Here is a 144179-nt window from a genome sequence, read left to right as displayed (position 1 = left end):
TTGGTGTACAATCAAATAGTTTTAGTGTTCCTTAAAAGTCAGCGCATACGAGTGAAATTGATGAAAATATTGAGTAGGAAAACTTGGTTTGCACCTGGCCAACCTTTAACTGGAAAGCCAGTGATCAGGTCGCTGTAATACCAAATTGCCAAAGTGTCCTTGAGCAAGTTACTGATTGATTACCCTCTCTGGAGATGCTGTTTTGTAACAGGTCTGCAGAGAAGACAAAACATCATCAGATCAAATGAAGAAATGTTTGGCAGAGATCTAAAGGCTCCTGTTTGTAGGCAGTTATCTTGGTGATAAGCTGACGGTAAGTGCAAGAAGTTGTGCATTCATCAGTTTTTATGTGCTGAGCGACAAAAATATTGTCTTCACTGTAGCATAAAATATGTATAATAATGTTGAAAATTCAGGACAAGGTGTTGAGCACTAACAACGGCATCCAAAATACAGGAGAAATGGGAACTATCGATGCCAGTAGGTAAAAGAAAGCTTTGCCCCAGAGGTGAATACAAAGATGGCATGTGTCACGTCATATTTTGCAGAATTAAAGACTGTGAAAGTCTCATTTTACGACATTTACACATTATATCTGTATTTATCTTTGATTTTTTTTTTTTTTTTTTTCCCTAGATGACACTTTTATATTTCAAATGACCTTTTGGTAACACTTTATTATAACCATCGTCAATAAAAAAGTATACTTATATTTAATTAAACTTTAGTAAATAGTTATTTCACTGTTAACAAACAGTGAAATGCAAACATACTACAACAACAACAACAGTGTCAATTACAACAATTACAAGCTGGTAGCAGATGATTATTTAATAAGTTATACAAGAGAGACTGCAGTAAAAGCAGTCCCGGAAGAAGAAGCCAATCACTGGAGCGAGTTAGAAATCGACCGGGGCTCCAATGTAACATGGATGTAATATATGATGGTAACTTTCAAATCAGAGCTTTAAATATAAACAGAGAAGTGATTATTACGTCTCTCCGACAGAGAAGGCCGACCAACCTCATCTTAGAGGTCGCAGTGATGAGTACTGTAGCTGACATCAGTAATAAATCTCAGGGCTGAGTGGTAGACTGAGTCTTAGGGCTTAAGTGTGAAGGACAGCAGCATGTCTGTAAATTATGTCACCATAGAAATGTTGAACAATCTGTTTCCTACAGAAGAAAGGTAAGCTGGCTTTATTTCTAAAGAAAAAGACATTTTTTGAGGCAGTTTACAAACTAGATTACTGATCTAGCATTTAAATGTCAATTTGTCATCAAGCCAGATGTCAAGATACAATTATAAACATCAGTTGCAACTTTACAGTAAACAGCTGACAATGGCTTGAATTTTTTTTTTAAAAATGTTTGTTAACAGTGAATTAACTATTAACTGAAGTTCAATTAACTATACATTTACCATGTATTTATCATGGTTATTGTGTCCCCAACCTTTTTTGTCAACACAGATGAGAAATTATTTTCGATGTTGCTTTTTCATTTATGGGCAAAACATTGGCATTAGACGTATAGGCAGAGAGCAGAGCCATCTAGTGGGAAAGCCATTTCCAATTTAATATTTTCTCCAGCCATATTGGCTAAAGTAAAGATGGATGCAAATGAACCATGAGGAACAGGTGATATTAAAATTCAAACTCTCTCTTGTGTATCTGTTTCTGTTCCTCTTCTGCTCAACATTCCTCTTCCGTCACAAAACAGAGTTTACAAGACAAGTGACATACACACTGTGACAGGGACGGAGATCCCACCACCTATGGCACTGGGTGTGTGCACACACACACACACACGCACACACACACACACACACACACACAGACACACACACAGACACCCTGTGGCACTACAGCTAGACCTGCCACTCGGACGTTCAGCGAATCAGACGGACAAATCTCTAACAGACGGCTACTGACAAAGAGATTATCACCGTGACAGGAGAAGTGTGTGCAGCTGTGGGTGGTGGAGTTTACAGCGGGGAGGTGGGGGTGCCGGTGGGGGGGGCGAACTCTTTGTACATTCACACATTTGGCTCCTCTCTCTCACCATACCAGTGTTTGGAAGTCAAAGTCAAACTTACTTCAGTCTGTACAAGATACGGCTGTCGATGCGCTGACACTGTCCATCATGTGTACGTGTGAGAGTGGTGTATGAAAAAAAACATGACAGGGAGGTGATGTAGTTTAAAGGAAGATGACAGGTGGAAAACTTGAGGAACACATGTGTAACTAGAGGATGTTGTGAGTTCAGAATAAGACATCTGAGACATGAGGGAGGTTATTCTCGACATACGCATGCAGACAAGCCAAATTCATTTTTATGGATCAGACTGAACCTTCAAGGGACAGATTGTACATATCAAAGCCAGTTTAGTCCAAGAAAACAATTCATCACAGCTCTCCTTACCAACAGTTAGTAAGGACCATATCAAACATCTACATAAAGTATGCAGAGCCTAAAAGGTGCACTATGGATTTTTCTTGTAAGCAACCAAAAGCTATGTTTACATGTATTGTTTCTCACCAACAACACACCAAAACTGTATTCATGAGGTCACACAAACGTGTGGAAAGCATTTCCCTCCTCATATGACATGAACAAAAGCCGATTAAAAAAAAAACTTCATATGTACTCTTTACTGCCTTTGTTTGTTCGTTGCTACACTTTTTTACACGTTACCGCCAGCGAAAGCGTGATACTGGCAGTAAGACTTTGCTCATGCAAATCCCAGTGCATCATCATACGTGTGCAAATTTAAAAATTGCAGTGCAACGAGTATTTAAATCGTGTAAAGAGAGGTCCCCTTTCTGTCATTCGCTTTTTTCTTCACCTACACATCCCTGCAAAAAGGACATGTGAGCAATATACTGTATATCCAACACACGCGGCTATATGGACAATCTTTATAAGATATCAGTGCTCGCTAAGCTGCATTGCTTCCCTGCAAACTCCTCAAGACTTCATAAAGACAGGAACAATCAGGTTTTTTACTTTGTTTCCTGCAGCTGCTGCGAGACATCTTTGACTGTTTGTAAATACATACCAGCTAGTGGAAATGGTAATTTAATAATAGTGACTTCAGTATCACCCTGTCTTCCAAATTCACAGTGTAATTATTTGCCTACCAATATGTACCAGTAGGTACAAGGGAACAAGATGTGATCCTTAGTAATAAGAGTGCAACAGTTCAAAAAGAATCTTTAGAAGTTTTGATTTCAGGATACCCATTTTAAGATGAACATGGTCACCCTTGAGAGCCACAAACAGGTAATAAACAAGCGTCCACCTTTGACGTTTGCTGGTGAAGTGAGTGGCAGCTGAGATTGGAGCTGTTGTGAAAGGATGCTGTAGAGATGTTAGCAGAACTGATGCCAAAACCACAGACAAACATCTAAGTTTTAGATGCACGTTGAAATAGTTTCAATATAGTTTAGTTCTAGGAGAGATTCCCTGACATCACTTCCCTTGTACCTACATGTAAGCCTATCTATTGGTACTTACTAACTGAACTGGTACACTGATACAACAAAAATTTAACTGGTAATTGGGAGGAATTATGCTGTACATTGCAGGTCATAAAGTGTTACCATGACTTCTAATAGTCAAAACAAAAGCAAGTGAGGAAAACATCTTCATCATCTTGACCACACACTGCTCAGATTTAGAAAAAATGATGCAAATAAATTAAATACAAGCAAATTTAAAGACGTATACATGGCACAATTGTGTATGGAGTTTCTGCACCTACTTGTTTTTGTAGTGCCTTTTTTTATGAGCGATAAAGTGTGAGATGAAAGAAAACTGACATAATGAGCAAATATACAGACAATAACTGAAAACAGTTACAATGGGGTTTGATGAGAGCGGGTAGGGTGTGTGTGTGTGTGTGTGTTTGTTGTATGTTTGATCAAAAGGTAGTGACATGTAATAAATAAAGTGCTTTTCTGTGACGCAGGCAGTATGCGTTGTCTAACTGGTAAATGCGTATCCAGATTTTTGTGCGTTTTATTCAGTTACACATTTTTTAAAATATTGTCAAATTGGTGCAGGTGTTTTCTTCAAGTGTTTTATTTACAACTGCTCCTCAAAATTAGATGTTTTACAGCTATCATGGGACCGACAAAATCAAGAGATAAAACCAAGAAAGAGAAGATGACAGAAGTAACCAATCTGTTTCTATGTGACTCTTTATAAATAACCATTTAACTGTGCAAATTTGTAAATCTGCAAGAACAAATAAGTTCAGAATTATCTTTATTACATTAATAATTTATAATCACAAAATATTTTAGCAGCAGTGCCACCGACAAGATTCGCTCTAATTGCATAAAGGTACCAAGCAGCCTCTGTGGATGAAATGCTTGATGGGACACAGTTTGATATTTCCTGACACAGTTTTGAACCACAAATTGCTGCAATAATGGTGATATAATCATGTAATCCAAACACAAATACACTCACAAGTCAAAGGTGGCAGTGGAGGATAAGTGAAGCTCTGCAGAAAGTCAATTAATCTTTTCAGCGGTCCCCCTTCCCTCCACCCTGCTAAAAGCTTCATTTACCACCTATGGAGAAGAGATAGAAACACCATTAGTGAGATGATGGCAGGACTGGAAAGGGGAAAGGAGAATCTCACAGTTGGATGAGCTGAAACAGTATAGGCCCCCATCTCCTCAAAAAGTGTGTGTGCGCGAAAAAGGCGAGAGCATCTTCTGCATGGGTGAGCTCAATTAGTTTCTATCTTGATTATCAAAAGGTAGCGGTGGTGTACAACTTTTAAGGCGGAAGTGTGCCTCAGATCCTCGGGGTGGCGATGAGTGGGCTGACCTGCAGAGTCGAGCAAGAGTTGGACTGATAACAGGGGAGACGTCGCTGAGGGGTTTTCTGCTGCACAGAGGTGCTACCGAGGCGTACATTAGGGGATAAGACCCCAACCATCATTTCCATATCCAAGCTGATGTCTGTGTGCATCTGTGTGCGTGTGTGTGTGTGTGTGTCACATGGGACCCCAGCTGGATAAATGACATTCATGTGTGTTTACATGCACGCGTTTGGGTGTGTGAAATGCCACTGAGCATATAGGCTCTGCTTCACTGAGCTCGGCTGGCTACTGGAGCACAATTGGGGGTCTCTCTGTGTGAAAGAGGTCAGAACACACACACACACACACACACACACACACACACACACACACACACACACACAAATAAGGAAGTTTGGCTGAATACTCAAGACCCCGATAATCAAACAGTATGCAAATCAGCAAGAACAAACAATCCCCACACGAGTGTCTGAACTGGAATAAGTCACACAGTATGGATGCTATTCAGAGTCATGTCACATGTATTGTTGCATTATTCTGTATATTTCTTGACATTTCAATTCAAGCCTCCTGAGTTTTAAAGTTATGTCAGTCAAGGTGTAACGCGCTCCCTCGTCTCCCTGCTGATCTTCATCACTGTAAGTCTGATCTTGCTGCTAAAAGAAGGTCAAGTTGAACCGGAAACACCCCGGGCTGAAGACATGAAGGGGTAACTACAGGCGGGAAGCTCACTCTCCATCGCCTTAATTACGAGGAGCTTCAAGTGTCGACCCCGAGCCTATAACATGCATGCCGTTCAATATGTGCTCTATCACAAGATTCGTGCAGCTCTGACTCCTTCAGGCGACAACAGGCCTCAGGCTGACATCAGGACTGTCAACTTATCGCCAAAGGACTAGCTTCTCTTTGTGAAGATATAACTCTACATCTCCTGCCATGTGAATGCATCTGTGTGCCTGTTTGCACTAGCCTAGTGTGTAAACAAATGTTTTGTCCCAGTTAACTAGGTCCCAGTCGGACCAAACCTATTTGGCAATGGTCCGCTGATGCTGGTGTGCATGCATTTGTGTTGCAGCGATATATAGAAAATGCGGGCATATGTGTGTGTTGTGAAAGTGGCAGCCAGGGGGATAGCATGCTGCTGCTGCTGACACTGGCCCTGTCTGCCTGGTGTGCCCCTTTCTGCACCAGTAGAGCTGGCACTGCCTCCTGCCTCTGCCCAGCCGATCCACAGCGCGCCAGCTGGGCGCTACCAGGAGAGGCCCTGCAGAGAGAGGACGCAGGTCAGCCGTGACAGAGGGATTCAGAGAGAGAGAGAGAGAGAGAGAGAGAGAGGTGTGGAGTAAAGAGGAAAGGTTTAGATACAGAGCAGGGATGCGAACAGACTGGCAGAGGGAAGTTATGGAGGGATTTAATGCAATGGACAGAGAGATGGTGTGAAGGTACAGAAATCTATCAGAAAAGGAGGGCTGCAGTTACAAGGCAGCCTGGTGAGATAAGTCCTCATTTTTATACTCAGTGGAATCATTCTAAACAACTTTTTTTTCTTACATTGCACCTATATTTGAATTGGTAACCCACTGTAAATACACAGCAAATATGATTAGAGAGTAAATTAATTGTACAAGAGTAGCACTTTGTGATGAAAAGTGGAGGGGACATAAAGGTCCAGATGAAAAAAAAACAAAACATTTTTTAAAATGGTCCTCAACATATGCAATTTTAGGCAATGTAATGAGGGGATCGTATGTCAGAGTAGATAATTCTAGTAGGGAAAAAAAGCAAAATGGTGCATTAAAGTTCAATCTCTCTTGTAAGTTAACATTTCCTAATGTAAGCCATTTTTAAGCACTTTTTCTTACTGATTATGCCTTTAAAAAGTGATGGGGACAAAAGTGTAGATGGCACCTTTGCAATTATAGCAAAAGAAGCAAATGCTGAGGTATCCCAGCTGAGGAATTTTAAACATTTATGATCGAGTGCTCTACCTTCCTTGCTTCTGTTTCAACTGCAGAGAATCAGGGTACATCTAAAAAAAAAACCTCTTTTACTTTCGCGGGAAACTTATTTAGGGAATTACCTCACATATACTGACAATTTTTACCAGCACTTTTTTTGTACAATTTTAATGATGAATTTTCACAAAACATATCTAAATATCTCTAAGTACACTATAATCCACTGAGTGGTAAATTTTTGCATATGTGACTACTGTACACACACACACACACACACACAAGCACACACACATGTTCCTACATGGATCACTGGATGCATTAAATTGGGTAAGTAAAAAGAAGAAAGAGTAGACTTAAACATGACTTAAACATGACTATTACACGAAAGTGAGGAACATTTTGTTTTGTTGTTATGAAGTCATTTATTCATTTGTCTATTTAAATGAAGTAACATTTCTTATGTGAACCTGTAACAGACACACCAGCTTGCTCTATCTTGATGTACATGGATTGAGCATTAAGTGAGCTGGATTTGGTCCCTGAGAAAGATGTTTTACATTGTGGGAAAATATTGTGGGATTTTTAACTCAAAACAATAAGAAAAGTAAGACACATGAGCTCATCTGGTGGTTGGCAAACCCCTCAAGAGGAGTCTGGTTCTGTGTTCCTCTTCTTCATGTGTAAAAAACACTTTTTGCAATGTACAGTGATTAGGGGAATTAGAGACCTTTTTTAGGAAATCACAGCATGCGCCCTCCTCCAGGATGTACTGTTTTAGCAAAGTACAATGTCAGACATTGTTGCTGGCCTGTGTGACACACAGTGCTCCTCTGAGATCACAGATTAGGAGAGCGTAAAGTCATGTATTAAAATCGGCAACTTACTTTGATTACATATTGCATAGGTAAGAGGAAGCGAGTGAAGCTCTTTAGCTTTATCAAAAAAGTTTAACAAACACTGCCAGATGCAGTAGAATCACATAAGCATCAACCACTTCCAGGATGGTGTGCCATTCAATCTCTTCTGTTCCTTTTACAATCTATTCAGTCTCAGATGAGGGGTGTTCAGTTGGTTGCAATCTATGGTAAAACTACATTTTACAGGTATGGAAGTTAGCCAGAAACTAGTTGGATATTACGCTGCAACAACTTCAATAACCCTTTAATTAAGTGGCCTGCTTAGGGGCAGTCAGACAGAAACTAGTTGGAAATTAAAATGGCATGACAAGCAAAAGTTAAGCAGAAAATTGAAATGTATTAAAGAAACCAGCTCTTACTATGTTTAACTGCTAATTAAAAATAGCAGGTTATTATTATTAAAGTAAATACCACCTACTTCCCATGAAATTTGCAGACCTGTAAAATGAAGTGTTACCCAATCTGCAACTTCACTGCTAGATGCCACAAAAATCCTACACAGTGGACCTTTAACAACATCTCTTAAAAGTCAGTACAGTGTACCTGACTGCAAGAGGCACACACTTCCAACGCAGCCACTCACAATTATATTAAAATTATTCTCCACTATCACAAGACAATAGCTCACACTGATCAAATCAAATCAATTTTCACAAATATTACAGTTTGACTTTGATTAAGTTTTGCTTAATTGACTGAGGTAAAGAAAAGGGTTCTTATTGAACCAAGTTGGCCTGATTTATAGGAAATGTATTTTTGTCTTTTTCTCAGCCCTCTACTGAAATATTTCAAAGTTGCATAGCAATATTTAAATTATTCAACCAAAAAGGATGTTTTCAAGGGTCAAGTAATGAACCAAACTTAAAAAATGTGAGAATGACCTATCGAAGGAGGACAAAAAAGACACTAAGCGGGAGGGAGTGTAGCTTAACGATCCTGATGTGGATTTAGACACTTTGGTCCCTCTGGTCACTCTACAAACTAATGAGTTTAGCAAGGTGGCAAACAACAGCACAGGCATGTCAAAGGTCTCTGACCCTTTCACTGCAGCCTTAATCAAAGAGATTTGCAGAGGACTAGAAGACAATCCTGCTGAGGTTCAGTATAACCCAACATTACGTAAGATGAATCTGTTGAGATGTGCTTTTTGGCACAACATATACATGCCAAATGAAGTTAATGTATGTAACCCTGCTGGCTTAAAGGATAACAGCTGGTTGCTTACACCTCTCCCATCACATCCCCATGTCGTCCTGTAGCTCAAAGCCCAACTATGCTGGCTCTGACATGGTGGAGCCGCAGGGCCGTCCCTTAAGCACCCGAATCAACGGAGAAGTCATTACACCAGTAAGAGCAAAGGCCCCGAACACCCTCACCTCCTTTCTCCTTCTCCTCCTACCCTCATGCCCCACCACTACAGACTCTCTCCACCCCACCCTATAGCCCGCGCCTTCTCCAAAGCGGCCTCCTCTCTCCCGCCCCCTTCTCCGTGGGCCCTGGGTCTCTGGCTGGGGCAGGCTGGCACAGCTGCGCCGGGAGCCGTGCTGTCACAAGCGGTTAGGGTGACAGCCACTCACACTTCATAATGTCCCTCTCACAGGTCACCGAGCGACAAGCTGGGTCACCTCGCTCCAGCAGGCAGCCCCAGGGGAAGCAGAGTGCCCCCCCCCCACAACACCACCTCTCCATCAAACCGCCACCCCCCTCCCTCCCGAACCCTCCACCCCCCCTATCGCCCAGGAAAATAGAGAGACAGGAGGGGGCAGGTGGAGGGAAGAGGTGCTCCATTGTGCTGGGCTGGGCTACGAGAAGCTCTCCATGCCGGAGAGACTACGCCGGGGTCACGATTAGGGTGGGCACACCACTGCAAGTTCGTCTGATACAGATGATGCCGGCAGTGTGAGTTAGGGTCAGTGTGAGCTGCTTACTTGGTAATTGTAGACCTCAGAGGAATATGACGATGTACTGCTACTATGTGTACTGTAGGTCTTTAGGTAATGGTGTGGAACGCAATGAAAAAGTTGTCAAACAGATTCAAGATTAATTTAATTGTCATTATGTAACTCAAGACTGTTTTCTTTTGGTCTGTTCTTAGTTGTTATTCTTAGTCATTCTTTTTCATGGTCAGTCTAAATCATTGTTACAATTACTGTCTTGAGTGACTGCTTATCTATGTCTGCTTTATTGTTAGTTCTTATGTCTATTTTGTGTTGTGAGTGTGTTTATCATTAGTCAAAAGCCTAATGAGGGACAAGGACTGCAAATTAGCCATGGCTAGTAGTCCTATAGGCATTTCATCGGTTGGATCTCAATTAGATTTAACAATGCCTGCGTGTATTGTCCCTGTCAAAAAACTGAAATAAATAAATAGAATCAATTTAAGCGAAACACAATCAAAAAAAGTGTTACAAGCGGATACTTCTGTATCTTTTGCCAGACAACAGCGGGGTGAATAGGATGAACATACTGTGTATGTTGTCTTTTAGTGTCCTTTGGCCTTTGGCAGAAACCTCACCTCACTGATATCACTGACACTCAGATGATGGGTAGATGGCAAAAACTCTATGGGATATTTCCGGATTTAGGATTATTGCCGAAAATACGCAGTTTATGTTACTTATGATACTATGATAATTTTCACAGATGAAAACCACTTTTGTGTTTTTCAAAGCGTAAATTAAATTGTCCGAAGTAAAATGCTAATTCTAGACTATAAATGAACTACAATTAACTAAACTGATCAATCTACAAGTTGTAAAGTTAGAGTTAGAACAATTTTGCAACTGAAGTCTGCCTGTAAAGACGAACTAGTGAGTAGATGAGTCTCCGTGTTCGACGTGATGATGTTTAATATCCCTGACAACCTCTGTAGTCTCATTTAGCCACTTGTTAGCAACCGCTGTATTTTAGACACATAAGCTCTTTATAATTCAAACGTGGGGGATAAACTGTAATGATGCTTTTTATGTTGTAGAACAAAACATGAAACTCTCTTTAGTGTTAACCAAATACCTTACTTCAGGCATTTAACTGAAAACCCATTCAAAAAACCCATTTACTTTGCAACTAGGAAACCGGACGTGCGAAAATGCTAACTGATTTCAGAGCTTTTGGACTCGTTCCTGTGGCACTCTGATGTTCTGTTGGTTTTAATCGCCCGCTGCAGAGCCTTCCTGACCTGGGCTGTGCACAACAAATGCCAGCCAGAATGCTTTCCATTGCTCCTCTGTAAAATTTTATTGTGAATTGTGTCGTACAATACAGTTACATTAAAACTAAATAGGATCAAAAATAATCAAAAGATGTATTATTTATTCATCATTATAAGAGGAATTCTGTCTTAAATTGGATTTGATGTTCTTGTCATCTTCCACATGGGTGAAGGGACGGTATGAACTTGGTAATGGCCATAGGAGAGCACCATATGCTCCTGATGTCTGCCATCCAACTGTCATTAATGTGCATTACCTCTGTTCACAGCCACACTGTGAAGTCTAATCTGATGGCAATACAAGAGCGAACAGACAACATTAAGATTCACATTAATGGGCTCACAGTGACACTCCCTCTAATTGGTTTGCCATTTTCACCTAATGCACAGCTTTCAGGTCATCACTATTAAAACTGTCTATCTGAATATGTCACTTGAATTAAGTGGCTGGCCGTCAATTATTCCCAAAATAACTATAATAAAAAAATTACCTTTAAAAGAAATCTTAGCTTGAAAGATAGATTTAATAAGAGTTCAGAGAGGTGTATTGATAGCGTGAGAACCAGAGAAAAACAACTGTATACAATGTGTTGTTCGCCAAAGTGTTTTTCTTCTTCATGCACTAACAAACGATAAGTTAAGCATGTGAATTCGGGGCCACATAAGCTAATTGGATGCAATGCCTGCAGTTGGCTTCAGCTGTGAGTGAGAGGCCTCATACCTAATTCCCGTTATTCAAACAGTCACACCCTGAGAGCGGTTAATTCACGGAAGGTGCGTACACACCCACTGAACAATGTGTAGCAATTAATTTCGCTCTCCCTCCCACATCTGGCGCTTCGGTGTGACCCTGCCTCTGCTGTGCCGTGTCGCTCAGGCTAGGCAAGGCTTTGCAATTTCACACGTAAAGGACTCCAATGAAACGTGAAAAGAATACGTGGCATTGCTAAATTGCATTAAAGAGTTTAAAACAGTAGATCCGTGCCCCCCACCACCACCACCCCTCCCCCACTTCCAAGAAAACAAAGCAGTAAATGTGCTCAAATGCTCAGTGACGAGACGTGACATAATGCAATACGCACCGAGGATACAATTTCACAAAAGGGGAGAAAATCATCATGAGGCCCCATCAAATCATGATAAACAGGAGGGACGGATGAACTTGATTCCACAACAGGAGTCACGCCAAAAGGGGCTGTCAGGCCTCTCTGGGTCATCTATCACTATGTCCCAGTTTATCTTGAACTTACTGTATTCACATTATCCTCAGAGCGAAGAGCAGGGTGAATTTAAGGACACTGACGGTTCAACAGAAGCCAGAAGTGCAATCAGAGACAATTAGACAATTACCTGATTTATAGAGCAACAGGAAAACAACATCTTTTCTGATCAATTAATCTTGGAAGCCATTTATCAAGCAAAAATGATAAAGTTTCAGTTTTAGCTTCTCATATGAGAGGATTTGCTGTGTCACTCTGTTTTACATGCAATCCAGTCACCAAAATAGCGCTGATATGTTTACATTTATACGTGTTGCGTGTAACATACTGAAATTTCTACAAAACCTGTAGTATCTTGTTCACATTACAGGTTTATAACCTGACTTCCATATCGTGCAGTGGAAGGGATGGTGGTTGAGTTACAGCTGGAAGAGAAGGGTTCCAAGTCAGTGACTGGTGTTTGAGACTGTGTTTCAACATTTGAAAGCGTGACCACTGGATAATTTTAAGCAAACCGGTCACCAGGATATAATGTCAGCCATTAATGTTCTTGCAAACCATGGATACGTCCAAGGCTGACATTTTTACCAAACATGGCATATCAATCAGACCATCTCCATCGTGATCATGGCAACTAAAACAAGTATTGTAAGCCAAACCATGGTTTTTTTCCAAACCGTAACCAAGCGGCTTTTGTGCCGAAACCTAAAGCATAAGCACAGCATTGTCTCAACAAAAAATTTAAAATGAAATGTAAAGTTTCAGTATACCCATGGGTTGCAGAAACATACATTGCCAACATTAATTCTAGTCTGAAGACATTAGAAGTACCCTGTGGCGTTACGCTACACTAATGACGCTGCAGCGTTCCGGGTTGGAGTGGATCTGTGTGTGACGACGCACATACATTTGCATGAGCATGCTTGCAGCGTGACAGACGGTGCCGCTGTCGGTATCACAGTTTTCGCTGCCTGACAGTTGGTGGCAATGCACCAACAAAGGCAGTAAAGTGGACTGTAACTAGTAAACATGGAGGAAAGAATAATGATTTAAAGTAGCTTTTTTTTGCTTATGAAGAAGGACATGCAGTCAACACATTTGTCGGACCTTGAGGAAACACTTTTGGCTTGATTTTGGTCATAAATAAGAAATGCAAGCATAACTTTTGTTTCTTTTCATTTTGGCCCAGAATTGGATTATGATGAGCTTTTTTTCACTTGTTCTGACATTTTGAAAATGACTGAATGATTATGAAAAAAAAAGAAAATCAAGAGTGATTGATATTGAAGATCGTTTTGCAACCGACGGCTCATCTGTTGATTTTGAAGTCTGCATTTTCTTTCCATATTTACTTCCCTCCCTCTGCCCTGTACACACCATCTCCTCCTCTGCACCACCTCTTTCATTCTCTCTCTCCCTCGGTGCCACTGTGCCAGTCACCCTGCTCTAGGGCTCTGGAGATATTTCAAACATATCTGGGAAATCAATCTTACAGCAAACTGAAGGAAAACATCGAATGTCATTGAGCAATAAGTATGAAGCCTGTCAGAGGTAGAGCTGAGAGCTGGGCCTGCGGCGAGTTAGGCCTGACAGTGTCCCAGTAAGAGGCCTCGTCAGCTGGGCCCCCTCGCTCTCACACACGCACACACCACAACACACGCACACACGCACTTCTGACAGGGAAAATTAGAATGCAGTTTGTGCTGTTATGGCATTTTCTGTTCACACCAAGTCCACCGCTATTCACTCTGTTTAGGATATAAGTGCTGTTCATGTCCCTAAAGTGCAATTTTATCTTAAAAAAAAAAATGGAATGAAAAGAAACTTGCTGGGCATCAAACGTGAAAAAGGATGGCGTATGAATGGCAGGACATGGGGCTGTGCAATAACTCAGTTTGGCTGCAATTAACGATTATTTTGTTAATTGATTAACTGTTTTATCACAATCTATTCTAATTTCCTAGTCCAAGGGGACGTCTTCAAATTGCTTTTTTGTTTGACAGTCCAACACCTAAATAATATTCATATTACTGTCATAGACTACTGAACCGGTAAATACTCACATTTTGGGGCACTGGTTATGCTGCTATTGCCTATATGCTTTAATTGCTGCTTTAGTTACTTATTGTGCTGCGATCTACTTATAGGTTATTTCTTATTTGCACATTACTACCCTGAGTACTGTGTTACTCTTAAATTACTGCCTCATATTTACATAATTTTGTTTTCTTTTTTTTGTAAATCGCTCTTTTTGTATTGTTTCTTCCTTCTTATCAACAGGGGGTACCATGTTATTGTTATTGTGTTGTTTTGCGCAGTACAATAAAGTATCTCGAATACTTGAATTTTTTCTTATTGTAAACAATGACACGATTGAAAATAAGATTATCAAAAAAAAAATTGTTGATTAATTTTCTGCTTATTGAGTAATGGAATAATATTTAAGTTACATATTATCATATATCTTTAAATTGAATTAAATCGTGACTATGGGAGCATGAATGATTCGAGGAAAGTTTTTGTACGATAAGTTTTCTCTCATCGAAAGCATCTGAAACATCAGTTTGATTATTTTAGATGTGAGTTTGCACCGACATTTGCAATATATGAGACATACGCTGATTTGATTTTACAATGTAAAACACTATCACAAAATAGCACATGCTCTGAATCTAGATATCCTCTAGAGTACATGGTTCAGGGTTATCCTTTACATGCAGTAGAGGCACACACACACACACACACACACACACACACACACACACACACACACACACACACACACACACACAGGCAGTTACAGTGAAATGGAAAACATGAGAGAGGAAGATGGATTTCAGGAGGCAGGAGGGGAGAAGGGCAGGAGAAAGGGAGAGACCGGGCCCAAACAGACAAGTGAAGGGAAGCAGAAGTTGATGAAACAAGATGTCACCATTGATGGGTCATTACACCCAAGTAAGCATGGGACACTAGCTGGGCCTGTTCTGACCCCCTCCTCCTCCCCCCTTCTCTTTCTTTTTGTCTCCGACAAGGAACTACAAAACATGCTCTTGCCTCAGTTTCTCACTATTACTTTGTAGGCTCTGTGGCGATTATCCTCACGGTACAGCAAATCACTGCCGTCCAGTGTGGCAGCACCCCTAATTGGCCCTCTCATATCCACATACGCATGTGTTTACATCTCCAGGTCAATTGAGTTAGGTCTTATAATGAGCCTGGGTGCTGAATATGTAACGCAGCTCAGCACATTGGGGCATAAACCGGCACAAATCAGGTGAATCCAGTTAAGAGTGTTTACACTTTACAGCACATGCACCCAGTATTTGTACCACGGTCCCTTGTTGCACCCATCCTGTTGCTCATTATCAGGGCGATGGCGTCTATGATGCCACATCAACGGGTCGAGGATATGAGACCAAAAAGCGACACTAATCTACAAATCCCTAGTGTGAGAGTTTAATAGTAAAGCTCAAACATTATTTGTTTTAAAGCTCACTCATTATTTGGCGACTTTGCACACAATGTCCATATCACACAGCCACTGACCGCATCCCAGAGATGGGCCAATTAGGATGCAGAAAGTGAGATGTTAATATATGGGAGAACTTTACATGCTATTATTCAATAAAGTGTCCAGATTCAAGTGCGATAATGAAATGTTTGTTACTGCTGACGGATGGGGAAACCTGGATCAGCATTGTGATGTGAATATGGCAGAATGGGATTAGGATTTGATGGTCCTTAGGCTGTTCAGTGGCAGGGAACAGAGAGGTCATCGTTTAAGTAACAGTACTGGAACAGATAGAGCCACTCGACTGCGAAATGTGAGGTTTTATGTGTGTTCACCGTCTTGCATCAGCTGTTTATACATTATTCCTTTTGCACAGCAGAATATGAAGACAGTTTACTTACAAAAAAGCTCATTAACAAGCTTTGTTTACTTACTTTACTATGCAATTTATTCTTACATGTTAACAACAACTGAATCAATAAAAGTCTATCCAACCGTATGTCAAAAAGTCTTCTATATTGTGCTCTCTCTCTGTGTGTTTGTGTGTTTTCTACATTATACATGAGCCAACAAACATTATTTTGAAACAGTTCAACCCAAAATTTCACACCCAGACCTCGCCGTCTCTATCAATCAAACAAAAAATACCAAACTAATGTAGTCAGTGTCGGATCAGAGTGTCAGGTTTTTACACATGGCGAGGGGAGCGGCCCCAGAGGGACCTCACATCAGCAGTCATGTCTGCATTTAGACTAGTGAGTGGAACTAAAACCTGGCTCGCGAAACCAACGCGCCTCGGCTCCGTTGGGACACACATAAGCGACGGTAACAACCAAATTAACAATGCACACGCAGGCGTCAGTGCCGAGCTGATATTGGTGAGCCGTGGGCTCAGGCAGTGGCCCCGGGTCCACTCTGGTCCACTGAGTCGAGCGACTACAACGAGCCCATCATGCAGCCAGGATTCTGTACTGTGAAATTAGACTGGGGTGTGAAAGTGGAAAAACCATATAAGCATGAGGTTGAAGCACGGTATCACGCTCTCTCGCCTGTCTCATTCCCCGCGCCTCGATACTGTCAAACTCGATAAAGAAGAAAATTGTCCATGATCAGAAGTATCTTGGTTTCTCTGTTGTGACTAATGTGTCTTATCTGCCTCAAGCTTGTTAAAAAACTGTCTCCTTTATCTCTAACTTGAATTATTAAGATGTGCAGACTCTGGCTCGCAGCCTTTATAGAACTCAAAATAGAATAATTAAGTAGTTTGAAAAGAAGAGTGAAACTTATTTTCTCTCCCTTTTAATTGTTTAAGGCAACAAAGGTCAAGAGACGGCAACTTCCTGACTGCTACTTTTTAACTTCCTCATTTCTCTTTCTTACTTTGTGTCTTTGTTACATTTACTTTGACAAATCCCAGCTGACGATCCTTTGATCATATTCTCTCAGATTTTTTTTTCTGTCCATCTAAAATCCTCCTATGATCATCGACACGCTGCTGCATTCATGCTGGCAACTTTAATAGCATCCCATCCGCAGAGACCTGACAACACACACACACACACACACACACACACACACACACACACACACACACACACACACACACACACACACACACACACACACACACACACACACACACACAGATTACGTTGAAACACACAAAGTTATTTTTTCCTCACTAGAGGAACTTTTTCTTGCTTTAAAAAAAACTACCAAACACTGTGAAGAAAAAAACAACACACACGCTGACACCTCTCCCTGTTACCTTAACCTTTCGGGCCTTCGCTGTCTCTGTGGCTTCTGAAGGTGGAGTCTCCAATTTTGGTATCCTTGACCACACACACACACACATACACAGAGCAGCTGAAACAGTCAACATCTGCTGGCAGAGAGCTGGTCTACAGCACTCTCACCACACCAGGCCTAGTTATACTCTGCCTGTTTGAGGTACACTGATTACTGATATTACACACACACACACACAAACACACACATATACGCACACTACCTTCACTGCAGGGTATGTGTAAACTCACCATGCAGAAGCAGGTCGCTGCATTAAACACAAGCATATGCTAGCAAGGAGTCTTACTATGATCTTGCACACAGCACTCCACTAGACTGGGCTTCAGCACGCTACACTAGTCTGTATTCCACTGCATTACATTGGGCAGAGCAGGCTAACACTAGCTGGTGCACTGCCACAGTGTAACAAGTGCAGGGTCCCTTGCTAGCAGGATGCTAGGCTAGGCTAAAGCAAATCAAGGCCTCCTGCAGTCATTGGTGTGAGAGCCCATTTTCACAGTTCACACCCGACCTGCTAATGGCTGATCATTCATTCACGCTCTCTGTTGATTGTGCAGGCAGGGGGTTGGCCAATCGTACAGTTTGCTAATGTAGCGTACATAGTGAGGATAATCGGTGAGAGCAATAAGCATGCTAATGTTCCGTTGGCCATGAAAACTGAGGTCTGGTAATACGTTGGAGCAGGATCATGACTAAGTTGTGCGTTTGGGCGGGAGCTGTAGGTCGGGACTGTGATGGACATCTGATCAAGACACAAACTTTTCAGCAGTGAAATCAAGAGCTGCAGGCTGTCTTATCAGTTCCATGTCCATTTCTGATGATAATGTTAATGTTAAACGTTTGACCTCAATAGGCCTTCCACCATTTTTGTTTCCAGCATATTATACTCTGTATACTACTGTTGCTGGGTGCAGACACAGAACTCTAAAAGAAACTTCTGCCTGTCCTCATCTATCAGTAGCATTGTCTCTAAGTTTCTGCAGTCCCTGAAGGAGCTGAACACCTTTAAACTTTCAACAAATAGTGAATTCATAAATATATTTTGGCAGACACTTTTCAAACTTTCCTTTACCAAGCTGATCATTGTTTGATCTGTAAAAACACACTGAAGAAGCTGTTTCTCTCTGAGAACTGTAGAGTGACCTTTGCACGACTTTATTTGCTTCATTGGCAGCTTTGGCTGTTGGCACAGACAGTATACATCAAGCATAGTTTTAGAATTGGTCCTGATTGGATAATATATTTGTACACCCTTTGTGAAATCCACTGTGATTAGACATACACGTATGAAGCCAAAACGATTACACACGGACATTTTAACGCTAACTGCAAATTGGATAAATAAATGAGTGGCACTTTTCCAATTGCCCAATATTGATCATGTATTGCCAGATCAAGTGCCATGCTGAAGCCAATTTCTAAATCTCATTAAGTTTCAGACCTTGTAACGCTGAAAAACCGTCTCCTTTTTTTGGTTTGGCAAAAAAAAAAAATTCAATGGTGGCACAGACCGCTTTCCAGTAAAGAGCAGATTGAGATCAGATGGTTTGATGGAAAGAACTAAGTGAATTTGAAATTAATCAACTGACTCAGAAAATACCATGTTGCAGGTGACATGTTCACTATTCACTATGAATCGCTATTTGATTATAATATACATACACATTTATTCAAAGCTTGGGCACTCGGGGCAATAAGCATAAAACAATGATATCAATCATATCACAACCATGCAGGGTTAGTAGTATCTACAGCTGTTAAAAGAAAAAAAAGTTTTTCTTCTTTAAAACACGCACTGGTATTGGATCGGCACTCGGTATCGGCCGATACCCAAGGCCCAGGTATCGGAACCGGTATCCAGAGGAAAAAAATGGGATCGGAACATCTCTATTCAGGATGAAGGCAGAAGGTGTGTCAGTGTGAGGTGATGCACCAGGAAGGGAAATGTGTTTTTAACAGAGCAAGAGAGAGGTGGCGTGATGGATGCATGCTTTGATCTGGAAAATAAATCAACACAACACATGAATCTTGCCGAAATTGAACTTCTTCATTGCCTGAGTACAGTCCAACTGAACTGGCGCACCGGTGGCCTTTTGTTGTGAGTTTATTTATTTATTTATTTTAAATTCTTTTCTTTCTCTGACAAATAGCCACTTCAATTGTTAAACTTTGCTTGCATCATATCTGACACTTTGCCATGGTTGCAGGTATGCTGCACTGTGCCGGTTCAGATCATGAATGATTCCTTAGCTTTGCAGTATTTTGCTTTCCTCTGTGCTCTATTACAAGGATGAACAACCATGGAGAGCACTGAGGCTTTCATTTTAACCACTCCACAATCTGATGTGCTGATTAGCACAACTTTACTCAGAGAGCAGGAAGTGATGAGTGAAATGAGCATACATAGTGGAGTCATAACTTCCGAACTCCTGGCCCTCATTTGAGTTGTATCATCTCGATTATCTAGGCCCCAAATAAACATTTCACATGCTTAAGAAAGACTACACAACATATTTGTGATTTTTCACTTCAAAATGTCTTTTGACCCATATTCACTAATTAATAATAAATTAAACCTGCTTTGTGTCTTCAGACTGCTATTATGCTTTGAAGTGATGTCCTTGATTAAAATGTAATTTGCCTTCTGACAAAGACGTATTTTACAAACACCTAAATGTCTTTATTCTAATGCAGCTGAGTTACTTGTTGAGAACATTTTTGCATAGTTGAAAGAATGAAGCTTTCTCTAATGTGACAGACACTCAAGCTAATCTATGACATTTACTTAACCTGATTATTTACTAATTAGCGAACAGAGGGGCCGGGGAAGTAAGACTGCAGAGAGAAGCAATCCTCGCAAATAAAAGCCTTCATATATTAAGGCAGCATGCCTCAGGCAGTATGGGGCTGTTAACAGTAAAAGCAGTTCACTCCCTATAATTAACGTCAGTATATACTGAGAAATACTGCACACGTTCTCCACAGTTCCTCGCTTTCACTGTATTTAGAAATTCTAATTGACATGAAGCCTGTATCAGTTTAGCATTTTCTGTGTCAGTAAAGAGCTGTGAGGCGTGTTGATGTGAAACATGTTGCATCTGCCTCCCTCACAGGTTTTTCACAGTGCATTAAGAGAACCTTGTAGAATCAGTCTTTGAGATCACACCGCATTTTCTGTGCGACTTCACATCTTTACCCTGTGGACGAGCTCCACTCCGCTACCCTGTCCATCTGGATATCCCGACTCATCCCGGAAAGTCCAGTTCTGCCAAACATGACAAACTTCCTCAACAAGATCAGATTAGAGCACGAGAGGGAGCGTGCAGCCGCGGCCTCAGACTTAAATGCTCTCCAGGCAAAAAAGTGAGTGATAGAGTTAGTGCCAAGGAAGCATAATTAATGTTCTTAATTGGGCCTTTCCTTACAGTGGCGACTGATAGTCCACTCATAGCCAGCCATGGCTCCGGGGCCACTGCCATGCGCAGTTAATGACGTGTGTCCTGTGCATGTCTGATCTCATACAGTTGCTGGCCTTTTCTAGCAACGATCTGTCTCAGACGACACTCGGCTGTACACTGTGGTTTAGAGGACGGGATGCACTTCCAGACATCAGAACATGTTTTTCATGCTACTCAAGCGCCTCGTGTTTTAAGATGATCTACTCCTGCTGCTGAATGATGAATTGAGACATAACAAGTCCCCTCTGTGTCCCCTCTGATTGAGCCTTTGTCCACTACAAGATGGATTTAACCTCCTGAACCTGCTCTCCCCCTGAGGTCTTACTTACAAGCACTCTCATCCTCCCTCTGACCCATGGCTTAGTGACATCGAATGGGCAATGAGGTGTAAATCCGTTGCTCTTACAGAACCCCTGCCACAGTTAAGTCAGGTGTGACACAAAAGCCTGTTTGGCTGGGAAAATATACAGTATATCCACGTCCGCGGTAAGAGCATGTGTAAAATACTGCAAAGATTTGTTTTGAGGTTTCTCGTGCTGTCAAGGCCGAAATATTAAATACATTTATAGAGGTTCGTAGCAATTTACATTTACTAATCACTGTTTAATTGGCCATATATGAGCAGATTGTAACGTGATGTGAAAAATTAGACCTTCCCCATCTCTCTCGGTTGTTTATACAAGCCTGTGGATGATTTGTTCACGTTGTTCACTATAAAGAAATTCAAACCCAGAATTTTACTAGAATCATAGAAAAAGTCTGGGTTAAAAAGCGGGAGTTGGGTGGGAGTTAAAAAGTCTAACAACAACAGTAAAATCATGACTATGCGTCCAAATTTTACTATTTACAATATTAATAAGGAAATGATATAAACTCAAAAATATTTATTTTTTCCATATGTGAATAAACAAGCTGTTCTCAGAGGAAAATAAGGTCCCCAGAACACTGTTTGAAGCTAGAAAGGTGGCGGGGTCCGCCAAATATAAACAAAGCAAAACAGTATGAAACTGTGTTGTCCTTTAGAACAGTTCAATCAATCAGTCAATTTCTTCCCAAAAACTACATAGTGCACCTTTAATGCTGCTGGCCTGTGGATTTCTTTGTGACGGACTCAGGTCAGATTTTCTGCGACAGTCCGAACGATGTGACTTTATGCACGTTCTCGAGTGCCTCGCCTCAGTGCCTCTCTCTGCTCCGCTTACAGGCAACGTTAGCTACCATTAGTTTAGAAATATAGTCTACTAACATATACAAACAATTGTCCTCCAGCACAAGTCCCAAAGAGCCTCTTTAAGTTGGGGTGTCCTGGTTGCCTCGTGGAGAAGCATAGCTGTAATATCCCCGGATTGATTTCAGTTCTGTGTCATCTGTAAGATGTGTCATCTCCATGTTTCTGCCAATTTATTGTACTGACAAACAACCGCAATAATCCAGCAATGTGTTCTTTAAATAATATCATGATAAAATAGATGATAATCAGTGGTAAGTCCTGCAAAATACCAGGCTTTCAATCAGCAATATACTGGAATAGCATGGATTTATGTTTACAGAGAAAGACTATATCATGTAATGTACATCACATGAATACTAAAATTTTTATTTAGGTTGGAGTATTTAAAAATTAAAAGCATATACTTTCAAGGCAAGGGAAAAGATTTTTGTTGACTTTTTACATCTCTGGACCGTTTTTCTGTACAACAGCACACCAGCAGGGGTCAGTGGTGCACTGCTCTCAGAGCTCCTTCTCACCAGCTGAACGGGCTCCCCTCTCACAAACCAGCTGCACCAAGCTTTACATAAGTAACACTGATTTATTTATTTATTTATTTTTTAAATATAGAAAACATTTCTTCAACATTATATAGTTGTCGGTATTCTACATAGAGATGTGTCATAGAGAGTGACCAATACTAAATATCACGCGGAATTTAACAAAACAAATAAAGCACATATTATTAAAGCTAATTATTTTCTTGCTTACCGCTCATATGAAGAACGTGGATGAGGGTCAGTAATTCATGGACAACAGTGCGGTGGAGAGTCTCATTTTTTAATCATAATGAACATGGTTTAGAATAAGAGGCTGATGTACAAAAGGTAGAGACAGACGTTACCTTGTAATTGTTAAATTTAATCAGCATTTACAACATTCACCTCAGTGAATCCAGATATCTCCTGACGTTCTGGCCTAAATTTAATTTCACTTTATCCCTACGTCCAATTAGATACCATTAGAGTGCGTGTCTAACTATCTATTTTCGCTGTCTCTGCATACCATTGTTTATTGTGCAGAATTTGCAGTGAGTGACCATTAAAGGATAACAATGAGTTAAAGAACGCTGACTTTAAAACAATCACCTCATACTGAAATAAATAAAGGCCATTTGGCTGCATCTGCACGTGAATCATTGTGCAGATATGCCATGTTTCTTGGCTTCCACGGTCAGAGAGGATGTGGTCGCAGCTTAGTGTCCAACACGGGGAGAGACTGACACACTTTCTCTCTGTGTTTTCACCCTCAGGCGGAGAGCTAATTAAGAAGGGACTCTGGTTTTATTTACTGTCAGCTCCTGGCCCCTGGGTGTGTGTGTGTGTGTGTGTGTGTGTGTGTGTGTGTGTGTGTGTGTGTGTGCGTGTGCTGGTATATGTGTGTGAGAGCAGGACTGATTTTGCCCTATCTGAGGCCGTTCTCAGTCACACCAGTTTAGTCGGGCCTTGCCATTTCTGCCCACATTCAGCCGGCGGCACTGTGATAGTGGTAATGCTGACCGTTATCCATTAGCTAAAGCTTCTCTTAGAAGGGGATCTCCACAGCGATGCAGGGAGGTGCTGGACTCTGCAGCCAGCGCTGCGGGGTAATTACTATGCCCTCAATATGATACAGATATCACAGATATATCAAAGATGTGATGTGGCCGTTCACTGTGCATCAGAGTCAGGCATCACAGGAGAATGGTTGATCTGACGGAGCTCATTACGTCGTTTTTTTAATCAGAATTCAATAAATATACAGTGCAGGATAATTAGGGACATTTTCTTATTAACATTTTTGTAAATAATCCATTGATTTTAGTTATTTAAAATCATAAGATCTGCTCCTCTTTGTCTGCATCACTTAATTTATCAAATCATAGTTTTAAGACAATTAGAGAAATCAGTGAATTAAAAGGTTCTTATCAAACTCATCAGCAGACTTCTTGAAGTGTGTCTAAGTCAGTAAATGTCTAAAGTACTTTATCATCATATTTCTAGAATACATTATATCTTATATTCAGGTATAATTAAGATCTTGAGGTATCCCTAATTTGCTTTAAAGATATTGCACATAAAATATCTTTAGATTACAATCAGAATCAAAGTACAAAAATCATTTATATTGTTTATGATTAAGTAGTTTACCACAATTAGGGAAATCAATGTTAACAATGTCCCTCTGAACCCCATCAATGGACATATGTTGTGAAGTCTGTGAATCTCTAAAGCACTTGATATCATCTTGAGTGCACATATTCTTAGGTGATAAATATTAAGTTCAGATTAAGATTTTTTTTCAAACTCATATAGAGTACAAACGATATGTGCAATGAAATAATGACAGACAACTGTACCCTGTAGGAATGAAGTGCCGCAAAAAAAAAATACTAAGAGAAGAAGGTACCTAAATTACATATAAACTTTGGCTTATCCAACTGTAAAAACAAAGAAAATTTGAGGTCTCTTTCCACTCAAAAAAAAAATGTTTTGCTTCATTTAGGTGTTTGACCGTTACTGTGCAGACTGATGTGCAGAGTTTTACGCTAAAAGGATGATCACATTCATCTGCTGAAGGGGGAAAGTTTCTCTGTTTTCACCTTTTATCTCAGATTAAACATGTACGTTTGAGCAGGGTTTTGTGCAATCACAACTAGTTTGGAAGCCAGTCATGGTCCAGCATGCAACTTACACTAGTGTGATGTGAAAGCTGAAAGACCCCAGCACACGTACACCAAGAATGGAGACATCTGACATGCAGCAGCTAAACTTTTGAAACAAAAAATATTTGCAAATACACAGAATTCACATTTTTGAATGTGCAAGAAGGAGTAATAATTATGTTATAGTTATCTGTTTTTTTGTGTGGACGTAACTCATTGGATACAAAATTATATTCAAAGGAGAGTATTTTTAAAACATCTGAAAAAGGGCTGTCATCATATCCGATTTTCACAACATGATTATTGTGGCCAAACAAATTCACGATAACGATATTATATACATATATCTATAGAATAAAAAAGTTAGCAATCAAACCTATCTTTAACTTTGTTTACTCTGTGTTTTATCTCCTTTTTGGCAAATAAATTACCCTCAAAATACATGTGTTGGGAGGTGGAGAAAGATCTATGAAAAACTGAAGAAAAGTTTACAAAGATACAAGTACGATCAACTCAGTTACTAGTTAAAAGGCAACCAGATGAACTCATGAACAAAAGATGCACAAGGCCGAACATCTTCCCATATTACAATATGTGTATTGTTAGCACAATATCAATATTTCATCGTTAAATATTAGTTTTATTGTTAATATCGCAATATTGCAACACCCCTAATCTGAAAGCATGTCTGGAGGGAATCTTTAAACATATTGTAGGTGGATGGTTTAACAGTACTTTGGCAAGTACACTTGCTTGTAATAAGTAGAAAGTCTTCTCATGGAACAAGGGAAAATTGTCTCAAAAAAAGAGTCCGCTGAAATGTTACTCTCTCTCACTCATTTTACCTTGTACTAAGTGTCATGAGATATCTGACTAAAAAAGAAAAATATACTTGGTAACGTTCTGAGTTTTTACTGTGAAATCTTCCGTTATGCATTCTTAGATTCAAACTAGACTTGAGCGAGGTTCACTAGACCAGTCAGCACAGAGATTCTGGCCCTCTGATTCCTCTCCGAGCCTTTATATCTACAAGAGACCTTCTGGATTCTGATCTTTTGAAATTCTAATCTCTTTCTACGGCACCAGTTTACCTCAATTTGAACTTGTATTCTCAGAATGGTACATGCTATTCTCCTCAACCTTGCAGCCACTTATAATAAATACCCACTGTCTGTGTTGACTGTGAATGGTCATTTGTAGTTAAGCTGACAGTGGCCATCCTCCCAACATCCGCTGATGTTGATCAAACAGAACCTGCAGTCCCCCACCGGCCCCAAGCTGATTCAAACAGTACCTCAGCAGGACTCTCTTTACAGGGTTCCACTACAGCTCCATTTGTTGGTGACAGCGCTGCTGCAGAGGTGACACACCGCGGTGACAGGGGCAGCCCCCCCTCCACCCTCTCCACCAACATCCACTCACCCAGCGGTGGTGCCCCAGTGAGCCCTGTACCTCAGCCACGTCAGTCAATAAACCGCAGGCACCTACACGCACACGCACACGCACACACACACACACACACACACACACACACACACACACACACACACACACACACACACAGATAACCTGAAAATGTTGAGGGGAACGACAGGACGGAGAGGCAAAGTAAGTGAAAGAAAGGAAGTGATGGATGGGTGGAGGACAGTGTTTCAGCGGTATCTGAGCAGCGAGCGCGGCGAGGAGGACTCTCATTATGTGCTGCTGTGTCTGACAGCGACGGTGCTGTAGCTGTTATGGGGAGTTGATGACCCAAGTGACCCGGAAAGCAAGGCGTGGCCCACACAGCTGTGGTCACCGTGGTGATCTCACACAGTGTAATTAATGCACACAATCAGAGGTGTCTGCATACGTTTGTGTGCGTGAACACCCGTGCAGGGGTTCGCCTGCTTATTACAACCAAACAGTGAGTTACAATCTGACAACAGAGAGCTCTGGGTAATTTCCCATCATGCCTCATCAGGAACAGCAGGGGGGCCAAGAGCCTCGCCACATCAGCTCACACTCGGACCTGGGTAGAAAATTACCATCATTAAACAGCGACGTGCGAGAGAGAAAAAGAGGGAGCCAAAAAAAGCAAGCCATGATAGACAATGGGATAGACGGAGACAGGCAGGATTGAGGACAGACACTTCATATGAAAGGAATCAGATGAAAGGAGAGAGGGAGATTGGCACAGTCGGGCTACAGTAAATGCCAAAATCAGGATGCAGTATTGATCGATATTGAAGGAAAAATGGAGCTCTCAGTATCTCAAAAGACAAATCTATGATACAATTCCACTTTGACGAAAAAACACTGAACAGATCTTTACCAGTATACTTGTCTCTGTCTTTTCTGTCTGTCTTTTTCGCCCTCTCATTAGCGAGTGGCTGTGATTGTATCGGATTGAACAGTGACTCTGTATCGATCCGGTCAGCTCTCTGAGGACTAATGTAATCAGCGCCCTCTGCCTCTGCGGGCTGAGAGTCAGGTGGTGGAGGGTGAGATCAGCAGCGAGACAGGTGGGAGAAAGTCAAGCAGTGAGGATCTTTTGTACACACATATACAGTATTTACTGTACACTGTATACATTGTGTTGTGCAAGGCGAAGAGGTGCGCAAGGAAACACAAGAACACTTTCTACCCTTGTGAAGAAGTACTTAGAGCTTTTACTTAAGGGAAAGTAGGAAGACCAAAGGAAATCAAATTATACCAAAAGTAAAAGAGATTGTTATGTTATTTTTTGGATTATAATTATTGATTCATCTGTGTTGTTGATGATGGTAAGAGTGGAGCTCATTTTAAAAGATATAATATGTAACATTTCCACATTAAACGTCTACAAAATGACTAGACACTTATATATTTTGTTGAGTTGTCTTCTTACATTATCTCAAATGTTTCAAACAACGCAGAGGAACCCATAATTTTATTCAAGGTAATGGTGGTTTAATTTGGTCGCCTGACACCAAAACTTCCAGGAAAACATCAGATTATATATCAGAGGTACAATATGTAAGAATTTTAGTTTAAAACATTCAGAAAATTAACAAAAATTGTCACCAGAATTAAGGAAATAGTTCTACTCCAGGGTAGAGTCAGCTGTAAGAACCACTACCTGCATGGCTAACTGAACTAACAAGCTAATGGCAGCCACAGTTAGCAGTAGATAGCGAATCCAACAGGTGATCGGTTCTTTCTAATTGCACCTTTTAGTACTTTATATACTGTCGGGTAGCATGATCTATCGATCATCAGAATCTAAAGAGTAACTAGTTATATAGCTTTATTGGAGTGTAAAGTACAATATCGGTCTGGAGTAGTCAAATAGCATAAAATGGGATTTCTTTGGAGGTTACACAAAGTGAAAGCTCTCCTTGAAGCAAACAGGAAGTCTCTTGCTTGTCAAATTTCAATCTTTGTCACATTCACATGAAATACACGCAAAATGATGGATAAAACTTCTGCGGCGAAGCTGCAAGCTGAATCCCAGCCTCTGACGTCTCATCTCAAGCCAGCTTAATGTAGCGGTGACATGCAAATATATCTGAGAAGGATCTATGAGGAGATATTAAAATAGTGCTCTAGCATTTAAAGACATCTGTACAATCACGACCACGCTGTGCTCTGAGACGAGATCTGGTTGTTTCTTGGAGGGACACGATGTTTCCTGACAGTCTGCAGTCCCACAGCTCCCCGGCCGTCTTGACAGCTCTACTAGGCCCATGGCTCTTCTTAACTCCTTCTGTCTTCCTATCTTTCTCTCAGCCCAGCACTGAAAGTGTTTACCCTCCCATCCTCTGCCATTACCTTCAGTGTCCCTGCACATATGTCTGCAGCTCGCTGTTCCTCACCTTGGCTCCCTCTTGCTTTTTCTACTCCCACAGTGCTCCTTTATTTTCTCCTCTGTCTCTTCCCTCCTCCTATAGTTCTCTTGTGAAAATGGCAAAAAATAGCATCACTCGATCACTTGACTGAGTGTTCACCTGGCTGCTCTGCTGGCTAGAGATGAGAGGAAGGAAGAGATAAAAAAACAAAAAAAGACAAATGAGATGGAAAATAAACAGAGAGGAGAGCGAGAGACGGAAAGACCCAGGAGGAGAGATGGACATATGCAGAACAGAATTCATGGTTTGTTGAGGAGCGTTCGTACTTTGCCCAGCACCCCCAGCCTTTCTATAACACATACTGTATCTTTACACACACACATGCACACACACATTCCCCATGTAAAGGCCTACACAGATGCGCTCTTGGTGAGGAGGAGAGAGAGTCTTTGCATGGATGACCCAGTTGGGCTTGTGCCAGTTCTGGAAGAGCCTGGAGCCAAAGTGTAGACCTGGAGACACACACACACACACACACACACACACACGCACACACACACACACACACACACACACACACACACCATCTGGTCCCGTGCCTTTTAATAACTGAAACAAGGCACAAGATGTAGGCAGCATGGTGCATGGTTTCCCATCAGCCTGGCAGCGAGAGAGCAGTAAGTAACAATAGCAACAATAGCCCTGAGAACAGTAAATACGCAAATCATTACAGGTGTAGATGGAGGCAGCGGATAAGGCCTTTGTTTGCAGAAAATTGGGGAATTCGTTGAAGGAGACTGTAATGCCTTTATGGGTTTCAACACACAGGATGTTCAAAAAGATGCGGCCACGCTTTCTCGCCATCGCCGGCATAAATTCTTTCTTTTCCTTTGCTCTCTCGCTCTCTTTTCTTCCTCTCTTCTCTGTCTTTCTCCCCTGCTGCGTACAGGAGTCAGTCTGACTTTTGATCCTGACATCTGCGTCTTGCAGGAATGTCTGTGTGCTCTCTCTGCCCTCTGATGTAGCTCCAGGAACTAATGGAATGTGAAAGAGACAGACGGGCTTCTCGTCTGAAAAACACTGCCCTCTCTCCGCACACGTGTGTATATATGTGCGTGTATGCCTGTGTGTGTGCGTGTGTGTGTGTGTGTGTGTGTGTGTGTGTGTGTGTGTGTGTGTGTGTGTGTGTGTGAGTTGAGAGGGCACTCTTGCTCCCACACATATCTACTGTCTGCTTCAATCCAGCCATTTCCATATAGCATCCCCCAAAATAAAATAAAATGAAAACGGATGAGACAGGAGGAGAGAAGCAAATGATAAACGAGTTGAACACCTCAATTTATGATTTCGCGCACGGCAATATGGAGCGTGATTATACATGGGCTAACCTTTGAGCTGTAGTGTACGGGTTAATCCCACAACTCTTTCACTTTCTCTCCCTCTCTCGCTCTCCCTCATTCTGCGGAGAGAGTCTGAAGGTCTAAAAGGGTGTTTACAATTCACTAATCTGACTTCAAAACCAGCTTAACTCTGGGAGACATCAAAGGTGCGCGCGTGATGGCCCCACTGATCCCAGTAAGGGGGGGATGTATGATAGACTGGAAACATAGTGAGAAGGGGTGGGGGGAGGAAAAAAAAGGAACGAGAGGAAACGAGATATTTCAGAGATCTTGTGATGACTGTCTCACTTGATCCAAAAAAACAACAGTTCCAGACTTATGATAAGGCTTAAAAATTAAAAGCACCTCATGAGGATGCCTAGAACACAGTTGGTTCTGGATCAATTATTCCAATGAAATAATCAATAGAACCACATTTGTTCAATAAAGGGGAACTATGTAGTTTTGGAGAAGAAATTCAAACTCAAAAGTTTTTATATTTACAATATTAATGAGGTTATAATACAAACAGAAATATTTATTTTTTCCATAACTGAAAAAACAAGCTGTTCTCAGAGGAAGATAAGGTCTCCAGAACATTGTTTGAAGATAGAAAGGTAGCGGGGTCCGCCACATATTTACAAAGTAAAACGGTATGAAATTTTAAGGTCCTTTAAGGTCAGTTTGTTTATTCAGTTTGTTAAGGCATAAAAAAAAAAAAATCGGTAAATGATCTTTCTCTTCTGATTAAAATTTCATCATACTACATAATGTACCTTTAACAAGGCTTGTGACACACATCTCAAAGTCTAGATATAAATTGTTTGCAATAATAAATGCATCCATCTGGCTTTATCATCTCAAAATCATAAAAATCACTCATGCCCCTGCTTTTCATAAACATATTCATTAAGAAGTGATAGCTGGATCCAGGAAGTGGACGGGGGAGTCTTTGTCCCAGTGAGGCTAACTAATGATGAAGAGCTCATTTAGACGAGACTTGCATGAATATCTACACAGGAGAAAATGCAGGCAAGGTAAAATTAGCCAGTAATAAATGAAGACTGTGGAAATACATCTGGCATTAATTGTCATCCAAAAGGTCACGGTTCATTAAATTACCATTAAAGAGTTTGACAAAATATATTTGGTGCTCACTGAGGTATGCCGGCTTTGTGAGGTAAAATATATAAATAACAGTAATAACTATAGCTGTGTTTCTAAGACCTATTAATATCAGATGGGAGAGGAGAAGCCTATTCTGCAGGGACGTTATCAAGGGATTTTTGCGCTATTAACAGATGTATTTTTCCTCCTCCTTGAACACATAGAAATAATGCAAATTATAATAAATTGTCATGTAATGAATAGTCAGGCCAAAAAATGAGGGCAGTATGATTTGATGGAGATGAACCGATCGCAGACGTTATTAGTTATTCTGTATGTGTGCTGAAGTTCTTTTGTGATTTTTCAGTTTGTCCCACATTTCCATTGAGCTATCAGGGACGGACATGTGAGACTGCCCCGAGCAAACATCTGCTCACACATGTACGCATATGTATAAACATACACAGGCTGACATACATGCCCACGCCGGACCCGCTGGAGCCCGAACACTTCTTAGACAAAAAAAAAAAAGAATGCAAAAAAAAAGAGTGTACAGTAGGCGCCAATTGATTAAGACAAGGAGGAAAAGGAGCAGAGAGGAAAGAGAAATAGAGGGAAATTTGTGTGTGTGCGTTCGCGTGTGTGTGTGTTAGAGAGAGCAACATGAGACAGAGAGAGACTCGGGTGGACAGACACTGATTCCCCCAGGTGCATGTTGGGTAAGTCTTCAATAATATGGAGTGACAAGGAACAGAAGGAGCCGATTTCTCCTCATGTCATATCCTCTTTCTCTTCTCGCTTCCTGCTTCTTGTCAACAGGACTTTAAACTGGTGTTTGTTAAATTGGATGTCAGGGTCAACAGAGGACTTTGTTACATCGAATGCTTGTCTGTTTGTGTGCATGTGTTAGCCTGCGTGTGCATACGTGTGTGTGTGCGCGCACACGTTTGATGCCTTCGTTTAAACGTGGTAACATGTTGTCTCTTGGTATTAGCGAGTCTGCTTCAGAGAATAAAAAGGTACTGAAATACCTCAACTTGAGAATAACCAAACCCTAACCATAATCGGAAACAATACAATATCACAACACATGCAATTTAAACACAACAGCCTCCATGACACTGATTCACCAAGCAGAATCCCCACTGTATTGGATGGCAAAGCCCCCGGAGCCTGCACTGTTCAGCCATGCCACTGTAGCAGGTCTACCCTGCCTTTCCAGGAAGCCTCAGATGAGTAGGAAGCCCCTGGACATCTCTGCTAATCACTCATCCCTAAACAAGCACTTTCTAAATGACCTTAGAGAGAACGAACCAAGAGACAGACAAAACCATGCAGCCAAACAAGGCCCCCAGGCCTCTAACCAATTTAAATCCCAATTAGATTTTTCCGATTCTCTCCAGAGGTAAGTGTGTGCCCATATTGTATGTTTGTGCATGCTTGCGCATGTGTTTGCGTGCAGGAGTGTGGATCATCAGACAACCAGCTCCAACATATAAACAACAAAGGTCACTCCCTGTCTGAGTCGGTGTATGTTATTGTTCCGATTAGTGTGTGTGATTTTGTTTTGACTGTTATTGTTACGATTGTAGAAGGAGCTGACCTTTGACTGTAAAAAATAGAGGATCACATTATTGTCATTGTCAGAGGATTTTTAAAAAATGTCTTATCATGCTATAGGAAGTCAATGGTGATACTACAAAAAGTATACTGGTGTTAAAAACTAGAAAAGAAATAGGTCAGAGGTTACACACACACATACACACACACTGTACTGAATGAATGGATACATCATATTTGCAGTGTCAAGGTAGCATAAAATAAGATGTTGTAAGAGGCAAACTCATCAGATTTCCCTTCCGTTCGTGCACCCTTACTTACATTCTGACAGCAAAAAGACTTCCCATCACACAGCACAAATAAAGTGGCTTAAAAATAAGAGGATGACTTGACAGAGGTTTTCACAGTTCAGTCTTTTAGCTTAAAATCACACGCTGTATATCTTGTAAAAGGAGTTTTACATAAGATCTATCCCGGTTTAAAGGACTTACATAAAAAATTATATAAATATTCTAAAAGATTTCTCATGTGTATTAAAGGTACACTATGTAGCTTTGAGGAAGAGATTTTATGAGATGAGAAATCACTTTTTGATTTTCAGGACTGAATAAACAAACAAACAAACTCAAAGGACAACACAATTCCATACTGTTTATTTATTTAAGCAGGACCTTCTAATTAGCTACCTTGCTAGCATCAAACAGTGCTCTGAGGACCGTAGTCCTTGACTAGTTTGCATGGAAATATTTCAAATAATCAATGTAAATATTAATAAACTTTTTCTGAGTTAGATTTCTTCACCCCGAAACTACGCAGAGCACCTTTAAACTTGGCGTCATGTCCTTTGATTATGAAATCGATGTTGAATTTCCACATTGTACACAACAAAGTTTCAGATTGTTTGTCATATTTTCATGTCATTTACGGTAACAGCTGCTTGAAAAACCCATGGCCTATTAATATCCTTCAGATGGCTACATAAACAAAAGCAGATAGACTGACAAATACACACCAGATGGCCACTCCCCCACCCACCCCCTTTCACCTCTTACATTAGGGTCCCCGTGGCAACAGGTCAAGACAGGTCCCACCTGAACGAGGCATTTCTGGTTCACAGGTGAGGCCTCTCTATTCCTCCGCTTCTCCTCTTCTTTATAGTCGTGTCCCGCGCCTCTGTCTCTCTGATAGCAAATGAGAGCAGGTCAGCGTGTGCTGGGTTACTTCTGCGGGCCAGATGGGATTCAACAGAGATGACATTCGGCGGATGACCCACCTGATGTAACCATAATGTAGCCAGAGATGCCTTTTCCCATCCTTTTGATAACCACAACAGAAATGTGCATCGACATGCAGGTGCACATATTCACAAATAAGCCTCAAATTCACACTAAAGATATATTGTGGATACTGTAAAAAGGTGGATGTACATGTATTTAGTTGAGCTGTGGCCTTTGTCATCAACTATAGCAGTCTGAATGAGGTTTGAGTCAGTCTTCCTCATTCCTCCCCACGCCTCTAGGTGGCAGTATTGTCATATCAACCTCTTGAACCAGTCTCTCTCTGTGCTTCAGCTTGCACAACTCCACAAAAAAATCTCACCAGTCTTCACCCACAGCAGAATACTATGACTGCTGTTAAAAGCTGATCATGTACCTTGCACTCTCACAAAATATTCAGCTCTACATAAAATATTCCATGTCCCAGACGTTGCCACAGGGCCATTCTACGTGCATTTGATCCTGCATAAAAGCCTTAGCTATGTTCAGAAAACACTATATTTACACAAAACCTGCAACTTAACATCCATTGGACTGTACATTAACAGGAAAGCAATTTTTTTTTACAACTGTTAAAGAGATACCCAGCTGACCTTGTGGAGTAATAAAATATCACTTTTCATTAAATCTTTGTCCGATGTAAAAAATAAATAGTTGTATGCATAAGTTACTGTACATGACATGAACGTGAAGTCATCACAGTGCTGAGGGCAATAAACGCAGCAGCATCACAACAATGAAGTCATCTCCATTTAAGTATTTCTGTCAGGCTCCTGTGTGTGTGCATCTCGCCTATGCTGTACGCAGCAAGGTGTTTTGGCTCGAGGTTTGCGGGAGCTTTGCGTGCAGAGCAGCACTTGTTTCCGATGCTGAGAAGGAGCGAGGAAAGAGAGGCAATAAGAGCGGCATGATGATGTGTACAAGTGCAAACACACAATTAGACTCATTATTGTATCCTAGAGATGAGAGAAGTGCAACGTGGGCATTCCCCCTGTTGTGACTTGGCACCCTTTGGAGACAGTGAATCATGTACACATGTACACATTTCCCCAAAACAATACAGCAGAGGCACTTCAAGCAGCCTGCTCCATTCATACACTCTTCAGCCAGCCAAGCACACAGTTTACATTTGTCAGTCATTGGAGAATGGTATTTAGGTTTCTGGCCAACTCACCACTTCACACAGGAACAGGTTTCTCAACCGCAGGCCTGTTTTCCATCCTAGGTGGGGGGGGGCACTGTGATATGAGCTGCATCAAGTCCTTAATACACTCTCTCCATAAAGATCTTTCTCTATATAACATGCACACATCTAACAGTGGAGTAGATACAAACCATACACCAGGCTCCAACTAATAGCCACATTTAATACTGTAGTTTGGGTATTTATACACACAGGCTGCAAGACACCTCCTTGTGCCCTTGCTTTTCCCTCCTTCCTTGGCTGCGGGAGCATGGGTGCACCTGGACTACCCCAGCAGAGTGCTGGTCTGACAGCTAACACTGCACTATGTCACGGTGCGCACTGATTGTCTTATCTGCCCATTTATCACAGTTGAATTGGAACCAGCCTTGCCTGAAACCTGCTTTCAGACTTCGTTCGGGTGACTTGGGATGCATGATGCTGCAATTTGTTGAGCTTTCAGAAATGGGGGTTCCATTGCAAATATATTCAGGGTTATTTTAACATACCGAGATACCTCATGTGTCTCATATTCCACCGGCCTGGGATAATAATCACAATCAGCCTGCCACCAAGGCACAGAAGGGGAACTGTTATGTATTAGCACTACATGCACAATGTCTTGTACCCATGCTGTTGCAGCACAAAATTACTTCCCGACAAGTGAAAGTTTCTCCTGCTTCAAACAGCCTTAAATGGGATCTTGCACGATTGTAAAAAATACATCAGTGCGGCTGGCTCCATGAGACCGTCCACACAAGCTGTTTGCACACAAGCCAGCACTGATGTCTTCTGTCAGCCCTCATTTTGGTAAACACTGACGTCTACGTGAAGAAACGGAGTGACAGGTGCATGATTGAGGTACTTAAAAGCAGACACTCTCAGCGACTCTCCTCCTCTCTCCCGATCTCCCAAGGTTGCTGTGATTCTCCTCATGCGTTTCGGTCTTGACATTATGTGCATCAGCGTCTCTTTCATCTCCTGCCACATTTTATTTTTCAGTCTCTTTTAATTGATGTAATGTGAGCTTTAGTGTTAATTGAAAGATAGTGTCAACTCATTATCATTAACGGAGGCTGCAGAATGTCCTGCTTCTTCATTAAAAAGAAAGGTATCACTTCTTGGAGATCCAGAGCGAGCTTGTTTGATTCTGTCAGGTGGGCGCCGGCTTCACGTGGACTTTGCCACCTTTTCAAAGACTTTCCTTTACGAACAGGTCCGCTTAAACGAGATCTGTAAAAGATAAACATTAAATATGCATCCAGATCTTCTGCTTGGGCAAGTGGACTGAATCTGTATGAATGGCTAATGTGTTGCTGTGACGGCAAGCAACTAGATTGATCACTCATTACGATATCTGCTCCATTGGCCATTAACACCCGCAAGGAGCCTAACCACGGGCCCCATCACACACCAGGGTTAAATTGAGAGTGAAGAAGTGTGCTTCTGTGTGCATGTGTGTGTGGTGGGGGGGTGCAGGAAGATCCAAATATGGTCAGCTAAAGGCTGTTGCAGGCTGAAAGCTGGGGTGCCAGTGTAGGTGAGTGGGTTCAGGTGTCCAGGTATACATAAAATGTGCAATACATCTCTATAGTTTCTCACCGGGGATACTGTCCTCTGTATTTATCACACTCACTAAGCACATTAGGACCACAATGCTGCAGATAAAAGCGCAACCATTTACCCAGATGGTTCTTGAATGGAGGGAAAACCATATGTGTGATAATATTAGACACAGACTTCAAACTGTAGCTGTCTGCGCTCACACGTGTCCTGCCTGAGACTCGCCCTCCCGGTGGCCTGTTCACCGCTGATCCCAGGGTAAGTAGGAACAACACATGTAAATTTAAGAGCGAGTCAAGAGGCTCTCCACACCCACCGCTGCAGGGATGTTGTCAAAAGAACAAAAATTTAATAAAACCGTCCGTGACACCTGCACACGCACTCTTTTCTCTCCACGTCTCTTGTGTTTTCTCTTTCTCTCTCTATCACACACACACACACCTGCCTAAGTGAAGGATTTACTTGTATTACACACAGTACATTGAACATGCCAATCAGCCGACAGTGCAGCTGTCTGTGTGTTGTCTGTGAGCTGTCTGCATTCCTTTAGAAATGAACCGTGCACCCTCAAATACTCTCAGACACGCAGCTTTAAACGCCAAAGTGGGGACAAATGTCGTGACAAGCTGTTCCATCAGTTACACGTCAGAATCACTCAAATAGTTTTTAATTACCATAACTGAATGACTAATGCGGACTTAAAAAAAAAGATATTAAATTTATACCGTAATGATTCATTCGGTACACAAACGAGAGCTGCTCTGCTACTGTGTGGCCTCACACCCCCTCACCACACTTTAATTCCAAGATTCATTTCAAGATGTCATACCTGTAAAGCTTAGTTAAACCTCATAGTGACAGACAGCTGTTGTAATTTCTGTTTCTGAACCGCAGCTGACAATATCAGTGTTGTAAATCCACCGGTGGATAAACAGTGTGGCAAAGGTACCCAAGAGTCATACTTGAGTAAAAGTTAAAATATTACTTTAGCAGAAGTGAGTCACCCATATGAATATTGTTTAAATAAAAGTCTCATAGTATTGATATTAAATGTACGAAAGTATCAAATAAAATAAATATGAATAAATACAAAGGTAAAAGTAAAATTATATATATACTGTATGTACTGTATACTATGGTTCAACCGATTATAGACCTGGCCGATTTTTTTATCCGATTGCAAATAAAATAAATTTACTTAAAAATGCACTTCTTTAGCTCGGATGCAGGTAGGCCTGGGTAATCGAACTCTAAACGTTTATGGCACCGACTGAATTGCCTGGATATTTTCCAATATCAAACAAACAATGTCCTGTCATTCGATACCAAATTTCAATACCTAAGGAGTTGATCTCATCAGCGTCAGTGAGCCAATGAGTAAGAAAAGCAATACTAATCAAGCCGGTGATTGGCTGTATCGAGGCATGCAGGCAAAACACTAGGTAACACACAGAGACGGCTCACCATGTGTATGTGTAATGTAATCTTTTGTTAAAACAGATTTAATAAAATTGGTATTGAAAAAAGTATTATTGTTCAGGAACTGGTATGGAAGTCAAGTTATTGATACTTGTATCAAATATTTTCAATATTTTTTAACCAGCTCTAGATACAGGATTCAAAATGTCATGGAGTGGAAGTCCAACAAAATCTCATTAAATATATTTGCTGTGTATTATTACTAATAGTCGATTTAGTTCGTTTTTTAGTTCGTTTTCACATTAAAATAACAAAATTACAAATATTTAAAAACTTGAGGACAATAAATTGAATTGGCCGGTCTTCCACAGCCACATCCCCGAATGGACCAGTTTGACACCCAACTATTGGAAGGCCAGTGGTGCTTTGAGGCGGTGTGTTTTCTGCAGAGATGTCGGAGATGCTGGTGTTGACATAAAGCCTGTTTACTCCACTGTGCTCCCTCTGTAAAGATTCTGTCCACACAGACCTCATACGGGGCGAGGGGACCCCTATTCATCTCCTCCCAAATGGGATAGCATCCTCCAGGGGAGAGGGGTGACACAGGCCCTGCCAAGGCGATGGGGAAGTCCTTCTGCTGATAATAGCAGTCGACGGGGGGAACAACCTCAGCAGGCACCAGGCCAGACAACTGTCAATCAAAGTACCTCTCCTCTTTTTCCACTTTTGGTTGCTACACTGCCCCTCCTCACTATGTGTCTTCCATCTCGACTCCTCTCCCTCACAGTGTGCACACTCCAGAAAGCTCTGGTTCAAATCTCCAGCCTGGATATCCACGTGGTGAACATAATGGGCATGATGCTCCGACAAGGATTGGTCCAGGCACCAATGAAGACAAACATCAATTACAGATGTTTAACTGTAAATAATGAGGCATTTAATAGGACAGCTAATTGTGCATCAGTAAGGACAACAGCCATGCAAAAGTAGAAAGCAAACATTCAGTTCAACTATTTCCCCCCTCGTCCCTTAGTGCATTAGATAACAAATAACAATCAACAATTGTGGATCCCTTTTACCTAATTAGTAATTACCACAATGATAATTACATGACTGTGCAATGGCATGAAACAAATTGTTATGAGAATAAAGTGCATTCCCTTCTTAATTTGTTTAATTTGTAACTTTGAGTCCGAATCATCCATCCATCAATGCTACAAAACAAAAACAAACTAAGCTGCATGAAAGAAAAAAAGAGCAAGGAATTAACAGGAAACACTCTGACTGATGTTGTAAACAATAAACTGATGATGACTTTATAGGAGAAACCAGTTATGATAATGCTTCCTGCGGCACAAAACGCTAAACATTTAATCGCACAAAGCAAAAATCTTAAAAAGACAACTTCAGTTCTCCACTGAGACACAGGATTTACAAAAATTAGGTGCAGCAGGTTTAAGACAACTTATCCCTTTACTTATTGTTCCCATTTTAGTTGTATCACATGGACCTTTTATTCTGTCACGTATGTCGTCTATACTGTTGTACCACCACTTTTAAAAGTTTTCATGTGTTATACTGTGTTTTTATTTTGTTTAGTTTTATTTTTTTTATGCTGGAAACAAAGTTCTTCTCTTATGAGAGAAAGTGGGACAGTAAGTGAAAAGTACCCTTCACTTTAATAAGCCAATGTTTTAGTGCCTTGGTAATCAAGTAATGAATCATTGTTTTTATCATAATTTGGGTATACTGAATATACGTTACATGACATCAGATTGGAAGGTGTCGTGCACTGTCAGAGATTTTCTGATCTTAAATGTCTAGTTGGTACAGAAGGAAACACAGACGAGCCGGATTAATTTTCAACATTTCTTGTTTGTCTGTTGCTTTTTTTGGATCTCCTTTAGCTCAAGGCTAGTCTCTCAAGAGTCCATATTAAATCACAGTAAATCACAGTTGCAAATCATTTTTAAAAACACTATGTAGCACAATTATATAATGAGAGTATTCTGGCTAAACAACTTTATTCTCCATGCTAGCTGTTTCCTTCACAGAAGACTGTTATAGATTCATCTCCTTGACTGATGACAACTTGTTACCTATATTGTTGGCCTACTTATAAGTGCACTCAACAATACCATTATATTTGTATAGTATAAGAAGAAAATTCCAGTGTGAATGTGTCCCAGCGATGGAGCAGGGACAAAAAACACTTGCTTGTTGATAAAAGCAGAACTGTCACCATGGCCCAGTAAAAGTGGGAGAGGTAACGCCATTCTGTTGCTGCAAGCCGTCTATTAATGAGACATCACTCCATCAGGGGCGGTCTGTTATGACAACTACCAGAGGCATATTTGTGTGATTTTGTTTGTTTGCGGGCGGCACGTCTCTGTGTTTGTGTGTGTGTGTGTGTGTGTGTGTGTGTGTGTGTGTGTGTGTGTGTGTGTGTATATATATATATATATATATATATATATATATATATATATATATATATATATATATATATATATATGTGTATGTATTTAGACACTCATAGCCTGAAGCAAACACTGAATAATGCAACTTTCTAGGTTTTTCTATTAAATAATTGCAAGACCTATAGTACATTTGTCATGATGGACAATATTTTAAAATGAGGGAAGAGACAAGAATATTTATCACATACTGTGTAAGATTGCATATACAATATACTTAGCAATATTATCATGCAAAGAATGCACTGGGAAAATAAAGGATCAGTTGCATTAACGTTGTATCTATTATCTATATTATAATAATTTTTGGCATTCATTAGAATACAATATAAAACAAAATATGTTTAATATCTATATGAAATAACTACACATGTGGACTAGACTTGCGTGAGTTTCCTGCTGTGCATTATGGGATGAATCAGCCTTATTGAGGTGGGCCCTCCACTTCTTTTTAAAGCAAGCTTTTTACATTTACACAGTCACTGTGTGTGTGCGTGTGTGTCGCTTAACCAGCTGTATGTATAGCAGGTATTTGCGTGTCTAAGAGTGGTATGGTATAAAAAGAAACCCCAAGACTCATAAAATATATATCACAGCCCATCTTGCAGATTTTCCGATTGGAAACATTGGCACACACATACATTGAATATGCACCCACACGCCGCTATCATATTTCTAAGCAGCGGCAGCTTTTAGAAAAGGTCCTTTAAACTGTTTTATTGAGTTTTACTGCATGTCTGTTGAATCTGTTCTTTCTCTCTATGAGATGACACAGCTCATTCAATCCCAGTGTTACTGTGAAGACCCATTATTGACACTATTCGTGCATGTAATACAAAAGAAGAATTATAACATATTGCACATTAATTCTTTTTAGTTAACTTCTGTACAAACTCATCATAAGAATCTCCCAAACATGTCATGTTGTTTACCCATCTGTGTAGGATTTTTGGGTTTAAGATGAATACATTTGACTAAAGCATGTTTTTTTGTGTTTTATCTAATGTAATTTGTTACCTTGTTACATGTAGGTTATGTTTTCACCCATGTTCGTTGGTTGGTTGTTTGTCAGCAGTATTACACAAAAAACTACTGGCTGGATTTCCACGAACTTGGATGAAGGATATTTTATTGAACCAGAATAGACCCCATTAATTTATGGTATGGATCCAAATAAAGTGACGGATGCAGAAATGTATTCTCACTTTCTTAAAAATTGTGAGATTGGGCATTTTTCGACATTTTCGTTAACTTCGCAGAAAATAATGCATGGATCTTGATGAAAAAAATCTGTATTTGCTTACGTATTTGTAAAATAATTGTTTGGAGGATGCATAGTGATAAGGTGATGTATCTATTTGTATTCGACAAAATTGATTATTGTTATGTGACGATGGTGAAAGTGTTGTTACCGTTCATACACCGAGTTTACATGTAATTCTACAGCTGATTCAATTGCTCAGTAATAATAATTTTATTGAGCTAAAGCTAAAGTTATCAACATTTCCTGGTAATGTTACGTCTTCATAATAAAAACCAAACAGCAATATCAGCTTAGCTTGTTAGCAAGTCCAATATAAAAGTATCCACTGCTGTACCACCAGACTACAGAGCAGCTTCTTTCCCATAGGTTTAACTCACAGAATCTGACCAGGTGGCATTCATTAAGAACAAATATAAGGCAATCTTCTCACTGATGGTCTTGTTTGCATACATAGGTCATAAAATGAGATCTGCATTAAACTGAGATTGTTTCATAATCAATTCAAAGTTCCTTTTAGGCCAGAAAATGATAATATTGAAACATCGCAAAAGCACTTTATCTATCCAAAGTGTAAACTCTCTGATCTTCTCAAATCCTCCGGTACATGACCTTTGCAGTACAACTCAGACTGCAACACTCACAACTGCAACATTTGCTCAGTTCAAGTCTTAAGTTGAACACAGACTGTTGATGTTCTATGACAAAGTGTTTCCTTCACGTCCCTCTGTCTCTCTCTGTCTGTCCAGTTCAGAGGCTCCACAGATCTGTGGACCGCTCGCTCTCTCACAGCATTTCAGCTGACATCACCAAGAACTCATTTCACCAGTGGAGCAAAGTGCCCGGCATCAACAGAATGAGCACAGCATTCTCTCTTACACAATGGATTCCCCAAACTCACCAAAGTCCCATAATGACCAAGTCTCTCAATCGATGGCTGTGGTTGATGTTTGGCTTGCACTGTTGCTGATATTGCCCCCTCCTCCTACTCTCTCCTTTCAAGTCCACCCATTTGACAAAGTGAAAACAGCAACAAAAACACAAACAAAAACCTCCCCTAAGCTAAGGCACGCACAGCCGAACCTGACATTCTAATTAGTTTTAAAAGTAATTGCTCGAAATGATTAGTTGAGTTGGGCCACTTTCCCCTGTTACCTCTGAATTGGAAATATAATTGCGGCAGACAGTAATTGGCCAGCCATAGACTGTTGGTTATTGTAGTCTGTTGTGGCCGACTGCATCATTACCAAGGCTTGGACGCGGTTCAGCTTTTGAACTACAGTGACCGAAGAGGAACACAAACACACACGCACGCAATGCTCTGCTTCCCCATGCCAGCTCTCCATCACCACTCGGGCCCATGCCCCGCTCAAAGGATCTAAGTTGTTTTCCATCCTGACCTCTCTTTTTTTCCCTTTCTCTTCTTCCTTTCTTTGCCCCTGCCCTCCTCTACCTTAGGGGCAAATGGACTTGGCTCGCTGAGAGAAAAAGGGAAGCTGCGAGCTCTAATCCGGAGAGCTTGTAGTTAGAAAATGGGGGAGCAGAGAGAGTGATTGTGTAGATGATGGTGGATAGCGAAGTGTCATCGGGCTTAGCAGGGCAGCGAGTTTGCTTTTCCCATCCACGTGGTATGTACTCATCCCTGCCCTTCGTGTTTCATAATTACTATGTCTTTTGTCTGCATATCTACATGTGTGTCACAGTCTGCGCTTGTGTGTTTCTTTGTGTTTGCTCTCTCTCTGTTATTGCCTGGATCGGCTCGCGTCTGTTTATGTTTGTTGTGCAGAGTTTCCTTTGCTAAATTGTCTGGAAGCCGAACAGCCCCCATCAGTAAACCAGGCAGAAAGGGCTGCGTATCCCGCTACAGGATCCAGGACATGCCAGGGGGACCACATACACACACATACACACACACACACACACACACAGTGTACCTTAATCTCTCTGACTCACAAGCACACACACACACACACAAACACACACACACCCACTGACTGACTAATTGACTGACCATCAGAGAGAAAGACAGACACACACAGCTTAGTTTGTTTCAGTTAGACTTAGAATCATGTTAATGACAGAGATGATTGTTTTGTGTCAAATAAGCTCGATTCAAGGCTTGTCTTATTAACTTGGGTCTCTTCCAAACACACACATTTCCTAAAGAACTGCTCTATATCGACAGAAAACACCATCAAGAAAGAGAGCGTTCAAAACTGCAAACGCGTATCTGCCAATTACTCTCCCTCTCTCTATTAAGCAAGGGGGGATATAGGTCAGGCCTGTCAGACTAAGGCTTCTGTCATCCCCCGCACTCCCCTCTATGCATCACTCCTTGCCTGAGGATAGAGGTCCCATAGCTTTCCATTAGGACCTTGTACTGTATGTACAGCAGTAGCCCCCCTCCACACTGCATAATCCCACCCACACCCGCACCATTAGAGGCAAGAAGCACTAATAGTGTTGGCTGCCTTCAGGGGGGGGAAACACCAAGGCCAAAGGCAGGCTAATGCTCCTCAGCTTCACTGTCCTATTCACACAATGAAGTGTTACTTTCAGAAGTTCTCACTTCTTTAATGAAATCCAGCAAAAGTTAAGTTTTGCCTTCTAAATAGTCTTTGTGTTGGGTTGTGTTTTTTTCCTCCCTCCACTCTTTGATTAGTGGACTGTGAGTATTGACAGGCTGGTGTGTGTGATCATCACAACAAACTGACAGTAGGGAGCTCGATAGCCGTCCTACCCAGCCTCCAATACCATCTGTCTAGTATGGATCTCTGGAGGTTGACGCCTGTTGGCTTGGGAGACGTACACACCGCAAGCCTCAAGGGCTGGCAAAAAAGAGTTGGAGGAGGTGTGTGTCTGCCCCAATTGAAGCTGTTCAGTCATCTTCACACACAGAATAGGGACTGGTGGAGGATCCCCACTCTTTTGTATGCTCTCTCACTCTTTCTCTCTCTTTCTCTCGCACACGCACAGAAAAGCAAGAGTGATCAAACGCGACTGTGATGTCTTAATTAAGAAGTACTAACAGGCTTGATTAAAAGGAGAGAATGAAAGGATCCGTCAATGAAAGGAGCAATTCCCTTATCAGCTAACAGCAACACGAGTGGAGGAAACAGGATGCATCAACAGAACAGAAATATGCAAAGAGAGAGGGAGGAGAGCTGAAACATGATTGAATTCATGAAGCAGTGTGATTGATATTCTTAGTTTCTAAGTATCTGAGCAGCAAAAGTTTAGTTTCATAAAGGCTACATAGGTTTTTATAACTGCCCTCTTGCTGGTGGATGGGGATATTTTTGTCTGCAGGCAGCACTAAGAGAGACATTCGGCTGTCAGAGTAATGCTGCAGCGTTACTTTTGGGTCACGTTCTCTACCATGGATATGAAAACAAACAAACCAGGCCATTACCAGTGACGGGCGGCTCTCTTACTCTCTTTACCTCCCGCTCTCCTCTTTCACGTGTCTCTGCACTTTTAAAGGATTCAATTAACCTGAAATGAACTGAGGAATCAGGCAAACAGATACTGCCTGTCGTCCTGTCTTTGCCCTATATTCGACTATTCTCCACTCCCTCCGGTCCGTTCTGCCCCCTCCAGTTATTTCTCATCTTCCTCTTGCTTAACTCCTTTATTTTGTTTGTGCAACAGTTTTAAGAAATACACTGGAAAAGGCAAGTATAAGGGCCCTGTGCTGTGTTAAATAATGTTTTATTATAATAAACATAATTGCACTCTTAAAGCAATATATTGATTAACATTTTTAAAAGGAAGTTCTGTTGCACAGTAGGGCTGGTGTAACGCATCGTGGTCCGTGTGTGTGACGTGTTGGGAACCCCCGCTGATCAGTTTGCTGAAAGACAAAGCTGCTATGTTGTTATGCTACTGGAATGCTGGTCCTACTAGTGATCGTTTGTCCTCATTGACGGATTAAAAATAACAGTAAACAACCAGGATGGGGCAGGTCATTGCTTTGTTTGAAACTGGGGGACAAGACTGAACTGAAGTGAGAGTGAAACGCTACACAGAGAAATGTCTGTTGTGTTCCCTCTGTAGTATTTATCCATGCTAAATAACATGCCCTGCTACTAACCCATTCTACTCTGCTTATGATCTCCGGTCATGCCTCTGCCACAGTAGGTTAAACATGCAGGTTAAACATGCAGGTTACCAGTTACTACTCCTACTAGTTACTTTTTGTCCCCACCCAAACTTAATATATATTAGGATTACACAGATTACCAGTTAAGACTGGGTTATTTTTTGTTGGGGAATAATGCCCTGCAGTGTGTACTTTGTCATATTTGTTTGTTTGTTTTAAAATGTTATTTTGGGTAAATTCGTTATGATATTAATCAAGTAATAAAAGAATTATGGTAAATTTAATCCAAAAAATAATTGATAGATTCATCGAAAAAATACTTGTACGACCAAAACTGGTATTACAACTAAGCAAATCTGAATATTCCAACTGGCCAAAAAAGGTTTGATAATTGATTCACAAAAATCAAAAAACAAAAAACTTTGCTTTTTAGACTCATTGCTAAAGCCTTTAGTAAACATAGGGAAACAAGCCCAAGACAATAAACCTACAGACACTGTTCATTAACTTCATAATGAGCACTTTATCAGGGTAATTTGCTGTGCTAATGTTGTCACTTTATGCAACAGGATGATTACAGTAGTTTAGAGAAACGCTTGTCTTAAAAGGCTCATACACACACTGCAGCAGAGCAGCAACAAAGGCATGCATTTGTAGTGACTGGCTACATGTTATCAAACTACAGCAGGAGTTATAGCAAAAATGCAAAAGGGGCATGAAAGGTGAGAGAGTGCCAATCCTGAGAAAACTGTAGCCCAAAACTCCTTCCCACCTCTGGGAATGATAGCTTGATTGACAGAAAAGTAACTGATATATAATCAAAGAGCACTTTTCTAAAAACTAACAGTTATGCATAGGAATGTACTGGATTTCATTTGCATAAACCAGTAACTAAAAAAATATATATATTACACAGAAGCAGTAGAAGTATTCAGGTCCTTTACTCAAGAACTAATACAGCACTGTCAAAATATTACACTACAAGTAACAGTCATGAATACAAAACATTACTTTAATATCTAAGTATTATCAGCAAAATGTACCAAATTATCAAAAGTAAAATAGTCCCTGAAAGTGTTCCACTGCTATATCTGATGTTTAAGGATTAATATGACTACTGCATTAATGTGTATGTTGCATGTTACTGCTGTAGATGTTTAAGGTTGAGCTCATTTTAACTACTTTATATATTGTTGGGTAGTTTAATCCACAGCAAAGCACCACATTCTGAAAGGTCATCATATGTCTGTGGTGTGTAAGAAGTAAGAGGATTTATTCAGTTTATCATAAACTTTCAAAACTAGATAAATGTTTCTCAAGTTTGAACTGAAGTACAATATTTGCGCCTACTTTTACATTTCGACACTTTAAGTCTACTTAGCTCCAGGTCTTGTGGAGAGCTTCTGTACAGCTATGTGAAAGAAAAAGTTGAATAAAGATGCACAAAGAATGACAAAATGCCTCAGGTCGTGTCTGGGTCAGTTGGGTGTCTAGAAATGACAAATATCTGTGTGTGTGGAGTTAGACAGAAGTGAACTTACCGGATCTATGCGGTTCGCTCCTCCTTTCTGCTGCAAGCTACATTAGCAGCTATTAGCATAACACACCTGAACATCCGGCCCAACTGTTAGCGGTTGAGATGCATTGTGGGTAATGTACGCGCCAGGTTGAAGAAGATTGTGTAAAAGTAGGCCACTCAACAGTCAGACTTGAGTAAAAGTGCAGATATCGTCTTAAAATATTACTTTATATAACTAAATATTGCTTTTACTGGTAAAAGTGAAAGTCAACCATACTTTACTTAAGTAAAAGTAAATTAAAATGTGCTACTGTGGCTCTGAGGCAGCCTGCAATATGCAAAGTAACTAGTAACTAAAGTAATCAAATAAATGTAGTGGAGTGGAATAATAAAGTAGCAGAAACAGGAAATACTCAAGTTAAGTAAATGAAAATTGTAAATGTACTTAGTTACACTCCATCTCTGGGAAAAATGAAAATGATATCTCTTGTTCTGCTGCAACAATTTTTATACTTGAAAATAATCCATCATGAGTCTGATAATGTTATTGTCGTGCATCAATAGATAACTTTCAATTTGCGGATTGTGAATAATTTTCTTTTCACGGAGCTGTTTATTTGCATTACATGCTCATAACATTAAATGATAAAATATTTTAATTAGATCATAGAGAAAAATGAACCTAAATTAATCATATGAGATAACTTTGCTCATTTTAACTATGTAATCAATCTTCAAGCCCAGAACACATCAGATATTAAGCATAATTTTTCAGATACACAACTACATACAGTACAGTAACAACATTATGACAACATACTGGGCATTGTCCTCCTCTTCTCTAACAGAGGCAGCAGACGTACCTCAGCCCTGCTGACAGCCCACAGCCTGACTCTGTGGTGCTGCATAGCTCAGCACAGCTGTCTGTTGTCCGTTTCTTCCGATCTCTGTCTCTCCCAGCTTTGTGTCCACTCAGCATGATAATGATATACACCTCTGCGCGGTCATCTCTTTCAAACTCTGGTCTCCTGTCACAACTCAAAGTATGACAGCATAGGGAACATACTGGATGTATCTGTATACTTAAAGTAATACGCAGCCCAATTTTAGGTACTGTGTGAGGAGAGTCTGGTCAGGCATAATTTTGCCAAATGGTAAAAACTTCAGGATACAGCAGCCTCTCTCTCCCCTTGAGAAGAAAAAAATAAGACAGAAATGTTAACTTCACCTGAGGTGGTGTGAAGCAACAATCTTCAGCTTTAACCTTGTTAACATCACTTAAATCCTAAAAGTTTTTTTTCCATAACTGCTTGAGTCGAATGTTACATTAGTAAACAGTCAGAGCTCCCTCTATGGGGCAGTATCTTTAAAAGGACATAGGGCCTACCAAGATTACTTGTGTCAGCATTTCAGCTGAACACTGGCACCGTGTTGACATGCAGCAGATGAATATTAAACCTTGAGAAACAAAGATGTGCTTGAAGCAAAACCCTGCATAAATATTTTTCATATGCACACACACACACACACGCTCACACAATCTTGAGCGTCCCTCCCAGCAGGCACAATCACACTCAGGCAGATAATTCAGTGTCACAGGGAGCCTTGTCTCTGACCCTCTGGCCCCCTCCAGACAGAGGAAGCAGCTGGACAGGGACCCACGGCTGCCTGGAACTCACTTCCCCCTGGGAGATGTAAGGAGAAGAGTCCTTCTCTGCCTCGGAGAATGACCAGCTGAGCTTCCGCGGCTCAGTCTGTGACTGTGCCGTTATGTCCTCGTGTCCAAGAAGGTCTGAGCCGGCCTAGGAAATATGCAGCATTGCAGGGCTTTTTTGTGGGAGTCAGCAGACTGATGAGAAAATATGATATCACAACCAGTTTAGTTTTTCCCTCTGGTCAGATATCTGTAAAGTTGCTGCCTTGAAGCCCCTCTGCTCTGTTCTCAGCTATTTAGCGACAGAAAACACAGTTTTTCCTGTGTGTGCTTGTGTTCGAATTTTACCAGCTATCCAGAGGTGTATATTGCATTATATAGACAATTTTATTTTAGTGACCTAATTTTTAATTTATCTAATTTTCCACAAGGTTTGCAGGTGTACATCAACAAGTAACCTCTGTCAATAACATAACATATACAGTAGGTGTAACAGGGCATAGATAGTTAAAGAAATAAATCAGATAACAATAAAATAGTGAAGTTTATCCTCCTGATAATTTCATAATAACTTTAAGTTGCAACACAGCCAGTAAAAGACACAGAAAAGCAACAGAAAGCACAAGCCTGCAACTTTGATCACTCTTTAACCCTGACCTACTCCTTCCCAATGGGTCTTTCTCAAAATTCCACTATACAGGCAGGATATTTCATAACAGTGCTTCACAAAGTAAATAAGGAATCAAGATTTTTGCTTCAGTTTTATTTCGATTTTGGATTTAACTGTTTTGGATAGAAAACAAGGTCATGTGGCTAATGCTCTCTTTTTCTGCCACACTTACTCCCCCTGTTAAGTCTTTGTCATGCACATTCACTCCTGTAAAATTCCTGTTAGAAACCCAGTTAAACGTGAATCTGACCAAGAAGTCAGTTTTTTCGAGCAGAAATCTACAGTAGACCCCGATAACAGAAACTACATTCACATGACATTTGGTTCCTACAGAAAGCTGACGATAACTCTGTGTCTTGAGTGCATGTAACATACTCAGTGTGAGATTCAGGTTTGCCCCCCCCAAAACACACACACACACACACACACACACACAATGTATTCAGTGGTGAGCGAAGCCCTTACTAAGTGCTTATTAATATTGTATGGTTAAATGGGAAATGTTAACATTTTTTCAATTGCCTTGGCAGCCTAATGAAATATTAAACAATGAGAGAGCTTTTGTTTTACCATAATACTAAGGAAGGATAAACATGAAATTAATAACATCTTTTTTAAGGGAATGAGACATGTCTTTGCTTGGTCATCCTTTGTATATTTAGACAGATACGCCTGTTTAAAGCACATGCACAAACCTCTTTCAAATGTGGGGCTTAGGTGCCTTCAGAAGTAATTAAATTAAACTCTTATATTCCACCACAAGTAGCCATCCTGATACGTGTACTGTTGGATAAGAGTTGGTCTTCAGTTTGTTGATTTCAAACTTAATTATTTGTGTGTCTTATTACTGAAAGAGCACGACATAAACCTTGTGCATCTCATCTTTGCATCTGCCCACTCTCTGCCATTAGCAGCTCTGCAGAGACGCAGCTTTACTCACTGCTCACGCAATGCTGATCCTACGGTGCTGCGCAGCTACAGCCAACACACTGTAAGCCCCAGATGGCCTTGCCAGTTATAAAACAGTCAAATCCAGAGTTTATGAGTGTTTTGTCTGAAAAGGAATCTGCCTTTAAAATACGAGGCCCGAGTATGATTAACTACAATTAATACAAAAGAAACGTTTAAATAAATATCAGCTTTATTCAAAAATGACTGAAAACAAAGTAACGTACGGTACAAACAAAGTGAATGAGTCAATCTGAGTCTGAGTCACTCTGAGTTTTAATGATCCGTCTGGTTGGGCTTTCACTGAGGGTCCCGACACTGTGCGGCGGCCAGAGCTGTATAAGACAAAGGGTGCAGAGAAACAATGGGTTAAAAGAGACGTAAAACTTGCATGATAACAAGATAAATGACTTCCATCCGTTATGTACAACACTTTATCGCTCTTCTTGGACACATTTGCTAATGTAGCTTTTAATGATGTGTTTGACTTCACGGAAGAGCTTGTTATTTTATCAGCTGTCGTAATAGGGCCTCCAGTGGAGTGCCGCCGTCCAATCAGATGGACAGAAGGTTGGCTGACCTGTTTCCAGGGTCGTGGCTGCTATGACATCCAGGGACATGACAACACAGCAGAATGGAAAGCTAGACAATATGTTGTCCAGGCTTTGGTCAATCAGACACACTTGCTTTGAACTTCTAACTGACTCATGTCTCTGAATTGTACTTAAAAATGGCCATATTGGACTTAAAAAGCAAATAATAGATGCCTCAACACCGTCACAGCCCATATATGAGAGATTTAAAACTAGATTCCTGATTTTGCAAAAGAACGCATTTCTTTAAAAACTAAAAACATGACAACATACAGTACACCTCCTCTGTTACCTTTAAGCAAACACGCCCTCGGATGAGGGCATAGGGAATTGGGCCATAGCTCCTTGAGTCACTGGAATTCCTGAGGTTATCCCCTTCTAGCCATACGTGGCCTTTTGGAACCTAAAAACAGGAACAGACATGCAGAGAGAGAGACAAAAATGATTTATACACTGTTTTACCCCGCAACGAAGGAACCAAATACAAAGAAAATCTGTTCAATAACCTAACTTTAACATGAAAAAGTGAGCTGACCTATAACGTAGTGAGAATGCACCTTAACCCCACCCCCCTACCCCCAACGAGTCGCCTTAGCCATCCCTCTCTCCTCAGCCTATCTTAACGTCAACCTGCCTGTCCCTCTTTAACCCTGAACCGTCTTAGGAGAGGGGTCATGGGTAACGGGCAGGGTCGAGGGGGATTTAGAAGAACTTCAAACGGGGTCATTAGGCTGTTGGCTGAGATCTGCGCCCCTCTTACCCAGGGAGGGCAAAGCAAGAGAGGGGCCTGAGATATCTGGGCAGAGAGAGAGAGAGAGAGAGAGAGAGAGAGAGAGGGGGAAAGAATGAGAGAGAGAGAGAGAGAGAGAGAGAGAGAGTGAGAGAGAGAGAGAGACAGAGGGAGAGGGAAAGAGGGAGAGGGAGAGGGAAAGAGGGAGCTAGAGAGGGCTTAGCTGCGGCTAGCAGCAGTGTCCAAGGGTCTCCACCGCGGTCCGACCTGCCAGTGGGGCGGTCATCCAAGCGGGCTCTAATTCACAGTGACACCAATTATGATTAATCTCATCACTTTAGGAGAGTAGGCTTGTCAAGGCCCTAATTAAGTGCGCTGTCCCCCCTATATGTGCAGACAGGATCAACAACACATTATATTGTCATAATGGGCATCACAATCCACGAGTCTATTTTTGTGTTGCCTAACTTTTTAACGGCAAAAGTCCTCTGGAGGAAAGAGAACAACATGAATAAAGAATATTCTCCCTGCTGAGGTGACGTCACGTCTTCTTCGCCTCTGCTTGTATTCCTTATTTCCGATCACCCGACTCTCTGATTAGAGTCTTCAGTCCTACTGTGAGATGCTGTGTTTTGTTTCGTATTCGATAATTGAGACAGATGATGTGACATAATCACGAGCCAATGACATGTTGACCTAACATGAGGTAAACAACTCGATGAATAACGACGACACAAATGAATATCATTAAAGGAGTCATCTGAGAACCATATGTCAGCATGCTGGATTCCCACCATTACACCTCATTAACATGGTAACATATGCTGGCTCCCAAGCACAGGAAGAAGAAACACCACCATTTGTCATCTGCCAAACCAGAACCCCCTGTTTCTCCTCATCTTCTATTTAATAAAAAAAAGAATCATCTCCAGTGTGCTCATCCCAAAGACATAGAGGCTTGATCAATAATTTGGGGAAACCACTGCACACACAAGCTTAATTTAAAAAAGGAAAGAGCTTTTCCTCGTCGCTCTTGACATCATTTCTTGTTCGGTCTCAGCCCGAGTCAAATCACCACGAAGGTCAATCAATTAGATCGACTGCAGCAGAGGTAAGCATTTCGATTTGGAGTCCCCATAAAACCAATGACCTCATGGAGAAACCCAAACCTGAGTAATGACAAAAGTACTTGAAGGATCAACCAGGCCCTGTTTCAGAAAAGTGAGAAAGTGAAGAGGTCTGAAACTTGACCTGCCGTACTGCGGTCAGAACGAGGAGAAAAGCTTATGCATATCACCTTGCAAGTTGCAGGTGTGCGAACAGGGAAAAAAGACAGCGAGTCAAAGGCAAACTTCTGAATTAAATCTAGGGTGATTCAAGGCAGCGGTGTTATCAGATACTGCCCCATCCTTGACTCTGCTTTCTAAAGACAATGGCTGTTTCAAGCACCTGTAAGTTGCCATGAGTCACTTGATTCTTTTGCATGCACAGTGTTCAAAAAAGTATAAGATGTAACTTTTACACATTAAAATGTCTAAAACTGAATAGGCCTTTGTTATACATTTTGTTATGTCCTTATATTATCCCATATTTTTCAACCATTGTTCAAACCCAGAAAAATCCTTAATTTTATTCAAGATAACGGAGTGTTTCATTTGATTGCCTGTCGCTACAACTACTAGGTCAGAGGAAGTGTCAAAGGAAGTCAGTGAATGTGACTAAACATACCATAAAACTTTAATACATTACCTCGTCTGTGAACCTGGTTTCATCAATTACCCGATTTTTGACTGCACATCGTCCCGATGACTCATTTAAAATACCCAATAGTCACACGCTTACAAATGCCGAAACTTCGTCAAATGGTAGTCTCTTTTGGCAATGGTCTCGTCTAGCTGTATCCCCAAGTCAGCTCATATTATGTACACGTGAATGTGATATGACATGTATTGTAGAAATGTTGATATGATACGTATGAAACATACACATTTAATGTATCGGTGGTTTGAAGAAACATACAATGGCAGCACTTTATTCTGGCGACTGGGATGCAGATATTCATCAGCAATGGTGGTCGTTTAACAGAGAAGACTCCCATGATCCCACGCTACTTCACAACATCATCAAACTACCTCTTTTGCTTTGTTTTGATTGAGAGACACCAAAAACACATACAGTGAGTTTAAGAAGGATCTATGTAGACACACATACAAAATCTACAGAAAACTGTGTCTAACCACACAGATTTCCGAAGATCCAGGTAAGCCCAACACAAAGTTATAGTCACTTCACACTCTGCTGGCAGCTCTGGCGTGACGGATGGCAGAGATTGCACCCGTCCTGTGGTTGTAGGCTGGCTCGATGCGAGGCATTGTGTACCTGTCAGAGACGTGTCGAGAAGCACTGAAACCTGAGCCCTCTCCTCACGGTGGAGGTGTGTTGTTTAACAGCCACACCATTACAGTGCTCATTATGTTAACATGATTGAGGCAGTGAATTATGTTCAGCTTAAATACATACAGGCTTATCGAGTTCATCTTTCACCGTATTACTCTGTCAGTGTTTACTGCAAAGAACAAAACGTATAGGGGCATCTCATCTCTCTGTCACCCTCTCTCTCTCTCTCTCGCTCTCCTTGCTATAATATTTGGGATCAAGTGTCATTGTTTTGACACAATAGCTCAGACACAGAAATGATTCCTAAAAGGTGACAGGGCAATTAGTCTGCTGTTGGATCTCTGAGGGTGGAGAAGACCTGCCTGTCTGTCAGAGCAAAAGAGGAGGTGATGACAGGGTCTAACACCGCCTTCCAAAAATTCATCTTTACAGGTCCACCCATAATGCCTCACACCATCCTAATAGTCACACACAAATACCCTCTGGGGGGAAAAAAAAAACTCCCCAAGGGAGCCCAAACATTTATGTGAACAGTGGGTATTTTCTCAGTTACCTCAAACACTGTCACATAAAGAAAGTGATGTTGCTCCTGGGAGTTAAAAACATTAACATGGCAAAACGTATATTTAGGCTGCATGATATTAATTAAAAAAAAGGGTACGTGACAATTAGCTTTGTAAAGTCTAACACGGTGGTTATTTAAAGCTTCCCTTCTGCTTTGTTTGTGAAACTGACAACTAGATTAGAAAAGCAAAGTATTGCAAAGACGCATGCAAAATTTCCTGTATCCCTTAAAGATGTAGTAGAAGAAAAATCAAGAGACAAGCTCACTCGCTATGCCTATAAATGCAGTCTGGACAAGGGGGGATCCATTTCAGACCCCATCCCGAAAACAAGACAAAAAAAGAAAAAATAGAATTTGTTTTTCTCTCCATCTCACTACACATAATGCATAACAAGTCCAACTCCTGTCATCCACCATATACCAAAGAAAACCAGGTACATTTGTAGTTCTAGTTTGTAGTTCTCCTTTTCTTTCCTTATCTTGGAAGTTAACAAATACCACTTTCAGACCTGCAAATATTTACTGTGTTTTAAAAATAATAATTGGATCAGATAAAATTAATAGAAAAAGCATTTTGGATTCAAACCATTTGGAAAGCTGATGGGTCAATTCAATATGATGTCTGGAATCAAGACTTATACTATACTTTGGCTAATTATTTCAGTTTTTTAAAGCAACATTATGTAACTTTTTTACCTTAAATTACAGCTTCAAAATCATTTTGATGGTACATCAAATGGTACAAGTTTAAAAATGACTCAAATTTCTGTGAGCACACCCTGGAACCAGAACCACAACACAAAGATGTCACCTATTACAAGTTCAGTCCTCTGTATGTGGAGGTGAAGCTAGTAGAAGAGGAAACCTCTTTATTTCTTGTTTGATTTGTTGAATGACACTTACAGGCTTGGCCTTATGCTATGTTTGGCTGAACTCATCCAACAGTCTGTCCATAGTCTATACAATACACAAGACATTCAAAAACATGCAACATAAATGCAACCTTTGGTTCGCGGACGTATGCACACACACACATACACACTCACACACACTCACACACACCTCCGCCCACCCATCAGTCTGTCCACTCGGCTGGCACTAACTCTAACAGGCTTCAGAGAGATTGCAGGCCTGAGCTGTGGGCGTTGGGGAGAGTAGTAATAGAAAAGCAATGACAGTGGTTTCAGCAGCAGAACCCCTGCTCACTCTCTGGTTTTATCACTGTTCTGAGGAAATATAGGTGTTGTCAAAAGCTGATATTTTGACCAATGACACAAAATGGATGTGTGCGGTCGAAAATGTAAACAACTATGATAGTATATAGACTGTGGTACAAACACACACAAAGAAAACCAAAAAACTGAGGGATGGTTTGCATTATGCATAGAGATTCTTCCCAACTATAACGTGTGTTGTTTTCTTCATTTATTCTCCATTTCACTGGATCTTTTTAACCTTTTTTTTATACAAAGAGACTCCAAGTTGTTGTAAGCAAAACAGTACAACTGCCACCGGCCTTACTTGGTAAAGCAGGTAATCACACAAAGTATAAGAAAACACTTGCATCAAATATAAACCAGTATAATGTAAATATACTCACATATGTGTGGTTCTTGAATAAATCAGATGGGCCACTTGTGCACACCTTGTCACCTTCCAATCCAATTACCCTTTTACATATGTTCATATTTGGGTCAAATGGACTCTTTGCAATTATTATATCGCCCCTGAAAGAAAAAAAAGAAAAACAATCCAACAAACTTAATTTGTCACAACTCAAGGTGCATTCATACACAGGAAATGAGAAATATTATACAATATTTTGCATAATCTATGATATATGTTTGTACTATGTCTTGACTGTCTTGAACCCACTTTTTTATTTTGCAAAGATGACGACTCATGCGTTCAGAGAAGACAATATCCTGGTTGACAATGGTGGGCTCCATGGAAGGACCAGAACACTGAAGCAAAAAACAAAAAAACAGAAAAAAACTATTATTTCTTGTGCATAGATGAATTAATATAATTAGAGGGGAAAAAAAGGACCATATACGAACCACCACTACTTCTCCGACATATTCAAAGGCACAATGTGCAATGCAGCCGTACTGGATTGTGTAGCCCACAAACCCCAAGGTTTTCCCCAGCACACGGCGGAACATCTCCACCTGCAGCACAAAACACAACCATAGGTTATGGCATAATGTTAATGTACATAGTTGTTAAATGCTCTATATTTGCAGTGGTAAGGAAATGTTACAGTGTCTGATCCATTTATGGTAGGCGCTTATGTTGTTCACAGGATTTCTAAAAACAAAAACTGTTTGGAGTTTAATTCTTAAAGGTGTGAACAAGCTTGTCACAGTTGGCCTACTGCTAAGATGGCACATTCCCTGGTGTTTCATTCTCAGAGGCTGAGCGGCCAGTTCACAGCCGAAAACTGCCCTGAACTTTGATCCTGTGTAGGATGGACCAATCAACACCTTGCGATCAGGTGACGGACAAACACAGAAGCTGTGACATGTCCGACCAAGCAGCTCTGCACCGTCTGCAGCTAGTCCCTGACACTGTGCTGCCTCCTCTACCACCACAATCATTAGAGCAGTTATCAACTTCTGTCAGCACCATAGAAACACAACGACACCCCTTGCACCCAACCACACACCCGCCCGCCCTGCAAACACTCTGTCGCACAAACACACACAAGGACAATCCGCGTGTCTTCTGAGCAAACATCCCAGACACACTCAGGTTATTGACTTTTACTCAAGCTGCAACCTGTTGGACGGACAGAAGAAAGTAAGTCAATCTTTACACACTCATGCACCTGCACACACACACATGCATATACACAAACAGATTGAAACAGTGTGTTTAGAGAAGAATAGATACAGCTTGGCTTTAGAGGTTAGTCTGCACTTCAAACATTTTAAGCTCAGGCCGCTGTCCTGCCAGTCCACCGCAGGGTAAAGAAATCTTTTTCTCTGTCTCCCCGATTCCTTCTGTCTCTTTTCCTCTTTCTCTCTACATGTCTTCTCTCCCTCCCAGGGTATTATTAACAAAAGCAAGCAGAGCGGAAACCAAAGCCCCAAATCCTCAGAGCTCTGGGAATGACTTCCCAAAGATGGACACGGATTAGACCCCCAATTTCTCCCTTGCCCCGCCACCTCCACCACCGACCCCCCCTTTCTCCCCAGGTCCCCAACAGACCGGGTGTCAGGTGGCTCTCCCAGCCCTGCCAAAGGTGTTACCCCTAATCCCATTACCCCCCTCCACTCTTCTCACACACACGCACACAAACACACACATACACAATGCTCTGCCATTCATGCCAACTATATTCCACCTATTAAACCCTCTATCTATTCTTTCATCCCTAGCACGGTTTGTCTCTTTGGCCCATTCGCCATCGTCTCTGATCCAAAAAAGACCAACTCTGCCCTTCCCTCTGTTTCCTGATCACCACTGGCAACCCTCTGCTTTTTGCCGCCACGGCGAATGACAGCACACGAGCAGGTGAAGGGGGACATATATACGCTCAGCGCAGGGCCCAAATGAAGTGCCCCCTTCCAGTCACAGCCTGCTCTGGTCTCTTGTTCTGTTCCACAGGAACTACAAACTCAGTCCTCCCACAGCTGGTACAATAACACCTCTGGCCCTATAATTCCTCTGTTGGGAAGCGAGTGGTCTAAAGGTTAATGTGAATCTCAGGTCTGCACTAAGGCGACACATTCAGCTCTATTTGTCTTGCTCTCAGCTGCCTCCACCAGCATCCCTGTCACTGCCGTGCTGTAATGCACTCGCAGACATGATCTCACATGTGCTCTTCCTTCTGCCGGGCCGTGGATCACAAATCTCTTTGCTAGCACTCATTCGCAAAGCACAGTGGACAGCCTCCCTTACAGCTGCCCTCATATCTCTGTTTCACCCCCCCTCCTCCTCCATTCCAGCGTGCATTCATCATAGGTAGGGATTAAGGGACTTTGCATAACAAGATCACACAGCCAGTGACTGATATCAAGAGAGTCCATATGCAGCCGCCTGGTTTTCTGAGGCACCCTCTGTCATTGATATTGTGTGTCTGTGTGTGTGCGCATGTGGTGTGAATGTGCACAGACAATAGCATTACCTATGTGTTTCATAGAAAGTGCATATATGAGCTGCAGTGACTCCTCTGGGAGTCACAATGAGGTGGACATCCACAGAGACCTCTGATTGGATCTTTATTACCTCTAATTCCCCTGAGCTCAGAGTCAAGGCAACCCACACTATCTCTTGCCCCTAATACCCAGCCCATGTGTGTGTTGGGGAGTACCAACATTAATTGAATGCTGTATTACAGCTGTAAATTAACACAAAGTCTCTCTGTTAATCCAGGATTACACGCTAAACATGTTCATGGGAAAACAAAGAAAGTCAGCACAGCCCTCTCTGCAGAACCGTCTGTGGCCACCGGCCTCCCGTGGTCACAGCACAGCGCTACAGTGGGGAAAAGAGGGGGACCCTGAATGAATAGCTGCCGATGGAAACACATCATTGTGTGTTTAACTCTCTGATCCTCTTACTGAGGGAGCCCTGATTCACTCAGGGCAGAGGGATCACAAGTTGATGAATGATTTTTTTTTTTCAATGAGCATAAAGTGCAGCATTGGAGAGGCTGCATATGTGTCCACACAGCTGTCAAAACAATTGTGCGTACAATTTGAGCCAAGCAAAAATAAAATGTGAACAAGGTGTCAACATGAATGAAGAGGCTGTCTGAATGTGTCCACAACAAAATAGAGTCTCACAAATATTACGTATATTATACGCATTATACGCAACTTTGTATCGTTCCTTCACATCATCTATGCTTCTTCAGGATGAAGGCAATGAAATGAAATGTTCCTGACTAAATTCCTTGACCTTTAAACTAAGTTTAAACTGATAGTCATAAGTTAAAAAGTCAAAAAGTAAGAAAAAAATGCCAAAATTGAGCACAATTTAAGCTATAACATTCAACACTCGCCAAACAAATAATAAGTAACATCTTTGGTGCCACAGTTAACATGCTTTGTTAACATTAGTAACAGTATTTTTTATAAAACATTCATCTAAGAGCAGGGCTCCAGGGTATTTTGGTCACACATGCAGCCAAAAATCTGTTAAGTGCTACTAAACATTTTCATTTGTTGCACCAGTGCACCTGATATTCAGCAGGTCAGATTTAATAAAAATGAAGAAAAAATCTTGTTTCTGAAATTTCTGTGCTTAATGTGCTGTGATTTAAATCAAGGAAAAACACTTTTCTGCACCTTTATTGCTGTTAACAACCATTGACATAATTTGTTAAGAAATTAAATTAATATACTGTTGGCTGCACCTAAATTATGTAACATCTAAATGTTAGGCACACCAGTGCAACCGGCATAAAACGTTAGCCTGGAGCCTTGAGGAAGTGCAAATTATGTCAATATGTTTTAAATGTGTACATCAATAAATAAGTTTAAAAGACTAGTATTTCTTGGGATAGCACACATCCTAAGAAATGGCCTAGGCAATGTTCTAATATTGAGGCAAATTGAGGAATTAAAGTTGTGATTTAAAGATAACTACTAATATCTCAATAACATCTATACATTTTATTGTATTGTGTTAACGTTTTTCTGTCTGTATTGTCTTGTACATATTTATTACCAAGTTTGTGTTTGTTCTGTTAGTTTGTGTATTTGTTGTTGAATTTAATGTACTTTAAAAGGCCAATCTAGATACAGGGATTGAAAAATAGCTTGGGCTATAATACTGTGGAGTGTGGCATCAGTTTATGCTACATACTTGTCCCTATACAAATAAACATTATATAAAAAAGCAAATATAAAAAAACATTTCCATCATAATTTACATTCTGAAAAAAATACTTTTCTTTGGAACAGCATTAAAGACTTGTAATATTGTCTTGTTTTGTTGAAGGTACCCAGCCAGTTTCATTTGAGTTCTGCTAATTATTATTGAAATACTTTAGCAAATGTAGAAAGAACATGCAAAAAATCAATTAAATTGAAAATAAAGCAACGTCAGTAACACTAAATCAAAATTGACACCTTGTTAAACACACATTATTGACGCCATAAGGAAATATTCAAAAAGGAATTACTGCTGCTGGTCTCAAGAGATTTGAACCTGCCATTGGCTGAGTAGTGTTAATTGATATACATGGCCAGTCTATTAGGACCACAAAGAGAATCTCAATCCAGACAGCGCATAAGGGCCTTGCAGTGGACTCCTTACACAACTAAATTAGGAAAACATGGGCTGAGAGAGAGCTGGGCAACAGGGGGGCTAAGAGGCTTACAAGCCCCTTGTCAGATATTCTTCTTCTCCCTGAGGATCCCAGATGGAAGGGAGTCTGGAGGAGCAGGCAGCACCGGAGAGGGGACGAGTCCCACCTCTGATGTCCTCCTCTGGGCAGCAGAAGGCAGGGGAGGGTGAGGCATTAGTCCTGTTGCGCAGAGCTTGATTTGATCTTAATAAGAGCTATAAAAAGGAGGAGGTAGGCAACCAGGGGGGTCTGTTTCAACTATCAGTCCAATCAGAGATAATCCTTCTGATTTAGACACAGGCACCTGGCCGGATGGAGAGTGACAGATGTAGAAGTCCCAGTCACAGGGAGTGCTATGTCTAGCCCCCATCTTTTCTAGGTCTGCCTACGATCAGAGGCTTAATTGAAGCGACTGATCTCCATATTGCTCTTTTCATTGTTGCTAACGGCAACACAGCCGTGAAACAGCTGAGCGAGGTTACTATTTGAGGAGCTGAGGGTTTAAACCTACAATCAATGGGTCAGCCAGAGCAAATAATAGCCAAGTGATATGAATACAACTGCTATGAATTGAAAGGAAGTGTGGGTTGACAGAGTCCCCAGCCAATTACATAGGATGGAAAAATCAGCCACTAAGCCTTATTGTATTGACCACAAGCAAATGTGTTGTGCTGGCCTGGTGCTGAGAGAATTGAGAGATCTTATCAGTTGTTGTATCAGAGTGACAAAGGAGTTTGTGTTTTGTACTCAGCAGCTCATGACAAAGCCTGATGTATTTTAACACTAGCTAATGACAGACACCTCAGGCAAGAAGCAAACCTCTCTCTGATTTCCTTTCATTCTATTCAATGCAGTTTTTCATAGTCTGCTTTCCTATCCTATAGGTCATGCTAAATATGGCTGTTTATATTTCATGCAACATCTGCAAAAAATCTCTGGAAATCAACATAAAGCTGTTCAAAACACAAGATGTTGAATACATGGAAAAAGTTCAATCTTAAATTAGCTGTGTACAAAACCAATCCTATGCTTATTGTACTTGTGCCCTTAGAATATTACTTTACTTTCAACGCTAACAAAACAAATATGGTGCATGTTGATGATAATCTTGCATCCCCCGGACACAAGAAGTCGACTGCTCCTCGCAGCTCCACACTGATGGCAGAATTAGACTGAAGAAACCAAAACAGCCTGACCAGGAAAGGTCTGACATGTTATGACTGACGCCATTATATAGCTCAATCAGATACAGTGGCTGATAAAACTGACAAAAACATGGCAGAAAAACACACACGTGCACAGATAAAAAGAAAAAGGGGGGATTTCGTTATTTTTATACAATTAGGCTGCTGTGTTCACACTACCACATATTGAATTGTGCTATGAAACTCAAAGGTCAAACTGGTATTTAAAGGCGCACTACGTTGTTCAGGAGAAGAAATTCAAACTCAGAGTTTTAATACGACAATATTAATGAGGTAATGATACAAACTCAGAAATATTCATTTTTTCTATAACTGAATAACCAAGCTGTTCTCAGAGGAAAATAAGATCCCCAGAACACTGCTTGAAGCTAGAAAGTTGGCAGGGTCCACCAAATATAAACAAAGTAAAACAGTATGAAATTGTGCATGCAATTTGTATATTCAGCTTATTCAGTCATGAAAAAGAAGAGCGTTTGTTTATTTGGTTTGTTTAGGCATAAAAAAAAAATCGGTCAATGAGGATCTTTCCCCAAAACTACGTAGTTCACCTTTAAAAGGACTGCAAATGAAGTGACTGGCACTGTGCAGAAGAAGTGGTGAAAGTTTCCAGGGCAACGTACATCCTGCACGTTGCCCTGCTGCAGCAGACTCTCCTCCTGAGATGCAGGTCAGTCAGCGCATCTTATTTGTCTCATATAGGCTTTCCACAATGCCTAGTGTTGTCAGTCATGATGTATTCCCTTGGTCTCCTGTCAGCACATATAAATTTCAACAGTGCTGTCAAAACAGCAGGACTGCCTCCGCTGAGAGCATTTGTAAAGTGAGCAGTTGGGCTATTGCTTCCTCTGGAGCCCTTACAGTATCCTGTGATCTTGGGCTGCCTCTGGCCTCTCTCTGCCACACAAAGCTTTTTTACAGCTGTCTTAAGGATTACTCTGATCTCGCATCAGACAGCCAGTATTAATAGTGGACATTACGCAGTACAAAAGAAACTAGCCTTTCCCCCCACCAGCTATTTGCCTAATCTGACAGAACATGTGAAGGAGGTTTCCATCTACAATACGCATTTCTCACAGCCGGCATTTTGACTTGTCATTGAAGAAAAAATGTGTTACTTTTAACATTTTTGGTGGCTCGGTTCAATTCAAGTGTCCGATGTCAGTGTGAACCAGCATGCACAATATAGGAAGCTGTAACTAAAATGGCTTAATGGAATTTATCCATCATTAATTTTATTATTTACACATTTGCTTTTTTTTACTGTCACATGTGAAATTGTCTCCTGTGAAAAACGTCTGTTAGCTCCTGATAGTGCTGTATTACATTCCACTGTTTCTGTTCATGTCAGAGACTTTGGCACACAGACTGGTAATCACAGCGTGCTCAATTATCTTTAATAGATTCTACTGTTGCAATACTTGAATTTGTGATGTAAAAATCATATTATTAACATTTTCTTGATATAAGATTCTGGACCACTCTGAGTCACAATTCAATCAGCATTATATAAAATGTAATCACCAAACTTACAAGTATTGAAGCTGCTCTACATTATGATGCTGGTATACAGCTACAATCGATGACCTATTTATCACATTACATTATCTAAGACCTACAATGGCCTAAGGATCTAAGTGAGTTGACTGAGAGATTAACTGATTCTGTTTTTACAAAGGCCTTTACAGTGAATAGAATAGAATAATATAAAACAGAACAGAGATAGGATAAATGATCGATGCAGCTTTTGGGAGTTACTCTCTTGCATCACAGCACTACATATATATATATATTTATTATCGGTTATTTAATAGGTATTGGCCCTGAGAGTCAGGAAGTTATCGGTTAGCGTATCTGCTGAAAAAAATCAATATCGTGCATACCTATATATATACCCTATATATTAAATTTGCTTATGTAATCATACATTGATACACTGCGACCAGCACAACGACACAACATACTCTTTTGCCATTTGTCATTAATGCACTTGCAGCAAACTGCTCTGTTCATTTTACCATAATCTTAATGTGTTATTATGTAGTAATTTGCTTTTTTTTTTGTTGGGTAAAATTTAAAAAAGAATATTTGCACATGCAGTAATCAAGGCAAACTTCCACTTCCAAATAGTCCACTTACTGGCAGTTATAGCTGCTTTACAATTTACATACAGGTGTGAGTAATGTCTCTAATTTCCATACTGCTGTGTGTGCTAAAAAGCTCACAGTTTAAATCAGTTTTAGACATTTCTGTGACACTTAAAGCACTCCATAATGCATTGCAGCAACTAAGTGTACGACTGATACCTGCTTATTGAACATTATGTACCCATTTATAATAGAAGAGAATATAACAATGAGCGTGCAGCTCATTCAACGATACGAACAGTTGTAATTGAATTTAATTAAACTCTGAATGCTTCACAAGAGTTGACAGGTGACTGTAAACGAAGGAGTTGATTATTTCATACAATAGTCGGGGTCTGTAATGTTATGCTATGAACCAACAAGGTCAAAGTCAAAGCCAGGCGTTAGTTAGGTGACTTTTTATGCATAAATTAGCTGCTGGCAGTTGCCATGAACACGTAAACTCACGTTTATGTAAACCCAATAAACATAAAACAGGTGACTTCTTGAAATCAACAGCGCTTTACTCACCAACAGTCTGATTCAATGCTCCGACCACTCACTTGCCATAACAAACCGAACTTCCCTTCCTCTGACAGCGTCCACACGCGACCCCGTAACAATCGCTTCCCTCATTGGTCGAGCGCTACCAAAGTCTTCGTTGATTGGACGACACGCTCCAAAACACTGACAGGCGTCACCACGCTACAAGCAGTATGGCAGCTCCCATGAGCAGTGTGGGTAAACCCTCAGCTGAGCGTTCACCGTTCAATACTACGAGTTTTCAGAAGAAAACGAGGAGTAAATTAATCTCCATACCTGGCACCAGACCTTCGGTTCAAAATGGGCAACTCCTAGTTTCGACCGGTGTCACGTCGCTCGACTATCTGCTCGGTCAGTCTGCTGTTGATATTTAATGCTAGTGCTAGCTACACAAGCTAACAGTGTTTCTCAATGTAACGTTAGCTAGAAACAGTAAAGTTGGTTATAAACTGTTGTGTGAGTAAGTTGTCAAAGGGGAAATAAATGAATTGACACAAGATAGAGAGTTTTGTCAGGACAAGACAACCTACTAAAGTGTGAAAGATAACGGTTTATTATCTTAGCATTATGGATACTCTACAAATACCAGGTATATTTTATGGGAATCTGTACACATCCTATAATTTTACATTGAATTGCCTGGTATTTTGTTAGTAAGTTGTGTCTATAGATATCCTCCTCCTGAAGCTCCTTCCAGGAATGTAAAATCCTGAACTATGTCTGATATAAGCCACTAAGGACCATAGTAGTCCATACACTTTGATATCCATGTATAAACTTAGTGCATTTTAATTGAACAGCTGTCATTTCGAAAAAGTAAATATAAAGACTGCCAAAAAAAACCACCTAACAACTCACTTCTTTATAACATGAGATGTATGATTTATAATATGATACAGCAAAGGATGTGTATCACAACTTGACACGCTTGTTATGTTATGAGCACAGGGATGAATTGGTCTAGCTTGGCACTTTTAAACTGTAGTGTAACAATGAGGACTTTGTGTAAATGCAGCAGTGTGCTGTCAGTGTGGTATCCCCAGGTATTTAATGATGGATATCTTTTTATAGTTGTCCCTAAGCCATTCAAATGTAAAGATCTAATATTATTAAGGAGAGGATACACTGGAAATCTTTAAAATTAGGTAAAAGAAGATTATCCCTGTCCTCATCTTTGTGTTGTTTCTGGCCATATTTTAAGGTAATGAACAACAGTTTCAGTCAATGTTTTATAGCCTATATTTCTTGCATATTCAGGTAGTTGTCAGCCCAGAGATGCTCATGAAATACATTTTTCTTTTGTCAACAACAATTAATGTTAACATTATGTCATGCCATTTTTCTTGTTTATTTGATATGTTAAGCATTTTATATGTCTGCTCCGTTTCATCTTCAATGTAACACAATTGTGTTTTAACTAAGCAACATTTGCAGGTGTGGCATGTCATGTTCTTGTGATCTCCCAGCCTACATTTATGAAAACCTTTTAGATCTCATATTTCCTACCATATACTGTGCACTGGCACACAGGAGCCATGTCAAACAGTCAATCTAGTATCATTGCCGAGTTAATGAAACTTAGACACGTTAATGAAAACATGTCTGACATCTCTCAATATATCCACTTCTTGTTGTTTGTGTGTTGATTCATGACATGTAACAGTAGAAAAATCACAGGTGTACATAATAAAATGTATAATTGCTGAATTCCATTTAGCCGCTTTAGTTTCAGGGTCCTGTTGTTGTGCCCATTTGTCATGGCTTAGTGGGACACTTGAATAGAACAGAGCCATCATTACTGTTAATAGTAACACCTGTGATTTTCCTACCATGAAAGGTCAAAATGCCTGCTGTAGAAAAGCCTATTTTCTTATAAAAATTAGACTGGGAGGGAGAGTAAAGGAAGCAGCAGTTGATCAACTTCATATTGATTCAGAGTAAGACGATGTCTGTAAGTGACTAATATTATTGTTTGTTTTTTTTGTCTTTACAAACAGGTGGTGGCTTGGCAGTCGGAACGGTACTTCTCATAGGTGAGACTCTCACTTGTCAAATTGAACAAACAAGCAACAGAAACAACAAACAAACAAAAAGGTCGCATTAAATGAAACAAATACTTCCTTACTGTGATGAATCCCCTGTTGAAACTCACTGTTTGAGAGTTACATAAGACAGTGAGATATCAATTATCTCAGTTATCTCAATTATTGGTTAGACTTTGGTGTTACCCTCACTAATGAAGCATGAGGTCCCCACTGAAGATAGACTTATTTTTCATATAATAAGTACCAATCTGCAATAAAAATGTCTGAAAATAACTAGACCTTTGTTTTAAGTTTTGTTAAGTTGTATACCTAGTAGATACTTTTAACTATATCTTCTGTAGGGTAATTTTTTGGATACTTTCTCTAATTGTTATCAGACGACAAAGTCTTAAGTTCTTCAAAGGTTTCGCTATTTGCGAATGACATTAACAAATAATACACATTATTCCACACAGTTGACATTTGACTCTTTCAATTAGCCCTTTTTTTCTTTTCAGGCTTTAAGAGTAAGTTTCTTTTGTTTATTACTGTTTTTTATCTGAAGCCATTTCCTTGTATTTGCTCTGAGAGGAGCCATGGAAGAAAAGTTACAAGTAAGGAAGTGCTGTTAAAACTAGGGCTAAAAAAATCAGGTCGCAATTACAGTAACTGAGTTACTGACATACTGTGATTATCATATGACTCATGATTTTAATTGAAAGAAATATAAAAACGATGATGATGTGATTTTTGCTGGGGTCTATACCAAACAAACACGTTCCCCTTATGGCTGGAGGATATTATTTGGAGGCAGGGGGATCTCTGTAGCAACACAATGCTAATTTATAATGGAATGTTGTGACACATTTTAACTGTATAAAAACGAGTTTAATAATATTTCGATTCATTGTTAGCCCTAGTTACAACAGACATTGTCTTGGTTGACGTCAGTGCATTTGTGTTCAGAAAAATACAATATTAAATAGTTAAAGCCGAGAACATGCATGCATTCTAGCCCTCAGCCTTTTGGCAACTCTCACAACCACAATGTCATATAGATTTTAAACACAGACACTGCATTAACCTATGGCTGAACTGTGGCTTCGGCATACGATCCATATATTCATGTATAGCCAAAAATCCAATGTATTCCTAAAATATAATTCAGTAGCACTTTTTAGCTATTAATACAGTGTGTTCTTGGGCTCTTTGTGGTTAGCGTGTCACTGTTGAGCAGAATGGCAAATAGACCAATGACCTGAAGGTCTCTAGTTAGAATCCCAGGTGTTCACACTTCCACTGTGATCCTTAATGAATATTCTCGTCTGCAGATGTTTTATCGAAGTTTTCGGGAGTACATTCAAAGCATGTGGTTTTTCTAGGGACATAAATGTCTTCCACTGTATCATTATTGTTATTATCAGTCATCATAGGCGAGGCTATATGCAGTGGTAGACAGTGAGGTTAAGGTAGTCTTGTTTCCCCTTGAAGCTGTAATTTGTGTGTAGCAAAGGCCTATACCAACTGATGATATTGCTTTGCCCTTTAATTCACCCCCCCAATCGATGCAGGAGTCAGTGATTATACACTAATGCGTTCTTCCCTTCCATTTTGTGAATCAATGTACGGTTGGTTTCATCTGGTAATGAGAGACACAGTAAAGGTGAAATGCGTGTGTGAGCTCTCTTGTGTTTGTCTCTGAAAGCGCAGTGTGTGTGTGTATATGTGTGTGTGGGTGTGCGTGTACACCGCGCTGTCTGTTTTGTTGTGTGGGTGGGTGGGACGGGGGGAGTTTGGAGCGTGTGTTTGTTTGTGTTTGTTTCAGGCAGTCGTCTCCTACAGTCTGCCCCTTTAGCCGTGATGGCCTGTTTGTGAGACACAGACATAAAATTATCAGACTGGTCGTTGTCTGCCTTTGAAGTGTCTTGAGCTGTCCATCCTGATTTGTCAACCAGAGGGGGATCAGCCCAGTATGGCTGCTGTCTGAAGATCTCTCATCTCCTGTGTTTTTGTAAGAGAAGCAACAAAGCTTCGCAGCTCTTATTATGTAGACCATGTATGGATTCATTCCATTAGTTTACGTGAATGTGTTTTTCCTTTAATGTACCATAATAATTACTGTTAAATTAGGCCTAATTGTTTTACATGTTTAAATATTTCAAAGCTTTGCAGAACGCTTTGAATAAGAATTATCTCTTTTTTGAGCATACTCTAAATACTTACATAGAAGACTAGAACACATATTATGAAATGAGTTCTTCATAATTATTACTCTGACAAACAAAGCATGCCCAATATTTAGAAAGTACAAGGTACACTTAAGTGAAACTGTAGGAGATACAATAAGAATGTATAGCAACATACATTAAAAAGAACACTAAACTCACTTAATCCCAGTAACACTTGATGTAGGTTGTATTAGATTTAGGGCTGGGCAATATATATGATATATATCGTTACCGTGACATGAGACTATATATAGAGATTTTGGATACCGTCATATCAGAATATGCCATAAGTGTTGTCTTTTCTTGGTTTTAAATGCTGCATTACAAAGTAAAGTGATGTAATTTTACTTGTGGAAGTACCAATACTCATTCCTACAATATTATTGGGGGTGCACACTAGCTCAGATGGTAGAGCAGGTATCCAATGTACAGAGGCCGCCGCAGCGGCCCAGGGTTTGAGTCCGACCTGCGACCTGTCATCTCTGAGCTGTCCTATCAATAATGCCAGTAGGAAAAAATCAGTAGGAATGAATAGTACATGCATTACAATTTTCACTAAAAAAATACGTAAAAATCATGTGAAATTTGTCAGAGTCCGCACCAAACAAACATGTTCTCTTACATCTGGAGTACAAGATTTGTTGTCCAGGGCATCTCTACAGTACGAGTATCATAATGCTGTTGCAGCTACAGTGAATTGGATATTGCACAGTGATTTCAATAATATCTTAATAAATTAAAACATAAACAGAATAAAAAGACAATAAGACAGATGTAGACAATAAAATGTTTGTAAAAGCAAGAGGTGAGGCCAAGTCATCTGTCCACAAATGACAGGTGCATTTGTTGGATATCTGCATTTTTTATTGTGTCATGGTCAACAATCTCAAAAATTGTTTTGTCCTTCCATTGTTGTTTGATGTCTGCTATTGTTATGGATATAACCATCACTGTGACTTTTAATTTCTCTCTACATATTTTATTTGTGGTATATTTATGATACTCTGGTGTAGTTCAGCCTCCTGGCCACTAATTGTCTATATAAAGAGTCTTGACATTTCACTATGGTTGACTCTTCTTTCAGTCATGGCCTGAGGAAGACCTAGTGTGGGTCGAAACTGGTCGCATTTTTCCTTTGGTGATTTCCGTACACTGATATCCCCTAACTAATAAAGGATTTTTAACTACATCCTTGGCTCGGTGCAAGTATGCCTGAAGTAAGCCCATGCTCTTCCTTTTTCTAAGTCATAACATCATGCTTCAAGTTGAAGCTTAACAATAGAGATATGTCAAACATGTACAGTATGTTCTCCTAATTTGAATAATATAACCCACCTTTGTAGCAGTGTTTTCAATGTTGAGTCAGTTATTTTAACATGGTAAGTGTCTATATATCGTGTACCTGCCGTGTAGCCGAAATTAATTTAGGCTTCTCGGTAGAAATAATGGCACTTCATAGACCAAAGATTCATACAAGGGGGAAAACACTCTGACCTAGATATTTTGTCTCCTCCCCCTGCAGCTTTAGCGGATATGATTCAGGACTCTTGCACTCCCACTCCCCTGTTCGAAGGCAAATTAAGCAGAGGCGTTTCCCTCTTTACCAAACCTTAGTCAGAATAAGCAAAAAGGAAGAAGAAAAAAAAAATCATCCCATGACTGTCCAGAGTGACTGATCTACCTCAAAGATATGACCGTCCCCCACCCCCTGTTGCTCGTATACCCCGCCACCTCCCACCCCCTCCCTTACCCCCCGCCTCAACAGCCTAATGACTCCTGGAGGTTCCATTTGTAAGGCTCCCATAGAAACACAGCCACAATAGGCCCCATCTTGAGAGGGCCCATCTGGGAGTCTTTGTGGGGCCTGCTGAAAGCCACAAAGGCCTGCTGACCTAGAAACCCATCAATAAGAGAACAGGGAGCCCCACCGACAACAAATTGAAGAGCCATGGAATTTCCTGGGCCATCCTGAGTCCGTAGGTGAGGACATGGACCGGGAACGTGGGAGGGGGGGAGAATTCTCCGGATGTTTGAGGATGACACGTCAGGATGTCATTCCCAAGCTGTCAGCTGTATGCCCATTACCTTTAACTGTCACTGCTGCCTTTGTCCTTGTGCCAACTGTTTGTCATTGTGTGGAGAGGCCTATGAAATCTTTACAAAATGATGATTGTGACAGGAAGCAGCAGTGGCATGCTGGGTAGAGTTATGCGCTCTGCTCAGGGGGGTTTCATGGTGATGATGCAGGCTTTTTTGTGGGTTTGGGGTGTGGAATGGCCGGGTGGCCACTTTGTGTGCACCGAGAAAGGCCACCTTAGGGAAACTATGTAGTTCTTCTCTAAATGAGTTTACCCTCTCCCATTGTGTTTAAAAGTCTCTCTCAGAACTTGCCTTTTAACCTACTTGTATGATAATAAATACACCTGATGTGAGTGACACAACAAACCTAATGATGAAGGATGCCACTGCAATCAGAATTCACACAAAAGCAGAGAGATTCAAATGAACCAGGTGTCAGGAAGCATTTTGAGAACAGGCACTATCTTATCCTACTTCTGCCTCCCCTGTCAGTTGTCCTGACAGCTGGGGTACCTTTGAGTTCACAGGGAGAGGTCAGGTGAATGCTTAAGACAGGTGTCTCACTCTCACCTCCACTGCTGGTTAGGGACATGATAGGTGAAAGTGGACAGGAATACTGTAAAGATTTTAACAAGAGAACTGAGGATGTCATCTCCCCTTAGATAGTCAGCTCGCACGGCAGTACCTATGCATCTGTGCCATGTCGATTGCAACTTCTTCTATTCCCTACTAAAGGTAGCCCGAATGAGGTCCTTACATCAATTACAGTCAGTGACTATGATGTGGTCATGAACTGCAGGATCTGTGGTGTGTGAATGAATGATCAGAATGAGACAAGCTCCAGTGATAGACCTGAGGTTGATTTATTTTTCATAGGGAAGATGTTGTACCTTTTTTTTGGCACTAAATCCTTAGGCCTCACAGTTAAGTATGACGTTGATTGACATTTTCTTCAAAGTGTATGTTTATTTGAGGTTTCCACTCACACACATCCTGATTGTTGTTGTCTTTTGTTTCCTTTTCAGAGGAGGACAGATATGATAGCTACTCTCGTATGATCTTAAAGTACTTCCTGGCAGAGGGAGTTGTGTGTCGACATGAACTTTTCGTGGCGGCGGCTCAAGATAACCCAGATGACATCTTACAGGTATGAGAGGAGGTGCAGTCTATTCTCTAAGCTCTTTGGAAGGAAATGTGTTGTTCTGCAAGGTATTATATGTTTTAAAGCTACAAGTTTTGACAAACTGTCCACGAAGGAGCTAAGATGGCCTCAATATGTCGGCTTTAACACCATCCCTGTACAACTGCTGTAGACATGTAAAAGACATTTTTGTAAAACTTTTGCTTGTTAAGTTATCAGAAGATGTTGGTATTCTGCCTGTTTTGTCACAGTATACAGTATTGAGCCTGGTTCAGGCTGGTCAAGCTATGATTTAGCAGGTATTGTAGGCGCACAGCTTTCCCCAAGATGTGTCAGGGTCAGCAGGGGTCCCTGAGAGGTCGAGGGTGGCATGGTTGTGGCATTGTTGAAATGTTTCCCGATGCATCACTTTGTGAAGCAGACCGCAGTCCCAGAAGCTGACTGCCACCCATCATACAGGAGGAGGGCCTCTCTCCCACTGATTGATAGTGGGAGGGGTCACAGCCTCACCCTCTCTTTACATATCAAAGGCTTATTAAGAGAGGGGGACTCCCAATGGGGATATATCACATCATTTAGTGTTTTCACAGCTACATTCACAGTATGCTAATCTTCAGATGCTATGTTTGTACTTAATGCATTACATTAACATGCATAAAGGAAACCAGCTTATTGGGAGAAATTGAGTTAAAGCAGGAAATTGGAAAATGTGTTCACATGTGCTGCAGTAACTCGGGATAACTCCGCTAATCAATCAGATTTACCACCCACCCTATTGTGTTTTTGAGCAAAGGCTAGCAAGTTTTGTTTGTTTTTTTCCATTTTTGTTTCCATTTTTTTTCACTTGCTGCACAGTAAAAGAAGAGGCTCTCTTTACAAAAGTCTACTGTACACCTGCAGAACTTAAGATATAATTGTGTTTGATGAAAGGATACACTGCTGCAAGGACCATTCAACCCTTTGCACTGCTGCCACAGCAATACCTCTCCAGTCTGAAGGCTTCATCATGCACATGCACTGTCATAAAAAACACCATTTAAAAACTCAGTTAAGTTTATACATAGCCAGGAAATCAATTACTTACCCTAGAAAAACCTCACTGTTTTATCTGGGTTTTTCAAATTGCTTCAGTACAACTAAAGAAACCAGGTTTCTTTAGTTGTTCCCCTGGGAACAATAAAGTTTACTTTATGAATCAGATGACTGTGGAAAGATGACACTTATGTTCAGTGCACTGATGGATAAGACGGTACTGACTGTACAAGCTGCATGATAATACACAGCAATAAGGATAAGTAAAATTTCTTCGTATAATCATTGTATCATTCTGTGCAGGAACTCCCGGCTCCCATCTTGGACGATGTTGCTATCCCCAAACCAGTGGAGCAGCCCAGGCTCTCTGTTGAACCTCAGGACAGTTTGGATGCCATGAAGATTGCCTGGCGCTATCAGAATCTTCCAAAAGTACAGGTGATCACATTAGAGTTTATATTCTCTGTTGTTTTAATGATTTCTGCATATTTGGACTAGAAATATTTGTGATCATGTTATTTTAATAAAAGTCCCACATGTGTCTCTGCTAATGATGGTATGAGAAAGAACAGCATTGGTCTCTCTGGTCTTAGTGGTTTGGCAATTGTCTCCACATCTAAATCCATGAGCTTCTAAACTCCTTTGTGGAGTGAATGAGGCCTCAGCCTCTCCTTTCAGAGCTAGACCAGATTACTCACACTTAGCTGGCAATAGGTAGGCTTTTCACTGGTCCCCAACTCACATATACACACATACACACGCCTGCACCCCTGCTTAGCCTGGGAAACAAGAGTACTTTGCAGTCTGTGCATTGACATGTCTGCTCGCTCAACCCTGTGACCCAGACCTGCGCCTCTGTCTTCCCCCAAATCCCTGCCTTTCCCCCTGCTAGGGTCGGCAGCCCTACACTCTTTCTTCCGCTTTGAGAGGTGACCCTCCCCTTCTACTTCTCTGCAGTCTCCCCCCTTCTGTCTATAATCCATATCGCTATGTGGATTAACAGCACACAGTGTGTCCCTGGGGATCCTCTCCCTCTTTCTCTCTCCCTGGAAACTTCTTTATATCTGTGTCCTTTCCTCACCTCTCCCCCTTCCCCTGTAAAATCGTCTTTACAAACCACTAGTAAGCCGCAGCAGAGGATTTGCATCCGAAATTCTCCCCCAGAGTCAACGCTTACTTTCCCCTTACACACACCTCTCCTGGCATGGCCCACTGTGTCGCTCTCCCGATGAAGACATCAGATCAAAGGTGAGGCCATCAAGGCGGGGATGGAACGCTAAGCGGGTTGCCTAGCTCACAAAGAGAAGATGAGCCCCTGACCCCCCCACTGCCCCGCTGACCCCCTCGTCCCGCCAGGAGAGGGACACACCGGGGGCCCTAATCCAGATTAGGAGTAGATTAAGGGCCCCTCCAACAATGGAATCCCCGGTTTCACTGAGAGAGAAGAGCTAAAACTCTCTCTTTCAGCTGCAGGAAAACATCCGCCTTCCCCTGCGTTCCTGACACGTTTGCTTTCACAGCCAGAAGTGGACATTTATGTGAAGAAATGATTAAGAGTGCGATGGTAGTGGTTATTTAACTTCTCTGCCATAGGAATGTTGAGGAATGACCCATAAACAATGCAATTGCATTACCATAGTATCGTGAAGCACACTCATTTAACATATTAGACAGTCAAACAAGATTATCTTTCTCTATGAATTACTTCATTCTTATCTGAAATTAGTTAAATGCACACACTGTCATAAGAAGTTTAAAGCCAGCTCCTAGGATGATTGAAAATAAATTTAAATGTTCTTTAATTAGAGGTCTTGAATGTTTCCTCACGCTATAACATGCGTTTGACTTGTTGACCCCCCTTAGAGTGCCCTGGCATCCTCATCCCGGTTTGGCCACTACTATGACGTCTCCAAGACGATGGAGCCGGAAATTCGCCAGGCAGCCAAGTGCCACCGCTTCTACCTTCCAGAACAGCCCACCCAGTCGTCACCCACACACAGGTAAAAGGACAAGACATCATCCACAGAACGCACGGAGACCAATGAGACACCATCTGCAGAACACAGGCACACAAACCCGACGTCATCCACAAAACACAGTTACACAAATAAGACATCATCCACAGAACACAGGTAAGCCAACATGGCATGTTTCACAGAATACAGGTAGAGCAACGGTGCAGACGGTCCGATGACAAGAACCCTTTGCCTGAGACACTCATTTAGGAGAATTTGATCAACTGTAGGACTGCAACTTTAGGATTTTCAATGAATTAATCTATTAATCTTTTCTCATTTAATTGTTTTCTCTATAAAATGTCCGAAAATAGTAATGAAATGTCCATCTTAGGAGAAACAAGAGCACATGTGTACATATTATAAACTATGATATTAAACAGAAGAAACAGGAAATCTTCACAGTATAGAAGCTGGAACCAGATAATGTGTGACGTTTTTGCTTAAAAAATTACTGAAACGATTATCAAAATAGTTGGTGATTAATTATTCTTTTGTCTATTAGCTAATCAATCAATTCATTAATTAGACTAATACACTGTGTGCATGTATTACCTTTCTTAGATAAGTATAAATGGTTTCTGAGATCAATTGAATTGATGAAAAATATAAAGCGATATGAACTATTACAGCTTAAAGCTAAAGCATCCACAGTTTTCCTTTTATTTAAATGAGATGATAGATTTAATGAAAATGTGCTGTTAAACACAGAATTTTTACCCTTTGAACAGCTGACACAAATCAGGTTCACCCTGTTTTCTGAGTAGCTTGCTGTTGGCCTAAGACATTCAGCCTCTTGGAAAGGTTGTGTATGTCTATTCAAATAAGGGTCTTGTTTGCTCAGCGTCTGTTTGATTTCTCCTGCGTTGAGTGTACTTAGGGTTCAGAGGTCATGCAGGCTCTTTACTCGGAGAGTGCTGCTGAACACACAAGGGCACACGAAGGCACACTCGCACACACTGGGTAAATACAGCAATCTGGAGCACAGAGGATGTGGAGGAGGCTTTATAGAATCCCTCATCCTTTTATTTCAGCAAACACAGGCTGTTTAACAGAGCACCCATGCAAACACATTAAATGTTGCAGATATTCAGTTTAAAGTATACATTTTTGCAAGCATCATTGTACAAAATATCAGTTCAGAACTTAATGCTTTCTAAAAGGGAACAAATAGAATTATTAAACGTCTTCTCCGGTGATGTTTGCAGCGTTTTGCGGCAGTCTAGGGAGTAAGAGTGACATGGTGGTACTGTTGTGGCGTCTGAATGGGTTATAGACCTCACAGACGTTTTGACAGCAGGAAACTACACCTGCACCGCACCATTGTGTCCCCCGGCCCCGCCCCAATACTGACACACATACATGCACGCACGCACACACACTCAGCATATTAGACGCGCACATGCACCACACAAACTCCTTAGCAGGCTACTCCCCCTTGCACGTGTCCACAGCCCCATGTTGATACCCTAGCTGTTAAATTGCTCCGTTTCACTTGAAGGCATAATTGGCACAAATTGCTCTCTAGGTGATACAGATCCTGTTGTTTAAGACCAAGCATCCCCCTTCCTCTCCTCCTTTCTTCCCCTCACTGAAAGAGGAACACTGACATAAAGAAGCTTCCCCGTGTATGATCCTAATTAGCCGACGCACTAGCCCCTGTAGCTAAGCACCTAGACCTTTTTGGTACCTGAATGAGGGGTGCTCAGTAGGGGTAGCTAAAACACAATGGCGTCCCACACAATGGCTGCCAACCAGAGGCAACCTCCTGCTCAACTGCACGTCAAACCATCCCAGCCCCCTACCTCAGAGCAGGGGCATGGGCAGAGAGGCCAAGGAGGGTAGGTGTCCCTCTTTCACCAAACCAGCTCTATCATTAGCCCCAGCGGGGTCAGGAGGCACCATTGTTGGGCTGAATAACTGAAATAGAGTACATGGATGTACTTGGTGCAAGTGTAATCAACACAAGTGTGTATTACTGTTCTTTATGCAGGGCTATTGGCGTGTGACCAATCTCTGTGTATCAGCTTTTGTAGCCCGCAGGTCGAATTGACAACTGACGTAGCAGCCCACTGTGACTCACTACAGAGTGGTCATTACAATGGTGGAGTGTTCTTAAGTGGGGGGGCCCTGTGTAAAACGATGGGGTTAACATTCCCAATGGCCATCCTATAGGCACATGGTGGGCTCAGCAGTGATCCATCTCTTGACTGATGCTAAATGTTGCTCTGATGGTACGGTATACCCTTTGTCAGTGGTGCACATCTTACCCCTGATTAAACACCAAAATGCTGTTCCCTGTTAATTTTAGATATCAGCCCATTAATCCCCCCTCCTCCTTCTCACTTATCATCTTTGTTGTGTGTATGTTTGTGCATATGCACATCTCATCTGTCTGTCTGTCCGTCTGTCTCTGCACAATCAGATCCTGGGGGAGCTGACAGAGAACCAGTCATGTTGTAATTTAATCAACCAAATAAATTAATTGGATCTCTTGATATGGATCATCTGTCTGCTTCAGTGGCTCCAGAAAAGCACAGTCAGGAGGAACATGCTGCAGTCATAGAGGATTAAGCTACTGCCGTGATAGGCTTGGCCCAGTATAATCAGAACAGTTTCACTTACAGTTTATACATCCTGAGTAACCTTTTTGTGTCCACTCTTTCCTCTGTCCTGTTCTCTTTTCAGTACGAAGCTTGACTCCTACTCTGCGTTGCTGAAGTCACTTCAAGAGGTCATACACAGGGAGGGCTTTGATGTATCAGCCCCCATGGTAAGACGTCAATGACAGCTTTGATTTTGTTTCTTTAAACCTGAATTTCAAGTTTTTTTTAGCCACATTCTTGTTTAACCAATTTAAGCAAACCAGTACATCCTTTCTCCAAACAGCAAACATACTGTGACTGTGTGTTTATCAGAAAAATAGTCCGCCTTGGACCTCATGTTAAGTTTTATGATCATTTCAGCCCATTCAAATTAGAGGGATTGTAACAAAAAGCACCTATCAGTCATATTTGATCACACATATCAATTGCCATAATACATTTCGCAACTTTTAATCAGGTTCCTTCTCAATGTTTCTATATTTGTTTGTTGTTTTGGCTTTTACTCTGACTGACAAAAAACATTGCTGAAATGCAGGAAGGCATGCAGTGTGCTGTCACTAGCACTGATGCAACACAAAAGGCAGGTGTGCATTTTTTACTACATTCACTGAATGTCATTAAAGGTGAACTCTGGTGACTGTCTGCTGCTTATGTGTTCTGTCTTCTGTTTGTCACTTATTACTATGAGCCCATTTAAGCTATTAAGCATTTAAATTATATGTAACACACATTAGAGGAGCATCTATCAAAAAGAGATACTAGGTCTGCATCTGTGACCACTACCTCTTCTGTCACATTCCACGACCACCACTTCCCTCGAGTTTGTTTACCTCTCTCTCACTTGCCCTGGTTGGCCTCACCTGTGTGTCCCATCTGTGTGTGTCTTACCTTTGACATACATCGTTTTAATAATCGTCAATTGTCTGCAAAATGCCAGAAACATCCATGGCCCCGTCTGTTTTCCACAGGGCCAAGTGTAATCCTGTTAACACTGTGATGTGCCTGTATATATGTACATATATACAGTATTAGTGTGTGTGTGTGTGTGTGTGTGTGTGTGTGTGTGTGCGTGCACGCACACCTTATTCACCTACATTCAGTGACCCCTCTGCTCGTCACCTGGAGCCACCTCTCCCCCTCTTGTCACTCACACACAGGATTTACCTCCAGTACCCCCCACCCTCCCTCCCTGAGCGCTGTCACTCACACGCCAGATTAACTGCTGACATCATTAAAGCAGTGTGGCCGCCTGACATGCTGTTGGCACAGTCCAGGAATGCAGACCGGCACAGAGCGACATGGGCTCTGGCACAAGAATGCCCAGTATGGGTGATAGTGTGTGCGTTTTTATGTTTATTTGTTAATCTGTCATCATGGGCTGGTAATAAGATGCAGATTTCATATAAACTGTTATGTAAATAACAGATTAGAACAAGGATTAATCTCCCTGAGCATATTGTTCGGGGTCTTTTGAGATGAGAGGGAAAGGGGCGGCAGCAGGACTGTGAGTCTCCACAGAGACTGGCTGGTGATTAGGTTGTGGTCCCAGGCTGGCTGTAGCCTATATGGCTGGCCTCTGGTCCTTGGCTGGACTCTACTGGCACTGTTCCCTGTTTTTTCTATAGGCTAAACTATAGGAGTTAAGTTTGGCCTCTCCTCCTGATGCCACAGCAACAGTCTTGTTACCACAGTTCCCCCCTGCTGGGCTGCAGACATAGAAATAGGTTTCTAATTCTGTGGCCCCCCAAGACCTGTGTAGGCAAAGCCTGCTAAACAAATAAAGGGCATATCTAATAATGACAAAGGGACACACACACAAACACAGCACTAATACTGAAGTATAGTAAGGTATAAAGATGCAGCATTGGTGTTGAATGGTAGAGGGTGAATGTAGAGTCCAGTGTGAGAGTCCTCATTTGGGAAACTATGAGCCAACTGTGAAAAACTCCCAGAAACAATGGGGTTTATTTTTCTTAGATGCCTGTGATTCTGATCCAGATCCAAACGAAGCTTAGGTCATACTGTTGGGAGAGGAAGCGATGGGGGAGTGGGGCGGAGGAGATAATAGAGGGGGAGGGATAAAAGGAGAGGAGAGGTTGGGGGGAAAAAAAGGAAAAAGTGAGCAGATTTTAGGCCAGAGCTTTGTTAATCACTCTTGGCTCTCACCTCAGTAATCAGGAGCCATCCTGAAGAAACCCCAAATAAAAGGCAATTGTACCAAAGGTTAAAAACCTCTCACAGTTTGGACAGGCTCCTCCATTCTCTGTGTTGCAGTGATATATATCCTACTACTGTTTGGCCACTTTTTCCTCCGTCTTCATGAGAGTGGGTTACTGTTGATCTCTTGTGGGGTGGAGGGGGTTTCAAGGGAAGGCACTCCACCCTTACCCAGGCCCCCTTGGCTGCAGAGCATCGCTGTTGTGCCAAGAATGTGCTGGGGTTTCTGGGTGGCGGCCATATTGGAAGCCTGTCTGACAGGTCCATTGTGCGTGTGTCAGATGGCCTCTGTGATTGGGCAGTTGTGTCCAGTCACGTTTGGGCACTGTGTTCCGATCGTCTGTGCTGGTGAGCAGACTGTCCAGTCGCTCTCTCCCAGAGTTTGGGAATACTACCCAAAACAGCACCTTTCCAAAATGACCTTAAAGCAGCAATCTGTTAATCTTTGGATGCACTTAAATCAAACTGTAATACCACATAATTGCATAATCAAGAATTACATATATACATGATTTGTCAGACATTTTTAATATTCCTGACTCCTTTCTCTTGCTTGTTCTTTCTTGTAGTCAAAGTCACGTAACATCCTGCGTATTGGGCTTCACTCTCTTGGCTCAGCTCTGTGGGGTGATGACCTGTGTTGCCATGACAAACCTAGAAGCAGCCGCGCCCTCACTACCTTTCTCTATGGACTGCGTGCTTTGCTAAGGTCATCGCTGTCCGTCGCAGTAGTTACTGTGCCTTCACATCTCATCCAGGTAAGGCAATGTTTGTCACATGAGAGCAACGCGAGGATCAGCATGCACTCACAAGACAACTTACCTGATTACATGACCTGATTTACAACCAATGTATCAGTTTTTTAATGCTTGTTTTAATTCGTTGACAACAGTTGTTTTCTTATTTGTGCGGTGCTGCAAGAACGCCATGATATTTCCAATCATAACTGCTTCATTCTCCTCTTTACCTCTTCGTCTCTGCTTCTCTGTTGTGTCCTTAACCACATATATTAGACAACCACCAGAGGGATAGATAGCGTGCAAAGCTTGACTGGAATTTCAAGATAATAGACAGGATTGTTTGTGCATGGGTTGATGTTTGGCCCATGTAGTTTTGCTTTGTCTTGTTCATTAATAGGGTACAAACAAAGTTTGAAGTCTTTTGTAGGCCTCTTGACCCAGTGGTTCAGTGTCACCCTGGTATGACTCAGGCCTGCGAGGGGCCTCTTCCTCCACGCATCGGTCCCCCCAACAGACCCAGTCGAGTGCACACTTCATTCAAAAGGCCTCTAAATCTACGTTTGTTTGTTTTGGCTTTTAATTACTTGAAGCTGTCCACAGTGAGAGTGTGTGCTTGTGTATGCATTTTTTTCTCTTTCACATATCTCTCCTTGTACTTGTGTGTGTCCCTGGCTGTGTTTTGGGGTTTGTATGTGTATATGTGTGTGTTTTGGGGGGGGGGTTAGGGTATAAGTCCGCGTGCATGTGTCTGTGTACAGTCTGGCCTCTCAGTGTGAACGTGGAGTCATCTGCTGAGGCATATGGCAAACCACAGCCCTCCCCCAGACAGTCGACCATAGGAGCACATTCGCAAGAAAAGCCATCTGAGACTTTTCTGCCAAAGTGTATTTTATCTCATCTTCACTTTAAAGACTCTACAGCTCACTACTTTCTATAAGTACTTGTTCACATGAGCACGGAAGCTGTATTATCTGTGATCCTTTACACAAAGATGTAGGTCGATGGTTAACTTTCAGAACAGCTGTGTTGTCACAACATGCTCTGGCTCCAAGCCTATATGCTCAGTGCTCAGCGGCCTTGGCCTAGTCAAAAAAGGTAGAGTGGCTAACTAGCAGATGTCAGCTGTGGTGGGAGCGGTCCCCCTGTCCCTCTCTGGCCTGGCCTCCAAACCCTTAATCTGTCCCCTCCCCCTTCTCCACCCTGGGGAGTGAAGTGAATGAGCGGGGGAAGAAGAGGAGAGGGGGGAAATTTTGGACTGAATCAGGTGTTTGGTGACTAAGCCAACATGGAGGTAATGAGAGGCTGTTAAGATGTGCATCAATGAAATGACCTTATGGTTAGTTTAGTCACTTGATGTTGTTGTCAAAAGAAATGATCAGCTGAGATCACCAAGGTGTGCAGGCTGCTCATTTTAAGAGTCGACATGTTAGCAGATCCTCTTTGCTGCCAGCGCCTTTGCTTAGATAATTAGCTTAGTTAACACAGTGTGGCCCTTGAAAGACCGTCTAGACTAGTAGCATTGGGCTAGCTGGCCGAGACTGCACTGGACTCTCTATCCATTATTGAGCAGCTTGGGAAGTTGAGCAACTCACTGAAAGCCTCCTCACAGAGGCCCAGTGCCACAGTCCATCTGAAACATTAATTAGGCTTGTCCTAGCTTGGTTCTCCTCCATCATACGATCTCCTGTTACCATGCACACCCCCGAAGTAAACACACACAAACACAAAATACACAGTCTTCCCTAAAACGCACCCATATACACCTCACCTGCTGTTCAGACTAAGTGGAGTCCTGACCTATGCAAATATTAAGACTCAGGCTTTGGATTGCAGAATTGTTTAGTACTGTGGTGGGGCTACAAATTCCCACTACAGGTTCTTTTTATTAACCGCATCAGCCCTCTACAGAAAATAATATTCAATTGACATTTTGCTTATTTTTATTCATTTGAATTCAGGGCTGCATCCCTCAATTATTTACATTAACGTATTTACATTATTATTTAATCTGCTAAATATTTTCTTGATTAACTGATCAATCGAAAAATTCTATGAAATATCATAAAGTTGTGAAAAGCTTCCTAGAGCCAAAAGTGATTAAAAGCTGACTAGCAGTCTCCAACCCAGGTCTACTTTATTTAATTTATTATCACATATGACAAAGAAAAGCAGCAAATCCTCTCATTTGTAAAGTAAATGTTTGTCATTGTTGCTTGGAAAAAAGGACTGAAATGCTTAATCAGTCATGAAATATTTATATATTTAAATAAAAATGAATAAAATGAAATAAACATTTTTTGATATGAAATTGTTGCTTTAAATTGCTGAAAACTAAAACCACGCTGACTTCATCAGTTTTTCCATCTCAGTATGTCTTTTAGTATTTTGAATTGTAAATCTTTATTTTTTTCAATATGCGTTTTTTAAATCAGAGCAAGGCACCGTATAATCATCATGGCAATTAACATCGTCATATCAGTTTAATTTTTTTAATGGAGAGGGCGACTGTAGCTTGATACAAGGGTAGACTGGTGGCTGGAGAGATGCGGGTTCACCTCTGGGGAACTGCCAAAGTGCCTTTGAGCAAGGCACCTAACCCCTAACCACTGTGGCTTCTGTACTGTGGCAGACCCATCGCTCTGACATCTCTCCACAGCAATTGCATGTGTATAGGTTCTGTGTGTGCTCAGACCTCTGTATGTGTGTAAAATTACTAACCCTAACTTTATTCATATTTATAGGCATGAGCACTTACTTTAATTATTTAGAGTAGCTCCACTTACCTCAAATTTTTAAGGTGTGGAGTTACCTCAGAATTAGAGAAAGAAATTTCTTCTTCCTTCAAAAATTCTTCTCTTGTTCTCGATATCCTCAGTGGTCATTTCTTATTATAATTATATGTTTTTCTGTTTTTTTTAATGCAAATATTAGCATTGACCTTTAACCCTAGGAGACAAAAGTCATCCCTGGCTCCTGAATATTTTGGGGTAGACTCTGCACGCACAGTGATTCACATTTTCAAACAAGCAAACACAAGTGCAGCACTGTAGGGCCCTACAGCTAAACAAAACCAATCAAGCCAATCGACTGTGATTAAACTGAGCTTCATCAGTAACTGGGTAGTCGAGGTAAAATACTGCAGGGTAAGATGAATACTGGCCTCTCCCTATGAGCTGTCATTCAGTGATAGTCAGGTGATGCTCAGGGTATTCAGGGGATTTACACCGAAGGAATCAGAGCTAATTGAGCCAGCACAGACTTTGGTTGCACTTTAAGTGACTCTTCTTTGAGCCCCTTATTAATTATAAATATGATTAAAAAAAAAAGATGTACAGTCGAGGTGAGCATCTCCCTGATCACCTCCTTAAATTCAAGGAGCTGTGGAGCACGTGGATGCCTGACTGACGTCATGCTGCCCTTCTGCCACCTTACTGAGCAGCTCTGTGTGGACACTTTGAATTCCTCTGACTTTGAAACTTCTGAGTCTTTGCCAAGGAGCCTCATCTTTGTTTTTAAGCAAGCACAGGAGAACCACAATGGCCTTGACAAAACTAGCGCAGATAAAGTTTTTAGCTCACCCTCTCCCTCACACGGACACTATTGGCCATACTGTACCATTAGTGTTTTGAATAATTTGTTGTAGCCAAACTCTTACACCGGCTTTAATTGCTGCATTAGAGTGACCTCAGATACCCTGTAAGTGCTAGTGGCCCTGACTTGTGGGATACGCATACTTTAAAAGTAGGACAAAAATGAAAAGGAAGAAGAAAGAGTGGGGAAAAGACATGAAGGCATGAAAACTGCATTAGGCGGTGGCAGCCAACACAGAGAGAAGGATGTGAATGATTCACGAGGCAAACGGATTAATAATGCAGGACTCCCTCTTTCCCTCCATCCCAGTGTCCCTTTTTCTCTCTCTCCCTCCCCTCCACTCCCTTTACCCTCTCCCTCCACCCTCTTGTGTATTTCTCCTTCATTCTTTTCTATCTACTGTATTCGCCCCTGATTTGTCCTCTTTGTTGTCAAGTCACTGACCTAACCAGTAGGGGGAGCTCTCCCCATCAAGCCTCTGCTGCTGTCTCCCACTTCCCCTCTATCCTCCCCTGCTGTGTGCAGGTTTCAGAGTGTGCACCAACTGTGAGCCTTTTCAAAAAACTGTTGTTTGATGAAGTAAAATAATTTCAGTGTGTTGCCCCTGACTCTTCCCAATGCCCCCGTTTGTAGATGTATGCCTGATGTTAGGTGTATGTCCACTCACCTGCCCCGACATCACCTGTAACCCCCATCAGTGCTCTTTCGCCTCTATACCTCATCACCCTCACCTAAGCCATGGGCAGAAATGACCTGGCCGCGGGAAATGATGACCTAATTTAATTGCAACACTGATGGCCCGTCAGGAGGCTTTTAATTACCTGCTCATGTTTCTCTCTCTCCCTCTCTCCCTCTCTCTCCCTCCCTCTCTCTCGCTCACTCACTCACTCACTCTCTCGGTCCTACAGGACAGAGCTCTAATGGGCAGCATAACCAGGCTATGTGACAATGCCATAGCCCTGGAATCATTCAAAGGCTCTGAGAGAGAGACCAACCCACTCTACAAAGATTACCATGGTAAGAACACACACACTCGCTTATCTTTCTGTCTCTTTCCCAACAAACACACACACATACACGCAGGCAGTGCATTAAGGCTGGGGCTGGGCTGTGGATGGAGGCAGGGCAGCCCCCTTGCAGGCCAGGCTGTCAGTGCACGTTAGTGTGCTGCTGCTCAATCAGACGTGCTCCTCAGTAGACAGGCCGGGGGGGATTCAGCTGCCACGCTGTACCCCCTCTCTCCCTCGCACCCTCACCCCCTCCATCCCTGCCTCCCCCACCCTCCAGCAGAGCCTCTCTCCCTCTCCCTCTCGCCTCGCCCCCTCTCCATCCCCAGTCCCATACCCCTGAGGCTCTGGAGCAGAGCAGACCAACACTGGGGAATCGATATTCTCACCATCACTCTCTCCTCCCCTCTGCCTCCATCTCTCTATCCCTCGCTCAATGTCTCCATGGCCAGCATGCTCTGCTAATAAATGGAGGGCAAGGCTTTCAGTAGGGGAAGAGGACACCGGTAAGGGACGGTCGGAGAGTAGAAGAAAGAGGAGGAGGAGGAGGGGGTTGCAACATAGTTTGTCTCTGCTCTCCTAGTCCTCGCCATCACTTTTCCTCTATGGTTTTACCTCTCCCTCTTTCTACCGTTTGCTTCCCTCTTTTCTATCACTCTATCACACTCTTCACGCATAAAGGTCAGTTTAAGCGAGTGGGGTATTTTTAGCCATGCCTCTCGAACTCTCCCACTCACTCTTGCGCTTTTCCTCTCATTTCTCCCTTTCCTCCCCCACCTCGGGTTAGACAGCTCTGGTTGTGACAGATGAAGGGATGAAGAGTAAAAACATTCAATGGCATATTTTGGTTTCATCCAACAGCATGTTTTATTTAGATAACACATCTCAGTGATCACATTCCTCTGCATTGAAAAGGCAGGTGTCATGTAAACCCGTTCAACATGTTAGTGTTGTAGTGCGTCACTTTTTAAAAATAATTTAGTTTTAGAAAAATGTTGTTTAGAATTTGCAATTAATATTATTTGAATTTCATGTTCAAGAATATATTATTTGCCCTCTGTTAAACCAGCAAGAGCAATTCTGGTCGGGTTATGAAATACATTTATGTGCATGATTGTTTTGATGTGTGTTCAAGAGTGCAAACGCATCTGGTACGAGTGTGAGAGTGCGTGCGGATTGCGCGTGCGTGCGTGTTTGCGGCAGCAGTTCAGGGCTGCTCAAAGCATGCTGGGAAGCCTGTCACTGCAAATCAGGCAAGGGGAAATCACCCAAGTGCACAGAGGAGAGAACCCACCATCCCCCACTTTCTCTGTCTGTCTCCCTTTCTCCATTACTCCCTCGATCTCTTCTTTTCTCTCTCACGCTTATTTATACCACCCCACTTCTACAGTACTTTTTACAGTTTTATGAAAACGTAACTTTGCGATTACAAGCAATGAGAAATGAAGACTTTCTCCAAACCTTATCCTTTGCAGGAATCCCTATCTTGTATGCTTGCTTTCTGTCCCTCATCACGCTAATGTGTCCTTTTAATTGGCACATTTCCTTTACAGTACACAAATGCTCTAGCCTGTGGGGAAGAAAGAAGAGAGTAAGAATGTTGATAGATATCTGATAGCAAGTAATGTGTTTGGTATCTTTGTCTCACACTAACAGTGATACATATTATTTCACTGCAATTCCACCATGTTTCTAGTTTCTGTCAGTGGAGTTTACCATTCATTTGCATAGCTGAGCACAGTTTACCTCAAATCAATCAAGGAAAAGTTTTAGTTTTAGTTAGATATTCAGAACGGAAAAACAGCTCCCTTCAGTCATCACAAAAGTTATTTGAATTTTACAAAAAATTGGATACTGTGTCATAATTTGAATTTTGTTTTTCATTGTTACTTAAATGGTAATTGCCTTATGTGTAAAACAGACAAAGACGTACATTTGCAGATGTATTTAACAAACAAATATCCATTCTTGAAGTCGGTGTGAGAAAACACTAAATGCACCCCTACAAGAAAGCAATTTTCCCTCTAAAAAGGTGTATTGAGTATAATAATTTAAACTGAATTCTTGGGGTAGTTAGTAATTGATCGTAAATCTTGGTCATGTAATTTAGACGGAGTAAAAAACACACTGAAGACCTGATCCTCTATAAATGTTACTCTTTTAACAAGAAATCACACTTGGTTGCTTTTTTTGTTGGCACATTTTAACACACAACAAGTACACTGTGGATAGGACTGGAATATCCTGCTTGTCCTTTTATTTTACAATCTGCTCTCACTGTCCTTAACAGGCCTCCTGTATGTACGTCAAGTCCCTCACCTGAACTGTCTGGCGAGTAAACTCCCTGACCACAAGGACCTGGCCTTCAAGCTGAAAAGAAAACAGTTCACTATTGAGGTACGTTGTCAAGGTTACTCAGCATACCCAGGGTGTCTTCATAAACAAAACATAGTGTTCAGTGGTTCTTCCACCCACGTGTCTCTATTTTTAATGCCGACTCTCAGTTAGAATTTTTTGTTTTATTTTGTTGCCCCAATTTTATTCCTCTAATGTGTTTTTTATAACTTGCCATGTAACCATTAACCTAAAACAAGAGCTGAATTTAGATACAAAGTAATTATTTATGAAGAAAGCCATTACATTTGTTACCATTCATCACGTTCATAGCAGTGTCGAAATTAAGTGTCGATGATAAAAGCCCCTCATGCAAGTTCTGCCAGCCTGTGTTTACTGTTGTCTGTTATCGGGTGTCAAAATCAAAGGTGAAGCTATTGATTATACACTGTAACTGCCACACCTGCTCCAGTGTAAGAGGCAAGAGGCAACAGAGTCAGAAAAATGTCTATATATCTTCATGAATATGCAATGAAAGAAATGGTGGCAGTTAGGTTCTTACATTTTGATATGCTAAAGAAGTATGAATTAATCACCAGTCATGATATTGCTGCATGGGCATGTCCCCAGCGATCCATGGTGGACCACAACAAACAGGGTTGCATGATGAAAACCCTTTTAAGCCACCATAGCTCTCAAGGGAACAAGATATGTACAGATATGTACAGGAGGTGCTGCTTACTTTGTCTAGCAAGTCGCTGTTTTTTCACTCCCCAGCAGGCAACAGCAGTGACCTGTTATGATAAAGGAGGAGTAGACAGCAGCAATTCCTTAATCCAAAGTCATACTATACGCATCCATGTGTCCGCTAGAGTCCATTTTGGTCCAAATGTTATCCTCCCATGTTGAGGAGGGCCCACTTAGACTCTTATGTGGACGTCCAAGCAAACACTAAAACTTGGGACCACGTTGACTGTATGCATAGCTATCGCTAGGGCTCGACAAATACACGTTTTCAGGGCCAATTCTGATATTAGAAAATTCCAATATTGATATATCAGCCGACACACATATGCATGCATCTCACAAACACCCGGGTGGACACACTAATTTTCGCCTTTTCCAGGCACATGTTGGAGTTAAGGACGCTGGCTTGTAAATACTTTTCCATTCATCTCTTTTCAAGCGGCACTTGAACATCGTTCAGTCTGCGTTGAGTTTGAAAGCAAAACTGAAGTAAAAGATATCAAAAAAGTAACCACTGGACCGATCAGTACCCAAGTCCGGCAAGTTGGCAGCTGCATGGTCGATACCAGGCTTGTGCAAATCAAAACAGAGATGAGAAATGAGCAAGATGTCTCACTCCTTGGCTGATTCCATCATCAGCTCCAAAATAAACAATGTGTCTACTTTAGAATGTTATTGATTAAGACTTTTTAAAAAAGTTTTTGTAGGTATATGATCTGCTGCTTTCTACTGTTCTCTGTTTTTCCAGCACATTTGTGATGAAGAACCCTATACACAAGAAAAAAAAACAGGAAGTAAAGGAGTCGATCTGAAACCTGCTTTAAAAAAACCTGCATATACACACTAATTTTAGTCTAAAAACGATGAAGTCTGATATCCAAAGGACCTCAGACTCATTGGAGTGAGGTCTGAGGGCAGAAATAAATTAATTCTTTTCATTGCGCATCATAGCTGGAAAACATTTGATTAGCTTTACCATTTTGGTCCTATAGAGAGTATATAGGGCATATATGCAGCATAGGATTGTATGGGCTTTCCTCTTTCATTTTGATTTATGATTTCTCGTCCCCTTTCTCTTTCTCTTCCTGTCAATGAAGCATCCATTTTGCATGTGTCACATCATCACTCTCACTCAGAGCAATCAATCTGTCACTGAACTACCACTCTAGACACAAATTAAGGGGCCCTCCTCTTAGCTCAGGCTCATGATTGGTCCTCATTACATTATCATTACCTTATCACACCCTCTGGTCCCTGGCTCTTAGTGAGTCCTATTGTCTCAGGCAGGAGGTGAGGGGGAGGAGAGGAATGCCCCCCTCTCCACATCCTACAGTCAACCCCATCTCATTTTCTGCCAGCCCTCACCATCTTTCTAACCCTTTCTCCTGTCTGCATTGGCCCGCTCCCTCCTCCTTTCTCTGACCCCCTGAATAGGCCACTCCAGTATAGATTTATAAGGTCTGTAAAAGTCAAGGTGGTTATCCTCAGTGGTCTTTTAATTAGGCCTCTGTATTGGGCAGGCCAGGGGGCCGAGGCCTAGACCATCCCTGTAGCTCTGTGGGGCCTGGCCACTATGCCATATATCCCAGTAGCACATTGTAAAGTTCGAGCATTGTCTGCCTTCCTTGTTTAAGGAGCTTTATTGGAGTTTTTTGTTGAATGGTAACCATACTCGTGTATTGCCCTTATACACATCAGAGTGATATCCACATAAATCTTCTCAAAATTCTAAAATGACTGTGATGGCTGACATAAGAGAGCACATAATATGAAATGTCAATCACAATCTTTGGCCATTACACGTTGCTATGTGTCAGGGAATTTCCCAGAGAACATTGTATCATATCACCAGTCATGCAGTAAATCAATCAAAACAGGGATTAGTCATTGTTGTACACTATTATGTTCCCATGTTGTGTTCTCTGGCATCATGATTGGCTGTCATTAATATGTACATCACCTTAGATGGAGATGTCACAAAAGTATGAGTGCACGTTGGCTCTGCGTCTCTCATTGCAGGGGCATTAGTTTGTATCAGTATACCCGTGTATAAGTCTGCATGCAGGACTGCAGCTGCGCTCTCGACTACGTGGCTCATCGTATACTGTGTTTGACCTGTTGGTCAACTGCCTCGGTGGGCCACTGATTGACACATGAGATGATGATTGGATTCTCAGCCCAGTGTCTGAAGTGTGACAGCTCACACCATCCCTGCTAATCACCTCATTTACTCAAGCTACAGGACTCCTCTGCCCGGGGCCACATATTACAACATTCTCTTGCTGAGTTTTTTTGCACTGTCCTCGCAGTCTTTCTTCTCCCACACGTCCATTGTGGTAGTGAGAGACCTCCTCTCCTGCTGCTTTCAACTTTTGACTCCTTTTCTATAATTTAAATGCAGAAAATCCAGCCTTGCTCTGTGTTATCATCTCTTTGCATTCATTTGTAATATGATGGTGGTGACTGACAAGTGATTGACAGCACTAGCTTCTCACCTATTGGGTCAGGCAGCTACATGTCACCCCAACTGTGCATGGAGTCATGCTGGTAACTAATTTCTTAACTGCTGTGTGACTCATGCTTCTATCACCGAGCTCCTCAGGAACGCGGAAAAGTGTTTGTTTGCCAACACAAAGAGTTTTGTTTTGTCAATGATGACATTCTTCTTTTATTCAGTCATTTGTAATAATTTATTTGTCTTTATTACATTTATTCTTAACCCCACGCTCAGTACAGTCACTCAGGTTCTGTTGGTTCCGTGATAAGGTTACCACAGTAACAGTTGACGTTTACAAGAGTTCAAGCTGCGGCTGATGAGCAGTTATTAGCCATGACGCCTGCAGCCAGAATTAACCCATGGCCCTGTCTGAGCAGGTAGGGGAGTGTTAGGTGTTTAGACAAGATTAACACATACTCATAGACACATACACAAACATTGCTGACTCCCACACATAGAGATATTGACATTCACGCAGCGGCACAAGCACATGCTTATTGAGAAAACACACGCATGCATACATGTGTCACGCTATGTGTGTGAGAACTTTCTCACTCAGTCATATTAAGCTGACACAGGCTTCTGTCACTAGTTTCACAATGCAAGATGCTTTGAGGATGAAGCTCTGAAGAATGCAGATGGCACGCAATTACATTCTCCTTACCTTTGGTTGACCCTTTAAACTGACAGGCAATGTGCCTGTGGGGAACTGGGGTGCCAGCAGCAGGTCACGGGGTCAGATACAGTATAAGACGGGGATTTGTGTCAAATTAGTCATCTCTTGGAGAGGCTATTTGGAGGTGTCTGTTGCACTGATGAGCTCTGTTGCTTGGATGGCTGTGTTGTCTGTAGACATGCTTAAAGGAAATGTGTGTAGTGTTGAGAACTTTCAGTTTTATTTAAATGATTTTCTTTTGTTTTTTGTGTCATTTAACTCAATGGAGAGTGTCAGTGATAAGTGATGTAGATCCTGGGCCAGGTTCAAAGGAGTTATTGTTATTCACAGTTTCTGACTTGTAAATACAATTCACACCAACATCCAAGCCAGAATTACAAATGGAGAAACAGCAAATTTTCTGAAAGCTTCTATATATCAGGCTTCATGCTGAATAAAGGCGAGTTCAAACCGACTTTACACTTGCATGAAAAAATGCAGCCCCCTCATTTATCTCTGTCATCGCAGTGGGGGTACCAAACGCAAAGGGCTCTGCAAAAATCACGGGGTCATCCAGAAAAAAAAAAGGCTCAATGCAGTGCAGCAGGCAGCCAAACAAACGTATGTGAGCACATGTTCCTTGTAGATTACTTTGTAATATAAACACTGTTTACCTCACATTTGCCACAGTGAAAGACAAAGCAATTGCCACAGTGATATTGCTAAAGTGAGTTGCAAAAAACGGCCTGACATTGGATATGCCTTCAAACTCACAGGACTTTTACTCAAACTGGACTTCCTAGATTGTTTTTCATCCTCACCAGTGCAACCACTGGGCTGTTTTAACAGCCTGTTATCGGTTTGAATGACCACAAATAAGTGCCATTAAAAGGCTTTGCACTATATTTATTAAGCCTCACATGACCACCTCTGCAATCATACAAACATCTCAAGCTGTCCAATGACCTTCCATCCTACATCATAAGAATTTGGCACCAACCAGCTGAGTAATTTTTTAAGCTGATGTTACTGAATAGAAGACTTTAGGAGAAGAGGAAGGCGAACTGAAAGAGTCCGAGGGAGGTGTGTAGAGTAGGTTAATGTTTCTTGGCATGTCCTCAAAACGTCTTTAAGACAACGCCTGTGTCTGCCCCCTGTTGAAGCCTGTGGGTGCCGAGGGAAGGGTGTTAATGGACCTATGTGAGGAACAGAGCGAAGGCTTGGAGAGGAGGGGGGAGGCATAAGCGGAGAGAAGCAGTTAAGTGATTCTCAGGTCAGGTCTAATTAAAATGAGGGCTTTTCCTTAGAGGCACCAAACCGTCTTATTGAGAGAGAAATAAAAAGGGAGGGAAAGAAAGAATTGTGGAATGCAGAATGAGTTAGACAGAGAGCCGGTCCTCAGGGCTTGTTTGTGTATTTGTTTATATGTTTGTTTGTATTGCATGCCTGGTCGTATATCTGCATCCCCATGTCTTGAATAATGCTTGGTACTAAAGATCAGAGAATGGCCAATGTTGAAAAGAACTCATATGGAGAAAGAACTGAACTGGGTCATTTAATATTTACTTCCATTAGTGGATCACAACGACTTTTTGCAGACTGTGAGTAAACTAAATACATCAATAGGCTTATTGGGTGTCCTGAACCTATTATTGGCATAAAAAATCCTCACATTCTCCATACATCTGCCTGCGATTCCTACATCAGTCTTGGGAATCACGATCAGATGGGAATGGACCTTTTGGAATAATATTCCAATTGAATAATTTATACTTCCTCCCTTGGTGCACACCAGCCTCTGTCGCATTTTGGAATGAGGTGTGCTTATGGCCTGTGCGTGTATGACAAAGAGTGAGGGAGAGAGCCCGGTGCAGGCCAGTCTGTGGCACGCGATCGGACCCCACAGCTGAACAATATTCACAACATACATCAGATTTGCATCTATTATTTATCAGGGATTTTATCTATTCCGCAAATGTGCATGTGTGTTTGAAAAGGCCCAGCTTGTAAGGTCTCTATGCTGAGTCTTGGGTGTGTGGGGAGATCTGTCTGCAAATGTGTGCATGTTTTTTGGTTTGTTTGTTGACTACTTAAAGGTATGGAAGCCGATTCTGGAGAAATATGGTTGATTGTTGAGTCTCATTCCCAGGTCCAACACGATATTCCAACGCTTTGGGGTTAGAATTTCAGGCCGAATGCCAACCCAAAGCATTGATATTTGACGATCTGGAAATGCGACTCAACAATCAACTATCTTTCTCCAGAACCGCCTTCCCTACCTTTAAATGCTGATCTTTGTTAAATGTATTGATTGAGAAAACAAAACCCACGTCACTAATAAATGCTAAATGCATCAAATATTGTCTTGAAGTGCAAATTTGGCTCTCTACAGTAGCTTGGTGATCTGATGTGAAGTCGAGGCGTGGAGGGTGAGCTTGTTCTGACAAGGTCAAGGTTCAGAAATCATTAAGGACACTGGCTAAAACAGTCCCCAGTGAGTTTTTTGTATTGTCAAATGCCTAGGGGAAAAAAGTAGCAGCAGTTGTGTTTGCTGTAGCCGGGTCAAAGCTCAGTAAGAGAATATCTGGGACTTTGCCAAATGTGCTGCCCTCTATACTATATCAACACAATGCCGAAACGTTTCTTGCAAACAGGCAGTATTAAAGGAAAACAAAACAGGGCATATGTGCTCCTCCTGCCAGACTGAGTAAGAGTGTGGGCTGCCTGAACCCGCCCTGGAAGTGAAGCTGTTTCATCAGTGAGCAGTGAACCCTTAACATAGTCCATGCACCACTCAGCCCCCATCAGACTAGACTGGCCACATTGGACTCAGACCTGATTAAAGTAGCCCTAGTTGTCTTCAGCTCCCATTAGAGGGAAAGAGGGAAAAGAGGCTGTAGCTTACATGCCACCCTACATCCATGGGGTCTTGTGGTACTATAGGGTATGTGTGTTCAGAAAGGGTTACCATTAGCATAATGGTAGTGACTGGGGAACCATAGCCCCCCTGGTGCTGATAAACTGGGTCTTCACTGTATCCTTAGCTTCTGATTTATTTTATTGTTATCTCTAAGGCTTTAGACAATAGTGTCTGCATTTGCCTAAGGTCCATGCACTTTAGCACGAGTCTTAAAAACTGTTTGCAAGATTCATAAAAGGGTTCACTGTGAATCCTGTGTAATAACTCTATTGTTTTTCCTCACAGTCAACCATAATTCACCAGTTTCTTTTGATCCTTGTTTTTGCAAACTTAGGTGGACTTGGTTGTAAATAGAAACTAATTCTCAGGAGAGCGCATACCTCCATCAAGGCCCAACAGTCCCCTTTTGTACTCATTCATAGATACCAGCCACCCAAATACGACTGATTTTTTTCATCAAGATCCATGCATTACTATCCAAGACATTAATGAAAATACCCTATCTTGCAATGTTAAAGACGGTGAGAAACAAAAACCTGGAATTGTCCCTTTTTCCAGATCCACACCAAAAGTAAATGGGGTCTATTCAGGGCCTAGACCCATCCTCCATCCAAGTTTCTTAGAAAAGTTTTTGTGTGATTCTGCTGACAAAGCAACCAACCAACCAATGGTCAAGGCTAAAAACATTACCTCCTAGGCAGTGGTAATTAGTCATTCTGCAAATTCGACTGCACGAAATAGAACATCTGCATTGTTTTTAAAAAATCTACATGTTGGTATTTGAAAGTCAGAACATTCAAGTGCTCAAGATTCCAGATATTCTGCACTCTAAACAGTGTCCGTTCTAAAACTGCACCAACACAAAGTTTACATTGTTATTGAGACTTGACTAAATAGTGTCAAAAGGCAGAGGTTGTCCTCTTTTGCCTGATGTGATTCTAAACCAGATTTAATTCCAAACCAGCCAAATTGAAACCGTCCCCTCGCTGCTGTTGGTCCACGGAGAAAGTTAAAATTGCCACCATGGGCACAAACAGCTTCATGGTCGGAGTGGTTCAAAGGTGGAATGTTGATCCGGAGCAGGAGCATCAAACTCAGGAAGGCTCTCTGCTGGGTCCTAAAAATAACTTTCCCACACTCTCACCGCTCAGTGTCCTGGGGGGGTCAGGAGGAGGAGTGTGTGTATGTATTTTCTCTGTGTCTGCTCAGTGTTTATGTATGTTGTGCTGCTTGTATTGTGGATACATTTGAAAACACCGATAATTTGACCAATTTTCACATTGTTTACTCAACATTTGTTTTCTAAAACAGTTAGGAGGGTAAAACTCAATTCCCAAGTGTCTGCGACTTTCTGGGATCACTTTTTATTGACAAATCATTTTTGTGTCGTATTAAATAGTTAATTACTCAAAGGGCTATTACTAATGGTTCTTCCATGGCTGCTGCATTATGACCCTTGATAAAACTTTTATTTATTCAGTGCAATCAGCTGTGGTCAAAAACCATCAACAACACTTCAGTATGTAATTGGCTATACTGGCAACTTAAAGTTGGCTCCTTAACATTATTGCTCTATAAATGTGCTCAAACTTGTCTGTGTGTTTTTTTCTGCCCTCACTTTACAGTAACTCGAGACTAAAGCTTTGTTCAGACTGCAGGAAAATCAGATTTGTCTCGCAAATCAGATCTTTAAGACTGGCTGTCCACACTATTATTTGAAAGTGATTGGATCTGATTTTTTGGTTCAGACATCGCCAACCTATTTGCATGGTTTGCTGTGGTAATGACATAGCCATGAATAACTACGTACACCCATGGAATCATGACAAATTGGGATCCATGATTTTGCCTGTCAAACAATCAAGCTCTCATTTTCTAATCTCAATTTATTTCAGCTTGACGGTCCATGGACTATCGTTTATTGTGTTGTCTCCCATACCGCTGTGCCAGTAGCAGCATGGATTCTGCTCAGCGTCTCTGATGATTCTGTGACTCTAGATTTGTTGTAAGAGAATCGCGTTGCCACCTCCCAATGTGGTTTGGATCTGGTTTGCAAAAATCACATTTCATGTGGTTTTTTGCCATCTGGAATCAACCTGGATATGCCAAGAAATGGTATAAATGGCACAAAAGTAGTACTATCTTTGTCTGTCCACATAAAGAGACATTTTTATTGTTAAGAGTCCATCTTTTCTGGACCAGTCACAACAGAATTTGTGTGCTTACTTCATTCATCTGTTTGCATCACAAAAAAGTAGGCTTAGAGATGCCAGATTAGTTGGACACTTAGCCTTTTACGAAATGCTTCTGTCAGCTATCCCTCAATAAGTCTTTGCTTGGCGAAAACAAACTGGGTCTCTTGATCCTCCTTCTTTCTCTTTATCTCCAAGCACACCATAAAGGCATTTGTTTCAGCTAATCATGGGAGCTACTTAACCCCTGCTACTGTGAATATGGTTGTATTTAAAAAGGATTCACCCAATAGTCAACACTGAGTTATTTAAAGTGGTGTTGGCCATTGAGAGAAGTTGGCCGTCCGCTGAATGTAGCGGCGCTCATGAATTTTATGAGGGCAAGTGTCGCTGTCCTTCAGAGTTCACAGGTGGCTATTGAAAGGCCTGGCCAGAAGATGGAGGATAGTTAGGACACACATAGAGCCCTGAATAGACTTTAATTACACTCAGCAGATGAGTCAGAAGGCCATTCGAAGGACAAGCCTCACTTCAAAAGGCAAGTTAGAGGGCAAGGTGATGGCACCCTGTCAAAAATGTTGCGACCCCATCCATGAATTAGGGTGCATGCGTGAGTCAGTGGTCTTGTGTTTATGCAGCAAAAATAGAACAATTTTCTGTGTGCATTCGCATTTTGTGTGTGTGCGCTACCTAACACACACACACACACACGTGAATGTGTGAAGGTGGGGGGAGGCACTGGGTGGGAGAATACTCCAGTGTGTGGCTTAACCAAACTTTCCTTTTGTCCCCAACAATGATGAGTGATGATGAGTGACAGGGGTGTTAGGAGTGGGATCTGGGGAACAGAATGCGCCTAAGCAGTGCTCACCCAAACTCACACAAAAGGCAGCAAAAGGTCAAATCTGAGGCAAGCGTCTTATCCACTGGCATATAATATTGCAGCATGTTATGCGTCACATAATTAGCTAAAAACATTTCATGCCTCTTAACTGTGCTCGGGCTGACATGCCGGTATTATTTATTTAATGCCGTTTCACTGACACCATGGACGTGATTTTAAAAATGACTTTGAAATCTTTTTTGAAGTATACAAATTCTGGCAGTTATTGATTATCAAAAGCGTTTCTTCTGGGAGACTCATCCCACTGAGCCCCTGAAATGCCTCTCGCCTTTTCTTTGCCCTCATTTTAACCTTGAGACGCTCTCTCTCTCTCTCTCTTCCTCTGTCTCTCAACACTTCCTTTTATTAATCCAACCCAAATGCATATCAGTGTATCCCCTCACTCTGAAGCAAGTAAGAAAACATGCACAGTTGTCCTTTTGTTACGCAAAATCCATACATTCTGCTTACACAGCCCAACTCAACACACAGACACCCCTCCCTTTACCCCCGCACACACATTATGCCCCACCGCTAGCCAGGGATGAGGAGGACTTGCGTGCAAGTGTTTCCCAGGAGGCAGTTGTAGACTGAGGGTTCTGAGGCCCGGGGATGGCTCTAGATGGCGGTTAGCGAGGAACCAGTATTTTTTTTTTTTTTTTTTGCCTGCTCTCCTCCTACCCCTCCCCCTTTCTGAGCTCAGGCAGTGATCGTAATGGGGGGTGACAGCTCACCTCTCCCTAGCGTGCCTACGGTCCTCGGAGCGTTAGACCCCCCCGCGTAACCCCACCGCCAACCTCCCCCCCAAGTCCCGGAAGGCCACAAAGGTTACTCCATATGTTAGTCTGAGGATTCTTATGAATCTTTTTTTTTTTTTTCCTCAGACAAGTATATTTCATGTCAAGTCTAGAATAATTTGTATGAATCAAATCAAATCAAATCAGGTATCTTTGAGCATGATCCCCCTCATCATAAATATATTTGCCCTGTGTGGAGTCTCTTTCATTGTTTTATTTATTTATTTATTTATTTTGCTCTGTCATCCTCTACCTCTTGTTCTTCTATTTGAGTTGCGAATCAGTGGTGTGAAAAGATCCAGGGCCTGGAGTTCCACATCTATTAAAGGCTTCATGTTTGGAGAGGGAAGTGATCTGATGGCCCGATGTTGTACGCTCACTTAGACAGACTGTTTGTATGGGGACGTCATGTGTGCTTGCTTCATCACCCACTCTGAATGCGAGTGTGTGCATGCATGTGTGTGTGTGTGTGTGTATCTGTGTGCATGTGTGAGCATGCATTTTAATCCTGGTAGTGTATCCTTAAATGCCTTTGGAATAAGTCTCCTAAACATTGTTTTATTACTTAATTTGAGAAAAAGCAAAACAACCATACACCTCAGCTTAATTGCTGAGTTCAAAAAGTTTGAAGAGCTTCTGTTTTGTTTGTTCACTCAAAGGTGTGATGGGAATATTTTATGTCTCTGTTGCAAAGTTTAAAGAAAAGCAACTTCATTTGCTCATATCAGAAATAACCTGCTTACCTCAGCAAGAGGAAAGATCCCACTGAACGTCCCTCTCTAGATGAATCTCATAGGACATGAAAGTTAACAACTTCCTTTGATGCACATCCTTAAAAACACTCTGACATTCAGCAGTCATCGTTTGAGCTTTATGCATCAGCAGAAGTCTTGCAAGGGGACGGGAGATGTAATGCACAAAATTATAATTAAATCAGTACAGTGAATTTCTCGCACCCCTCAATATATATTCTTGGTGTTGTGTGTGTGTGTGTGTGTGTGTGTGTGTGTGTGTGTGTGTGTGTGTGTGTGTGTGTGTGTGTGTGTGTGTGTGTGCGTGCGCGTGTGCGCGTGTGTGCGTAACTTTGAGTCTTTGCTAGAGTGTTAATGCGTGTGCAAGTCTTGGATAACCGGCAAGTGAAATTGTATAATGAGTAGTGTGTGCATTGAGTGAAGGGGTTTGCGTGCTTAGATGGGCGAGGAATAGCGCACAAAAGCATGTGTAGTGGTGAATATTAGAGTAGGCAGAGTGTTAGCAAGGTCACTCTGTGTACAGAAGGAAGTGCTTTCCCATTTCAAACTCACTCGCGCTCCCTCTCACTCTTTCTTTTGTCAGAGGCTCCCTGCCTCTTCTCCTCTTTTTTTAATCATAGTGAGCTTTTTAAGAGTGATGTTCTCCCTACATTTAGGGCCCTTATCCCAACTGAACAGCCTTCACATTCACCCTTTTCACCTCATTTGCTGCCAGTCACAAATTTATAAGCTGGTGCCTTTTTTAAGATGTTGTAATCAGGGTGAACTAAAGCAGGGGGAAGCTAAATTCAACCTCATTTGGAGGTTTAGCAAAAAAATAAAATAAAAAAAAGATAGGCCATCTCATTTGGATGGTCGGACAGAAGTGCAAAGACACAGCAGCGCTGCTGTGGGAATCAATCTGTGATGTTAGAATATGCAAGATAAGTGCCAAAGTGGGTGTGTGCAGCTTCCCGGCATCCTCTCCAAACACCCTGCAGGCTAAAGTGGAATCCCAGACCCGCCCCACATATCACCCCATTTTGCACATTCCCTGGTCAATATTTTTGCGTGTTCTTGCAAAACTTTGCAGCTCTTTCATTTAAAGGTCCACTGTGTAAGATTTAGGGGGATGCATTGGCAGAAATGGAATATAATATTCATAATTCTGTTTTCTTTCGTGTATAATCGCCTGAAGGAAGAATCGTTGTGCTTTGGTTACCTTAGAATGAGCTTTTAGGCTAGGCTGAATCCTCTTCTGACATGTTCACTGTCATCACATCAAGTCTGTGAGGGCTTGAGACTGCAAGGCTCTGTATTATGATGTGGTTGACTATTATTTCTAGAGCACACAATTCAATGTATTAATAATGTTTTAAACATTCATAGCAAGTTCTACTTCTCGTCCGTATTGCAATGACTTGTGGGTAGTGAAATCAGTGAAGTCCGTTTGAGGGCCCTTGTGGACCGGATTAATTGTGGGTTCAGCACCTGCATACTTCCTGCGAACACGCCCACAAAGTCTGCACGTCTGCAAGTGTGGTAAAGTCCGGACATTTGGATGCATCCAGTAGCCCAGAGCAGACAAAGCAAACACTGGCTTTAGAGTGGGCCTTTCACGTTATTTGCAGCCAACGAAGGGGAGGGTGAGTGAGGGGTATTCAGTTGGTTGCAATCTGCAATCTCGCCACTAGAAACCACTTAATCCTACACACTGGACCTTTAGATAATCGTCCTTTTGTACCTGTTTTTATAGTATTTTTCATGTGTTATTGTAATTTTAATATTTTATGCTCCTTGACTTTTCACATACTTTTTATTGTTATGGACCAATTTACCAAGGCAGATTCCTTGTATGTGAAAACCTACTTGGAAATGAACCAGATTCTGGTTCTGATTTTGATTCTGATGTGGTCCTTGGGGACACATTCAGTGCCTACTCTGGTAACGAAACATTTTTCAGCGGCTTTTTTTGTTAGCCAAAGGAGCTTTCTATCTTTTCTCAATGTGGTGACCAAGTGCATCACCACGTCTGGCCTTAATGGCAGCCTACATATCAGAGAGGAGGCACTGGCCTGGTGTAATCTGACTTGTCTTAATTACAGGCAGTATCCAGTAATAGGCTGCTTCCATAGATATCAGCCATTAGAGCAGTGTCTCTGACGGGAGAGGCTTGATTGGCTATGAGGTAGGTGATAAAGAAGCCATGCCTCATTTACCTCCAATTTTTTGTTCACACATCCCTGTATTAAAGTCAAGCGTGAAGATGGCAAAGGACTGTGTTAAACTGATTTATGTGCTCTCCTATGTGGTGGTAGCTAATCTGCTCCTCCTGATTGCATTGTCAGCAATCAGTGCTCTGCTCTACAAGTAAATGATTTCACTGGATGGAAGTTGTTTCAGCAAAGTTTCTGTGCTGAAGTTTTCATTAAACGCTGCCTTTTCTGGACTAATTAAAAATTGATATCAGTCAGGGATTCCGTTTCTGTTGTGGGTGTATAAAAGGACCCGGCCCAGGCCTGAGGCTCATCTGATTTCACTTCCAAAACCTCAAACCAGCAGCTCTTGTCTGCTAATTGAACTAAACCACAACAAGCGTCCTCAAATACACTTTACAAACTTGAACAAGAAGCTCTTCTTTCAGCAGACTTTTAACTGGCTCCGCTCAACTATCTGCACTCGTCTGCCTTTCTTCTCTCCCCACGAGGTGACAAACGCCTTCTGACCAACTCATTGTGTGCTGCACTTGAGGTTGAGCTTGGACGCTATGATTTACATTGATGAAAACGATGACTTGAACGATATTGATGATGCATTCACAATCCTTCCATCTCGCCAATTCACTTTGCTTTTGTCAGCAGCACCAGAGCAGCATGTGATCCGATGACATGATATGTTTGAGTAATTCCACAGACGGCTTCACCATCCATTTCAAATGCCATAAAACAAAGTCAAACCATTAAGGATAATATACCCATTATTAGTATGGAAATTAGAAATGGAACGCCATAGAGTACTGAAAGCTTGTCACTTGAGTGACAGTTAAAGACACTCCTGGTTCAGTGCACTGTATTTAAGATATGTTTGATGTTTTTCAAACTCCATATTTGGCATATTATTCTCGGGTGGCGGCTCACACCTTGTTGGTATTTAAGACAGATTTCGACGGATATTACCGGATTGTGGCGGCGGTTGCATTTAAGGGTGCAGCTCCCTCATAACAGGGAGGTGTCGTCTGCTGACAGATCACTGTCTGGATGAGAGAGCACAGCAGCATCCCACCTCATTACCGTAGCAACACACTAACCGAGGGACCGACACACTGCTCTCTGTGATTAAGATGTAAATTTCCTCTAATTGGAATGTAAATTCATACATTTATATGAAGACGTCAGCTGTCAGATTGCAATATTGTGTCCTTTTTTCTCCCTCTCCCCTGTTCCCCAAGCAGGGAGTAGGTGCCTGTAATCTGTATCATACTCCCGCAGCCCATCCTGGGACTTGCCGTTTGTTTAATGTCGGGCCCATTGTCCTGCATCCAGCCCGTCATTGTAATGCTTCCCATTCATGTTTCTATGTTTTGTTGCAGTCTGATTTGCTCTCGCTACCTGTGTTTGTTCCTCCATGCATGGCTGAGCCGTCAGGGCTTTGGGGACGGGGAGAGACTTTGAGACAGGGGGCTGGGGTCATTGGGTGGCCGTATTTTGTGTGTGCATCGATTACTTCTGCTGAATGTTCCTCAATGCAAATAAGTCTGCCACTTTGAGAGGAAGCACATGTATCTGAAGTAATTAATTTTACCCTTGAATGCCAGCTGTGGTGTTGGTGTGATGTGTTCCAAATTGAGCCTTCTCACCAAAAAGGTGTTAATTTAGGGATTTGGCAGATGAAGTAAGTGTGTTTGCCAACATATATGGCCCATATAACTGGGATGCATCGTTTTTGTCCTGCTAATTCTGAGATTGTGACTTCATGTGGGGTTGTAAGACTACATTGTGATATGCCACATTGACCCAATTGCTTTTAAATTGCCACCGCTGAAATGTTGCAGTAAGTTTTGTCTAAGTTGTGTCATTGTGTGGCTACCTATTCAGAGGGGCTCTTGAATGGATAGATGGACAGATGACAAGTGTTTACAATGTGTGTTAATAGTGTTAAAAATGTTAATCTACTTTAAATTAACCCTCTCAAGTTTACATCTATTTGTGCATCTTTTCCAACAGTTTTAAACATTTGTCCCCCTCATTGATGGAAGAAAAATGTAAGATATTCGTATTTGTATTGTTAGTATCTATATGTAGGATGCTTTATTTCTGTGCAACTTGGCAGTTTAAACATTTACCACCTCAGACAGGATTCTAATCCTGTTTTCACACAACAAGCTTTGCAAATACCTGTTTCAACAGGTCATGAACTGAACTTATCAGCACGTGCAAAAGAACAACAAAATGTCACACCTGGTATGCTTACAGAGAATTAAGCCAAATGAGGAAGTAGAAGACAGCAAAGAGTTTAAAAATACTTTTCTGTAGAGATGTCTACTATTTTTCCTTATTAGCATCACTAATATTATTTACACCCAATATCAATCACAATTCATTACTGGTTTTCTAAACCAGTAAAGAATTGTGATTGATCCTGGGTCGCAAAACTTGTCTGGGTTGTGCTGTGACTGTTCAAGCTGGGTTCACATTGCAACAAATCTGATATGCATCTGATTGGCCAAGCCAGTATATTAAGTGAATATGTCACATTATGTTAAGAGTTCTCTGCATTGACACACATGGGAAAGTGCCCTAATAAAAATACAGATTTATAGGAATCCATTATGTGCATTATTGTAAGTTATGGTAAGGTGTCACAGGCCAAACAAAGAGATAAAGTGTGTTCATAACATTGAACCAAAGCCTCATTTGTATTTTGCATACATGGTAGTTTATATTTACAAACACTGAGACACTGAGTTCGTCATGAGTGAGTAAAATAATTTGGCTGGCGTGCCGGCTCTTGCCCAGCAGACATGTTTTGATGAATACAAACAAAAGGCGATATCCTTTTTGTATGATTGTGGGTTGAACAGATCATCACGCATATCTGGGTGTGTACTCGAGGATCCTGCATATCTCCTGTACATTCCTCTCAGGCACAGGTAGTGTGTGAATCCTCACAGGTCACGCAAACCTTCCTACGAAGAAGGTTCAGTTGCTGGAGTTGCCGGGGCATTTGTGCCATTTTTCACACGCTTTCTGAGAAAGCGATTGTGCCGATATATTGAAATGTGTTTTTGTATGCATGCCTACCTACAAACCTTAATCAAATAAAAACAAAAGCTTAAAGACAATGTGATGTGTTCACAGTGTATCAGTGTTTGTGGAAGGTGCTGCAGGGTTTAACAACAGCATGTGTAGGTGTTGTAGGGCGCAGTAATTTAAAAACACTGGAGCTCTCTTGAGGAACCTCTCGGCCACGTGTAGCAGCAACGAAGAAGAGCAAAAGGATGAAGGGACCTTTTATTTTATTTTCAGTTGCAGGTCAGACAAGCTGAACCTTTGTAAAAGACACGGTGGTTAGTAAAAGGCCAATAGGTCTTCACAGACCTGGCCTGTTGTGTTGCAATCGACATGTGAAGCCTGGGATTCACATGCAGTCTGATTCCAGCTGAGGGTTGAGCTGTACACCAGGAATCCTGATTATGCTGCCATAGCAGTTCAATGCTACTCCACCCACCTGTGGCACCAGACCTGTGTGGTTTGCCCTACCTCTCTTAACCCTCCATCAGGAAGGAATCCTAATAAACCTGCTCCTTTCACTTCCATTTCATCCATCACCCTCTGTTTATTACATGGAATCAACAGCGTGGAAAAGTGACACGTTCCCAGCCGTTGTTTCTGTTAACCAGGAATCTGCCTCTGGTCAGGTGAACCGGTTGACTCTGGTCATGTGGGTTTTTCTCAAGAATGGGATGTGCTCGTTCATCGTGGTGACTGGAGAGCTGCCTAGTAGTTACATGCTGATGCACCCCTCTTACACGCCATACTCAGTGACTTACCGTTCCACCCATCACCTGACTGTTCAGGTGTCAGAGAAGGAAGTGAATCATCTCCTTTGCCTTTAGGTGACAACATAAAAGTGGTTCACTTACTGTACGCGTTGCTCCTTGATAGAGATTTATAATTTCACATATTCAGGACCTTTATTCATTTGAGTCTTTTTAAGATTTTAATGGTTAGGGGTGGGCATAATAACCTAAAAGGATATTTCACTCCAACGTTGTTACTACTTTTTTTGGAAATGTAAGGGAATATCTCAAGAAAGACAAAATTTAAAAAATGTCATATATGTTTTGGAAGGAGCTGCCTGTCCAATAATGCAAGTAAAGAAGTAAAGAAAATGAGATGTATTCTCAGAGTTAGACAACAGGGAAGGGTTAGACATCTCAACCACATTTATTTGGCCCCAAGTGTATTTATGCTGGAAGTGCTATAGTCAGTGTACGACGGGGCTTGTCTTTCTACATTTACATATGCCAGCAGGCAAACATACGAGCGAAGATCATGGAGCAGAAAAAGTTTTCATGTAATACTAACACAGAGTAAAGTTCCAAAGTAAAATGGTTAGCACAGACAAGAATTTACCAGTTGTTGTGGGGAAATTTCCATCAAAAATGAAGTTAATCCTCTGGGTCGTCACTTCCTCGGATTGGGGGGAGTAGGTGAAGGTGTTGGCTCTTGCAGACAAAAACAGAGAAATTGGGGTGGTATTGCTCCCCTTCCACTTGTTTATGTCACCGAAGTCGGAGTTAGAGATGGAAAAGGTGATTAGATGTAACTCACATTCTATGAGAAAAGTGTTAGCTCTCTAACCTCATGTTATCCCAGCCACAGTAAAGCACATTCACTTTAATATGCTAAAACATTTATCACGGCACTGACGTTATTGCAAAACCCACAAAGCACTACATGACACCAGCGATGGTGATGAAACTGGTTTACCGCTCACCCCTGTTAATGATGATAACATTTTATGAAGCCTCTCATTTTATTTCCTTAGGCTACATCCACACTTACAAGTTTTTGTTTTAAAATGCTTTGTTATCAAACCCCTGAATTTAAAAACGCTGCTGTCTCTGTTTAATTTTGGAAACTCTGGGATTGCATTTTGATGTAGATGGCCGGAAACAGAGACTCAGAAATGCATGTTTGCTCCCTGATTGGGTCTTACCAGTCACAACATGCCCTTCCCTGATTCATCATGAACGTAAGACATCAGCCTTGACAATTAGTGTTAAATTCAACATGGAGAGCAAAATTACAGGTGTTGATGACCTCGTTGTTTATGCTAGAAGCTGTCTTTTTTTTTTTTTTTTACTTCTTGCCATTGCTGTCCTATATATATAGATATATCTGTAACAGTGCTAAAACCCTCAGAGATCTAGTTAGTTTTAGAACATTTTTTTTTTTTTTTTAATGTATAAGTGTTGACATAGTCTTAGACCTCTTTTGCAACACACTACCACATGACTAACCAGGGTTGGCTCACCAGTCACAGAACAGACATACAAGAGGAGAGGTAGCAAGAAATTGGGTGAGAGACAGAAAGAGGAAGAGAGAGAGACCATTTTGTCCCCCAGGTATGACAGAGTCACTCATGCAGAAAGATCCCACATGGAGGGAGGTGGTAGAGAGGGTGGGTGGGGGGGGGGCATGAAGGAACTCTTGGCTTCCTCTCCTCGTTCATACCCCCCTTCCCTGAAAACACATCTGTCTTCTTTTCTCTGCCACACACCTTTTTCTGCATCCTTCGCTCACCTTCTCACTCCGGTAACAGAGACTCTTCGCCGTTAACAGCTTCAAATGTTTCCTCATAGATCGGCCAGAAAGTTTATTTCTTCAGAGCCCTTCTTGTCACATTCTGTGCCAGCTGCAATATTTTGTCAAAACTTTCTAGGGATCGAGCTCTTTGGCTGCCAGGTCGTTCTCTTTTTAGCCAATGTTCTTTGGCCTTCGGATGCACTGCTGTTAACCGTTACCCCGAGCGGTCCGTCTTACATGCAAATATGTGTCGGCGCTACAGCGATCACCATTTTAGTCCGCGGCAGAGCTATCTCATGGCTGCATGCATTAAAACAATTAAACTTTGCCCCTCCCCCGCCACAACAATCATTTGCGGATGTGTTGGGTGAAATTTAGCAAGAAATTATCATTTTCTGAATCACTTCACTCTGCTTGCTCGGTGTTTGTTTCATTCTTTCTCTTTCTCCGTTTCGTCTTTGAGCTCTTTAAAAGACTTGGAGCCCCCTGCATGTTCTTCTTTTTGCTCCTTTTCTCTGTACTTTTTTTTCATCATTATCCAACAGCACTTTTCTGTGCGTGCAAATGCTTTCTGAACGGCGTCCTTTCTTCCCTTTCAGGCTGGATGTCATTGTTGCTGCCTGTGGGCTGGGTGTATTTATTTAGGGGTAATTGGTGTGTGGATGAGTGAGGTAATGAGGTGCATCCACACTTGGCTGCTCCCCTCCCTGAGAGCCTGAGACAGACGTAGCCTAGCTGGGCTCCGGCTTGAGCTGTACCACACTGATGTCTCCTCGACACAGGCCAGAATGGCTCTTTCATACCCAGGTGGACAAACACAATCACTGGGGCTGATACCTCAATGAGGCGTCTGTAGTTTGAAGTGGTGTGTGTGTGTGAGCACATATCCTCGTGTGTGTTCATGTGCATGTATTTGTGGGTGGAGAGGGAAAAAACAGCGCTTGGTTGTTGGCCTGTCTCTGTCTTGAGTCCTTGTTTGTCTTGCGGCTTGTGTTTGTATAAGTGATTTTCCCTGTGTGTTTGTAAGTGCATGTATATCAGGCTGAGTGGGTGTTCAATGGAGCTCAAGGAGGACCTCTGGCTCTCATAGCCCCCTGCCAACCTCAAACTGCCCCCGATGTCCTGCAGAGTTACCTAATGATTTCACTTACACCTCCCTTATCTGTCTGGCCCGTGTGGCAGCAACCGTCTGACGCTTCAGCCTTTACATGCCATTTGCTGCCTCATATCCTGTGAAATTCAATTGCACAGCTCTAACTGTAGCCAGTGTAGGGGGATCTCCCTTGCTCTCTTTCTCTCTCTCTCTCTCTCTCTCTCCTCTCACACTCCTTCTCTCTGTCTGACATCTCCCATAGTTGTAAATACAAACATAAACAGTTCCACCATTACACTTTTTTCTCCATATTATTGCAGTGTAACGCCGCCTTTTCGTGTTTTAGCTCTCTAAAGTTGGCTCTTTATTTCACCCCTATGTGTTGGGGACCGACTTTAAATGAGATGCAGAAGTTTTAAAGCAGGAAGCTTGGATGTTTGAGGCTGCCCACAGGTGTTCGGCGGATAATATTATGCATAGATTGTTTTGTTGTTATCAGGGTAATTGGTGTAGACCTGCCAGCCTTTGATAGACACACAATTACTGTATGTGATGCATAAGTGGACTCATTTTAGGGCAGGATTTTGAGTTGCTAATGGTGCATTATTCAGCTTTTGGTCTGTCCCCAAAAGTGCCGGGCCAAATCAAACACGCCGCTCCAGGGTAATTGAGGCCCACTCCGCACCCCCTGCAGTGAGCAAGGCAGAACTGTAATCCCCTGACAACTCTGACTTGGCCCCAATCTGGCAGGCCGCCCATTTCCCAGCAAAACGCCTAACTCGACATCGGGGAGAATGAAGAAGCTGATAGTCACATTTGGAACGCTTTCCAATTTTGTTACTCTTTTCAACTCGGCAGCAGCGCTCTGTAGCCACCTCTGTACTTACCCTCACTTTTTTCATTTTCAAACTACACTTTGTGGAACATAATTGCACACTAATTACACTCCGTCAAACTAATATTCTTACACATTAGTGTCCTCGAGCTTTTGTGGTTTTATGATCAAAGGTTTTTGACAAATAAACGAAACCACAGAAAAGCTTTTATTTTTCTTCTAAAGATGTTTTGCCTGACAAGTTTCAGGAAACTACAACAGAGTGAATCATCAGTAATTACAGAACATTTGAGCAAAAGTTTGGAGTGGGTTTTGAACTGAAATTCAGTTGCAGTTTTGTGAAATTAAGAAAAGAAATCATCTTTATTTTCAGTGATGGCCAACCAACTAACCAACCTGCTAAAGAGTACAGATCATTTTGCTTTATTGTAATATGAATTATTCATCACAACTGTTTGTCTTACTTTGAGTGCATGAAATAGTTTGTCTTTGTGCTATAAGAAATGTATTTCTACCATAGCAGTAGTAGTATGCAAAAATTGTTTTTTTTGCTCCCTTTTTTTCAAAGATGAAAAAGCAAAGTACATTTTAACAGCTAACAGCTGTAACATGTTTGCACTTTTAGGGAAAATTAAAGTGTAAAAATACAATTTCAGTAGTATTCAGTACGATCCTTAATCCTGTTGTAACAGGTTGAAGGAACAGATTGAGTCTTTAGTATTCTGTGCAGATGCAGATTGAAATCCTTTAAATGCCATTTAGTTTGTTATAATGCAAATGTATTTTCTTATAGTTTTTTTTTAATATGTTTTGATGTGTTATGTTTCTTGCCATTCTCTGCAGTGCCACCCTTATAGGGGTCATTTGCAGGGAGGGTATCACATGTATTAACACTGTCTCCCTGATTTTTAACTTTAGCATGCATCCTCCCCAGGCCCTGGCTCACTGTTTTAATGGCTTTAGTAATGCTTCACAATTAACACTCAGCCAGCGCTCCAGGTTAGGTAATGGCTGGTTTATTTCAGGCAAAATTAGAAAACACAAAACAAGCATTCCCCATCACCCACAGTGCTTCTAGGACCTAGAGGTTATGGGGGAAATGGAAGGTGGTGAATTTTTTGACAGGGCAGCCGAGGTGATGTCTCATTCCCTCTGACATCTTGAACACCCTAAAGGTGGCTTTGCCAACAGTCTGCCCAGGAAGCACCTCACCTAGCTGTGGCTAAATTTACACAAACCACCTGCCCACAGGGAGCGGACTGGAGAGGAGAGCAGAGGTGGAGGTGGGGTGGGGGTGGAGGGCAAATAGGGGAAGAGAGAAGGAGGGGGGCCAGGAAACTGAAGTGTGTCTCTGTGTCAGAGGATGCAATGCATTATAAGTGTTATTGCCAGATTTAACAAAACATAATGCTGTTGAGAATGAAGGGTATTCAACTCAGCTACTTATTAGATTTTTATCTAAGAGGTTTTGCCGTTTCAGCATTCCTGTTTAGTTGTTGTCCCCGTCGGATCAGATTTTCCTTTCTGCATGTAGTCTCTTGTGCTGCAAGTTTTCATCAGAGTGCAGACAGAGAATAGGGCAGATATGGGTTTTCCGGAGTATCATCTGGAGTTCAGTAGATTAGTGGAACGAAGCATTTCAGCTGCATGGCTGTGAACGAGGTGACCCTCATTTCAGAGTGTCACAAACAACAGTGGTCGAGTGATGATGTGTAGACGTGAGTATTACCACATCCAAGGCCTCTGCAGAGCTAAATCTAAAATATCTACTTCTAAGACCTTCAAATGTTTTCCACCAATGTTTTATTTGTTCTGTCCCTAAGCAAACTCATTTTTCTTTTTTATTTTGAGCATTTTATCCTCCAGGACATTTTAATTTTACAGCAGTAACACTGCTAGTTGCTTCTTGCTTGTTGACCGTCCATGTGAGAATAATTGTAACAACTGTTAGTCTGTAGCACCAGAAGTTCCTGTATGTCTCATCTTACTAATAGAAGTTCCCTCGTTGCGATTGTCTATTACTCAAGTTCTCATATTGAAACAGTTTTTTTAGTACAAGTCCCAGACTGACTTGTTTCAATAGATTATTTTTCTGTTGCGACATAAATTATCGTTAATGTTTATATTGCCACACTTGAATGAAAGCAAAGACTCAAATCGCGCCCTTTAAAACTGTATATTCATGCATCTTATAAATTCGCTCAAAGGCTGCATATATTGAAGCTCTCAAGACGGACAGTCGAATAGATCGGTAACAATTCTAGATGCTCCCCAGTGGCAGAGTTCAGGCTGTTTGCCTGTGGGCTGATGTGGAGTGAATGGCCTTAGAGGCTCTAGGCTGGTCTATGTGTGGCCCGGCTGGTCCAAGTCAGCAGTAATGACTGGCTTTGGCCAGCATGCCTGTTAATGTGAATGGGGTTACTCTGGGCAACACCTTTTCAGCTGGGTCCTATGAAGTCCCCAGTATGGTGGTCTTTGTCCACACAAGGGCTGTCCTCTCAGCAAAAAGGGCTCCTTTTTTGTGAGGACTATCAACTGGTGATGGATTATACCCACCCCCCTTTATTCATCCGGCCAGACTAACAGACACGGATGCATGCAAACATATACACACTCTCACACATACTCAAACCACAAAGACATCAAAAGTCTTACAAAAACCTTATCTTACAAAGTTGTTTCGTAGATAGTTAAGATGCGCACATACAGATGCGCACGCCTTTCATTAACTAGGGGTGGGAATCTCGAGGCACATCATGCAATTCCCATTGAGAGAGCTAATGTGTAATTATTAAACAATTATCGATGTGTCAAAATTTTGTATTTCTATTCATGATTTATTTTTTCTCACAGTGTGACTACTTTCTACTTTTAAAACATAGCGTATTTGTAAGGATCCATAATTAAAATAAATAGATGAATTTACTCTCATTATCTTGGTCCACTCTCAGCCACCTTCACCAAACATCAGGAAGTAGCCTAGCGTAGAGTGTAAACATGGCGCATATTTTTACGTCCGTCACGTTTCACCATAAAACATTTTCAGCCATAATCAACGTACTACCTGGTCTTACAAAATCGTTACAGGGCCATTATCACGTGTATTACAATTTCCGATTATTGACTTTCCTGCATTGAGACATAATCTTTCACAAAAGCAGCACAATGCATCTAAAAATCTAACTGTTTTCCTCGACCCCTATCATTGACTGCCCCTCCCCTTCATGTAGACCAGAAGGTAAAGTTTCTTCCTGATTAATCCTCTCTTCCTCTCTAGAGTTACAGAGAAAGTGTTGTTGCATCTTTTTTCTTCAAGTTTTCTTGACTGATATTTCTGTTTATTTTCCTTTACTCTCTCATGGAGAGAAAAAGTTGAAATCCTCAGAGACTTGAGACATAAGAATCCTAGTCTGACTCACCTGAGTTAGACTGTTGGTATAAGCCTGCCATTTGACGGCCATTCTAGCCGGTATTCTCCTCCCCCTCCACTATCTGTGTGTTTGCATTTTCTAAGTTCCCGTCTCTACAGGAAACACCAACAACAGCCTAGTCATATTCTGCTTTGTGTATTTCCAGTTCTGGGTGCCCCATTACATCCTGGTCTTTTGCTAGCACAACAACAGACTATTTCTCTGTGAAAGTGGTCGCCCCCGCCCCTCCCAAGGGGTCATCCACATACCCAGGCTGACACAGTAACCCCCAGACGACCTTTTGCTTTGCCAAATGTTATGCCTGTAAACTGCCTGAACTCCATCACAGCACAATCGACAAGGGAAAAATAGGGTCTTCTGTTGGAGGGAAGGTTGGGTTCAGGAAACCCTCGTTGTACTAGCCGGCTTTGTGCGCTCATGTTGTAAATACCTCTGTTTGACACATGCATAGGCAAGTGGCACTGTGCGTCTGTCTGTTTTTGTACATGGGTGTATGCACTTGTAGACAGAGTGCAACACTGAAAAAAAATGAATAATGTATAACCAAATATCCTTGGCGATGCTTTGGCTTTTATTTTTTGGTGACTGAAGCAGTGACAGAGCCAGTGTGGACAGTGATCTTGGAAATTTGCTTATTCGCTGTGTATCTTTCTAGCTTTCTTCCAGTAAAGGAAGTCACTGCTCCCAGCCAAGAAATAGTCCTAAGTAAATCCTGTCAACAATCACAAATTGTTGTTTTTAGACTTTGGTTTATGTATGAATTAGGCAAACACGATATAATGTATTAGTTTCCCTGTTGTCTCACATAGCCAGAACAATGGCTGCACCAATTATCATTCCACGAAGGGGGAAAAAACATTCTTATTTCTTTAAACCAATCACAATTGTCTTGAGTAGTGCAAAGCCCAGGATGCAGCAACAGTCCCCCTGCAAAATAGTGTTGGGGGAACTTGTTTTGGTGGAACATTTGCACGTGGAGAGATGGATACATGTTGTCCATGTTTCTTTCCACATGCATTAAAATGGCTAAATCCCAGCAAAAGAAAAGGTAAGAACTGCTGGCTTGTTTATGTTTCTACCGCAAGGGTACCCTAACTGGGTTAGAGTTTGGGTAATTTGCCATTTTCAGTGTATAGGTTGCTAGCTGAGATGCTGTTGTTGTGACATGGATTTTGAAAACGCTAAAACACGGATAGCAAAGGTGGGGAGAACGCCACCTTAAATTGTCAGACTAATCAGTCCAGATGCTTGCTTCAAGGCTTTCTGCTAAGCTAAGCTAAGCTAACTGGCTGTTTGATCCAGCTTCATATTCAAAGGAGAGATATGAGATTGGTATTAATATTCTCTTTAACTGTCTGAAAGCAAGCGATTATGGGTATTTCCCGAAAAGGTATAACCATTTGTTCCTGACATTGTCCAAGTGTCACTTGATTTCTCATACTGTTCTGTAATATGGTATGTCAACCATCAAATTGGCCTTTAATGAAGAAATGGGCTACTTTGCATGTAGACAATTGTATAGTGTGCTAAGCTATAGCCTTGTGCAGATAAAAAAAAATGGATGTTTTGAATATTTTACCCAAGTGTGATTATTATAGCAGGGCATCTATACAGCAGTAGGAAACCTGTGTTTACCAAAAGTGTCAGTGATGTTTTAACCTGAGGACGTTTACATCAGAGTAATGGTTTGAGGGGTAAAATGTGTGTTTGAGGGGGTGGAGGGCACAAGAGGTCCCCCAGATATGCTGTCATAACCCATGCAGCCGCGCTCTTTGCAATGGCCCTATCGGTAGTGAAGGCAGCACTTAGACATGTTTGTACTCTACGCCCTATATTCCTCTCCCTTTCTCCCCAGGCGCCATGTCACTCCAGGGGCGGACCAGCACTCTCTGGCTGTGCCCAAGTCCATAACACCAACTAACCCCCCCCTTACTACCCACCACCACAAGGGTCAATGTGCCCTCGCCCCCTCACCCTGCAATGCCCACGGTCCATACCAACACTGCCCTCCAAAGAGAAACAAAACCGAACTGAAAAGAGACAAAATGGCCCCACGCTGCTTCCCCTGTCAAAGCTCTTGACAGGCCCGAGCAGGGGCCCCCCAGAGGAGGGTTCAGTTGAAGATGATGACGACGGAGATAACAAGTCAAGTTGTTGTGTTACAGCGCAGTTACACTTTGGCCCTTGTTTGTCCATTTGGTTATTCAGAAGCATCGCGGAGCTAACTGATTCCCATGCATGTCATGTTTAGTAACATGACAGATACTATCAAATGCTGTTTTGCATCAGTCCGTGGAGCGTGAAGGGTAAGTGAGGAGCTAGCTATCCAAGAGAACAGGAATAAACATTCCATTAGGTATTAAAAAACCCAGAAATATTGTCAGCTAATCAATTTCCTGTTTGGACATGCTCAATTCTAATGAAATTCAGTCAGTTATTAGTCCCTTCCCATTCTTCCAGTGTTTGGGAATATAATTACACACAAAATGCTTACTCATCCTTCTGCCTGCCTGCTGCCTACTCTGTCAGATGCATTAGCCATGAAGCAGAAGAGATGAGGAAGCCTGTGTCTGTATCTGTCTATCTGTCAGTCCGCCTGAATGTCTGTATGCCTGCCTCTCAGATTATCCTGGATCAGGCAGCAGGTGACATAGCGAGCAGGTGACCACCACCCAATTACCAAAAAGAAACTCGAGATGAGCCCCAGCGTGGTTTACATTTGTTTCTTTCTTCTCCCCTCTCTTATGAAATGTTGATTTTACAGCATGCACGTCAACAGGACAGCACAGAATTGGAAGTTGTACCCCTTCTTACATGTTAGTAAGATTTTTTTTATTTTTGTACTTGATGTATTCATCTGTCATAGAATTGGTTGAATACGTTTAGATTCCTAAATTACAAACATTACAAGCTACTAAAGCCACTACTCATAGTGAGGGCTGCCGGGAGAAGGCTCAAAAATTTAATAAATGTCATATTTATTTAACAAAAAGAATCACATAACTTAGACACAATGAGGAAGATGGGTGTTTTTAACAAAGAATTTCTCTAAAAATGACGAAGTCTGAGGGATAAAAACTTCCCCAGTCAACAGGTTATACTTGGGGCAAGGTCAGGGATCGTGTTGCACTCTTTGTTACCACAAAAAAAGAGGAAGGAAGAGCTTCTTCTCAGCTTTTGTTAGGCGTAGGTGGGCTAGAATTACCAACATGATGGGATTTATGCTGAGTTGTTTCTGCATTTTTCTGGCAAGGTAGCGGAAGTATTCTCTGAAACTTGAAATGTAAATGCGATGATAGTTTGCTTCACCGATAGAAAAGCACATCCCCTCGCTGTGTTGGGTTTTGGTGTGCTGAAGTTAATACTCGCTCCTGTAGGTCCACCAAATGATTTCCCACACAATGCAGTGTAACTTTAGAGGTGTGAGGGATTACGGCACTGGGAGGTGATTTAGCTTGGTTTAGCGACTGGATAGACCAGCAAGTCTGGGAAATTTCTACCAATTTCGTTCTGCTACCATTGTGACCCTTGGCTCGTTGTAGAAATAGGACTGCAAATGGAGGACATTGACCTGGTGTCAGGGACAGACGTCCACATTAGTTTACAGTGGCTGCACTGCAGCTGTGCCGCTCGGGGAAATGGAATTGGCAAAAGGTATCGCCTCTAATGTGACCACTGTCTATACTGGACGTGTAGTATATAAATCCATTCAAACTTTATTTTTATAATCCTAGTGAATTGTTCTGCATCGAAACAATAACTGGCATTTTTTATTCATGCATGGCATCATGTAGCCAGATTGCTTAGTCGACATTTCTTCTGTGATTGTAATGACTTCAGCTTAGTGATACAATGTTCAGTTTCTCTCATTTCACTGACTTAATAGAGCTTATAATATGCTGACCATGTTACAACAATGATTGTGTTAAGTAGGTGTTTATGGTAAATATCGTGTCACTTCCATGAGCATGTACTAGCATGGGCTAATCTGATTGGAACAGCCAGACCAGTCGTCATGTGTTCCAACAAGGTGTTGGGTTTCCCATAGTTCTAAGCTGTACAGTGACACGGGCCATTTGAAAGTGTGGCTAAAACCCTATGGAAGAAATGACTCGTTAAATTAGCACCTAATACTCCAGTCATTAGCAAGCCGTTACCACCAGTGGAATGCCTTTGATGGTGCTGCTTTGTGTGAGTCGGTCCTGTTTAAGCTCCAGTTGGAGAAATTTGTCCATGTGGATCCTGGAATATTTCGCGCTTATGTAACATTGTAATACTCATAACCAAAACATGATGACAAAAACAGTGATTTGGTGCCTTTTTCTGAGCCAAGACATGCTGATGTGATATCCACCAACAACCTCTGCTGTATGTGGAGATTGTGGACGACCGGTTACAATCAGCATGAAACGCAATATTCCTTAAGAACCGGGTCTTTGGGGTGTTTAGTAAGCCGAAGGGGATTGTCCATTGTGGGGTGATATTGGTAACCCTCTTAGGCAAAGCTAGTCCATGGGCTGGCCCTGAGGGCTCATTTCAAGTGCTTAGCGCTCGTTTGGAGCTTTGTCACCCCTCACCCTGTTGCCAGCATGGCCCCAGCCCCTCTGGCTGTGGAGCGGAGCTGAACCACAGACCTTTACCCCTGCCCGCCACCAGGGAGGGAACATCACAACTCGAACACACACTCACACAAATAACTCGCACTAACATTGTGGCACACATCCATTTTCACTCCACCCCAATGCACCACAACCAATGGTCTATTTTCCCGCCGTCCACTCCCATCCAACACCCCCCCTCCCCTTCTCGCTCCCTAATTTTTTTTTCCTCTTTCTCCACCCTCGTGAAGGTTGCCAGGCAGCGGAGAAAGACTTCACACACACATACACCCCACTATGCCTCTGAGGGTTTTCCGGATGTCCTTGTTTACATCATGGAGTGTGCAGGTCGCAGGGAAGCAGACTCAGAGCCTCCCTGGTTATGTCTGTCTAAGTCTTAACTGACCTCCATTCATTTGGTGTCAATGCAAATCTTCATGGCAGCCCCGCAGTTGGCCCGTCACTGCTAAAATAGGTGCACTGCAATTGCATCATATTTGGGTCTAAATTTCAAAGTCAGGGTGCAAATGATTTATAACTACTTCTTGGATTGTCCTCATTCAGTCTACTCACATTGGCAGAGATATGAAGTTAGTTTATTTGGAGTGAAACTGACTCTAAAGTAAGTTTTTATGGCCTTGATAACCAATAACGGCTATGATATTGGCTGTCACTGATGTGCCGGATGGTTGTTGACTGTTGCCAGGCTCTGTTTTCCCTCTGTGTGTGTCAAACCGATCGATTGGTTTTGTCTGCCCCTCCCTCCAACTTTGATGTTACCATTGATTGTTCTCATCTGCCCCTGAACTCAAAGGTTAGAGGAGCTGAGCTACACTTCTGGATTGCTTTGACCTTCGCTCTGCACATGCTCAGTGGGTTCACGAAGCCCAGAGCCAAACCAACACGGTGTAGCCAGGCCCGTGGGTGCGTGACAGCCAGACAACGGTGTGATGTCTTTTTTTTCTTTTTTTTACTCACCCACTGAGGATGATGTATATGTGATTGATTTTTCTCCAGCCCCTCTCTCTACCGTGTTTCCGCTGCAGTGCGCTAAGCAGGACTGAGTCCAGGCTTGATCAATGCATTGTTTTTCTTTTTCAATCACACTCGAGTGAGCTGAAGACACGAAAGGTTACACAGGTGAGGTTTGGCAGGGGTGGAGGCAGAGCTTCTGGAGGCCCCCTCAAGGCCAATATATGAGTTTGCATGGATGTTTGTGTGTGTGTGTGTGTGAGAGAGAGAGAGAGAGAGAGAGAGGGAGGGAGTCAGAGTTGCATACAGAGAGAAGTTTAACAAATTTATCATGTGCGTTTCCAACAACTTGATCATTCCTCAAGAAGTTAGTTCAGCTTATTTGGAAATCTCTAGACCTCTCCCACAGTGGGAATCTTCCGCCCTTGCCTCTATAAGTCCTTTGTAACCTTACCTTTACCATCTTACATTAAATTACAGGTCCTTCACAATGTCTCAGTGCTCACCTGCCCCAGATAATCTGCAGGGCCGCATGAAGACTGCTCCTCTTGTTCCCTCTACTTGCCTGACAAACGGTCCCCTGACACACACACAAAGGCAACAGAAAAGAGACCATTTGAGAATGACGCGCCTCTTACCCGTTAGCCACAGTCACAGGAGCACAACGCCTCGTAGCAGACACAATATAAAAACTTTTGCAGTTCAGACTTCCAATGCACCTAAAAAACGGAATTAAGAAAAGGGAGGAAGTAGTCTACCCTAGAGGGGTAAAGAGTGTCGCGTAGTCCTGAATTATCTCTTAGTAATAACGATGTTAAACCCTGTACCCAAACACCTAGTCATTAAGAAAAAGATAAGTATCTGTGGGAGTGGAGGGGCTGTCCCAAAGCTGCATGGCTGGAGGGGGTGAGGATGTGACGGGCAGGGAAGGTTTAGAGGACTGGGGTGGGGTTGGGAGCGAAGGCTTTGGCCAGTGGGTGTCAGATGTCATGGCAGATTCTTTCAGGGACAAATTACAGGGTTTAACTTCTCTTGTACCCGGGATGCCTGTATTCTGATTCAACTTCCTCTATAGACACTCGAGCGACAAGCTACTCGACATCATTGTCAGGCGCACACTTGACTCTGGAGATACTTCACCTCCTCTCAGGCTCTCAGCACCTCTTCAAGACTTTGTTCATGGAGTGCCACTGGCCGCCCTTCCTGCGGCTTGTGGAGAGAGCAGAGCAGTGTAGCCCCACTTAAGCTTTATAGCAGTTAGCGTGTTGGTGTTAGAGGGCTTTACATGAGTGGGCCTCATTAACCTCTTAGCGTCTTTGTGCTTTGAGTTGGCACAGGGCTGCTCCATAGATAAGCTTTACTACGAAACAGCTAAAAGTCTTGATTCTAATGACTCTTGGTATTAGCTGCACATAATCTGGCCCGGTTGCCAGGATATAATGTTAGCAATTAATGTTTCTGCAAACCACAGATACGTCCAAGGTTGACATTTGTAGCAAACATCCCAAACATATCACGTTTACATTATATGCTTATTAGCCAGCTGTCGTATCAGGAGGTGGAGGAGAAGTTGATGGCGTTATTACAGCCAACAACAAAAAAAGTGGGTGTTTTTTTAAGGAGACCTGTAGATGTTTCCAGTTTTTTGTGGTGAACTAAAGCGGCTATTTTTCACGGGAAGTTGGACCACCTCCATCTGTGATCATGGCGAACGAAACAGGTATTTTAAGAGTTATGACATGAAAAAAGAAAAGAAAATCAACCTAAATAGACAGAAGTTGCAACATAAAGAAGCATTCAGTTTGAACTTATTTGTGGTTTGGCAGAAATGTACTTCACTAACATTTATTCTGGTGTTTAGGTTGGTTACAAACACAGTAGGTCAACGGAAAGTGCAAACGCATCCAGATTTCACATGGACATTGTGTCTGAACGCACACTTTCTCTCACCTCAGCTCATAAATGCATGCTGTTGTGTCCCATACACAACTTCTCAAATCACCCCTACCTAGCACACACTCACACACACATATTCCCTGTGATCTGTAACAGACATAAAGCTCTCTGAAGCATTTAGCAGCACGCTAGCAGGTTTACTCCAACGCTGCCAGTGCTGAGGGGAGTGCTGAAGCATCTAATGCAATTTCAACCCAACATGGGTCTCCGTGAATAAACATCACTGAAGTGTACCATCTACTGTATGTTGATCCACTGTAGTGCTTTCTTTTTTCTCTATACAAGCTGATCCAATACCTCCCCTCCCTCCCTCTCTCCCCCTCCCTCCCTGTCTCTGATTTCTGTAGAGACTACATTTGCCTCCAGACTTGTCTGAGACGGTGAGTCGTGTGAGCAGGGGGGAGCTGGCAGGAGCGGCCACAGCGGCCTCAGCCTGTGGCTCCGGCTCTTCCGGCAACAAACACCTGGACTTCTAGAGCTCCCACACAGTCGCCATAGGCAACCAACACCTGGACCGCGGTGGCGTTGCCCTCTTTACCGCGGTGACCATGTTGTTCCCTCGCCCACGTAATGTCAAGCGCGATAACCCTGGCAGCCATTACCACCTGCCAACTGTCCCAGCCAGGGGTGAAGATCTAAACATCCACAGTACCTTGTCTCATTATGGACACATTTCATCCTATATGTCCTTTTTAATATAAACCCACAGTCTGTGGGCTGATATTTGCATTTGTTAATTTAACGTATGTTATTGGCCATGTATTTATACCCACAGTTTGCTTCTTTTTTTTTTTACTCACAAAAATTTGAGCCCCGTGGTGTTTTGAAATATTCCATGAAGGTATATGATTGGCAGAGGGACTAGTTCTGAACCCAAGTAGAATCCAAGACAGAGGAATTATTTAAAATTTTGTACGTTATGTTTGCTTTTTGTTTATCTCTGCATCCTGGGATCTTCATTACAAGTAAAATGTAATCATGAAATGTTTTTTACCCTCTAAAGACTCTCGCTACTGGCAAACATTAAATAATTTAAGTGCAGTCTCCAAAGCTTTGGGCCTACTTTACAAAACAAGTCCTGCCTAGGTACGCTGTGTAAAATACTAGGTTATTGTCTTGGATAATGCAATGTAACAGGCTTCTGTTTAGCTAAATAAAAGAAAATAAATACACATTACACACCATATGTTCTTATTATTCAATGTTTTAATTTACTGTGTCTCAGGAACAGGGAAAGTTGACTACCTGTGAGAGGATGTAAAGCAAGTGCGTCATGAGTGACTGATTTCTGGTCTGCCTCGCTGGTTTCAGGTTCGAATAGGGATGCCTCCACCTGACCCTGAGACTGTGGCGGTGAGTGACGTCTACCTCCAGTAAGCTGGAGAGCTGAGCAGGAATGTGGGCAGAGGGTAGGAGAGCTGGATTTGGGTGCAGGCTTCACACCTCATCAGGCATGTTTGCTGGATGAGCTGCTTTGCCATGACAAGCCCAAAAGAACAAATTAGGTCAAACGGTGACATGGAGAAACAGAGAAAAAACAACATGAAAAATTAAATGTTTCATTTCTGTTTTCCTCAGTCTGCCTCTGTTGCCAGTTTGAATATTTTCGCCTGTGAAAAGTGGCAGTATTGGTAACCATCTGCAGCACGTGCTGGGAGAAGGTAGTGTTACCTGACAGTTTCATGCATGAATGGAGGCCTCTTATATCGGGTCTATGAGAGAGAGAGATGACATACACAGGTCACGTATACAGGTGAGCAAAAGCTTGTGTTGTCAAGATGAAAAAACACTTTTTTCAAGTTATTGTTGTTTAAGATGTGACATATTCAGGGTACACGTAGATTAAAGTACAGTAAACTCATTTTGGCTTGTGTTTATGTTCCCATACTTCTGGTGTGTTTGTACACAAGCCACATCTCCATGTCAACACGATGTCAGGTCATTTTTTGTTCAGTCAGTTCAGAAAGTGGGTTATTATTTAAATTTGTGAAAACCAACAAGATTTTCTTCAGTTTCTTCTATGAACTTACGTACTATAAGTTTGTAGAAGATACTTACTATAAAGAATGAATGCTCTCACGTTTTATGTACACAGCTTTCGTACGCGTGCTGGAAATCTTTGTAAATGCTTGAATTTTAATGTGGTATTTTCAAGGCCTTGAAAGATGAAGGGATTGAAACTGCTTATTATTTGTTATATAGGATGGCAAGTCATGACACATTTTGAAACATGAAACATTCTTGTTTTTCTTTGATTCCTCACCCCTTGATATCCTGAAAAATAATTTTGGTTAACATCTGATTTAAAGTGATGAAGTGAAATAGTATTTTTTTTAGTATGTATCTGTAAATATATGTGTAATTTAGCACAGGTGTAAGTTGCTGGAAAAACTTGAAAACTCAGCTTGAAAAGTTATTTTGGATGTGTAAAAGGTAGCAACCCTGTGTACAGTGACGACTGCATTTAGAATTTACTGAATTGATGTGGTACTCGCATTCAGTACTCATATTCAACCGAAGGCCATCTTTTTACACAATCAAATTACAAATATACATGTAGCTCTGCACATTTTTCTAAATTAAAATTAAGGTTAACATATGTAATGACGAACAATAATATAGGCCCAAAATAAACATTTCTGCCGATGATGACAGGCCGATATGGTGATGCTGTAATTGTGAACACTCGGCATGAACTGACCAAGTAGTTTTCTTTTTTGTCTATTGAGTGTGTACGTTTTGACTTCAGGAGAGACTTGATGTTCTTTGCAAGTAGGTGGAACAGTATGATCATACATCATTATCAGCATCGGTGATCAGCCTAAAGAAGTTGGGAAATATCGGTATATCAGCAATATTCCAATATCATGCATCTCTAAAAATATGATGTCTTACACCTGATCGATAGTGTTCTTCCCTCATATATAGTTTGTTGTGCACAGTTAGACAATGCTGTGTCATGATTAGCCACACATGCTTATGTAATGAGCATGAATAAGTAATTTGGAACAATTAATTTAAGCTTGTGAATACAATAAGTGGATCTTAAATCAGGTCAGTATTTCCTCCTGTTCTGTGGGGTTTAAAAAAAAAAAAAAAAGATCACATGTGGCTCTTCTGATGCCGTCATCCTCCTCACCTCACCCATGGTAAGAAACAGTACACTGTAATCAGTTTCATTCCAACTTATTGCTCAAATCTCAGTAATGGTTTATTATTTGATTTATTGCGTATGATAAGGTATTTAAACCTGCAGGAAAAAAGTAAATATCAGTATTACATCAAGCGCATTTTTTGTTAAATGACTTGTATTTTATCTTAATGAGATCTGCAACAGTAACACGGAAGATGAGCCCTCGGTGCTGCTGGCACATTTCAGAGGACCTACTTTTTGAAAGGCTCACTTAGCCTTTAGCGAATAAAGAAAGCCGTGGGACTGAGCGGAGAGAATACTCTTTTATAATCGTGTCTTTGGCAGCTGCCACTCATGTCCTATTGATTCCCAACCAAGGCCATAGTTGTTGTCCTACAGTAGCTTTAGCTGAGGTCCTGTGGGCTCTCCTACTGAATGGCCGCACTATTCAAGTAACACAATGTAGGTCAACACGTTCTTTTTTACCACATTGATTATCTCTTTCTGCCGACAATAAAGCAGACCTATCTTCAGTCGTGGTGTGTTGAAGATTAAACAATGAGGGCACCATATTTGTCGAATACAGTTTACAGAACACACAAAGCCACACTCTTATTGTATTTACACTGATGAGGGAAATGTTACTTCATGTTTGCAGAGTACACACTAAACAGGACATTGTGGGCTTCTGTTCTTCTGCTGCAGAACTCCAGATTGAAAAACACATCCTACAAAGTTCTCAGCAACTTTTTTTGCACAGAAACTTACATTGCCTGACTTTGTTCCGGGCGAGAATCACATTTAAACCTTTTTATCCCGGAGCTGTGTATTATTTAGACCTCCGCTAATTGCAGTCTTTCTTGCATGTCGAATCTCTCTCTGTCATTCTCTCTCTGTAATTATTAATGTTCCCCCTCTGTCTCGCATAACCTGTTCTCTCTTCCCCTCTCCTCATGCTCTCAAAACAGTATTTCCTCCGCCTGTGTGATAAAATTGGATTAAATTAATAGAGAAGAAATCCTCTTAAAAAATCTGATTAACCCCCAATCCTCAAAGTTCTGATTGGACTATTAAATATTGAGTAAGACGTGTAAATTCAATTAATCAACTTCAGCGAGATGTTTGGTGCTGTTACATGCTGTGTGAATGTTACCTGACCTCACTCTCTCTTGAACATCCTTTCCTTTTAGATGCTCTCTCTCTTCTCTCTCTCTCTCTCTAACACATCCCTTGAATCCACACACACACAGACACACACACACACACACACACACACAGACACAACCCCCCTGCTGAGGCAGCAAGTGAAGCAAAATAACTCACTCTGCCACACAATCGCTCCTTTGCCTCGCTCTAGGCACTGACTGCTTTATTCCATGACTTTTTTCTCTCTCCTCTCAGCTCCCTCCTCCTCCTCATTGGTTCTGTATTTTTTTTTTTCATACCATCGTAACTCTGCTACAACAAGAGCCAGTGATGGTGAATTGCTTGACCTTTCTCATTGTGCGGTGGTGTTGTGCTGTGTGGTCTGTGTCGACTTGGTTCAGCCCCCATACATCAAGAGAGGTTTGTTATTGTGGACACCTTTGTTTGGTGGGAATTGGAGGTGTTGTGTGTGTATTACAGGCTCTTGTACTGGCATTTGTCAGCATTAGATTTGTTGAAATGTGCAGCTATGATGCATCATGTCAACGTTTTTTGGAAGTGTCCCCGCTCGCTCAGCGAAAGATCGACACTGCGTAAGACACAGCATTGAACAGGCAAAAAGGCGTTCTTTAAGACACAATTTTACTGTACAAAATGTTTTATAGTTTTCACAAAATACATTTAGAAAGCTCCATTTTAAATAAAATTAAATTGAAATATTTAAGAGACAGCGTGTAGACGTTTTTATCTCAGAAGCATTGCTCAGACGTAAACCCAGTGTGTGTCCATGTTCTACGTACACACTGAAATAAAAATGCAAAACTCAAAAGAGCATGACAGATGATGCTAGAAAAACCCTCCCATGGTCTTCAATTATAAATAAGGACTGCGGGGTTCGACTGCAGTCTCACGAACTCGAAGCCAATGTAATCGAACAGAACGTGTTTACAAAATTTTGCAACACAAGACTAATATCTTTTAAAAAAACACTGTGTACTAGATGAAATACAAAGGCTTTGGTCTGTTTTACAATCAACAATGATTAAATCTGATATGTACTTGTAAACAACTGCCAAACACTTAAGTTTAAAACTCTGTCAAGCAATGTTTAATCATAATTATAGGAATTAAATATTTCTAGTTGCACAATTTTTTTTTTTTTTGACCATAGGACACTATAATACAACTATACCTAAGAGACAAATTGTACCTGACCCTAAAGAAATGTATTTCATGATGCATGGAACATTTATAGAATATTCTCGGGGATATAAATGAAATCAACTTTTATTGGAGAAATCTTTCTGGAAGATTTCTAGGGAAGACAAGTACTTTACATTTTGACATAAACAAACTGGATTATATCGAAGACGCAGTCTACCATTTACAGACTACAGGTTGTCTTTTACACCTGTTTTTCCACATTTAATGTTCTCCGTGGTAATCTAGAGTCAATCCAACCACCGAAGCAAGAGGTCCAAGTTGTGTTGCATGTCGCAGCGTCTTTGCACACTTTGAGCTGCAGGCCCGTGTGTCAGAGGAGTCAAGACCGCAGCCTCAGTGGGTGGATCGAGTTTGAGTTTCCTCTGCTAAATATCCATTCGTAAGAAATAAGACCAATAAATAGTTTTTTTTCTCGATACAGTTAAGAGTCTTCCCTCCAGCTTTTTTCGTCTTTTTAATGATATGCAACAGCGTCCAGAGACCATGCAAAGGCTGGTAGAAAGTCTCGATATAAGCAGATTTTAAAAGATAGTCATGGCAGAATCTCTCAGGTTCTCCTCTCTCAAACAAAAACGCAAGACCAAACATGGTTTTCTAGCAGTCCATCTATCAGTACTTGATCTTGGTTTTTCATATTAACATACAAATGGCCATTTACTAACACACCAGAGAAAAAAAGGAAACAATGACTGAAGTTGGAAATAGAAAAAAAAAAAACAGATAAGTTTTTGTTCCATAAAAATTTAACACCGGGCACTTTACAGAGGTCCAATTTTTTTTTTTCGGTCTTTCCATCGTTGTTCTCTCTTCCGAGTCCTCGTTTTTGAATGTGCCTAGAGCTACAGAACAGCACACAGTCCCACTGGAAAAACAAAGCCCAGACGTCCCAAGGCTCTCCCAGAGTCTTTCTTTTCCTTCCCTCCTCTCCTGTCCTTTGCCTCTTCTCAACCCCTCTCTCGCCTCTTCTACTCTCCTGTGCCGTGTATGTGTGAGGAGCACTGCCGGAGGGCGATGGTGGAGTGGGTGGTTACAGGGTGAAGTAGCTCTTCTCTCTACTGTAGTCTTGACCAGTACTGAGACATGTCAGGCTCGCTCCCTGGGACTTGGACAGGGACAGACACTCCAGGAGAGATGAGTCCTGCAGAGGGAAGAAGAACAGAGACGTCAGTAAAGAGAAATAAACAAGAAAAAAAAAAACAGCCCCGGAAGTCAACATGCTTAAATTAGATGAGTTGATGCACCATGCACAGTTAAGTGTGACAGCTAACACTAGCACAGAGCATTGTGCTTTAAACGCCTGCAAATAGGTGGACGAGCAGTGGAGCTGCAATGAGTCACAATGCTCTGCACATGGTTGCACAGTAAAAGGCTCGCGAGCTCGATAAATTGAGGCTTTGGCAATGGCATTTAAACAGAGAGAGTACAACAGCAAATGAATCAAATTAATTAGCAATTTAGCACAGAGGAAATGTGGTTATGCATGATTAACTCTTCATGACTATAACCGGTATATATGGCTCTCAGTAACAGCACCCTAATGGGGTGGAACTAAACTATGGGCTGGAGTGGTGGGATTGACATGATGGCGTAGAGAGCGGCGATGAAATGAGCTTTAGTTCATGCAGCTGCAGGGAGGAAAATGACATGGGATGCAGAGGCTGCAGACAGTTGAAGTTTTTCCCAAATAAGACGGAAAAAGAAAGGAAAAAATCAAAAGTCGGAGATACAGATCATGAATCAGAGATGGCTATGTATGTAGTACCGCCAGGGTTACAGTAAAAGGTGGCAGATGTCTAGAAAAGAGTGCACTGTTTGTTAGCATGTTGGGAAAACAATGAACTTTTTCTGCCTACCTGTTGAGGTGGTACCAGAAGTGGTCATTGATTGGCTGTTCATATGTGCCTGCATATGAGGGGGCGTGTATGTGTCGTAGCTCCGCCCATTCACAGGCGGACTGGTAGGCAGCATGCAGGAATAAGAGGAGGTCTGGCTGGGCTATAGATGGGGGAGAGAATGTTACATTAGCTTAGCCAACCATAGTCTGCAATACTGTAAGCTCTCAAATGGCTTGATTTAATTTTATTTCTCTTTTTCTTCTTTCTTTTTTTTTCATCTGATTCTCTGAGAAATGTAATTTATGAAGGCCAGGAAACGCAATTTAAATTACTCATGGTGTGTTTGATTCCACTCCAATCTTATCTTTAATCATAAAATGGCACACATCTTTAAACATCGCTGACTACTAGATCATTATGGTCTTTTACTTACTTGCATAGGTAGATTGTTCGCCATGGTGAAGCTGGGCATGGGGGGCAGCGCACTGTAGGTGTTTGTGAGTGCAGAGTCGGGTCTACCCAGCATTGACCCCGAGGTGAAAGACACTGCGGATGAAAATAGAAATAAAAAAAAATAAAAAAAAAAGTGGTTAAAACATGGCTGAAATGGCACCGTGTGTGAGAGAGAGAGCTGTCTCGTTAGCGTTGAGCGGTGCGTGCGTGAGGTGACGCCTTGTTTGACAGGCTGATCGGCCCGGACACATACTGTACACCGTTGTGTCTCAGGTGATTGACTTGTGAGCTTCAGCTCTGCCGGTGTGCCCTCCTGCCTGATTCGGTAATTACGCAGATAGTCAGCTGAGAAGTTTTGCTCAATCATCCATCAAAAGGGAAAACCACCGGTGCTTCTTCATGTGAACTAGAGCGCACAGCCACGGAGGCCTCTCTCTCCCTCCCCACCCTCCTCCCACCTTTTTATATTAATCCGCAGGCTGTCACATAATAATATTTAGTCATAGTTCACGTGTCCGACTTCACTTATTAATGAAGTGCGGCTTTCACACAACAGCTGACAAATTGTGTTTTTAATATCACATTTTAATATTGTTCTAATGTGTAATGGGGGGTGCTGTGTGAGCTGTGGGGGGACCTACCCGGTGTGGTGGGCTGTGGGATGGCCTGGTAGACGCTGGTGCTAAAGCTGCTGCTGATGGGAATGTGACTGGAGGAGTTGTTGGCCTGCCGGCGCTGGTTCCGCAGCTTCTCCTCTCGCCTCCACTTTGCTCTTCTATTTGAGAACCATACCTGCAGATGGATTAGTTTGATTATTATTATTATTATTATTATTATTATTATTATTATTATTATTATCATTACAACTTTTAAAAACTTTTAGGTGTCACTCACTTGTATTCTTGCTTCCGGCAGGTCGATTTTCGCTGCTAGTCTTTCTCGCGCGAAAACATCTGGATAATGAGTTCGTTCAAATTCTGTAGAGCGGGAAAAAGTGTCAGTAAAGAAGTGATGAAGTAGGTCGAGGGTGGTTAATTTCTGCAGGGCTGTTGGTTGAATAAATGTCTGGTGTTTGTTATTCTTCTATATTAAAAAAATAAAGGAAACTATTTTTTTTTTATTTCTGACAAAATCAACATTTTCTAAAAATGAAATTAAAACAATATGGCGGGTTTAAATGTCCACATGTTTCACCTTTTTCCAGAGCTTCGATCTGCTCCTGTGTGAAGGACGTGCGGTTTCTCTGTAGTTTCCTCTTGAGCTGCAGTCGCATCTGTGTCTCCTCTGAGTCCTCCCCGTTCGAGCTGATGGAGTTTGTGTTTTCTCCTGCACCGTCTTGTTGTTGGCAACCATCTGCACCAAAAAAAAAGAAAAAGAAAAAAAAAGATATAATAGAAATATACATTCAATTAAGCTAATTGAATAATTAATTCTCGGGGCCTCGTGTTGCATCAGCTAATTGCGCCGACATCATTAATTAAAAAGCCCCCATCATGCTTGATTTAATTCAAAATCAGAGGAATGATTGCAGTTTATTCGCAGTGTTTCCAGAGCTGCTGTGAAAAAGGAACATTGTGAGGAGAAGAAGAAGAAGAAGAAGAAGAGCTTGCAGTTAAACTGTTTATAAAATATTGTGGGAAAAACATGCTGGCTGGGGGGAAAAAGCCTCTGCGTACTTATCGCTCCCCAACAATGGCGTGTGTTCTCAAAAGGTTAAGAGAAATGTGACAAGATGTGGCGAGCCTCCTTTCACAGCCTATGAAATGTATTAAAACCCCAAACTCTCTAGCCCCCTTCTTTTTTTTTAGGCCACAGCAATGCCTCAATGGTCGTTCCCATATGGGCGTTGGTATAGCCATTGAGGTGACCACCAACTTTTGAATAGGAGAAGACGCTTTTCAGACTGATACAATGCCTTCAGGAGTAAGGGAAACCATTAAACTATGGACACAGCCAGGGACGAGCAGTGAGCCCTCGGTGGGTGTAATATATGGGAGGGGGGCCATTGGAGGAGATGACAAAAGGATCCTCTCTCTCTGGAGGCGCGCAAGGCTATAGTACTTTGGCATTGTGCGCACGAGGATCCCAGTCAACAGAGCTTTGAGTCCAGTGTGTTAACCCTTATCCACTACCATCATTAATCACGTCCCCCGGCCAGCTACACGCCAGTCAGGATTTCTGTCCTCAATTGGAAACAAATGAGTGAGGAGAGAGCATGCAACCCCCTGAACAACCAAAATAAGGCCAATCTATTCACTGCCCCTTCAGTTGCAGGGCGAGGCTTATCGGCTAATGTCTGTCTTGTTGTTGGACATCATTATCACCCCGAGAAGTTAATGCGAAATTAAGCAGGGGTGCGTCGATAGAGGCTGGTTTTTTTTATGTAATATCTCACTGATGTGTGAGTGGAGGGGGTGAACTTTTTTTTGTATGCAGATTAAGTTTGTGTTTTAAACCGGATTGACGTGTGTATTTTCTTTTTTGTGTGTGTGTGGGTAGTGCCTTGCTCAAGGGCAGGAGGTTGTTGAACAGGTGCACAGGTGTCGTGCACTGTTGGCTACTGTGCAGTCTGAAAAGCAAAACACTCACTCCCCTTTTCCAAAAACTGAAAGTGTGAGCGTAAAAACGTCACTTTTTCAAATTGAGTCTGGTGTGGAAAAATGTAGAAGAATTTTTTTTTTTTTTTTTTTTAAAGTGCAAGTTGCAAACATCTTAAGCGTGTCTAAATGTAAAAGTCTCGGTTCACCGGAGGAAGCCTGATGCGCCACGTTTTCTCGACAATTTCCCCTCGCTGCAAAAAAAAAAATAGACAAAAGTATTCGTCTATAGGCCAATAGTTTGTATCCACGCTATTTGTTTCTGCGCTCTGGATAATCCATAAAAAGGAGTGAATGTGCAGCTATTATCCGTCTGCCAGACCCACTGACGCTAGGATGGGATTTGTTTTCTTTATAAAAGCGCTGGGAAATAAACTCATTCTTTAGTATCACGATGTCTCAGCCAGTGAGGCGGAAAAGCAGCAAAAAAAAAAAAAAAAAAAAAAAGAGAGAGAGAGAGAGAGAGAGATACCGAACCAATTGCGGCACCTTTCAGCTGCTGAGACCGGATCAAAACACTCTTGAGAAACCGCTTAGAACTGAAAGAGAAAGTGAGAGACTAAATCCTATAGACGGGATTTGGAGCCATATAGCCAGCGAGCGAGAATGAGAAAGAGATAAAAGAGAGAAACCGGTGAGGAGTTTTTATTCGTTCCTCTTTGGATAGAGTTGTCTTCTCTTTGGGGCCCTGTCACTCTCCATGTAGCCTTTATGTCTGCTTACTCGGCTGTCGGATGGAAAACATATTTTCGTTCCCCTGAGAGGAGCGCGAGTTACTTAAATACCTGAATTAAAAAACACAATAGACAAAGAGCTCATTATTATTATTATTATTATTATTATTATTATTATTGTTATTATTATTAATAATAATAATAATAATAATATAGTCTAAATTATATGAATAATGATTAAATAAGAAATTAAATATGCCAGACATATCAACTCCAACCAAACTTAACTATAAAAATTGCTGTTTTTATTTTAATGTCAGCTAATGGTAATAATAATACGGTCATATACTTCCAAAATGAAGTGAATCATTTTAGCTGTCCATATCTTCCTTTCCGCTGTACTGCTTGTCCATAACAGCCCCACGTGTCCAAAATGCTCATCAAACAAATGCTAATTATTATTTGCTTGCGCCTGAGTTCCAGCGTTTGCGCTTCCCTCTGACCGCATTATAAATCAGACACAATGCAGTGAATAGATATTTAAGAAGCAAAGCAAACGTTTAAAAAACAAAACAAAACAAAACCAAAAAAAAGATGGCGTTTCTTCTTCTTCTTCTGAAAAAAAAAAGGATCCGCTCAGTGTTTGGCCTTGCAGGAAAAACCCTCTGAAGTGGAATATTTCCACAGCAGCCTGACCATCTCCACACTCCTGCATGTTGCCATAATGAGAGACAAAGCCCTCTCTAATGAGCAATTACACGTAGTGCGAACCGTTCCCATAACCAATCATTGCGTGTGAAGGAAAACATTCCTTTGTACTAATATCCGCGCAGCACAGCTCCCCGGCTCTCCCTCCCCATCAGGAGGGGAGGAAAGCGCAGGCTGTTGGATGGACACCTCTGCTGAAAGGACAAGCCGCTGTCACGCACATCCATGTCTGGGACAGTGGAGGCATTCAGACTGCATGCTTGGCCTATGGCTTCATCTAATCGACTAGTCTTAATTGGGGGTCTTGTTCAGGGCATCAAAGCATGCCAATACAATACCTTCCTGCAAACAGAGCCGTAGACCGGAACCACTGGAATAGTGAGCTGTAAAACTATTCATATTCAAGCATGACAATTTATGGTGACCTCTGAGGAGTTCAGACGGACGTCACGCGAGGGAAATATTTTTCTTCTTCTTTTTTTTTTTTCTTTTTTTTTTTTTGGGTGACTGACCAACCTGTGAAACCACAATCAGACCCGGTTCTACCTTTCTTTTGTGCGTGCGTCAAGGTGTCTTTACCGCCACTGTGTGATAATGAGGCTCACCTTGGTTGGGCTGCCCTGGCACTGATGTTCCGGGGTACCAGCCGGGCCGGGTCCCCCAAGTTCCTGTCTGACCGTTGAGCATTCTCAGCTTGTCATACATGCCATCTGCGCCCATCTGTTGCTTTTCACTAGCCAGGTTGCGGAGGACTCTGTTTATCGATGACACCTGAATGACAAATTACATATGATCACAGCAAAGATTAGGATCAGATGGAGAGCGCGCACACACGCACACTTTATATTAATCATAATAAATCTGCGCGCTCCTTTAATTCGCTGTACGTTGCGCGGCTAAGCGCGCTCCAACACTTTGAACCGCAGCGTGTTTGATAAAGACTGAATGGTTGGCTGCCCATCTCCTTTTCCTCCACTGCATGAGAAAAAAAGTCACTTCATGTGGCAAATTAAATCATGCACACAACTTCCAGTCAGCACACTTACACTGGGTATATTGTCGTTGGTGCAGATCCCCTCCGACAGAAGTCTGTCACGGATCTCCCACGCAAAGATAGACGGACACTCCCGCTTGTACTGCGCGATCTTCGCGACCACCTCTGGAGTGGCTACCCTGGGCTTGCTGCCGCCTATTGCTCTCGGTCTTATGGAGCCAGTTTCATAATATCTGCCCAGGATCTTGCTCACACAGCCGTTGGATACCTGGATAGGAAACAAAAGACACAATTCACATACATTATTTACGACTAGTAACGGAATTTTCTAAGATGGCGTCAAATAATTATCACCTTTTCACTGTCCAGCACTTGGACTTCATCATGGGTCTATAAACACAAAAAATATGCCTTGAATGGTATATTAGGCATTTCTTACAATAAGAGCAGGCACATTACTTTACTTGTTTTTGTCTGCCTTATTACATTTCCAGAAGACGGAAAGATAATAATTTTACTGACTTCATAAAACAATCATTAAATGCAACATTCACGCTACAGGAAACACGGAGTATTTTTTCTTACTGACTTTATCTTTACAAGTAAGTTTGTGTGCATTGAAAACAAAATCTTGTTTTCGGGTTCAGAGAGGAGTGTGGTTGTCACCTGCAGTATCCTGGAGATGTCGCAGGGTCGAGCGCCACTGTGAGCAAGTTCAACTATTTTCTGCCTGGTGGAATCCGGCAGCGGTCTACCATTAACAAACACACCACCAAGCTGGTTTACGCCACTGTGACCTACATGGAGACAAAAGCATCGCAGTCATCACACCGTCACACAACTCCAACTACAGCATATGTGATCATAAAGCACATGAATGTCACTGGATGGTTGGTGAGGAGGAAGAGGAGGAGGAGGAGGATGGTAGAAAGCGCTCAGGATAAACCAAGTTAAAAACATGAAGCATGGAGACAGAAGTACACTGCAGATTACTGGAGAAAAAAATTAAAATTAGCTGTCATGTGATTGTAAAAGGTGTTTAAAATCCAAGTGCACTGATAAAACGAGAGTTTAAAGAAGCTGTTGCACCGCTCGGTGCGTTTGCCTCCGAAGACGAACTGCGCAGTTATTCAGAAAACACATGCACAACATGGATTAAAAAAGACAACAGCGTCATAAAAACTGAACCAAAACATCTAAATATGTTATTTTCTAATAATAAAAGAGCACATCAGTCCGTCTCCCGCCCCGAGGAGACTCAGTCGGGCTTTTATCAAAGCGGCAAACTTCGCTATTAAAACATTCAGCACCGTTATCCATCCCAGCTGCGCATCACCAACAACACCAGCAGCTCGCTCATAAACTGTCCTCAAAATAATAACCACCAGCAGCGACAATCACATAAAAACACTATAGCTGTAATAATGTGTTAAATTAGCTTCCATTCAAAGGCATCGCTTTTTAGGAAAGTGGCGTTAAAATCGACAGCGATGGTCCTCCAGAAACACACAATAATTACGCGTCAGGAACACAGGCAGCACACAGGATACCAGCTCTAAAATAGCAATTTTTATGATTGCTTATTGTCTAAAAAAGAGATAGCTTTTTGAAAATTATCCTTAAATTGTTCTATGGCATCTCGCTAAAGCACAGAATAAGCCCGCAAACCTGAAGCCAAATGGGAGAGCTGACTCCCCGGAGTGCCTGAGCTGCGCTCTGCTTCTCCGCTGCCTTCCCCTGCGCTGCCGCCCGGTACATTGACTCCGGGAGCAGAGGCTCCTTAGCAATAAATAAGCTCCAAATATAGAAGAGGGGGAAAATATGATGAGCCTGCCTGACATTTGTCTTTAAAATAAAGCTAGCTGCACGTCAAGTTTGAGCTTAATTTCTGGAAATAGGCGGAAGTCGCCTCGGATCATGCATGGGAGGCTAATTGAAAAGATCAGTTGGAGCACTTGTGGCAGGCATGTCACTTTATGACACCGCTCTGCTTTTGAAAATCGCATCGTCACGACAAATAGTAGCATGATAAAACGACCCTTTCTGTCTGCATTTGGATATCACTCAGACAAAATTGGACGCTACTCGTTTACCCTCCGAGGGAGACTTCGTTTTAAGGTGGCCGGGGGCTACGCGCGGTCACACAGACGAGGGCGCGCCTGGATTCTTAACATATTAAAAGTGACATGCAGTTTTTTTCCCCCCCTTGTTTGTATTTGACAACAAATGCTCACAGCCACTGCAGTCCTGTTGTGTGCAATCGGTGGGCGTCTTTGCTCAGAAATATGTCACAGGACTGCGCTTTAAACCCGCACACTTTATTTTATAGGAATGATCACACGGGCCTTTGTATAGATGAGTGAATCCAAAACCTGCTTAACTGAGTAACATATCCCTTTTGGCCGCTATGTGCAATAATCTTCCAGCGTGGATCTGATTGATAGTAAACCCATTATCATCCCTCCTGCTCTTTGGTAATTCCAGGATTAAGTGGAATTAATAGACTTCTTACTCTGAAATTGGCCTGCCCGCATTAGGCGCTCCCGCTCCGCTCTGCGGGTCCTCCAGAGCGGCTCCATCACCTCAGATTTATAACTATCATATAAATCCTCCGGATCGATAAAACCGTCAGATAAGGACATCACATAAAAATCAAACCCCTCCTAAAGGTTAAGTCTTAATCATGGCACAATTCCCTCAAGTGCCCAGAGTCGATCTCGCCCGCTGGCGCTGATTATGCGCCTTGTATTCTATTGCGAGTCGACTAATAGGAAAACATATGGTGTCAATTTGGACGCTCCCCACCATATACACCCAGGAGTTATTAGCACAAAAGCCACCGAGGCCGTCGCGACCTTTAGACAAACCCAAAGGGCCGGGCCCAATGATATCTCCTCGGCAATTCGCACCAGACATCACACGCCAAGCCAGGGGAGCATCCCATTATCATCAATCCGCAGCAAAGCAGGAGCGCCGGGTATTGTACACAGCTTTGATAAGGCCCCATCAGCTCTGTAATGGACAAGCGACTAATCACAGCGCCGCGGCCTCTAAAACAAACCTCTGCTGCCACCAGCTTGTAAAAACTACTTCTGCTTTTTCACCCCATCAAACCAATCCAGCTGTCACGTGGAGCCAAACATTGGGATTCACACATTATATTATTTTATTTTTTTTTGGTTGATTAACAGCACAAGACACGTCATCATCATCATCATCATCATCATCATCGAGGTATATGGAGAATAATATAATAAAATTATTCCACACACCTTCATCACAGATGTCATACACCTCTTGTCCAGCAGCAAGAGAGAAAATGTTTCATGTTTATCCTTTTTTGTTTTTCAACACACACACACACACACACCAACACACACCAGCAATAAGACACATATTCAACTCATGGGCTCACTTTAACACACACATCTACCATGTTTGTTTGTTTTTTGCATTTATTGATTTTTTTTATTTTAAAGGATTGGCACCCACGACAATATGGTTGTTAATATTTAGTTCACCCTGCACCCTAACAGTGAGGCCCGCGGTTATAGCGCGTGCGTTTTTTCTTCTTCCTTTCGTCCATGCTGCTGTCTGTCCGTGAAGAATATGGACTCATCTACATAAGACATTATTGCTATTCCTCATGTTTCATGCAAGGCTCCTCTTTTTCCCTCCACGCAGCTAATCTTGTATGCAGCCTGGCAGCCAGCTCTAACGCTAATGCAGACGGCTGTGCAATTATTTAATACCAACTCAAGCAGAAACAAAAAAAAAAAAAATCTCCCTCTCAACCCTCATCCTCCTCCTCCCCCCTCTCTCTCTCTCTCTCTCTGGAGGAGGACGACGTGTGATTAACTTGTTCAATAATAACTTGCCTACCTATCATTGCAAAATAAAAAAATAAAAAAGGAGGGAGAGGGGGAGAGAGAGAGAGGGGGGAGAAAATAAATTAACAGCAATGAAACGGCCATCAAATAACTGCGAATACCCCCCCTCCTCCTCAGAGTCATGCAAATCTATGCCTGCGACATACATCCCCCTGTTTTTCTTCCCCCCTTTAAAAGTTATTGCGCTCTAACAACCGGGTGCATAATGTCAGTGGGTGCTGCTTCCATGCAACCGCACAAGGAGGGGGGAAAACTTGCGGTTGTAATCAAAAAGTTTCAAAATAAAACAAAAGAGCCTGAACATAAAAAAACAACTTACTGTTCTGCATCATTGAGGCTACGCCAGACTCCCACGTGGCTTGGTTGTGGTATTCTGAGCGTCACAAGGAGAAGAAACAAAACAAAGCTGGTTAGCATCAAACCACAAAAACATGGCGCTTTATTGTCAAATTATTTGCAATGCATTTTTTTCCAATTATCTTCATTTTAAATAAACATTTCTCATCTCATCTTTCTTATTAGAATTATAGAATTTTCTTTTTTTTTTCAATTTTTTTTTTTGCGGGATCTTGTGCTTTACAACATTATAGATGCATAATGAATTCCTCAGTGTATGTACTGAATGTATTATAATTAAACTTGCCTGGAAACAGAGATGACTGTCCACTCTATAACAATTTAGTCAATCATCTGCCGTTTTCACTACTTAATGTCTCCCTATAGGACAAAGCAAAACAACACATTAGCACAGCCACAGCTATACTGATGTACTCAAACTTAACTGTTACCTGCATATTTTTTTTTTATAATCAAGCCTTTTTAAATGTTTGCTGACGGATTATTTGAGGGCCTTGTCAAGATAAATTCATAGTAACTTCCTCGGGCCTGTAACTCTTTCACTTTTTCTTTCTAAGAATAATAAATAAATAAATAAGTTAATATAAAGCAATCAGCCCTCATCGTCTCACCGGGAGATTTTTCTTCCCCCCCCCCTTTTTTTTTGTAAACTTGATCTCCCTCCTCTTGTGGAGTCTATCGTGGAAAACTGTACAGTGACACACGTTGTCTACCTCGCCTCACTGCTCTGCAAAAGTCCAGAGCAGGAGGGGGTACAAAGCTGGTGTACAAAGCCTGCTGGACTCCAACAATGCACCCCCTCCTTTTCTCTCTCTCTCTCTCTCTCTCTCTCTCTCTCTCTCTCTCTCTCTCTCTCTCTCTCTCTCTGCCTCCGTATACCTCAGACCCGGGGCGAGAACTCGGCCTCCGCGACTAGAAACACACAGCTTCCCCACTAAACACACCAACAAGTTCAGATTAATACAAAGAGCCGGAGGCATGCATCCACCCCCTCCGGGACCATTCACACACACACACACACACACACACACTCTCTCTCTCTCTCTCTCTCTCTCTCTCTCTCTCTCTCTCTCTCTCTCTCTCTCTCCTCACACACACACACACACACACACACACACACACGACCGTGACCCCGCTGCCGCTAGTGCGTGAATGTGGGTTTTGTTTGCCCCGCTTTTACAGAGAGACAGAGAGAGAGAAAAAAAAATTAAAGCAAACGTAACTTCTAAATATTTGGTGGTTATTTGGTGCTGCTGGTGCGGGTTGTAAAAGCGGGTTGAAAGACACAACAGCGCAGTAGGGCGCTCAATTGGAAAAGACAAATGCATTAAAGAAGCTATTGACTGAGAGGGAGGGGGGGGGGGGGGGGGGGGGGAGGAGGAGGACAGATAAAAAGGGGGCCAAGGGAGGGAGAAGTCTGAAGTTTTTTCTCTACCCTCCGCGCAAAGTCGTGTTGTGTGCGGAGCAAAATGGCCCAATAACGTCGTGGGTAACGGGCTGCTGTTTTGGTCCGTGAGACGGAACCAAGAAAGGCCGCCATTGCGTTTGGATGCTGGCTCTCCCTCTCTGCTCGCGTCTCACAAGGCAGGCTGCATTCATCTAATCCAGATTCCATCACACTGCTGCACATGTTAGTTAGCCTGCTATACCCAAACAACTCCATTGCATTTCATATATTGTATTATTATTATTATTATTATTATTATTATTATTATTATTATTATTATTATTATTGTCAGCCTCTTGTTATTCTGTGAAAGCGAATGCGCAAAAAGTGTAAATTAAAACGAGAATATGTTGAGACTGACCAGCCTGTGTCAGTCAGCAGCTTTTAGCCTGGTTAATCATTTATTTAAGGTCGAGGGCTCAAACATTGTTGTTCCTGAGGTTAACTACGATCTAATCTGCATTTTCTTTTTTCCCCCTTTAGTAATCCCCGGACGACAATGTCCTGAATTCAGCATTGCTTATTCTGGCCGCTGGATCACAACGTTCACATGCAGGAGTGCTTCATGTAGGCCTTTGCACTGCAAGTTGCATCCTAACAGCGGATATATATAAATATAAATATATATGCGATACACATGCATTAAAAAAAGTGTTGCATATTATAGAAAGCATGTAGCGAGTTAGTTATTAGCATGCATACAGACAACAGGTTAAATGTCAGCTCAAAGCAGCAGCACATTACCACACAGGCCTGGTGTGTTTTTACTATTAGTGTTTTCTTTTTTTAATTTAAGTATTTTTACGCTGAATTATGCTCAATTTATTTCAATAAAAATGCACAATTGCAGTAAAATAATGCATTTATATTATTTTATCAATTCCTCCCATTTATTTTGACAGAATAGTTTAAAAGCAGCAGCTTGTGTCCATATTGTGCGTTTTATTTTGAAACAATTGGAATTATTTGAAAGCACTGTTAACTATTAATAGTGTGATTGGCCTGTCAACACAGTGTGTGACTGCTGTAAAATGCTCCACAGCCCAGCTGTGAACACGTAAACGTGGTTTTAACTTGCTGTCATTAAAGGCAGACTGAGACATCCAAGAGAAAAAAAAAAGTGGGGGGTGGAAGTTGTATTTTTCAGACGCACAAACACACTAAAACTAAAAACGGGCCTCCTCCCCAACTGCTTCCATGGAGCTTTTTTTTTTTTTTTTTTTTTTTTTGCATACAAGGCGCTTGGGTGACTCGCCTGCATGAATCAATCTGACACCTTTCCTCAACGGGTCATTGCGCCCCATTCTCCACGATGATCACTGTCCTGGCCCAACGTGACTTTTTACTCTTTAACTGTCATAAATAAGCGTTAAGCTATCCGTGGGCCCTAAAACACAGCGACAAAATCGAGCAGAGAAAACAGACAAGGACGCTAAAGGCTGTTCGCACTGTTTGAGAGAGAGGAGACAGGCTGCACGGTCCAAACGATAAGCACAACCTCCCTGAACCTAAACCTACAGCCGAGAATAAATCACCTAGAATAATATTAATAATTGCAATTTGATATATATATAATAACAATAATAATATACAATAATAATAATTCAACAATTTAAGAGCACAGGCAAACTTTCAGTCAGGATCTCACCTTTTTGGGGCATCCTGCGTCGTTGTCAAAGTCCTTGGCAAACTACAGGCTAACAGCCTAGTTCTCCACACCACGGAAAAGAGAAAAAAAAAACAAAAAACAAAAAAGCCGACCAGGATCAGTCTCTCTCGGGAAGTTTAGAAGAGGAAAAAATTAGTTTCCAGTGGTCTTCGGCGGAGACGGAGGGGATATCCCTGCGAAGTGGACAGAGATTGACAGTGAACTCAGATGTCAGGACGCACGGAGTTTGGCGAGGATGTGCGCTGGCGTGTGAGAGAGCGAATGAGAGAGTCGGAAAGAGAGAGAGTGGGGAAGAGAGGAGAGAGAGAGCGAGAGAGAGAGGAGGGGGGGGAGGAGTGGAGTGGAGTGGAGGGAGGGAGAGTGGTGGTAGTGGTAGAAGGAGGTGGGGGGGTGGGTGCGGAGGGGGGGGTGGAGGAAGAGAATGAACACACCTATGCTGATTGGTGATGGAACAAGTGTATTAATGTTATGTGTTCCTGGTCTGCTGTGTGCGCCTCGCCTCGCCTCTCCTCGCCTCGCCTCCCTCCGCCGCTCTTCACTGGCCCATTAGCGCGACCCGACCTCTGTCATCATCCCCCATATAAACACTTCCCCCTGCACCACAGCCAAAGCGGGAAACGGGGCCGAGCCACAGCGAGAGAGAGAGAGAGAGAGAGAGAGAGAGAGAGAGAGAGAGAGAGAGGGAGAGAGAGAGAGAGAGAGAGAGAGAGAGAGAGAGGAGAGGGAGAGTCTCGTCTTCCCAACCCACTAATCAGCCCACGCATGCAAATACCCAGCGCTCACTTGCTGAATATTGCCCTATTGCAGAGCAACTGCCTCGGAAATGCCCATTGGACGGAAGGCTCTATTCTTCCAGGCTGAATTGGGTCCGCGCAGGGAATCTCAGGCATGTTCAGCTCCAACCTGAGGCTAACTAGTGCTGCGAGGAGGGAGGGAGGGGGGGAGAGAGAGCAGCGCGCACATGAACGTTGGAGCTCATAACAGCAAATTAAAATTACAAAGAGCTGCAGCGTGCCTTTAATGGAGCTACACATGCGATTCATGTTATAGAGAGGAGTGTAATTATGCTTAAAAATATATATATATAAAGTTAAAGAAAGTGTTTTTTTTATTATTATTTGTTTGTGGTTCTGCGTCCATGCACGTGTCGAGTGCGGGGTGATGTCACTGACAGAAAACGCATCAGTTTTGATTTTATTAAAAGAAATAATAATAATTTAAACAATTTAAACCTGCCTCACATGTGAATAAGCGTTATTCTCATCTAAAATGGATTAAATAAAAATGAAGATAAGGAACCTGAAGTCCAAAAACATCCCTGAGAGGAGACCTCTGCTGCTGCGTGGAAAGTAGTGCACCTGAGTTTGGAGAGTTTCTTTTAAAATTATTATTATCATTTTAATTCAAACCTCTAAATGTGAGCATATTTATGTTAAGTCTTCTGCATATACAAACAAAAAAATGGCACGACCCTTCAGAAAAGGTCCCCCACGTGCTTTTGTTGATTCTTTTGGGTATCACCTTCCCCCTCCTGTCAACAAGAACGCCATGCGTAAAGAGCGCAGCCTTTAGGCAAGCTCCGCTGCTTTTTATGGACACATTTGCGAGGCGCGGCGACGTCACTCCTGCGACCTGACAGCAAATAGCACGCGTAAATAAAAGTAAAGCAAATGACTGTGTAGCCATGGCCACACGCTCCCCAAACTGCGCGGGTTGAATGACTGGCTATTAACGCACACCTCAACGCACCCAAAAGCAACCCCTCTGCGCCCGTGTTTGAGCATACACCCGGAGCTTTGGGCAGCACCAGTCTCGGCACTGAGGAGCCCCGTCGCTTTACTCCAAAAGGAGGAGAACCGAGGGGGAAGAGAATGAGGCTTGTATGGATGTGGAAGCCAAACTAAAGCAAGAAAAGGGGGTGCGTGAAAGGGCAGAGAGAGGGAGAGAGGAGAGGAAAGAGAGGGGGGACTGGCAGGAGCAGGGGGAGGGGAGAGGAATAGGGTTTTTTTTTTTTTTGGGGATGGGAGGCCATGAAATGAAGTCATGGAGGCCTACACTTGACTTTCTTTGACATGTGAAAAAGTAGGAGAAGTCAGAGCTCATCAATAAAACACTTCGGAGGTGAAAGAGGGCTCCCTAACAACCATCGCATTCCTGACTATGGGTTCAATGAGTAGACAAACGACGCTGCCAGAGAGAGAGAGAGAGAGAGAGGGGTGAGAGGCAAGAGAGGGAGGGAGGAAAGGGGAAGAGAGGGAGTCGGAGAGAGAGAGAGAGAGAGAGAGTCAGAGAGAGAGAGAGAGAGAGAGAGGGGACTGCCCGGCTTGAATGGGGCCCTCAGTGGGCCGGCGAGATAATGAGCTGAGAGGACCGGCTCAAACTGTCACCGAGGGTCCCGCGGTGAGGAACAACACTTTGGCCAATACTCCTTCATCAAACAACCCGTAAACTAAACGAGCACATTCATCTGTTTCTCCTTCCTGCATTGTTTCTACTCACTTAGACTGGTGGCTCAGCCTATAGGCCTACCGTGAATGGGCCGCAGCTTATATCAGCGAAGGGAGGAGAGGAGGGGAGGGAGGGGGGGGTTCCCAAACATTTTCACGTCAAGGACCCCCCTATTAGACATGCATTAGACCACAAACACCCCCCCCCCCCCCCCCTCCCTCCCTCCCCCCCTCTGCACTCACCCCACCCGATTTGAGCTATGAGGCAACCTCGTGTTGGTTATGATTTACTGTAACACTGAATGGACAGGGAGCGTCATCGTTATTCACATTTAACGTCTAATTTCACTGTTTTCAAGGCGACCACGGAGGGAAATGATCTTCTTTTACAATTTGGAGAGAGCGTACTCGTGTTGTAATAAAAGTTCGAGACGCTTAAAGTTGTTTGAACGCAGTGTTTACTCTGCGTCCTCATGAGGGTCAGCCACGGTGGGACTGGTGCGTCAAACCAAACCCCAGCCGCAGAATTGCGAATTTTATTTTTTTTTCCCCGATTGAACACAACAAACTGAGCTCAATCATGTGACGAGATGCTGATAAACATGTGACAATCTCGTCCAGTTAAATGTTCAAGCAAAAAATGTCCCAAGCAAGCCTTTTTAAAGGACTTGCTCCTTGTTGTTTGCAGCCTACCTTTGTAGTGCAAATGTTATTGCACACTCACTTGTCACAGGCTGCAGCTGTCAAAAATTCACACCACTAACCTGCCCTCGCTGAAAAGACAGATTCCCCGATGAGTGTGTCAAGTAGTTTTCTTTGGAAACAATACCTCCAGTAGGTTATTGATTTCTTTGGTTAAGCTGTAAATCCGCTCCAAGAGCTAATTCGTTGTCTCCACTCTCAGGAGATTTTTCTTTTTCTTTTTCCACAATCTTCACTCGCATGCCAAGTAGGCCTTCAGCTTCATAAGGAAGAACCCAGTTAGTAAATATATATTTTTTTTACCATATATTTTTTTTCCTGTTTTGTAAGGTAAGGTCTGGGTTTTCTGTGGAAGAAAAAAAAAACGGGGATAGGCTGATGTTGGGAAAGCAATTAGCCCAATTCGGATTATCAGCAACTAATGCCAAAGGCCTTGAAAAGAAAGCCTAATCTGGTCGCTATTTTCCCCTGAGGCAGTGTGGTATTTGTACCCATCTAGAAACTTTTAAATACAATAAAAGAACAAAAAGAAAGAAAGAAAGAAAGAA

General features: G+C 41.9%; 3 protein-coding genes across 15 annotated transcripts; 1 reads left to right on the top strand and 2 right to left on the bottom strand.

Moving 5' to 3' along the window:
- Positions 1–50941: 50941 nt before the first annotated feature.
- immp1l (inner mitochondrial membrane peptidase subunit 1) lies at positions 50942–65296 on the bottom strand. Of its 2 annotated transcripts, none has more exons than XM_073464837.1 (6): positions 65212–65296; positions 57112–57222; positions 56927–57015; positions 56652–56778; positions 51652–51762; positions 50942–51101 (listed from the first exon to the last, which is right to left on the bottom strand). In XM_073464837.1, the coding sequence occupies exons 2-6, from the start codon at positions 57214–57216 to the stop codon at positions 51015–51017; spliced, it is 519 nt and encodes a 172-aa protein (XP_073320938.1). In that variant the 5' UTR covers positions 57217–57222; positions 65212–65296; the 3' UTR covers positions 50942–51014. The 2 variants fall into 2 exon arrangements, with proteins under 2 accessions (XP_073320938.1, XP_073320939.1); XM_073464838.1 differs by lacking the exon at positions 65212–65296 and adding an exon at positions 63106–63147.
- A 100-nt stretch (positions 65297–65396) lies between these two features.
- elp4 (elongator acetyltransferase complex subunit 4) lies at positions 65397–121532 on the top strand. Of its 2 annotated transcripts, XM_073464459.1 has the most exons (11): positions 65397–65574; positions 67221–67256; positions 72580–72701; positions 74031–74165; positions 75591–75727; positions 78431–78515; positions 78884–78928; positions 81135–81323; positions 85805–85913; positions 88194–88300; positions 120703–121532. In XM_073464459.1, exons 1-11 carry the CDS (start codon positions 65397–65399, stop codon positions 120829–120831), a joined length of 1272 nt encoding a protein of 423 aa, XP_073320560.1. In that variant the 3' UTR covers positions 120832–121532. The 2 variants fall into 2 exon arrangements, with proteins under 2 accessions (XP_073320560.1, XP_073320561.1); XM_073464460.1 differs by lacking the exon at positions 78884–78928.
- Positions 121533–126910: 5378 nt separating this feature from the next.
- Positions 126911–137359, bottom strand: pax6b (paired box 6b). 11 transcript variants are annotated; one of them, XM_073464449.1, is made up of 12 exons: positions 137329–137353; positions 136392–136415; positions 133786–133916; positions 133474–133509; positions 133148–133387; positions 132731–132896; positions 129341–129499; positions 129041–129123; positions 128788–128938; positions 128127–128239; positions 127712–127853; positions 126911–126996 (listed from the first exon to the last, which is right to left on the bottom strand). In XM_073464449.1, exons 1-12 carry the CDS (start codon positions 137339–137341, stop codon positions 126911–126913), a joined length of 1344 nt encoding a protein of 447 aa, XP_073320550.1. In that variant the 5' UTR covers positions 137342–137353. The 11 variants fall into 11 exon arrangements, with proteins under 11 accessions (XP_073320550.1, XP_073320551.1, XP_073320552.1 ...); XM_073464450.1 differs by having other exon boundaries at positions 133172–133387; XM_073464451.1 differs by lacking the exon at positions 136392–136415 and having other exon boundaries at positions 133172–133387.
- Between the last annotated feature and the right edge of the window lie 6820 nt (positions 137360–144179).

This window comes from Pagrus major, chromosome 4, assembly GCF_040436345.1.
Source record: "Pagrus major chromosome 4, Pma_NU_1.0".
In the NCBI taxonomy this organism is placed as follows: domain Eukaryota; kingdom Metazoa; phylum Chordata; class Actinopteri; order Spariformes; family Sparidae; genus Pagrus; species Pagrus major.
This window is presented reverse-complemented; position numbering and strand designations above follow the sequence as displayed.

Bases quoted from the DNA above. Each gene is read 5' to 3' on its own strand.
- immp1l (XM_073464837.1), bottom strand. From the start codon at position 57,216: ATGTTCCGCCGTGTGCTGGGGAAAACCTTGGGGTTTGTGGGCTACACA. The intron at 57,016-57,111 runs GTTCGTATATGG...TTTTTGCTTCAG, and splicing joins ATGTCGGAGAAGTAGTGGTG to TGTTCTGGTCCTTCCATGGA. The intron at 51,763-56,651 runs GTGAGTATATTT...TCCTGTTTTTAG, and splicing joins TATTCAAGAACCACACATAT to GTTCCAAAAGGCCACGTATG.
- elp4 (XM_073464459.1), top strand. From the start codon at position 65,397: ATGGCAGCTCCCATGAGCAGTGTGGGTAAACCCTCAGCTGAGCGTTCA. The intron at 65,575-67,220 runs GTCAGTCTGCTG...CTTTACAAACAG, and splicing joins GTCGCTCGACTATCTGCTCG to GTGGTGGCTTGGCAGTCGGA. The intron at 85,914-88,193 runs GTAAGAACACAC...TGTCCTTAACAG, and splicing joins ACTCTACAAAGATTACCATG to GCCTCCTGTATGTACGTCAA.
- pax6b (XM_073464449.1), bottom strand. The intron at 133,388-133,473 runs GTGATAATTATT...TTTCCTATCCAG, and splicing joins AAGTGCTGGACAGTGAAAAG to GTATCCAACGGCTGTGTGAG. The intron at 128,939-129,040 runs GTGAGTGACACC...ATCCATCTGCAG, and splicing joins TGCCGGAAGCAAGAATACAA to GTATGGTTCTCAAATAGAAG.